This window comes from Chionomys nivalis, chromosome 1, assembly GCF_950005125.1.
Source record: "Chionomys nivalis chromosome 1, mChiNiv1.1, whole genome shotgun sequence".
NCBI lineage: Eukaryota > Metazoa > Chordata > Mammalia > Rodentia > Cricetidae > Chionomys > Chionomys nivalis.
Window position 1 is genome coordinate 62,099,571 of NC_080086.1, and position 144,179 is coordinate 62,243,749.

Below are 144,179 nucleotides of genomic sequence, written 5' to 3' on the forward strand. Positions count from 1 at the left end.
CAACAAATTAAAATTTATGAAAATTTAACTAAAGGAGGGTACCAGGTTTTATACCAAGCAGGAAGAGGAACTTGGCAGCATGGTTCTGGCTTTAGAACCATGAAGAATACCTCTTGAGCATTCTTCGTCCTCTTGAATATTCTTCATGAGCAAAGGGTTGTGGAATCTTCATTTATGATTAAGAAGAGCCACTGAGGCAAGGCATGTGGGAGGGGAGTCCTTGCATGGAGGCGCTAACAGGTCATTGTGTGAAGCTGCTTGGTGGAGCCTGGATTGTGTTGGAGATGCAGAAGATGTTGGAGTTGGCAGATCCACGGGCTGTCTGCAAGAAGAGTTTCAGACATGGAATGGAAGCAGCAGCCCGAGAGAGAAGTGTTTGGTAGCAAGCAAAACTGGAAGGGAAGAGCCACATAGGCCCTTTGACGTCAGATGTGGAGTCACATCTGATTTAAAGTTTGCTTTGGTGCACTGTTTACTCACTATGCCCAGGTTCCTCCCTTTTAGATTAATAATATGTATTCTATGCCTTTTAAGTTTGAAATAAGTAATTTGCTTTTTTATTTTACAAGAGGTTACAATTAAGAGATTGCTTTGAGTCTCAGAAGAGACTTTGAACTTTTAAACTGTTGAGATTGTGAAAGACAATGTGAACTTCTGAAGTTAGACTTAATGCATTTTGGATTATGAAATAGTTACAAACCTATGGGGACCAGGGAGTGGAATAAGAATGGCTCCCATAGGTTCATATATTTAAATGCCTGGTTCCCTGTTGGTGGAACCATTTGGGAAGGATTAGGAGGTGTGGCCTTGTTGGAAGAGTGTGTTCCTGGGAGTGAGCCTTGAGATTTCAAAAGCCCATGCTATCCACTCCATCCTATCATGTTTGTAGATGCGTGAGCTCTTAGCTCCAGCTCCAGTGCTGTGCCTGTCTTCCTGCCCACTGCCATGCTCCCTACCGTGATGATCATGGACTCTAAACTGCTGGAGCTGTAAGCCCCTATAACCAAATGATTTATTAGAGTGGTTTACAGTCTGTGCTCTGAGAAATCCAACAATGGCTGTCTCCTGAAGGAAAGGCCAAGGATCTGGTAGTTGTTCAGTCCATGAGACTGGATATCTCGGCAGTCCCAATCTGGTGCTGGAGTCCCAGGAAGGTCCTAGAGATCTGCCACCTCTTAGTGCACACTGGAATCCAGAAGAAGTAGGTTCTAACTCCAGTGAAGGAAGGGCTCAGGATAGATGAACTTGCCAGTGAGAGAGAGGGCAAACAAAAAGCAAAATCTTCCTTCTTCCATGTTCTTTAATGTGGGCTGCCGCCAGAAGGTATGTGACCCAGATTTAGGGTGCATCTTCTGATTTCCAATGATCCAGTTAGGATGGGTCTCTCACCTCCAACACTCCAAACTAAGAAAAATCTCTCTCGTGTGTGTCCAGCGGCTTGAGTTTCAGGCACTTCCAAGCATAGTCATATCGGCAACCAAGATTAGCCATCACAAACACCAAGTGCTCCTAATCCCTGAGCCAGTTCATGGGTACAATTTTTTTGAGGGCTTAATAAATATCTTAGGTCATCCCAGCAAAGCTACGACATAAAACCATTGTCAATGAAGAAACACAGCATTTCCAAGAAGGAGGAGACACTCCCAGTTGGGAAAGGCCATGGAAAGCAAGCTAGCACTGAGGCAGGGAGGTTGAGAGCCGCAGAAATGACCCCCACAGGTACAGGTCACACATTATAAACTTAGTAGCAAAGAGGAAACATAGGCAAAGGTGCTAAGAGGGGCAGGAAAGGGAACAAAAAGTTTTGGAATTTCCTAAACATCAAAAACTAAACAGCTCTGTATGAACGTAGAAGACAGGGAAAATTCAGATGTTACATATCCATTATCTGCTATCACCAGATTATAATCTCCAAGGACGGTATCTGTTTTGTCCACAGCTGACCAGCATCTAGCTTTACCTGGCACAGAATGGGTGCTAATCAATGTGTAACAGGACTAGAGGAATGGAAAAAGCAAACAGTCCTCCAATGCCAGTGACAAATTACTCAGCATGGATGACCTCAGAATTGAAGAGGGAGTTCAGACAAAAGCTGGGGTCAGCGGGTTGCAGTGGTGGGACAGGCTTTCCTCGTGTGGTATGGCATGCAATTTCCTCTCCCATCTGAGTATTAGCAAGTGGAAAGAAACGGCTGGATCATGATACAAAAAGAAAGTTTGGGAGTGAAGCATGATTAATAAAAACTCAGGGTCAGAAATTGGGGTTCAACCTTAAGATCTGAAAAGCAAAACAGTCAACCACTGGCTCTTACTTCAAACTCAGTCTGAAATGGCAATCCTGCCTCCCAGAATCTCAGAATGAGACTGTGTGTGAGAACTGTCTCACTCAGTTACATATTCCTCTCTAGGGCTGGGATCAAAGGCATGCACCACTTGATATCCATGGCAACTAGGGTGGCTACTGGGATTAAAGGTGTGTGTTATCATAATCTGGTCTGTAAAGCTGATCAGTGGACTGTTTTATTCTCAGATCTTCAGGCAGTCTTTATTTATTAAAACACATTTGAAATGCCACTACATGGAAGAGAAGATGCATGGTCAAGAGGGCAAAATGGGAAAGCCAAACTCTTAGTTTGTTTTCTATAGCAGGATTCATTCTCAAGCACAAATGAGTTCAGTTAAAGGACTCCTTTCTTAACTCTTCTGCTGCTGGAACAAAATCACAGACCCACGAACATGTAAGGAGGAGAAACTTATTTTTCAGAGTTCTGAAAGCTAGGAATTTTAAAATTAAAAGGCCCACATAGTTTGGGTATTATAACATGGCTAAAAAAGCTAATACAAATGAGACAAAGAGAGAAAATTGGGTAGAATCCCGGCAATAACTAGCTTATTTCCTCAATAAAGGCCTTGACCCATCTGAGAAGGTGGCACTTTCACGATCTAATCACCTATTATAGGTCCCATCTCCCAATATCTTCAGTGGCAAATAAATATAAAATGAACTTTAGAGGGGACGTCCAAACCATAGTAGCCTATGAGCCATACATGGACTCATCCCTAGGGATGCAGTAATGAGCTGGGCCACTCTTTCCAGGAGAAGGCTAGAGAGCTGACACACTGTAGTGCCATTGGTTAAGGCTATTTACTAGTGAGGAGAGAGCTGATGTGCTTTGAGGACACGGAAGACAGCATCAGTCTTCTGCTAGAAGTGTGTTCTGGTGAAGACACAAAGAGGCCCTGGAAATAATGAAGGACTCCCTAATTACATACATTCATTTATTCCATAGCTTATCAAGCAGCTACTCTGCACCAGGCAGTGTTAGGCTTGAAAGCACAAATATACACACTCCTTGCCCTCATAGCATTTGGACAGAGAAGACATTAGTTACACAATTAAATGTGCCAGTGCTAAACTAAATTGAAAACAACTAGAAAGGAGAGGCACGAGGCATTGTGAAAAGCAAAATAAATGTTTAAGTTACAGAATGTTAATGGTACACAATGCTACCTACTTAGAAGATATAATATTGTATCTCCCATCTTCTGTATAGAAAAAACATTGCTATCCATGATAAAGTAAATTTCCCAATCCCTGCCCCTCCCCAACAGCTAGGTTTTGTTGTGCAACTAAAAGCACGTGGTAACCATCTTGTGTACACAGAGGTAGCCTCTCAGAAAAAGGTTTGGTATTCCCTCTTCACGACTGCTTGGAGGCAGTGGTGAGCTATCCTGGGGCACGTGGGTGAGGGCAATATCTGAGGGGAGGGAGATTAAGAAGAGAGGAGGAGGCTAGGTGGCTGACACCTAGAGACACTTCAGCAGCCACGAAAAGCTCCTATCCAGGTAAATGTGTATTAAAAACTTGCTTTCTGTATTTGAGGGTGCTCTCATTCTAGTGATCTGTAAGGTCAAACAACATATAGGATCACTGGATCACTGCTTAGTAACACTGCAAACAATAGCAACTCATCGTGTGTGTGTTAAGAACTACGTGGCACCAGCCTGAAGCAGAGTTTGAGTACTCATACATTCACTTGGGATTTGGGGATGTCATGGCTGAGAAAAAATGAGATAGTCCAAAACAAGAGAAATTTGGTTGCCAGAGGTTTTGTGATTAGCTTGTATGTAGCCTCAAATGCCCTCGGGACGGAAAGGCTGTCTGAATAGGCTGTGTTCACAGAAATGTAACAGTGGGGCTTAGTAAACTGGTAATAACTCCATTCTCTGAGCTTCTCTGCGATTGATTCCTAAAACGGGAAAGCCAACAAAAGAAGTATGGTCCATATCTAGCTCACTGTAGGATGGAACAGATTATGAATAGGAGATAGCTTTCTGTTGCATTTTCAAGATCTTTCTGAAGATCAAGGACAATTTTTATTAAAGTTTGAGAGACGAATAGAAGGACAGGCAAGCTGCAAATCTTGGCAACTGCCAGGAGGAGGAGATATGGAAAAATGCATGCCTTTGACGTTAGGCATGGAGGTCAGAAGAACAGTGCGAAAGCCCAAAATGTCAGAGAAGCACACTTAACAGTGCCGGGTCACAGATCTGAGTTCACAGGACGACTGTTTCCAGACTCTTTGTGTCCTGCCAGGGACACGTGGTTAGAAGCAGAAATAGAGAGCTTATTAAGAAAGGGAAAGCATGCTCAAGAATAAGAATGGTGGAAAAGCACAGAAGTCCATTTTCAAGAAAATGACTTGGCGTGACTTTATAGTTTATTAATCACTTTCACATTCCCCGGCAGGACTATTTCACCCTCCTGCCAGTTTGTTATGTAAAATAGACCCATTGCTACCTGCCGGTTCTACTGCAGGAGTCCGAGTGAGGAGCTAGTCAGGTCAGGACACTGGTGTCCCAGCAGAGGTGAGGAGGGTTGTGGCCCTGGCGTATGAGTGCTCTCAGGGTCGGTGTGTGTTATAGTTCAGATCTGGAATGTCCTCAAAGGCCTATGTGCTAAGTGTTTGCTCTACCGCTTGGTGCAATTAGCAGGTGATAGAAACTTTAAGAAGGAGGGCCTACAACAGTAACTTTCCACCTGTGGGCCATGGCCCCTTTGGGATCAAATGACCCTTTCACAAGGGTCGCGGAAGACCATCAGGAAGCACAGGTATTTGCAGTATGATTCAAAAAAGTAGCAAAGCAATGAAAATAACTTTATGGTTGGGGTCTCCACAATGTGAGGAATTGTATTAAGGAGTTGTAGAATTGGGAAGGTTGAGAACCACTGGCCTAGGATGAGGTCTCCACATCATTAGGGTTATGTCCTCAAAGTAATTTGCAGGACCTTAGTCTCTTCCTGTCATTCTTCTACATCCAGGCTATGAAACAAGTCTTTTTGTTGCTTTTTGCACCTGTCTTAGAGTATCTATTGCTGTGAAGAGATGCATGACCATGGCAACTCTTATAAAGGAAAACATTTAAATGGGGTAGCTCACTTACAGTTCAGAGGCTCATCCGTTTTCATCATGATGGAAGATGGTGGTGTGCAGGCAAACATGGTGCTAGAGAAGGAGATGCTACATGTTAATATGCAGGCAACAGGAAGTAGACTGAGTGTCACACTGAGCATGACTTGAGCATATGAGACCTCAAAGCTTGCTTCCACAGTGACACACTTCTTCCAACAAGGTCACACCTACACCAACAAAGTCACATCTCCTAATGGTGCCACTCCTTTTGGGGCTGTTTTCTTTCCAATCACCACAACACCCATTTGCTTCCACCTGGATAAACTACCACAGTCTCTATAGCAATTGTGCTAATTGATCGTGAACTGAAATCTACAAAACTATGAGCCTAACCTTTTTCTCTTTATAAATTGATTTTCTCAGATGTTTGTTAGGGTGACAGAAAACTGACTAGAATTGAGGGGAAATACTGCAATGGGAGTACAGTGGGCCAGGCACTGACAAGAATATCTGTGCCTTTTAGACGAGGACCAAAAAGAGAACAAAGGAAGGAAGGAAGGAAGGAAGGAAGGAAGGAAGGAAGGAAGGAAGGAAGGAAGGAAGAGAAAATATTGCAACTGCTAAAAGCTAGATGTCCCATAGGGATCCACAGATGCTGAACCTGAAGCTGCATGTTTACACATGTTTACACACACAAACACACACACACACACACCCCACATGCAGCAAAGGGAGACCTAAATGCAGGAAGCTGACCAAGAAACAAGTTTAAGCTTCAGAGCTCTTAGTGTTTGTTTGATAGATCAGTATATTTGCTAAATATTAACACTTGATTAATCATTTGGCAAACAGGTATTTTGAGATCAACTAAAGTCACCTAGGGATGAAATGCAGGATCTAAATTGGTCTCTGAACGCCAAGCTCTGATTTTTCACACAACCCCACTTCCTCTTGAAACAAATATAAAAGGTGAAATAAAATAGGCAACAAAGGAAATTAAAGAGGGCTTCAGCTGAAGCGAAGAAAGACCCCTTGGCTTCATCCTGACACCCTGTAAGGAAAGCTAAAAGTAGAAGTGGGAACAATTGTAGAAGGAGCTAAGTGGAGCTGGCCCATCAAGGGGTGTTTGTAGAAAGGAGAGGAGTTTCTTCAAACAACTGAAAATACGGTACTTGAAGATAGAGACACATGCAAGAACAAAGCTGCAGTGCTCTAAGGGACACTGAGGCAAGAGGATGATGAGCCGGAGGGCAGCAGCAGCTGCACAGTAAGTTCTTCCCTCAACAAAGACAAAAGGACAAAAAATCGCCAATATAATATTTATAGATTAAATACACAGAATAATGTCAATTCTTAAAACAATGGAATTTTCATACATGATACAATTAAATAAACCTTGAGGGCTTTATGTCAAGTTTAATAAATAAGTAACAAAAGGACAAATATTATATACTTCTGCATATAAGGTATTATAATAGGTTAATTCATACGGGCGGAAACTAGAATGGCGATGGCTGGTACTTGTGAGGAGAGAAGAACAGGAGTTACTTCCTAATGAGTACTTTGTTTGGCGTGAGTTTTAAAATGTGGACATGGAAATGATGGTGGCAGTTGTGTTGCTCAGCTTCCAGTTACTATAATGATCTATCAGAGATGATTAGTTTATAAAGAAAAAACGGTTATTTTATTTCAAGTGGGAGAGGTTGTTGAGTCCATTGTTTTGCACCTCTGGTAGGTGAACTGGATGGTAACGATGGGGAGCAGCAGAGCAAACAGCTTGATTCACACCGGAGCTCAAAAGACCATCTGAGGTCCTGTTCACTCCATCAGACACACCCTCCAGTGATCTAAGGACTTACCAGGTCATAGTGCCTCGCAACAGCATCACCCTGGGGCTCACATCTTCAACATGCTTCTGGGAGATACTCAGCGTCCAAACTGTAGTAGTTACACAGAATTGCTAACATTATTTAGGGACGCTAGATTGAACACTTAAAACAAATAAATGGTAAATTTTATGATATACATATTTTACCACAAGGATTTTTTTAAGGCAAAAGAAGAGTGTGCACCAGAGTGATACAACCCGAGAAAAACTCATCTCTATGACCCTGGCTTGGGGGGATGCTATAGTGTCTCATATACGACAAGCAAACCTTGAACTATGAAGCCAAAAGCCCCTTGCACTTCTGACCTCCTGTCATCACCTCTGGTGCTGGAACTACAGGAATGACCAACCACCCCCAGCTTGGTCCTGACCTTTAAGAGGAAGGATTCACACACAAGAGTCAAAGTTTCTAGAAACGGTGAAACAGCCAGGAGACAGATTCTCTCCTAGAAACATGTGCCCACTGACACCTTCATTTTAACCCATTGGGAAGACATTTTCCGATTCTGATCCCCAGAGCAGTGAAACGTTACGTGTAAGGTAGTATACCATACTGAAGCCATTTTGTTTTATTTTAAACTAGCTGACTTAATACTATTTCTTTACCCACAAAGTAAAGACTCTGAGAACACTTCTCAGGAGTAAGTTTCCCCTCAACTGAGAACAGAATTAATCTTTCCTTGGGACTCCCCCCCCAAAAAAAAATCAGAGCTGATTGCTCAGGTCCAATTGTCAGCTGTCATGAATAAAAATATAGAAAACCAAATCAAAACAATGAGTTGTTTCTAAATGTGAATTGGTCATGTGATATCTAGTACAAATTATACAAAAAAATAGAGGTTGTATGTCTGAGTTTTATAATTAACTGGTTCCTGTGTTTTATTTGGCAACCCTACCATAGGCCGTTCTCAATGAGATCACACAATGAGCACTTGTGTTTTGCAACGTTTAAAGACTAAGTGAAAGATTTGTCACCTTCAAAGATCCGACTTCCAAATTCTCTTTTAGAAGGTGTCTTTTTAGGCTCCTGACACACCTCGTCCCTAGCACAGGGTGTGCCACGGGGAGGCTCTGGCCTGGCATTGAGCGCCTGGACAGGCTGGGTGAGGAGTCGGCGCGGGAAGACCCCCGCGCAGGCGCAGAGCACTTGCTGGGTTGGGGTCTGCAGTGGAATGTGTATGGAATCGGCGCGGGAAGATCCCCCGCGCAAGCGCAGACTGCGGCGCCTAGCAGAGCTGCTTCCCGCGCAGAGACCGAGCACCTGTTACCTCGGGGTGGCCGCCAGCGACGTCCTTGTCCTCTCTGGGACGCTGCCTGTCCCCCCGCACCCCCTTCGCCCTGTCTATTTATAGTTCTTGTCCGCACTGGCCCATTTCGGGCAGTGTGATCAGTCAGGCTCGCCCGGCCGTGCCCTCGACCCCGCGGCGTGCCCAGTCACGGCGCCATCGCAGCGGAGCGAGCGGGGCCGGGCGGCAGCAAGTAAGTAGGGGCCCAGAGGGGACGCGCCCTCGGGTTGGCCGGCGAGGGTCAGCGGCCGCTGGGTCCCCCTGTGGCGTGATTCATTTGCGTGTTCTCCATGATGATGCCTTCCCCCCCACCCACCCATGACCCGTTCCGTCCCAGCTAGACGCTAAACGCCATCGCCATCGAGGTAAGGGCTCGCCTGCCTTCCTAGAGCTCCTTAATAATGCAGGGTTCGGTTCGTTTAAATTCAATCAGCGCTGAATGTATCCCTGGGCAACTCTTTTAACTTTAAAGCCAGGAATATAATTGCCCTGCATTTTCCCCACATGATTCTTAAGAGGAACTAATGAGCTATAATGCATATTAAAGCACTTGGGAAAGTAGAAAGAACTGCGAATGCAAAAACACTGCGAGCTCACCAAAGGAAAGAGAAAAGAAAGCGTGTTTGTCTTTATCATCTCTGTGACTCATTATTACACGCCTTGTATATGTTTGGGGGAGAATTACTAGTTTTAAACAAATCAGGAAAACCACAGCACTTTGGTGGTAAGCATTTTCAGAGCCAGCTCCGACCACGTTGGTAAATGTAGGATTGGGGAAAGGTGATGATGGCCGAAACAAACCCAGCAAGGGCGTATGACGCTGTAAACCAGGGGTCGCGAACTTAGATGGCTGTAAAATAGTCTACAAGGAGAGAGGAGAGCAAAGCAACGGACGATAAAGAATGGCTGACACCGAGTAAAGGTGAGCAGATAAGCCGTCTGAGGAGCTGCAGTTGGCTTTTCAGGTCACATGGGAATCAAGGGCCCGTTGCTGCCGTATCTTGCTTTTCCCCTAGAGATGTGGGAATGTTTCAGGTTTGTTTCTTGAAGCTGAAGAAAGTTCTGCTGCTTATTCCCCCAAATGAGGCCTCTGTCTTAGCAAATGATGGCTATGGGTTAATCTTGAGGGCGGGGCGAGATGTCGATGCCATAATGCAGCACATTTCATGGGAAGGGAAGAAAGTCTTCCGGGTGAATTTTATAGTTGGGCAAGAGGATAATAGCTTAAAGTTTAAAAGCATAACGTTTAAGCAAAGTAAAAAAAAAAATCTCCCAAACTGACATGCAAGATAGAAATGTACATGCAAGCTAGGAAGGGGGAGGGGCCGGCATGGTGGCACGTGCCTTTAATCCCGGCACTCAGGAGACAGGAAGGCAAGATCTCTGTGAATTAGAGTCCAGTGAAGATTACCTAGAAAGACTCTGTCTCAAAAAAATATCTGTAAGACATGGGGAGGGGGAGTGCAGTTATTAGGAAAGAACAAGTGCTAAAGAAAGCGTCAATCTGATCAAACTGCCAGGTGTCACCAGAGTCACATGAAATAGAGAAGTGAACGAAGCAAAGCCCTTTGCGTCAAGAAAGTGGTGTCTGAGCCGAATTTTGAAGAGCTGGACAAGGGCAGACACGGAGAACTGCACTATGAGTTAGAATTGCTAGCACTTTAACACTATAAAATATCTACAAGGAAGGAAAGTCAGGAAGTGAGGCCGGCAGTGGTGGGAGGAGCCAGATTACAGGGAACCCGCAATACTTGAATGAGTGGTGGTGAAAATTGGCCCTTGATAATTTTTTTTAAATGTGAAGTAATAATTTTCTTCATGGTCGCCACTGACTTTTAAAAGGCCTTCTTAATAAAGGATTTTGTTTTAAACATTGAAACTGGGACGTTATTTCCTGCCATAGTGTTGACATTTCTTGGTTTGTTAACTCAGGTCTATTGAAGGCAGTTTTGGGAAAATTAGATTTGGAGCCTGTCCTAGTCACTTTTCTGCTCTTCAGTCGTTTTGCTGTTGTTGTTGTTTTTAAAGTAAACAAAAAAGCAAAGCTTTGATGATGGTCATTTCTATCATGGCTGTAACCTATTCCCTGTTCCAATAAACACAAAACAATTCTGAATCTAGTAACTTCTCCCATCACACAGGTCAATGCTAAAGAAATTAACAAAGAAGTGAGGGATAGCCACAAGATTTCAAAGCTGTTGTCATTCAGACCAGATAGGAGGTTTTTGTATTTTCCCATCGCTCATAAATTGGGCTGCCTACACTTTGATATGTAAATTTACAATATATGAAAAATCATAATGTATCTATTATTTCTCTGCATATGACATATCAGATAATGTACAGACATCATTTTCAACACGGCTAAGGTTTTCAGAAACCATAAGTGATTAATATTAATACAGTCTTTTAAACACATTTCATGAAGTTTTCAATATATAAAAAGGGGCTTAAAGAACAATGAAGTGTGAATTGAGTCCTCACCATACAGCTAAGGAAATTAAACATTTATACAACTGAAACTCCTTGTCATTCTGTCCTGTTTGTCTCCCTTTTTTCCACACCCCATGAAGGCAACCACTCTCCTGAAGTCAGCACGTATAACTGCCTTCATTTCTTTATGTTCTGGTACTGCTGTACAGGTCCTTCAAAATACATAACATTTAACCTTTTTATTTGGGTGTTTTCAAATTTATGAAAAAATCCAAGAATAATATTAAAAATTCTGTTAATACACTTTACCAAATTTACAAACTATATTTATAATGTCAGAATATGTGATCTACACTTCTATATCAGAATAGCCTACTGTATTGTATATTTTAAACACATTAATAATATGCAGCATGTATTCTAGTCTTCATAACTATGTTTTTGATACATGAAGATCATGTTTATTAATTTTTCTGCTGTACAATATTCTTTTGAGTGAATATATTATAGTCTGCTAATGGATATTAAGTTGGTTTTTGCTATTTCAAACAGTGCTGCTATGAATTTTAATTACTTTACCTTCTACTAAAGATGGGGAATTTTCTTAGAAAGAAAAGCTTGGCCATTATCAATCATTCAGAAAAGGTGGCGACTGTAAAGGTAGAGGAAAAATGATAAAATCAAACATTGTGAAAGGAAACATTTAACTTTTGTAATTCATTCTTTGTGTCTTTACATCATGCCTCCTGATTCCCACCCATCTCCCTCCCCCAAAAAATAAAACAAAATAAAATTTAAGAGAAAAAAAGGGGGAGCTCATTATGGAAGCTAAAGTACAACACAGTGAGTCACAGTAAAACAGTGTCCACACATTTTTACATGCCCGCGTTCATTGCAAAGAATCATTGGTCTGATTCGAGGCCCCGATTCAAGGTCTCTGAAAGCAAAACATTTATGATGTAAAGAAATTGACATTTTCGCCCCCCATTAAATTTATAGCAGTGCATTTCTCTAAACTAAATATAATGGACTAGAGTGTAGCTGCATTTTGGATTTGCAGAGTAATTAGGCTTTATTCTTGTGATTTATATTTATCTTTGCTACTCATCTTTCTCCATTATTATGGGTGCTATTATTACAAATGCATCGGTTCAGTCTGCTGTAAATTGGAGCGGAGAATAACTCCCCATTGCCATCATTGAGAACAGTCACACAGTTTTGTTCTGCTGCTGAAAGGAGATTGCACTCTCTGCCCTCATTGTGAGGAAAAGTTGCTGTCAGCTCTCTCCATTATGGGCTGTGTCTGTATCCACAAGGGATTCGTGTATGCACTCAAATTATTTTTGTTTGAAAAATGTTTGTCCAGGTATGCCCTGCCTTCACTTTACCAGGTAGATTTTACAAAGATAATTACATGTATAACCTTATTTGTTTCTTCCAACTACTCTTACATAATTCTCAAAAGAAATCCCAGGTGAAGAAACTAGAATTTAAAGAGCTATGAAACATGCTCATAGTACTGGGATATGGCAGACGAAGACTCAGACCAAGGCCTCAGTAACCAAGCCCAAGTTCAGTCCCTAACTGTGGAGGTGTACTAAGTTTGCTGAGTCATTGTGATGATAAAAATCTACCTATTGTCCATTTGGGGTCTAAAGACTGGAAAAACGGCTTTGTTTATATGCTTTATCCTCATTGTTCAGATGAAGAAACCAAGATTTAGGAAAAGTTAAATCATTTTAAGACGACAGCAAGCAACTAGCTTAACTTCTGTCTGCCACACCAAAACCTCTGTCTCTTAAATGTAAAGAAACAACACTGAGAATATTTTTGAAGTGTGGTAGCTGATTTAACCGCCAGGCTACTTTTTTTTTTATTTCAACCAGCAAATTAATTTGATCTGTGAAGCCACAGCAATTAGAATACCTTTCAGAAGCCTATAAACAGCAATTAGAAGGAATAGGTACTTAGCAAATGTATATGTCCATTTAAAACATACATAGTAAATGATCCTTTAAAATGTTTGAAACTGTCGTTTCTGTTTTAAAGGAAATTGAAGGGTTTTGTTGTTATTTGTGTAAGCTAATGTTTGAGAAAGAGGAATCACAGCCAAATACACCATTTGTTCAAGAGAGTTTCTACAGGTATAGATAATATAGATATAGTTATGAACAAATAGTTGATATTTTCAAAGCAGACAACCAATTCCCAAAACTCTTGAGCTGAATTTAGGATAAGAAGTGGAGATTAGTCACCCAGACAGGATAGTGTCCTACTCACAGTCTTGAGAGTGGGTTTATTTATAGCTTTGGAGCAGTCGGCAACCTGCCACTTGTTTTTGCAAAGTCTATGAGCTAAGAACAGGTTTCATAATTTTAAATAGCTTTTAAAAGTCAAAAGAAGAATATTATTTCATGACACATGAAAATAGGGCATGTTAAATCTGTGAAATTCAAATTTCAGCATCCAAAATTCATTTTACTGGAACACGGTCGTGTTCCTTTGTTTATGTTTTTTTCCTCTGTGGCTGCTTTTGTGCCATAAGAGCAAAGTTGAGTGGTTGTGACAGAGCCCAGATGGCTTGCCTGGCATATTTATCATCTAGCCCTAGGTTTCCAGCCCTTGCACTAAAAGGAGTAGGGATGCAGACTTAGGGGTCAGATGGAATTGGGTTCACAGTTCAGTCTGTTTCCATGTATAATGCCTTGGCCATTTTACAAGAAGCCAATAGAAAAAAAGTAACTTACATGATTAGTGTTTTCTTTTTTTTCTCTCTTGAGACAAGGCATCACCGTGTAGTCTTGGCTTCTCCGAAACTCACCGTGTAGATAAGGCTGGCCTTGGACTCATAGAAATCCTCCGGCCTCTACCTCTGCCTAAGTGCTTGGATTAAAGGTGTATGCTACCATGCCCAGCCTGTGATTGGTGCTTTTTGTGAAGGAGGAGTAAGAATACAAGATTCTGATGGTTCTCCTCAACAATATGGTATCTGAAAATATAAGACTACAACTCACTGATGTACATAATTACAGCTACCTTGGGCCGCTTTTCTCAACGTTTCTTCAAATGCCGTTTATACAAGTAAAGGTTCTAGATTACAAATGATATCATTCTTAATTCAAATCAGCTTTAACTGCCTCCAAACCGTAAACTGTTGATAATGCATTTTCAAACCCAAATTGCTCTGAATACTCTGCCTCCTTCCCTGGGTTTGCTTTGTCCTGATGCTGGCTCCCAGGAACATGGCTGCAACGGTGTCAAACATATGGGCCTCCCAGCCATGGAGCCAAGACTCGAAGTTCATTGCTATAGCCACCCTTGGGTGTCATGCCTGTCCTTGAACCAGTAATATTAGTAAGGGATGTAGGGGCCTATCTTTTCTAGGAAGGTGGGTCAGATACTAAGGGAAGATCAACATCATCCACCATAAAATCTATAAGATATTACCAGGAGAGCTGGCTCAGCAACTAAGGGGACTGGCTGCTCTTCTGGAGGACCTAGGTTTGATTCCCAGTATGGTGGCTTACAACTGTCTATAACTCCAGTTCCAGGAGATCAGACAACTTTTGCCTGGCCTCTGTAGGTACCAGATTTACATGGTGCACAATTATACATGCAAACAAAACATCTATACACATAAAATAAAAATAATAAAAAAATTTTAAATGCCACCTATATTTATGAACAAACATAGACCAATTACTTACTTAACTTGAACTTCATTTTTTAATCTCAATAGCCAAAATGTAGCACCAAAAAGTCCATCAGGTAGAGTTTGGCTCCTATCCTACATATGTGAAATCATAGGATTATAATCATAATCTTTGGGTCTCAAGCACAGTGTTCTAATATTATCAAGATCAGCATTCTAGGAACTGACCAAACTGCCTATGGTGTGTTAGATCAAGGTCACCTTGTTTGGAAGATGCACTTGGCCTTCTGACATCATGAGCACTGGTATGCTTTGATGGCTTCTTATACATCAATACAAATAAAATACTAGGTTTGTAAAAAAAAAAATTACTTCCTAAGCAAGGTGGTGGTGGCACATGCCTTTGATCCCAGCACTCCAGAGGCAGGCAGATCTCAGCTGAAGGCCAGCCTGCAGATCAAGTTCCAGTACATCCAGGGCTTCTCAGAAAAAATGCTGCCTCAAAAAACAAAAACAGAAGAGAAGGTACTCCCTTAAAATAAGGTTTCTGTTCTGTCCATGGTAAGGAGCTTGCCTATCACTCAGAATTCAGGTTCAATTCTGAGATCTGAACAGCAGTAAAATAGCTTGGGTTCTTTTTAGCTCCAACTATAGTGTTTATGTATAAAGTGATGTGATGATGTGTCAGGACACCTATGTAAGAATGAATTGGGCTAGTCATCGTGTGAAGAGGATTCATATATATATAACAGTCTCTTAATTGCCCATAATTGTATAAAAAAATAAATAAATCAGGGGTTTGCTTTTAACCAGAAAACCATCTCCAAGTAAGCTTTAAGCTTTATGGAAGTAAACCAGAAAAGCAATGCCAGAATGTCCAGCAGGTAGAACTCTTTGGCAGTCTTAGTTCTTAGTTCGGATGGTTGTTATGTCACAGGCTCTCGCAGTGCCTGTTGGGTCTTTATAACTCCTTACTATGTATAAATCACTTGCTTATTGAAGTGAATTTTAAATCAACACTCAGAAAGTAAGAAAAAGGCAATCTTCCATGAAATGTCTAATTCTTTACAAGACTATAGAAATTTGGGGACTCACTACGCTTTCTATTTGAAAACTATTCCTGTTCGTATAACCCCACATTTCTTTCTTAAGCATCAACTCTGCTGCCGTCACTATTCATTGTCACTGCCTGTAGCTTTGTAGTCAAGTGAGACTAGAAAAAGATATAGAGACTAGGACCCTCTCCTCACAAGAGCTCCTGGCTCTGAGAAAGTCTTTCTTTAAATCAAAGCAGCTAATTAACTTCCTTGAAACCTCATGTTTGCATCGCCTGGGGAAGGCGAAGGTGACACCACCAGCTTAGAGACTTTTAATTAGACTAGGGCTTTTAAAGGCAAGAAGCAATTCAGTCTGTGCCACTGTGAAACAGGGAACAAAGAAAAGCTGGGCAATGAAGGAAGACACATTTAGTTTTAAGTTTTAAATACCAGGAATTCAGAGACCAGCAGCCATTGGCTTGTATTTTAAAACTCAGCAGGAATGAAATTTTCATTACCTACCAGTCTGAATAATTTTTCCCATCCGAGTATGGACCTAATTTCAAGTCATTCCACTTTCAGGGTCCTAGTCTTATGGACTAGTCATTACACACTGGTTGTGTGTTGTGGAGGGTTGAGTGTAACACTGCATCTCTTTAGAAATGATATTAACAGATCTGTAGCCTCAGCCCATAGGGTGACCCATTTGATAACCAGAAATGGAATCGCAAAATTTGCTTATCTTTTTACTTTCCTCCTTCACTCTGAGATTCTCCAGTCCTAGAAGAAAATCCCACTGCTGATTAGTAGCTATTGCAGTAGCAGTTAATAATTGATGATTTACACATCAAAGTCTTTTTAGACACGAAGTAGTTGTCTTAAATTGCTCTGCTCAGAATGTATAATATTTATTTATAAATGCTTCTTAGTATTACTGCTATGCATTAAGTATAAAGAAAGTTTTTTTCTTAGACAAAACCTGCTTTTTTTCTTACCCTCAGGACGGTTGCATGGCATCTCTGTTGATTTGTGAGTAATCAGAAATGCAAATAGCCCCTGAGGAATCAAGCTAAACTGAAAGAAACATTACTTACAAACTTCAAGGAGTGTATCATGGAGTACCAGACTGAGGGAAAGGAGAAGCACCAGCATAGCTTGAATTTACTAGATAAAATTAAGAATATGAAAGAATTAGAAGAAATGATTGATGTAGTGCTCATAGCAGAAGAGGAGAAATTTCCCTGCCACAGACTGGTCCTCGCTGCATTTAGTCCTTACTTCAAGGCTATGTTCACCTGTGGACTACTCGAGTGCACTCAGAGGGAGGTCGTACTCTATGACATCACAGCAGAAAGTGTGTCAGTGATACTAACCTACATGTACAGTGCAGTTCTGGACATCAACAATGCCAATGTACAGACCGTAGCAATGGCTGCCTATTTCATGCAGATGGAAGAAGTCTTTAGTGTGTGCCAAAAATATATGATGGACCACATGGATGCCTCCAACTGCATAGGAATCTATTATTTTGCAAAACAAATAGGAGCAGAAGATTTATCTGATCAGTCAAAGAAGTATTTATATCAGCACTTTGCTGAGGTAAGCCTACATGGAGAAATACTAGACATCGAAGCTCACCAGCTTCTGGCACTTATTAAGTCCGATGATTTGAATATATCCAGAGAAGAGAGCATTCTGGACTTGGTTCTGAGATGGGTAAATCATAACCAAGCACTGCGTACAGAGCATCTCGTTGAACTTTTGAAGCAAGTCAGACTGGAACTTATAAATGCTTCTTTTCTAAGACAGGCCCTAAGAAGGAACACGATGCTCCTTTGTGACAGTAGTTGCATCGACATGATCCAGAATGCATTCAAAGCCATCAAGACGCCCCAGCAGCACTCCCCTAATCTTCGCTATGGCATGGAGACCACCAGCCTGCTGCTTTGCATTGGGAACAATTCTTCTGGAATCAGATCACGGCACAGGAACTATGGGGATGCCAGCTTCTGTTATGACCCCGTGTCACGGAAAACCTATTTTATTTCATCCCCTAAGTATGGGGAGGGTTTAGGAACAGTATGCACTGGGGTGGTCATGGAAAACAATGCTATAATTGTGGCTGGAGAAGCAACTGCCTCTAGGCTCTCTAGACAAAAGAGCAAGAATATTGAAATTTATAGGTTTGTATCTCATAGCACCTTTTGTATTTTTGGTTTAGTTTTGTTAAGATAAGGTCTCATTATGCAGCCATGACTGGCCTGGAACTCTCTGTGTAGACCAGGCTGGAACTCACAGAAATCCACCTGCCTCTGGCTCTGCCTCCTCAGCAATCTTTATATGTTTTTTAAATCTTGTTTTGACATTAGCAGTTGAAGAAGTACTGCTGAGGGGTCACATTTTAAATTAGATATAATAAATATTCTAGTATAAGTCTCTCATAAAAAATAATATACAGAACATCATATTATATATCCACAATATCGATATAGCATTATATTTATAATGAAGTCATTCATATTTTGAAATTATTTTTCTTTTGTTTTTTGTTATTGTTTTTGTTTGGCTGCTTTTAGGCAGTGCTAAGAATCAAACTCATAGCTTTGGCCATGCTGGGTAAGTGCTCTCTCACTGAGCTCCACCCACAGCCTGCCTTTTCCATTAATTGTCAAGACATAAATGAATTTTTACTGACTTAAATATGTCTATGTTATGATACAATTGTATTTTTCAGTTTGGACCTAATTATCTGTATGATCAGGCATAATATATAGTATGTAACAATAGCAAGAAAATTTTGTTTATATAAACTCTTTTCAATTGATTTTTTTAGTGTTATTATTTAGAGTAGTAAGTAAATTTTTTAATGTGGGGTCTTATGTATCCTAGGTTGAGCTAAAATTCACTGTGTAGCTAAGGATAATCTTGAACTTATGATCATCCTGCCTACAGTAGTGCTGGGATGTCCAGTTTATGTGTTGGGGATTGGACCTGGGGCTTCCCTCATTCTAGGCAAACACTATACCAACTGAACAAGGGATCTTGCTATGTAACCCAAAATAACTTCCAACTCCTACTTCCTTCACCTTCATGAGTGCTGAGATTATAAGCATGTGACACCTCACCTGCTAGGACCTTTTCCTTAACTAGAAAGTTTTCATTCTTGCCCTCAATTTGTGAATCTTTCCTAAACCTTCAGCATTACTGAACTTTTGAAGAACCTTCAGTGATAGTAAGAGAAACAAGAACACCTGCTTAGATGTAGTTATATAGAAGCTTAGCTACATAGTTACGTAGATACCTGCTTAGACTTAGATACACAAGTCTGTATCTTATTTGTGAAAACATTTAATTTATGATGTTTGTGTTTCTGAATGCTTACTGTTTCACTACATGAGTATGAAATATGCACATAGAGTAGGTACTAAAAGCTGTAACTTTCCGTCAGGATCCTTCCCTTCTTGTCAGGGTTTATTCAGATTTTTCAGTAATTCTTTGTGACAGTAAAGATGGAACAAAGAAGGAACTTAGAAGTCTACCATTTCTCCTCACTTATTAGCACTACACATCTGTCTTGAGCCTTTCCTGTCTCTTTTACACAGTCATGGTTTAAAGATTGTGTCTGATCTCACCTAGTGGTGACAGATTACAGAGTCCTGGATAAACGGTCTGGATCCACACCCATGGTGGCCAAGCATGTCACAGGCTACAGGAGCATCCTTCCTCAGAATTGTCAGCAGACTGCAAAGTGAATATGAAGGCCTTACAGGAGGAATCGGCTCTGACCTTCCGGGCAGGATTCTTGCAGTTCTGTTTCCTGGTATGGCACATGCTTTGTGCTGGTGCTCTTTCTATCTTGGGATCTTAATTAAAGAGCCTTGGGCTCTTCAGATATCTCTTTTCTTCCTCATGAAGACCATCTACTGGTCTCTCAACAGAAATTACTGCTAATAAGCATCAGCCCTGGTTGTGTGTGTGTGTGTTCTGTTCTGAGCCTTAGACATCTTTCATTTTCACTCTAAGAGCCCCCTTCCTTTCTTGCAGTGATCTAACTGCATGCACCATCATTTCCTTTTTAACTGTCTTAGACTCAGCCAGGCACCTAACACCAAACAGCTCCTCCATATTGGTCAGAATTAGAGTAAAAGCACCTTTACCTTTGATGTAAAGTGGTCAGAAAGAAGAGTCGTCAGGTTATCAGAAGCATTGCTTTGTGCTTAGATGAGACAGACTCCCTCATAATTAGTTACCACAGTGGACTCTAGAAAGCACTGACCATCCTGTCTCCCTAAGATCTTTGTCTCACAAGACTCTTAATCTAGCATCACTACAGGCAAATTTGGTGCCAATTTTGTGCTAAAAAGAGGAAATCAAGTGTCCTATGGTGTATCCCTGCAATATTATTTTATAATAACTCTTTCATGGGCTCAGTGGTTAAGAGCATTGCCTGCTCTTCCAGAGGTCCTGAGTTCAATTCCCGGCAACCACATGGTGGCTCACAACCATCTGTAAAGAGGTCTGGTGCCCTCTTCTAGCCTGCAGATATGCACACAGACAGAATATTGTATACATAATAAATAAATAAATATTAAAAAATGATAATTTTAGTATCATTGCTTCTTATCACTTTAATCGTTGCCCAGATGTTCTTCTAGACTGCCTGTGTTGTACAGTTCTTAGATGTCTGTACATCCAGGCAGGTGTATTTCTTCTTGAGTTAAAGTGTGAAATAGACAACACCCTAGTAGGCCAGTTCTTTCCATCTTCTTTCTTTATCTTCCCATTTTGGCATATAAAATAAATGAACATGTATTTATTTATTTTTATTTTTATTTTGAGACAGGGTTTCTCAGTGTAATTCTGGCTGTTCTGGAACTCACTCTGCAGAGCAAGCTGGCCTTGAACTCAGATCCTCCTGCCTCTGCCTCCCGAGTGTTGGGATTAAAGGCATGTGCCATGACCGCGGGGTCCCAGTAAGTGAGCACGTAAGTGGCATCTTTAAACTATCAACCTGTTGGCACTGAATGCTCTTATGACTGTTACTTCCTTTTTCTTATGTCATAGCTACTTCCTAGCCACAAGTTTTATAGTTTTATCTGAGCATTTTATCTCCCCATTTTTAGTTCCAAATGTTAAAACAAAAGTCAGATTAGCAAGTTATTTAGAAAACCATCCTCGACCTTCATGGTACCAATTTCATCCTATCATGCTTTCTTAAACTATGCCTCAAAAAACCCAAACCCATTTTTGGTTCTTTTACATAGTCACTTAGTTTGCTTTTCTTCAGCATATTGATGATATCTTCCTTACCTTTGAAAACTCATAAATTAAAAATTGGTGAAAATATTCCTTGTGATTCCAGGAACTCTGACTTCCTTTTTAGAATTACATAGAAGACAGCCGCTGGAAGGTTTGAGAAATCTCTGCATCCGAATGTGACAAGCCACGCATGCCTCTATGAAAGGAATATGCCTTTCAACTTTCCTGTCAAGCCTGAAGCAGAATGTTCTCTGAGGAATGTGAGAGTTGGCCCAGAACAAGTGGGAGAAACTCGGATTAGATGACTAACTGTACAATGTTCCTTAAAAACTGAGCTCTGTACAAAGCACACATAAGATCCTGGCTTGATCTTGTTTCCAAGCAAAACACCTGTTTTCTTATTCTCTGTGTTCCTGGGCTTTGTGCTTTTGTTCCATGTACAATGGACATTTCTAAATGTGTCTGAGATATTTAATTTCAGATATCTTATCCCACTCTCCCTATGTGTATTTTTATCTTTCTCATACCAAATGTCTCAAATTACAATTGGAAAAATACATTTACAAGCCAAGCTTGGTGGCACACATCTATAACCAACCATTTGAGAGGCAGAGGCAGGAGGATGGCAAGTTCCAGGCCAGCTTGGGCTACCTTAGATTTTATTTTATTTTTAAAAAGACCTACAGTTATCATGAAGCAAGACAAAAGACAGCCATGAACTAGTACACTCGAGTCCTTATAACATACCTACCAATCAGTTACTGTTTGGGGTTTCAGAAGGCATTGACAGACATCTGAGGACCAACATCTCTTAAGATTCTTCTTAAACAGATAGTATATGTGAAGGAAATTACCCAAATAACCATATTTAGTAGATGAAAATAGATGTAAGATGCCAAACAGACATCTGTAGATGGGTTTTTAGCACAATGCTCTTGATCCAGTTTTAAACCAAAACTATAACTTAAATAGTGGCTAGGCAAGGTGATGCTCACCTCAGTACTTGAGAGGCTGACAGCACCTGGTCTATGACTAAGACCAGCCCGGTCCATAGCCAGGGCTACACAGAGAGACCTCGTCTTTAAAAAATTCTACCTATGTACAATTTACAGCTAGAAGTTCTAAACTGAGATACTTTTTAGATTCTCTGCCTAAAACCATTAATTCTTTAATGTTTCACTAAAATGCTATTTATTATCTAAATATTCAGGGTATTTTGTATCTTTGTTTCTTTATTCATTTATGTTAAAGTTAAAAACTGATTTTCTGAAAGATTTTCCTATTCCTGCTTTTCTTTCCCAGAATCAGGAAATGTTAAAAACTAGTCTGGGGTAAGGTATACTCACTCTTTCTACTTGTCTATTTTTCTTGTAATTCTCCAGGGAGATGAAGAATATATTTCAGCATATTATGTCTTATTCGTTGATCATTGGAGAAAAAGAAAGCAAATATGTATTACTGTCTTGTGTTAATGATCTGTTTCTCCTCCAATTAGAAGAGCCAGGTCATATTGTTTTGTGTTGGAAAAAAAAAAAAAAAGCTTAAATGTGTTTCTTGGGTGAGTTGTTGCCATGGTAACTCTAATCCTGGTTCTCTCTCTTCTCTCTCTCTCTCTCTCTCTCTCTCTCTCTCTCTGTGTGTGTGTGTGTGTGTGTGTGTGTGTGTGTGTTAACTTGCAGGTATCATGATAGAGGAAACCAGTTTTGGGAAAAGTTATGCACGGCTGAATTTCGAGAGCTCTACGCCCTGGGTAGCATCCATAATGATGTCTATGTCATAGGAGGACAGATGAAGATTAAAAATCAGTACCTCATCACAAACTGTGTTGATAAGTACTCCATAGATCAAGACAACTGGAAACGAGTGTCTCCCCTTCCACTGCAGTTGGCTTGTCACGCTGCGGTGACAGTGAACAATAAACTGTATGTCATCGGAGGCTGGACCCCTCAGGTTAAGAAATTCCTTGCATATCTACCTAGTGTGACTGGCTTTTCTGAAAAATGTATCAGATGTTGAGTACTAAAAGATTATGGCTTACATTTTGGCAAAATGCTTTTTACACCGTATAATATAAACTTAAGTCTTGAAATTGTCAAAGCAGTTTTAGAAGTTGATTTTTAAATGTGTTATTTATACACATGGGTGCATTTAGTACTCATGCTATGCTATGGACTTCATAATTCTTCCCCTACTGGCTGATTGGAAAAGATCCCTCTGCCAAGGGGTAGCTGTGGTGAGCATCTAAGTAGTGGTACAGCTGGATCCTCATTCCAGTCTTGCTGTCTGATGGCTGTGGGGCCAGGGGCCAGTCACTCGTAGGATTCTTTTTTTTTTTTTTGGATATTAAATCTTTTTTTTATTATTATTATTATTATTTTTGTTGTTGAAAAAATTTCCGCCTCCTCCCCACCTCCCATTTCTGCAGGGGCTAGGGAAATGTTTCGGTTGGGAAGATGTTCGTTGTGCACACATGAGAACCTGATTCCTAGCACCCATGTGAATGCCTGTAATCCCAGCACTGAGGAAATAGAGACAGAAGGATCCCTGGGGCATGCTAGCTAGCCAGTCTAGTCAAATTATCAAACTCCAGATTTGATGAGCTACCTTGTCTCAAAAACACAAGATAAACCTTCCTGGGGAACACCTGGGCTTAACATCTGCATATGTACATGTACGTGAAAACCCCCATTCACCATGGGTAAGTACAAATGTATGTGGGAATACACAGAGACACATACACACAGGGTCTTACTGTAAATGGAAAATCAGAATATTGATTCTGTCATGGCACCATGATTTCCAAGAAAGTATGTGTGACTGTAAATACCAAGTGTCCTTTCTGGGCATCAGCAATATCAGCAGAATGCTGTTGATATTGAAGCCCAGAGAAGTGATGGCAAGCCAGTAGAGATGTCAACAGTGTGACCACAGTGGCCCTGTGTCCTTCAAGGTCTTCCTGGGTCTTTGGCATTTACGGTGGTGTCTTTTCAGCTGTCCTCTGCTCTTGCCTTCTTGTTTTCCAATGCAGATTCCTCTCCTTGGCTGTCCCTGTGACATAAATTTACTTTTCCTGTATTTTTTCTTATTTTACCAAATTTGCCTCATGATGAAACACATGCTTTTGCATTCCCTCCATAAGCCTGAAAAACTTTATTATACTTTATATGTTTCTATTTGTGCTATAGATCAAACAGTACAGATTTCATCACAGTGGTAGCTAGAACCTGACATTATCTATAGTTATATTTTCTAAAACTATTCACCTTCACAGTGAATTTGCATGAACAATCCCTCAAAACAATTTGGAAGCTCTGCTTTACTACTGTGCAGATTAAATGCCTAAAACTGAAGGAAAGTAAGCAATAAAGACAATGTTTGCTAATTTGTAGTCTCTAAATGAGTAATGTATAATGAGACAATCTCACTGAGCTTCAGGTACAGCATGTGAAACTGGGCTTTGAGTGCCCATGGTGTCAGCATTTCCATCATTTTAAAGGCCTAGACTAAAGGGAAGTGCATGTAACATTCCTAAGGGTGGCAATTATTTCTCTGTTGAAAACTTGGACTCAAAAGAGAGATACATAAATTCTTAACTCAGAGTTGTTATAAAGTTCCAGATATTATAAAAATAACATTATTTTACCTGAAGTTTACAGGTGGAAGCTGCTTGTATCTATGTAAGAAGAAAATTTTTCAATTTTTACTATCTAGTCACTAAATAAATATACAAATATATAACATACGTGAATATGTAACCATAACTTCAAGTAATTTATGCTAATCCTATTATCTTGAAAACTGAAATCAGGTTATTTACATATAACTCTTCTAATTACTAACACAGTAAAAATGTTTTGAATTTTTTATAGATTAGAAAAATATAAAGAAAATGTCTTATGAATTATTAAAATTAGTTCTTCATGAGTATCATTAAAATTCACAACTATGAAGTTTGTTAAGGTTAGGGTTTCCTTTACACACTGTTCAAGAAAGCAACTTTGCTTTTTTTTAAATTTTGTAGTTGCTTCATTTTTTGGTGTCTAAGTGTGAAAATCACCGATTGCTGTAAACCAACACGTTAGCCCATTGTACATATAAATCCCTCTGATATTGACAGAGTACTTACAACCTCAAGTCTCAGGACTTGGGAAGTCTGAGTCTGGGTGAGACAATTAACCTCCATTCATCTCCTCCGCTGTCTGTTTTGATTAATTGTGTCTACATGCTCACAAAGGCCTCTAAGTGGTCTGTTGTTACATTTGCTGTCATATTTCATACAGATGGATCTTCCTGATGAAGAGCCGGATCGATTAAGCAACAAACTGTTGCAGTATGACCCCAGCCAAGATCAATGGAGAGAGCGGGCACCCATGCAGTACTCTAAGTACCGATTCAGTGCAGCCGTGGTCAACAGTGAGATCTACGTTCTGGGTGAGTAGGAGATTGCTCAGAGCAGAGCCTCTTTCATTCCTTCAGCAGTGTGCGCCTGTAAAAACAAGTTTCCCTTCTTCTTGTGTCCCAGTTCAAATGTATATGCATAATTGGCCAAAACGTATTTCTTGTTATCTGGAGTACAAGCCAATTAAGATCAAGTCATTGACAAAAGGGCAAAACTATTTTTATGGCCTTGGAGAGCAAAAGCAGCAGTGATCTGTCCTGTGGGACACAGGCTGGTGAAGCAGAAGTCTTTGTCCATTTTTAGTTGGTGAAATGTGGGGTTTTGCAGCCAACTGTGCTTGTGTTGTTAAAGAAAAAGCTACAGCAAGGTAGACTGTGCCACAGATTTTGCCAGTTCTCTTCATTTTTCCTAATGCTCCAAATTCCTAAAGTCACACTACCAAGTAACTTTTCCATGAATGCATTTCCCCCTCCTCTCTTGAATATGTGTGGTCAGTACTAACCAGCAGGGATTGGTGAAAGAAATTCCAACAGTTAAGAATCCCAGACATCTCCTGTGGGTCCCCTTCCCTCCTCATCCCTGCATTTTCCTGCTTCTTTGTGTCTTAGTCTTCAGAGTATGTTTTCTCTGACATCACCCTCTATCACCCGCACTTCCCCTGAGTATGGGAAGCCTGGGCATGAGGCTGACTGGACTGCTCTGAGTCTCAGTCCTCCCGCCTGCATAACTGACTGGAACACAGGGAGGTGATAAGAGGCAAAAAATGACAAAGAAAAGAGGAGCTCTGAGGTAGACGAAAACCAGGCCTCTAATGGAGACAATTTAAAAAAAAAACAAAAACCATGAAATGAAGGCTGTTATCTTGGGCGGTTTTCACAGCATGAAGCAAGGCAATTCATATACTCAAATATTAAAATTGTTTTATTTAAGAATAATTGTGCAACATAATTTATGATTGCCTCAGTTAAGAGACTCACAATTATAATTAAGTTTTTCCTCTGGATAAATATTCCTTTCTTTGTTATAACCAGAATGAGAGCTCCCCCTAACAAGGAACCTCAATTGGGCTAGACGTGTAATAAAAATGATAATGTCTTTTGGATGACTGAGTGAGAAAAGGCACCTTAGAAGCAACCTTAGTAGCCCACTCTTCACAGCACAGACAAATGTCTATTGGGTGAACAAAAAGTAAATTTAAAGGGACCTACAGCATTTATGTTGCTGACAAAAGAGTATATGTACTGTGCTTCAGGAGGGGGAGCAGGAAAGATCAGGAGGACGAGTGGATGAGAATGGGAATAAGAAAGCCCCGATGTGGAAGGAGATCAGACAGTGGTGCAGGCACATGGGTCCCTTGCTTTTCTCATGACAGTACAAAATACCTGATGGAAGCAACTGGAAGGAGGAAAAAGTTGCTGTGACTTGTGATTTCAGTCCACAGTAGAAGGCTCATCAGAGTGGTCTATGGCAGTGGAGTGGGAGGCAGTGGGTAGTTCACATGGCAAGAACCAGAGGTGGGTATGACCAAGTCCCACGGCATGTAATCTACTTCACCCGGGCAAACCACACCCCCTGAAGGCTCCACAGTGTTTAAAATAGCTCCACAATCCAGGAGTCAAGCATTCAAACTGTGAACTTGGGGAGGATACTTCTAATCGAAATCATATCAACTAGGAGCCACATTATGAAGGTCATGGGTAAAGAATTAAGAAAACATAGTAAAGTCAGGCGGTGGTGGCACACACCTTTAATTTCAGTACTGGGGGGGCAGACACAGGTGGATCTCTGTGAGTCTGAGGCCAGTGTGGTCTACAGAGAAAATTCCAGGACAGCTAAAGTTACACAGAAAGACTCTTTCTCAAATAGCAAAGCAAACAAACCGAAATGCAGTTTGCTTTGCCAGGCAGTGGTGGCACACACCCTTTATCTTAGCACTCGGGAGGCAGAGGCAGGGATATATCTGTGAGTTCAAGACCACCCTCATCTACAGAGTGAGTTCTAGGCCAGCCTGGTCTACACAGAGAAACCCTGTCTCCAAAAAAAAAAAAAAGAAAGAAAGAAAGAAAGAAAGAAAGAAAGAAAGAAAGAAAGAAAGAAAGAAAAGAAAAAAGAAAAAAGGAAGAAAGAAAAGAAGATAATGAGCCACAAGAAACTACACAGAAGCAATTTGATTGAAGGATGTTTGGGGAGATCAAGGCCAGGAGAAACTGGAAGAGGGGAGACCAATTAGTAGCTTAGAATCTTGCTTCTAGATTCCCAGAACCAGGAACCAGATTCATAATCATCCCAATAAGTTTTTCCATATGTAAAATTCACTCCAAAGTTACCTTGTCCAACATTTGTGCTTAATCCTAAACTTATTTAGCTTTGAAGTGATGTGGAACTCAGTTGTTTCATTTCTGTAGTCTTAGTTCAGAGTTAGTTGTTCACTGTGTATGTAATTGGAATTGAGGCAAATATATACAACCCTAAATTTGTTGGTTTGAATGAGTCACAGATCACTTTGAAATCGTTTTTTTAACTGACTGCTTTAAGGTAACTATATATACCACATTGTGCTTGGAGATCCCAGTCAATTACTATGAAAATAGGCCCTCTCCTTATTCTCTAGTGGATTTAATACACACCACCTCCTGGATAAACTACAGAGTATTTCCCAGAGAACAGCCAGTGGCACCTCCTTACCACAGAGGCAGCAGTACATTAATGTGAGGAAGGCTCCAGCCTCAGAATTGAGGGGAACTAAATTCTTGGCTTCATCCTGACTCTGGTCTAGTAAATATAATAATATTTTACTATTACAAGATTAGTTACAACAGTTATGTAAGATGTATGTCAGGTACCTGCATTGCAAACGTAGCAGCCTCCCATTGAGTCCCTTGCTGTTACAGACAGTTCTTATGAGGATCTGCACTGCCCCCCCCCAATCTTATATGTTAAAGCCTAGCCACCAGCCTGTAGTGCTAGCATGAAATAATAGATACACTAGAAGACAGGGCCTAGGGGAAGGAAGTTACATCATTAGACTGCAAAGTATATTCCAGCCAAATTCTAACTAAATGGTAACATAACTGTTTTAATGTTAGACTTTTAACCAGCAACAACAACAAAAATCTAGTTTCTACCTAGGTGAGTGGAGCAAGCACAGTCACCCTGTCTTCCCACTGAACAGCGTGGCAGAATGTGGCCAGCATGCATGTACAAGACATCTGCAATGCGTGCATCAGGAAGGAGCTCTGGAGCTGAGCTGTTGTGGCACTCGGGTTTCCCTCCTGTGTCCCCTGACCTGTGTCAGCTGAAGCCCACAAGTACATACTGTGCAGACAGAGTGCTGAGAGAATCTATGCAGTTACGGCCTGAGTCACTGAAAAGGAAGCATAATTCTTAGAACGATTCTCACCCGACTTTCTCCCTGTCTTCTACTCCTCCCTCCCTCCTGTCGTCCCATTTAGGCAATCACAGCTGAGTGTAGTTGAGTGGGATGGCTAGAACCCCAGGTTTCTAGCCAGAGAGCCAGTAAAGGGAGAAACTGGAGATGTCAGTCTCAGGGAGTCTTGTGTCATGAATTTCGAGGTTCACCCCAGGTGATGCCTGCTTTGACATTCTCATAGTACAGACCCTGAGAACTTAAATCACAGGTGAGTACAGCTCAGGCTTCAGCTGATTATCCAAGTTTTGAGCTTCATAGAAAGCATCAAAGAGCATTCATTACACATGCTTGAACTCTAAGTGATACTAGAAAGATATGCACAAAAGGCAGACAGAACCTTGCATCCTGTACCTGACCAGTTTAACGTTGAAGGGGTCATAAAGAGAGAGGGAAAGGAGAAAGAAGACAAGAGATGGAGGGAGAGAGAGGAGAGGAGATCATTTTTATCTCTATGATTTAAATAAGCCCCCAGAATGTTATGAAAAAATGCCCAGGGTACAATCCCTTCTCACTCAGTAGACAAAAAACAAAACAAAACAAAACTGGAAAATCTTGAATTACTTGGAAGAAGCACCAGAATGACAGAATAATGACAGAAAAGGCATGAATACATGAGTCACCTTCCTTTTCTTCTTCAGTATTTCAGGACTGGGTTTCTCTGTATAACAGCCCTAGATGTCCTGGAAGTCACTTTGTAGACCAGGTTGGCCTCAGACTCACAGAGATCTGCCTGCCTCTGCCTCCCAGGTAAGTGCCACCATACTGGACATGAGTCATTTTCAAAGGCCTTAAAGCAGTTACTCTAAAATACTAAAATATGCATATGTATATGCTTATATATAATGAACACTCTTGAAATGAATACTAAGCCAGAAAAACCTCCACAAGAAATAGAAGATACAAAGAAAAACAAAGTAAAAAAAATTTTAAAGAAATTACTGTTTCATTAATCAAGAAGTTCAGCGGATGGATGCAGAAGCTGAGACCAGATGAGAGGGAGAAGAGTCAGTAAATGCAAAGACTCATGGTAGAATCTGGAGCCTGGGTGACAGAGGAAAGTGTTTAAATCTGAAGTGCCGCAGAGCAACTACGAAGGGCTTCATAGTTATGTCTCCGGGATCCCAAAACTCAAATGCCAAAAGTGTGAGCCCCTCAAACTTATTTAATAATGCCTTAAGAGCCTCTAAATTTATTTAAAGTTGTAAACTCACAGACTCAAGAAGATGAACCAACCCCAAATGGAATAAATCCACAAACCCACACCCATATCACATTGCCAACTTGCAGCAGAAAAACAAAAGGAAAGAAAAGCAAATGGGCAAAATCCCTGAACTGTCTACAGGGGAACACAGGCTGGCTGACTCAAGATGTCTGCCCAGAAACCAGGAGAGCTAGGAGTTGGGCAAACATAGCTAAAGCGCCAACAGAGAACTGTCAGCCTGGAATTCTGCATTCCCCCGAAAGCTTCCTTCATGAGTGGGCGTAAATTAACGTATTCTAGATAATGGAAAGCCAAGACACTGAATATGAATGTGTCTGCTAAGGGAGTGGTTCAGACAGAAGGAAAAGGCGCCAAGTGAAAACCAGAACACCAGGATGGAGTGAACTCAGCGGAGAGCAAAGGTCTGGACAAGCGGAATGTTCTGCTCTGGAGTTCTTAAAAATATGTTTGCAGATTGAAAGTAAAAAATATTATATTTTACAGTTTTCAGTGTATGCAGACATGAAAGTGTGACAGGTATATAAAGCATAAAAGAGGGTGCATGAGGGATCCTGTAAAGCGTTGGTTCTCAGTAGACCAGGACATATTAAATACATATTTTTGTGAGTGCTCTGCGTCATACCTGTAATCTGTGAACTTGGAAAGCTGGGCAGGAGGAACTCAGCGAGTTCAGTTGAAGCCAGCATGGGCTACAGCATAAGACTCTGTCTCAAAATGATAAGACAAAAAAGTACATATTTTGTAATCCTCAAAGGAAAACTATTAAAAGGGATAGTGCAGAAAAGTCAGTAAATGCATTACGTGACTAAAAGATGCTGGAGCACTCTGGCGTGAGGCAGCCCTGTGCCCTTTGCCTAGTTTCTCTCCACTTCCCCTCTCCAGCTCTGGTAGTCATTTACTCAGCCTCTTCTGACTCCGTATGTGGAAAGGGCCTGTGGAATTTGTCTGTTTCTTGCTTATTTTGTTTAGTGCAATGTCCTCCAGCCTTACCCATATTGTTACAGATGTTGTTTTTCTCTTTGTAAGTGTGCATATGATTTTGTTTGTGTATATAAAGTGTGTGGGGTGGAGGAAAGAGAGAAAGAAAACTGCCTCATGTGTGGAGGTCCGAGGCCAGCCCTGGGTGGTGCTCCTGGGGGGGGGCAGCCCTGGGTGGTGCTCCTGGGGGGGCAGCCCTGGGTGGTGCTCCTGGGGGGGGCAGCCCTGGGTGGTGCTCCTGGGGGGCAGCCCTGGGTGGTGCTCCTGGGGGGGGCAGCCGTGGGTGGTGCTCCTTGGGGGGGCCAGCCCTGGGTGGTGCTCCTGGGGGGGGGGCAGCCCTGGGTGGTGCTCCTGGGGGGTGGGGGACAGCCCTGGGTGGTGGTCCTGGGGGGCCAGCCCTGGGTGGTGGTCCTCGCCTCTGTGTTCTTTGCCAGGCTAGCTAGCCTGTGAGCTTCGGGGATTCTCCTGTCTCTACCTGTCTCCCAACCTCCTGTAGCTGTGCTGCAATTACAGGCACACCATTTCACTCATTTTCTGTGTGTATTCTAGGGATTTGAATGCAGGTCCTTGTGCTTGCACAGCAAGGGTTCTGCCCTCTGAGCCTTCTCCCTAGCACAGAGGTTCATTCCTAAACCTAAATAATACTTGGTTTCTATCCGGTCATCCATTCACAGACACTTAGGCTGTCTCTGTCTGTATGTTAGCTGTTGTGAGAAGTGCTGCAACACACGAACACACACACCTCTCTGAAGTGCTTTCATTCCCTCGGAAGGAAGTCCCCAGAAGAGGGATTCCGTGCACTGTTATTTTCACTTTTGAGGAATCTCAATACTGTCTTCCATAGGCTGTACCAATTGTCACTTCTGAAAACCACGTCAAGGCCCCTGCTTCTCCATATCCTGCTAACACCTACCTTTAAATTTTTGGACAACAAGCATCCTAACCTCACTGTGGTTTTGACATACTGAATGCTTTTTTTCTTGTGTCTGTTGGATATTGTATGTCTTCTTTGGGGAAGAAGTTTATCTAGGTCCTTTGCTCATTTTAAACAGGTTGTTTAGACTTTTTTACTATCAGGTTATATAAGTTCCGTATATATTTTTAATATTAACTTATTGTTACATATGTACTTTCAAAATACTTTTTTAAAATTTTATTGGTTGTTTCATTTGCCATACAGAAGCTTTTTGATTTGATATAGTATGTTTTATTTTTCTTTTGTGCCTCAGGTTTGCGCATCATATTATTTTCAAGGCCAACGTGAAGCAGCCTTTTCCTGTGTTCTCTTCTATAACTTTTATGGTTCTAGGCTTTATGTTTTGGCCTTTAATCCATTCGAGTTGAATTTTGTGTATGATGCAGGAAAAGGGTCCAGTTTTCTCTATGTAAGCATAGAGCCTTCCAAGCAGCATTTGTTGAAGAAACGCTCCTTTCCCCCATTGTGTATTCCCAGCACCTCGTCAAAAAATATTTAACCATATGTTCAGTTTTACTTCTAGGATCTGTTCTGTTGGACTGTATGTTATTTTTGTGCCAGAGCCATATTGTTTTGGTTATTATAACTTTGTAATGCAATCTGAAATAAAAAAAATTGTGCTCCAGATTCAGTATTTCTCAAGATAATTTGGAAATTTAAGATAATTTATAGTTACATATGAATTTATGAACTTTACATAGGAATTTTATATATTACATATATAAACCTTATATATAAGTTTACTGTTCCATATGAACTTATGTGAACAATGTTGGGATTTTAATGAGAATTGCATTGAATCCTTGTGTCACTCCAAGTAATGTGCATATATTAATTCTCTTAATACATGGATATGGAATCGTTTTCCCTTTATTCGTGTCTTCCTTGCTTTCTTTCATTTGTGTTTTGTAAGTTTCATGGTTAAACTTATTAACTATTTTATCCATCTCAATGCTATGGCATATTCAATTGCCTTTTCAGATAAGGTGTTCTTAGCACAAAACATCACATTGATTTTTCTGCATTGATTTTGCTTCTTAAAACTATATTCAGCTTGTTAATTCTTTGGAGTTTCCACACATAGGACTATGTCATCTGCAAAAGGAGATAATTTTATTTATTTATTACTTTTTATTTATTTATTTTTGGATGAGTTGTTTCATTTCTCATCTGTTTTCTCTCTTTAAAAAAGATTTTTAATTATATGTCTATATGTGTAGGTGTCTATACATTTGTATGCATAGGTGCAATGACCCGCAAAGGCCAAAAGAGAGCATCAGGGTATCAGATTTTCTGGAGACTGTGCTTTTGTTTTCCGGCCCCCAGATCTAAATAATCACACAAAGACTATATTAATTACAACACTGTTTGACTAATGGCTCAGGAGTATTCCTATCTAGCTCTTACATTTTAAATTGATCCACTTCTACTATTTTGTATTTTACCACAAGGCTATTGGTTTGTTGCCTCACATCTTGCTTCTTGTGCAGCTACATGGTGTCTCCTCACTCTGCCTTCTTTCTCCCTGCATTCAGTTTAGTTTCCCACTTGCCTATAGTCTGCTCTGCCATAGGCCATTAATCAATATTACCATTAACCAATGGTAATAAAACATTTACAGCATACAGAGGTTAATCTCACATAATTTTCCCTTTTCTGTCTAAATAAAATAGTAAAATTACATATAACAAAACAGGTATCAAGCAAGAATTACAGTTACACTATTTCTTTTTTAGTCCAAAGTTTCATATCTAAATCATCTTTTATCATAACTAAAGAAAACTATAACTATCTGTCTTCAACTCCATCAAAGACTCCAGAAGGGTATAATATTACCTGAATAACCAGAAAGTGTTTTGTAAGCAACTTCCAAAACTCTAGAACTTATAGAGACATCTCGCTGCCTGGATAGTCACCCAGAGTTCTTCTGTAACATTGGGGAATCCATACAGGCCTATAGTATCTGGCAGACTTTTCCATGAAGCAGGAAATGTGAAAGACTGTTTTGCCTATATTGGCAGTTTGTCAGTCTCTTTCTTCTCTGTCCTGCAGAAAGTCTGGCAGACTCTTTAAAGGAGCAGGAGCCCTGAAGGACTGTCTCACCTTCTTTAGGCAAGTTCAGCAGTCATTTTTCTGTGGGTCCTGCATGTCCAGTTTATACAGCATACTGTCAAGCAGTCCAGGCAAGAGCAGTTTCTGGCTCAAATGGCTAGCCTTGTCACATTGAAGGCAAATTCCATAATAAGTTTCTTCAATGCCCATAACCTCTCTGAAGTAATTGGTGCTGCCAGAAGCAGACATGTCTCACTGTTGAGAAAAGTCTAAGTTATTAAAACCTTTTAAATGTCATATTCTGTAGGTCTTTGAAGGGTTAAAGATTGTCTAAATGAAATATGTCTCTATATCTAGAAAACCTAACTAACGCAATTAAAAGTTTGAATATTATAGATGACTGTCTATTAACCTGTATTTCTTAACTACACATTGCATTATTAAATGATCTGTACAGACACAATACCTTAAACAAAAGCAGAAATACATATACACTGTGTAACAAAATCAACCTTAAATTTGTATTCTCTCTATATTATATCCCCCTTATTTTTTTTTTATAAATTGACTGTGACCATTAACCATTTATAACCAACCCTTTTAAAATGAAAATAAACATTTATAAACAACCACTTTGGAAATTTGGGTATAGTTTCCTCCAAACTGCTTTCTGCTGCTTGTTGAGCTAAGGATTTTTAGGATTTTGTGGACACTTTTTGGGGGGGGCTATTGTTCTATCAAATCACATTAGTCTGTAAGCAATCCACAGGTTCTCTTCTTCTGTGGAAACAAAAACAGAACCCCTTTTCCAAAGTAACATATCCTTAAACTCAAGTTTTGAAGTCAAGATAGCTTTATGTTGGTGTAACTTAACTATTCCCACGATCAAATGTCTCTCTGCAGGAAGATTATTAATAGTCAAAAATTCAAAGAAAACACAAAAGTATACATAATCCAGACTCTCTATGTATTTTCCATCTTTACAAGGCTTTTTATATTACTTTTACTGTCTCTTTAAAGACTTTGTTTCACTTTTTAAAACTCTTTCTATAACTGCCTGTACCCAATTTTTTCTTAAACCTACATACATTTTTTAAACGCACTATGACCAGTCAGTTCAGAAGTTTATTTTGTCTGGATCTGTCTTTATTCCGTGTCTGTAATCCTTTTTTGAGCACTGTTTTAAACTCTTAAGAAGGTGTGGCTAGGACCAGAGCCGCTGTTTTGCCTGTTAGTTACACCTTGCTGGGCTTTCCAACATGGCAGAGGTTCGTTTACTGCCAGCTCTGGGAGCCATGTTTACCACCCCAACTCTGGGAAGCAGTTGGCCACACATTTGTTCACCACCAGCAAACAGCCTATCTGTAAAAAAAAATGCAGCTACCAAGAAGCTGCGCTTAGCTCCCATTTCTGTAGGTCTAAAAGCCCTCTTTTTTTTTTTAAAAAAAAAAAAAAAAAAAAAGCTTTTTTATATCTTATATGGATCCATGCCATACAGTGGGCACCATTATTAACATGAAATTTCTGTCCTGCCTGGTCCCAGAGTCATCCAGTCCCAAAGAAACACACAGAGGCATATATTAATTATAAACTGTTTGGCTTATTGCTCAGACTTATTACTAACTAACTCTTACATCTTAAGTTAACCCATTTCTATTATTTTATATTTTACCACAAGGCCCTTGGTTTGTTGCCTCTCATCTTGCTTCTTGGATGGCTACATAGTGTCTCCCTGACTACACCTTCTTTCTCCCTGCATTCAGTTTAGTTTTCCTGCCAGCTATATTCTGCCCTGCCATAGGCAAAGCATCTTCTTTATTAACCAATGGTAATAAAACATATTCACAGCATACAAAGGGGAATCCCACATCAGAGTTATGCATGATTGTAACCTGCTGGATATGGGTGCTAGGAACCAAAATTGGGTGCCCTGGTTCTTAGCAATACAGGTTCTTAGCCACTGAGCGTCTCTCCAGCCTGCTGTTTGTCTTCTTTTACTAGTGCTTCCGGTGGCTTGTTACGTAGACGTGGGAAGAACAGCAGCCATGCCTCACCCAGTTCTCACGGGAGAAGCTCTTCTTCCTTGCTGATTACAGTACTGGCCTCAGGATATTCCCGTGTTAAAGAAATTTATTTCTGCAGATTATATTGAGAGTTTTATTTTTAAATTATAAGTAGATGTTGAACTTTGTCAAATGCTTTGTATGCATCTATTGAAGTGATCACATCATTTTAATTTTTCAATCTTTTAATATTTATTTTATGCAGGAATAATTAGCTTATCAAAGGTAATTCTCATCATACAAGGCAAAATATTGACATTCTGTGAGCAAGAGCTTATTTTGGGTAAAATATTGGTTACCAAACTGGGACTGGATTGCTGTCAGTTAGAACTGTGGCTTATGTTTATTACTGAAGAGGCAGAGGCTCAGGCCAGGCAGGCAGGCCTACAGAGGCTCAGTGGGGTGAGTCAGCTCACTGCATTTAAGGCAAGGAGATTGACCCCTTCCCGGGAGCCCCTGAGGCATGTTCACTGGAGAAAGCTGTTGCTGCTTGATTAATCTTATAAAAAACTAGTAGTTCTGAGACTGGCTTATTGTGCCTGTAGGACACTTGTCTTTTCCTAGGAGCGTGGGACTTTTGTATATCCCTGTTCTGATTTTTTCATCAGCCAAGCAGCTGGGAGACTTGCAGGAGCTGTCCAGATACCCACTACTGCTGCTCATTCTCCTTAAAGATGGGGTTTTGCTTGTGGGTCTGCATGTTGAACAGCATGGGCACATCCTGCCTTTTTCTGTAAAGCATTTGTTGAAAGATTTCTTGTGTGAGTTTGCTGTGTAGATTTAAGGTTTGATAAACACATCTAGCCTTGTAACCCTCTAGTTAATGAGTTATAAAAAAAAGATTAGAGAGCAGTCTGGTGGAGTGATGTAGGCCTTCCCAGGTCTGTTGGTGAAGTCAAGTCCCAGCAATGCCTTAGGCTTCCTCAGTAGTCAGTTTACCTTTCATCTTGCTTGGATAGAAATTGCCCTGACTTATCTGTGGTGCTAATCCAGGTCAGATGAAGTCCACAAGGGCATGGACCTTTGTAACAATAGAAAATTCTATACTTTTATTCATAAATACCCGAGCAAACGAATTTAACCTGGTTTGTGTGTGTGTGTGTGTGTGTGTGTGTGTGTGTGTGTCCTTAGAGCCATGAGATTAACTGTTTTCTGTGTTAGCCAAAGTTAGGGGTGAATTTTGAGGACCACGAAAGTTGAACATTCCTGTGTCCAGGATTATTATCCTTGGGAATCTGTTCTCAGTGTTCGTCTGTCTCAGGGCGGGCTTACCACTTTAACTTCCTCTCAGAGGACAAAGCCTCTAAAAGGACTATAGTGAATTAGTCCTGGTGCTGGTGGACATCTCAGACCCGAGTCCTACATAGAGAAAGAGAAAAGTGTGATCTCTATGAAGCAGTGGCACCTCTGGTATTTGTCTTTGGGTCTCGTAGTGGCCACCATTCTACTCCAGGAAGATTTTTATCCTCCTTCTCTCAATGCGAGCATACTTTTTCATCTGTTTTTATTTTATTTTTTTAATTATTTTATTTACTTGATTTCATGTTGTGTTTTATCACTATTGCTAACATCTGTGTAAAATGTCTCTGTACCACATTCCAAACTAGTCACACAGACATTGTTTTAGGTACCAGATTACTAGGTTAGAACGGTCATCATTATTTAGTAACTAGTAAAGATATATAATACCATCAGAGGTATCTTTTTAAGTATCTAAAAAGTGGCTGTGGTTTTAGGACGCCCTTGTTCTCTGGCCTTAGAAGTGTTTGCCATAGGCAGCTGTCTTAAGTCCAGTGATTTCCCTATGGACCAAATGCTTCTGGGGGTTTTCTGAAGAGCCACACTTTGAGATCCTGTGTTGGTCAGCTTTCCATCACTGTGGCCCTGCCAGAGGTGGTTGATAGCCTAAAAGAGAAAGGGATTTTCTGTTCAGTTTCAGGGGAGTTATTTGACCCCCTTGCTGCTGGACCTGTGGCTTCACAGTGCTTCATGGCAGGAACTCTCAGCAGAGAAAGTCCACTCACTTTGTGGCAGCAGGAATCAGAAATTGGAGGGCAGAGACCAGAATACCAGTGGCCTAACTTCCTTTTTCAAGGCTTCACTTCTTCTTCTTCTTCTTCTTCTTCTTCTTCTTCTTCTTCTTCTTCTTCTTCTTCTTCTTCTTCTTCTTCTTCTTCTTCTTCTTCTTCTTCTTCTTTCTTCTTTCTTCTTTCTTCTTCTTCGTCGTCTTTTTTTCAGAGCTGTGGAGTGGACTCAGGGCCTTGCAAGCACTCTGCAACTGAGCTCAACCCCAGCCCCCCAAACTTTATTTCTTAAAGGTTCCACAACATCTCAGCAGTCCTTCAATACTGATGACAAACAGGACATGGGCCTTCAGTGGGCACTCCAGATCCAAACTGTACCACTCCTTAATGGGCATGCATCCAATTCTAGAGCCTTTCTGAGGTTTTGAAAATGCTTCTAAATCAGCAATTTTCCATCCCAATGTATTTTTTTCTGAGATTCTTATTTCAGGTTTGAACCATTTACAAATAGAAATAGCAAGCCTTAAACTGGTTTCTTTTTTATCTACCCCCCCGAAAACAAGTTTGCTAGAGTCTGCTTTGTAGACGGACTTTTCTGTCCCACTAGGCAGATCCCAAATAACCACACAGAGACTTATTATTAATTATAAATGCTTGGCCAATAGCTTAGGCTTGTCTCCAGCCAGCTCTTACAACTTAAATTAACCCATTTCTATTAACCTATGTCCTGCCCCGAAGCTTGTTTACCTTATCTATGAACTTCCCATGTTGCTTTTTCTGAGTCTCATGACCCCTCTCCCCAGTATTCTCTCTGCTCCAAAAATCCAGCCTAGTCATTTTTTATTAGCAATATAAGCAATACATCTTCACACTGTACAAAAGGATTATTTCACAGCACTGCTTTTTTTGTTTCTGTTGTTGTTTTTGTTTTTCGAGACAAGGTTTCTCTATGTAGCCCTGGCTGTCCTGGAACTCACTCTGTAGACCAGGCTGACCTTGAACTCACAGAGATCCACCTGCCTCTGCCTCCCAAGTGCTGGGATTACAGGTGTGTGCCACCACTGCCTGGATAACACTACTTTTTTATAATCTATTTTCCCTTTTAATTTTTATTTTATGTATATGTTAGCTTTGTCTACATGTAAGTCTCTGCACCACATGTGTGCATTGCCTGAGAAGGCAAAAAATGGCATTAGATCCCCTAGAGCTGGAGGTACAGTGAGACACCATGGTGCTGGGAACTGAACTCAGGTCCTCTCAAGCACTGACCACCTCTCCATCCCCCATAAAACTACTTTTACAATATCTTTTTGCTTCATCTTTATTGCGTTTGCAATTCTGAGTCATTTTTGTTCCTATTATTTTCCCAGCGCTATTCAAATAATTTTATAGACAAGGCCTATTTCATGGATACATCAGACTCTTAAGTAGATAAACTGGCTTGAGAGCTTGATTGAGGCCCAGAGTCTGGAAAAAGAAAGATTCTGCATTTTCCAAATACTTGGTGCCAGCCTTTTGGGTGCCTAAATCCCATAATATTATTATCAAGAAAAAGATTATTTTAAATTACCATACTCTTGTCTGCTTAGTGAAAATTTTCTTCCATGCTGAGTAATATTTATTGAAAAGCTATTAAATGCTAGTCCCTTTACAATAATGTATTGTTTCTGTTCTCACAATAAATTCTTAGGGCTAGAGAGATAGCTCAGTGGTTAAAAGTACATACTGCTCTTACATAGGACCCAAGTTGGATGCCTAGAACCCCTTCAGGTGACTCCAGTCCCAGATCTGATAGCTCTGGCTTCTGTTGGCACTGTACTCATGTGTACATACTCTTACATACATACACATAATTTTTAAATAAATTCTTTTCTTTGATTTTTTTATTATACAAATAGTGGGATTAAATCTAGAATTGAAGTCTAAATTTGTTCAATTTCAAAGCTAAATAATTTTTTAAAATATGTCGTTGCTAGAGTCTGCCTGGGGCATCTCAGTGGATAAGGGTACTTGCCTACAAGCTTGAGGAATAGAGTTTGATTCCCAGAATTCATATACAAGTCAGGCAAGCATGATGGCTCCCAGTAATCTCAGTACTCTGTAGATTCTCTAGGCAAGCTGGATAACTAGACTAGAAGGAGCTGGTGAGCTCTGTGTTCAGTGAGGGACCCTGCCTCAATAAACAAGTAGAAGGCAGTCAAAGAAGACACCTAATATCAACTTCAGGTCTTTATATGCCAACACACATGTGTGAAAACATACATGCATGTACACTACATATATATGGACACACACAAAGAGAGAGGAAAAGAGAGATCAGCAAAGGTTGTCTTTACATAGGAATAATGTCCGTGGCTGTTGAATCATAAAACTATTCACCCCCCAAACTAAGATGCCAGAGACAACCAGACCTGGATGGTTCTTTTCCCTTGCACTGCTAGGCAAGTGCCTTTGGTCTTCTCTTCAGCACTGGGGATGGAACCTAAGGGCTTGCTTCATGCCAGGCAAATGTCCTGCCATCAAGCCACATCCCACAGCTTCAGTCATTCCCACAGCTGCTAGTCACTGTTTCAGCATCTTTTGTGGCTGTCACATTGCACATGCAAGCTTCTCTGCATTCTATACAATGTGTACAAGATCATACTGCAGACAACTGTGTATTCTACAGACTAACATGAAATCAGGCCATGAGATCATATCTCTTTAGCAGTGTTCCCAAATGTTACAAAACAGTTTCAGGTCTCTGTCACGGCGCTAGTACACAGACACAGTTTACTTTTCCTTTGTCGTGGTTTGCCTCTGTGTGCTGGGCAGTAGCCTGGAAGGACTACTACATCAGTGTCCTGAGAGATGAGTGACGCTGTCGCACCACTGGTTGCTAGGGTGCGTAGGGTTCATGCTTTTCTCCCTTGGCAGCTGGGATAGCACCTTATGATAACCTGAGAACTGGTCCTAAGGGAGGAGGCTTCCAGTTCCATTCTTCCCAGTCCAGCACCCTAAGTGCATGGCATCTTCAGTGATAAGTTCTGAAGCAACCAAGGACAGTGGCAATAGGCAATATTGTTTTGGGAATCTCTTGGACTTCCTGACCAACAATTCAAAGGGAGGTTTCCCGTGCTGGGCACTAGGGATTTTGTTAGTCTATGGCTCTTGGAGGGATTGTTATGTAATACGTATTTTTAGGTAAATATGAAGTAACATATTTACCCATGGCTTTTTCAAACATCCTTAGTGTTGTTTATTCCTTCTCCCTTCCTGACCCTGTGTTTTCTTCCCTTCCCCTTCCTTAGTTAAAGCTCTCCCTGCCATTTTTCATTTCCTCCTTCACAGCACCTGTCCTACACTCCCTCTCTAGAGCTCCCCCACTGCTCATGGTGTTGGTCCCTTTTCGCTTGCCTGGTTTGTGTGCTTACTCCAGGTTATCTACACCTAAAGATTCAGAACTGGAATCCAAAATTAAGAGAGAATATGTTGCATGTGTCTTTCTGGGTCCAGTTCACCTCACTTACCAAGATTGTTTTTCTAATCCTCATTATTAATAAGTCATTTGACTTTGACACTTGAGAGTGCATTCTGGCAAGTGCTGAATAAATGTAGTAAGTGATAGTTAAAATAATTAGTATCACTTGTAGTAAGAGGTCCAGCGTGCACTAGTGTCCTGATGATAATCAGCCCAGATACTTGTTTGGCCACTAGAGAGGGCATCTTTGTTCTGGAACATTCCTTAGAGAACCTCACCATCTCTGCCTGCTTCTTGCACCACCCGCTGACCTATGTGGTGCACACATGTTTTTCCATGGGCAGCACTCAAAATACCATGAAGAATATGTTCTTGCTGTAGGCACTGAAGACAAAAGCATTCAACAGTTGGGGTGCTGACTCTTATCCCAACCCTGAAGGTTTAGTTTCAGTTGTAAAAATTTCTGAATTTGGGCCTCAGTTAAATCTGCACTAATTTTTTTAATTGAGGAAATGTTTGATTTTGAAAAGCGTGTTCTCAGAGACACCTTGAATTTAGATGGAGAACTTTCTGGAATGATGTTGAACTGATCGGGGAAGAAGCATTAGGTTCCCGACCCTCTATAGATTGTCTTCTTCACATCAAAATAGAGATATAGCTGACTTTTTTGAGACTCCACTCCATGTGTTTCATCAGCTCTACTGTGCTATGATTGGTGGTCCTGAAAGATGACGTCCTAGGAAGCATAAAACAATCTAAACCAGTGCTTCTCAACCTTCCTAATGCTGCAACCCTTTAATACAGTCCCTCATGTTCTGTTGACCTCCAACCATAAAATTATTTTCATTGCTACTTCAAAACTGTGATTTTTGCTATTGTTATTAATCATAGTGTAAACATCTGGTATTTTTGATGGTCTTAGGCGACCCCTTGTGAAAGGGTCGTTTGACCCTCAAAGGGGTCACAACCAGAGATTGAGAACTGCTGATCTAAATGGTCTGTATGAGCTTTATTTATGAGTAAAGGTATGCCCACTACACATACAGGTGCCGAAACTGCCGCTTTTTCTTTGATTTTCTTCCTGAGGGTTTCCTCGTGCCTGGATTTTGGGAACTCTTGTGGGGTAATGGTGCTGTGTGCCAGACAGAGCCACTGGGCCCACCTGGAAAAGGCTGAACAAAGGTGCTGCCCTCAGCTGTATATTTAAGATGCCTTATTTTGAAGTTTAAATTTTTTTTTCATTTGCACGGAGAAAGCTCACATTAATAGTTTATTAAGTGCTTAATCTACAATAGACATCTAGAGAACAGGTTAATATGTCCTATTTTTATAGAAAATGTGAGCTCCTTACTTTCAGGTTTTAAGTCTCATTTTGTGAACAACAAAGAAGACAATGAATTAAATTCAGGCTTGTACCAGTAAAGAGTCTAAAAGATAGGACACTCTCAGCTCCTCCTTATGAAAACTTACTGAATACTGTCATATCCATGGATCTTTGCATCAATCGGTGCTCACCAGAAAAACTTCCTGCAGTAGATGGGAACTAACACAGAGACCTACAACTAGACACTACAGAGTGAGAGACGTTGGAGCACTCAGTCTCTAATGGGATGTCTTCATCAAGCCCCACCCTCAGGGCTCAGGGAGCAAGGCAGCAAAGGAAAGAGTGTAAAGAGCCAGAGGAGACCGTTGACTCCAAGGAAAGTCTTCCAGACACAACAGGACAGATGCACATAGGAACTCGAGGACACTGTGGCAGCACACACAAGACCTGCACAGGTTTAAGCCAGGTGGAGTCTAAGCACTGAGAGGGGAAAGTAGACAGTTTTCTCCAAAGGAATCTCACTGTGTCTGTCAACCACACTCCAGGGCGGGCGGGCCCTAATCTCAGGAGTAGTTGGCCATCACAAAACAAACTCTGTGTTTCTTTGTTTGTGGACTTTTTGCTTAGTTTTGTTTTGGCTTTTTTTCTTATTGGTCTTTTGTTTGTTCTGGAATTTGGTTTTGTTTTTTTTTTTTTTTTTGAAAGAGAGAGAGAAAGAACATAAAGTTGGTGGGGAAGCTCTGAGAGGCGCTAGGGGGAGAAAACATGATCAAAATATATTAATAAAAATATTCTCAAAGAAAAAAAGAACAGCTAGTTATGAGCTCCTACTAAGATGCCATGGGGTTCTCTGTGCACAGAAGCACATGGTGGGCCAGGTAAAGAAGCAGGCCCTCTGTGATTGCTCCTGAAATGAAGGTGCATATTCATATATATGTTTTGGCTTTCTATCAAGTATATATTGTGAAAAGTCAAATTGAGTACAGAGTCCACTTTAACTTCAGGGAATGTAGAAAGTGAGTGAAAGCCACCTGCAGAAGCCTTTGGCCTGCACAAGACTGTCCCTCCCACTATGCAGCCCCCACCTTCTCCAGCTGCATCCTGAAACCCCAGGGTCCTCTCCTGGACACATGTCCCTCAGAGCCTGTTCCCCTTCCCTCTCCTCCCAGCGACTTGTGTGACCCCTTGGTCAGATGAACCACTGGTTCTCCACAGCACAAGTGTCCCTGCCACTGCTCATGTCTCTCGCATGGGAAAGACCTTGTCTCGTTTACCTCTTTGTCTCTTACCTAAGGACTGGCTTTATGTGGCAGATATTTGGTAAACATTTGTTTGCAAACTTGAATTTCCCCATGTCTATATCTTGTCCTAGTCTTCCTTCATGTAAAGTTCCACTTTTAAAAAGTCAAATTAGAGGGCTTTGGGCAATTCTTTTAAATAGAGGCTTTTCATTTCCTTGTAGAGCAGGAGATGGCCAATGTCAAGTCTTCCCACACAGCTAATGCCTCAAACCATCAATGTTGTTCCTCAGGAAGCCATTCTGTGCCTCATTGCCTTGCTGAAAATATAATAGCATTGTCTGAGACTGACTCAGCTTGAATGCCATTAAAGAGCAATGAAGGGAAGAGTTACATAAAAGGTCCAAGTCATTACTGTAAATGCATTCCAAAGACCACTTTAGTGGTAAATTATTTTATGAGAGCACCAAGCTTCACTGTAACAAGACTTTGCCTTTTCTTTTGACATTTTTTTCTAAAATACAAATGTATTGTGAGTTACCTAGGCTGTGCTTTAAAATGGTGTGTGCTTGGCAGGTGCCTGCCAGAGTCTGAAAGGAACCCAGAGCCTGATAGTAGGGAAGCTGCTGGGCAGGTCTGGAGCGAACGATCATAGAGCTGAACTCTGAGAACACAGATCCTGTGAGACTGTCTGTGCAGGTGGCATATACTCAGAGTATTTACTAAACCTGTGCTTCCTTAGGCAGCCCTAGGCCGTTTAGAAGAGACCCGGATGAGTGCAACGCTTCTTCTCATAGCTAGCACTGTGCACTCCATTATCTGGTCAAAGTGTCCGGGTGATGTGAGCCTGGCATGCTCTGCTCTGATTGCAGGAGTTTTCCATGTTTAAAATGACATTCCTAAAACTCATGCTGAATGGGGGTGAAATTTTGTTCCTGTTGCCAGAGGGTCAAATTGGTTATTCTGGGTGCTTCTTTGTTCTGAGAAAAAGTCCTATGAGCTTCAGTGGCCAAGAGGCTCTCAGCTGGGGTGAATGGCTCATCATTGCTTGTAAATAGATAATAAACTGTTTCCAGCTAAGCATTAGATCATGTTAACTCTTTTTTTTCAGGCATCCTTAACAGTGCTCAGAAGACCAGACTTGCATGTGTTTCCCAAACTGCAACTTAGCAGGGCCTGTCACTAGTGCCCTGAAGGTTCTGTATTTCATTGTAATTGTCCCTCAGGGTATAACTCCAGTACTGTGTTGTGAGTGTGCTCTTCCAAAAGACTCTTGAGTATCTTAGGAACAAAACACAAAAATCAGACACTGCTTGTTGCCTGATGTCTGATACAAATATGAACTGGGCACAGGAATTCTTAGATTGCTTGAAGTTAACTAGAAATTTAAAATGAGTTTGAGGGCTTGAAAGATGGCTCAAGGGCATCTTTCAAGGGCATTTAGCACCCACACCAGTCAGCTCACAAACTGCTTATAACTCTGGCTCCAGGGGATCTGATGCCCTCTTCTGATCTCTGCAGGCACCAGACACACATGTGGTGCACAGACATACATGTAGGCAAACATTCATACACATAAAGTAAATACATTAAAATAATAAATTCAGAATCCCTTATAGGCAGAGGCTGCATGTTCATTTTCCAGCTGTTCAGACCCAAATAATCACACAGAAACTGTAGTAAGGAGCAGTGGGCTGTGTTCCCGCCCTGCCCTGCTCCCGCACGGCTAGCTTTACTCAAAATAATTACACGGAAACTGTATTCTTTTAAATACTGCCTGGCCCGTTGTCTATAGCCTCTTATTGGCTAATTCTCACATCTTGCTTTAACCCATATTTAGTAATCTGTGTAGCACCACTAGATGGCTTACCAGGAAAGATCTTAATCTGCGTCTGTCTCTGATGGGAGAATCATGGCGACTGCCTGACTCAGCTTCTTTCTCCCAGCATTCTGTTCTGTCTACTCCGCCTACCTAATTTTCTGTCCTATCAGGGCCAAGCCAGTTTCTTTATTAACCAATGAAAGTAACACATAGACCCTTCTCCATCAAGAAGTTATATTAATTATAACACTGCTTGACCAATAGCTTAGGCTTCTTATTAACTAACTCTTACATCTTAAATTAACCCATTCCTATTTTTGTGTGTGTGTGTGTGTGTGTGTGTGTGTATTTTACCACAAGGCCTGTGGTTTACCAGTAAGGTTCTGGGACATCTGTCTTCTTTGGCAGCTACATGAAGTCTCTCTGACTTCATCTTCTTTTCTCCTTGATCTCTGCTTTTAATTCCCGCCTTGTTCTATTCTACCATGCCATAGACCCAAGCATCTTTTTTATTCATTAACCAATAAAAGCAACACATATACAGAAGGACTTCCCACACCAATCCCTAAGGGTAGAATACAGGTATTAGTATTTTTAATAGTGTGTGTGTGTGTGTGTCTGTATGTGTCTGTGATTTGTATACATGTTAGCACTCAGGTATGCCACTACACATATGTGGAAGACCACTCTCAGGAGTTGGTTCTTGTTTCCACTTTGAATTGTGGTCTCCTTGTTTCTTCTGCTGCACTGCACCTGTGAGCTTCTAAACATTTTCCTGTCTCTGCCTCCCACGTCCCTGTAGAAGTACTGAAGTTACAGATGCAAATCCAACTTGTTACATAGATTCTGAGGATCAAACTTGGGTCATCTGGTGTACAAATCCAATACTTTGACCTCTTGAGCCATCCTTCTCTCCCACTGTAATCTCTTTTCTTCAAATTCTTATCTAACAAATTCTATGAAGCCCTATTTAAGAGAAAGACATCATTCTTGGTACCACAGTAATACAAATGTGCACAGCATGCCTTGAAGGACTTCTGCATTGTGCTGCCCATGCTTCTTAGCTGAGATATAATTGATTGATGGATCTTTGTAGAGGCATTAGTAGAGTTTGGACTGTATCCTGTTAGGTTATCCTGGTAGGCAGGCAAGCCTGAGGAGAAGAACCAACAGTCTTGTTTGCACATGGTCTGCTTCTAAAGCTGTCTAGGTACTGAACACTAAGTTCTCTGGACTCAGAACTTGCCTCATCCTACAGTCTTTCATCAGGAAAAAGGTGACCTGGGAATGGGTGAGGAAAGTACCATTCATGTGTTCACCTCAATTTCAGTGAAGAAAGTACTGGGGATTCTGTCCTTGGGAGCTTGCAGGCTAATCTAGTAGAAGAGAGAGAAAAGGGGAGAGGGAGAGAAGGAGAAGAAGATATTGTAGCTTGTGAGACCAGCTCTCAAGGCTACAACCAGGGTGTGAAGACAAGGTCCATAGCGTAGCTAAACTGAACTTAAGGGTTTTCAATCTGAGGGGTAAAGACTCACATACACAATTTGAGGGTCATTTTCTTTTATTATTCTGTAGCTTCAATTCCCTTTCTCTAATTGTCTCCAATTCTCTTTAATTCCAATTCTCTGTTTCAATTCTCCCCTGCTTATTTGTTTACCTAGCTTAAATACATTTTTACAGGAGGCTTGAGGCAATAAGAAAAAATTACAAGAATTACATCTCATTGGTCATAACTCATACCTTGGGTAAATGATAAAGAGCTGAGCCATTTACCATGGCAACACATAGGCGGGGACATGGTGCTTTGCACCATCCCAGACAGTGGCATTGAAAATGTCCCAACCCTCAAAATATATTCTCTTATCCTGTTTCTAACACCAAAACATAAAAAGGGGGGAACCTTGTAACTTTGGCTGCAAGGCAAAACTATCTTTTGCCGTCCTGGATAATTGTGAAACTTTACCCACAGTAGCTGAACTTGATTAACTGACTAATTGTTATTTGGAACGTAAACAATAAACAGTTAGTTAGCTGAACCTTGAGTTTTATATCATAAACTGAGATTAGAAGTTTGTGTAGAGTATTGATTGTGAAAGAATTTAGTAGGGAAATGACTGCTGGCCTATGTTATCAACCAAGTTTAGTTAGAGAAATTGGCATGGTATTTTAGGATGCTTTGTGTTAATAACCTTGGTTGGACATCTGTGACTTTGTCCTTGTGCATATCTGTAAAGTTTTTAATATATGATCTGTTTACAAGAACATTCAGTCCAGTTTGAACTTTCTCTGAGGTAAAAATGAGCTGACTGTGTGTAGCTTGTCTTAGACTGGGGAGAAATTGTTGTTTTCTTGTGTTCATCTGAGTAAAAGGGAAAAAGCAGGTTTTAAGTGTCTTACAGTTCTCGTGGGACAATAGATCTAGTATATGCTCTATATATCACAATTATACAGCTTAGCGAGAAGTCATCTTCCTGACCATCCATGAATATATGTGTGCCCCCCCCCAGATTTAGTTGCAATCATGAGACCACATATACACACCACATGAGATTACACTCTACAATGCAGGTATTTGGAAGACACTATGGCTGACTTTTCACACGTGAAATTACAGACAGGAGCAAAAGTTTTCAGAGTCAGTGATCCTGCAAGCCTTGTCTGAACGAGATTTTCCTCCATCAGAAAATCATTCCTCTGGTGGGTTGACATCTGAATACTAGTTGTCACCTACTGTATATGCTCATGGACTCTGACAGGAAGAGATAGGAAGAAAGTTTTCTATAGGAACCTTGATTTCTGTTTAGAGGACAAAGTCTCATTCTGTGTGGAGACAGGAATGACTTTTTGGGAGGGTATAGGCAAGTTAGGCTTTAAAAGCACAGGAGTATTTCAAGCTGGGGAGGGGGTGTCAGAGAGTGCAGCCTGAGAAAAGATCAGAGAAGAAAGGTCTTGACTCTATGGAGAACTGTCAAGCTGCCTTAGCCTAACATGCAAGGAAGAAAAGAAAGCCAGGGTTATGAGGAAGACAGGACCTGGATTATCCAGATCCTTGTGCCCCTTTAGAGGAAGGAATAGATAAGAAAACAGACACAGTCTACAGAACTTGTGACTAAGAAAGACATGGAGCACAGTGGTACTATTCATCTGGGGCTGTTGCCTCTGACATTTGTGGTCTGGACTTGATGTCTACTAAACTTGCTCAGAGTTGCTGTCCAGCCTCACCCTGAGCTGTTGTCTCCTTAGGACTCATCAACCCTCGGGCATTTGGAGGACTTGCAGTACACACCGGCACAGTATGGGAAAGAGACAAGGAAAGATGAACTCAGGGTCTGAAATGCCCAAGTGTGGCTAGAAACACCACCGCCCAGTGCTGGGCTGAGATGGACAGCCTAGGATTGCTCACAGTCTACTGGGACAGGACTTGCAACTGCAGCTTATATGGCACCAGCAGCTCCACTCCAGGGCTTTCTGCATTCTTACTTTATTTTTCTTGATTGTCTCATTCTAGAACTGTCTCTTTGCCCTTCTCATTTCTATTTGGAAAGCACAAAACAGTTCAAATATGAGAGTTTTTCCTCTCCAAAATCGAGCTCTAATACATGAAACTTGGTCTTTCTGCTGTTCTTTTTATTACCCCTAGAATTTTTGTTTCTTCGGGATGCAGGGGGAGTGGGTTGTGGTAGCAAATAAAATGCAAAGCAGATTGTTAACATTCTTAGTTTGGCGAGAAATGTGTGGGAACCACCAACCCAAGTTCTCTGAACCCAAGGCACACTATTGGTTAGTAATGCTAGCATTATCCAGGATTTGGTAAGAGGAAGTAAGAACTTTTTTTACTGAAAACACCCAAGAGTCCCTGTGTTAGGCTTTAAAAAGTGACAAGATGCTTTTTTTTTTTTTTTTTTAGATTTTAGGCTTGAAATCTAGAATTTTAAAATAACTGTGGAGCGGGGGCTAGAGAACTGACAAGTTGCATGAGGATGGAGCAAATTATCAAAAGCATCCCATTAGTGGGCGGGGGTTGAGGTCCCCTGTGGGCCAGGAAGAAGCCTGGCAGCTCAAGAGATGGGCCACTTTTACTCCAAGAAACTCAAGATTTCTAGAATGTTCTTCCCCACAGTTCTTACAACTCACATGCTTATGGCTGGTAAGTGGCTCTGTGTTGCCAGAGAGACTATCTGATGCCTGATGGGTTTTGGCTTTTTGAGAGAGTCTTACCCTGTAGCCCTGGCTGGATTGGTAGTCACTAAGTAGTCTGGGTTGTCCTCATACTTACTCTGTAGCCCAGGCTAGGCTCAGACTCATGGCAGTCCTCTTGCTCAGTTTCCCAAGTGTAGGGGATTACAAGCATGCAATTACAAACATGCACTACCACAGCCTTTGGTTGTCTTAACCTGATTCCCTCTACCCAGGTTCAAAAGAAATGTCTAAGAACATTTGACCCTACATCAAGAAACCAGCAATTATACACATAAAAATTCAACTGAGGGTAATCAGAAGATCTCAGCAATTTCAGAAAATACTGGTGTACTTAAAACCCCATAGAACATGACAGAAAATAATCGTCATCTGAGCACCAGCTGTATGTGTGCCATGTTGCTTAGATGCAGTATACAAGAGGAAATCCATAAAAGAAAATTTCCTTGGTGATACCCATGAATGCCCTGAGTTCCTCCTGGTTTTCTCCATTTCTTGGTCATTATCTAAACAGTTTGATCCTTGCCACACTTTATGAAATTGGCATTATTATCCTTGGTTTACAGGTGAGAGTGATTGAGGCTTAGAAGAATTAAATCAATCAACTGCCTTTGGCTATCAAGTAGTGTTTGACACAAGAATGTGAACCAGGATCTCTTTCTAAATGTCCACATGCTTTCACCATGGCAAGTGGATGCCCCCCTACCCCACCCCCACAGTCATGCCCCACCCTTAAGCCTGGTTTAGCAATGCAAGCAACTTTGGGCATTTGTCATACATAAATGTTAATGAAATCCTTCCCCTGCTTTGGATGGAACCCAGAGCAGGATAGAATAAGCCTGCCACCTTGAGGCTGCCCTGTAGGGGAAGGGTATGGGCTGTATTCAGGGCAACTGGATGGCAAGTCCCTGTGCCTTCAGCCAGCTGTCTGCCAGGCTTTCTGTGGGAGGACAAGCTGACTCCCACACACCCCCAGAAATGAAAGAACCTATCATAGCCTAACATCAAAAGAAGGAATCTTTATCTTTGTGGGAATAAAATGAAGAAAGAGTGGCAAGTTGTAATTTTCTTCCCCCTCCCACGCCCAAATAATCTAGGTATATATTTTGCATGTGGGGTGCATTTGGGAATGATCTATGAAGGTAATTTCTGTTTATTTGCTCGGTTTTGAGTGAGGGAACATCGTGTTCAGAAATTCTGGCAGCACATAGATTAAAGCCACTGAGCTGACTTATTGACATTCTGCAGCTGCAGATCACACCCTAGGCTTCCTCTCATCAAAGGCTGTGCTTGTAGAGCCAGTGCTGACTTATTAATAAAGATCAGGCCTTTATTTGATTATTTATCTAATCAAGATTCACCTTCAGCCTAAGCTCATTAAGCCTGTTGCTAATGGAGTGTGCTTGAGGTGAAATTATACTCCGTGACACAGAGACTGAGTTCAAGCTTCACAGCCAGGACATATACAGAGCACATAGTAAGTTCGGGTCACCCAGGAGTGGGAGGAGGTCACCCAGGGGTGGGACAGAGCATGTTAGCTATCTGTTCACCAAAGAGAATGAACACATTTCACAAGGCTAGTTTTGAAGGTAGAAATTAAATGTACTTGGTAGCAGAGCAAAGGTGACAAGCACTCTCATTATCTCAGACAATCAAGAGTGATACCCACAATGTGGAGTTAGACTCAAGATGCTGGTGCACTGGGTGCCACAAACCGGCTCCTTGTGACTTCTCTAGACTGTTTGTTTCACTTACTGTTCTAACATGGTTGCAACACAAACCAACGCCAAAGCATGTCTCCTGCCTCTCACAGGAGGGCTCATCATCTTTTTACCTTGCAGAGCTCTGCGGCCACAGATAAATCTGCATGACTTCTTGACCAATAGTAGGAAGTTCCATTCTTCCTACCACTAAGAAGTTTCCCGCTACCGCAGTGCCACACTGAAAGTGGGCCTGTCCGTGAACACAGAGCTGTGGAGGCCAATGTGTCCCCTCCTTCAAAACACGGCTTCATAGTGGACTAAATTAGGTGTCTAGGCAGATAAAAGAGAAGACAGCTAAGGGCTTCCTGAGCTCATATGCTCAGTCTCTGGGTTCATGCTGCAAGAACTGACCAAGTGACATCACCAAAGAGCAAGAGACCCCTCCAGTCTTTTATCACCTTCAGAATCTGGGTTAAGACCCATTTATGGAGAAACACACAGCTCTCATCCCCGAATTCATCAAGACTGTATGGCAGGCCCAGTCATGAGGATGCGACTTTTGCCCTCCATGAGCTTACAGTACCCAGACCTGGGCAGACAAGGAGTACAGTGTGGAAAGAGTGGAAGAGAGAACGTGGGGCGGAACGTGTCTTACTCGTTCATTCGTTCCAGGCACATGACATATCAGGATCTGTTGGAGGTGCTGAAGGTGGGGTCAGAGAACAAGACAAAGAAGCAAGTGATGGCGAAGATGCTGCCTGGCTAATTCAGCGAAGGGCAGAGTCTAAGTAGCAGTGAAGAAGAGAGAAGGCTGTGTGACCAACTTCCCAGAACGTGGAGTCTACCATAAAGGCCATGAGTATTTTCTTAGTTTTGAGTTTGTGATAAACACTATGCTCCAACAGCAGTCACCACCCCACATACCAGTGGCCCTTCCAGGAGCATCCTCCCTGAGAGCTGGTGTAGCCATGGCCAACACTTTGCAGTCCTTTTATAGCTTACAAATATCAGCAGTGGGTCTAAATAGAACAGGGTAGTGATGAGAACAATTGCAAATACAAGACTGTCCCTTCTTCCAGGGAATCTGCCTCGATCTCAGAAGCTGCCCTGTAGGTCAGAAACCATGACCCTCACACTTTAAAACCTTTTGTCTTGGGACTTAGGAGGTGTCTTAGTTAACTTTCTATTGCCACGATAAAATACCATAACCAAGGCATGTTACAGAAGGACAGAAGGAGGGGTTTGTTTTGGCTTACCATTCCAGAGAGATAAGAGTCCATTACCACGGAGGGAAAGCTTGGTAGCAGGCTGGCGTGGCAGCTGGGGCAGTAAGCTAAGAGCTTACATCTCAAACTGTGAACAGGAAGCTGAGAGCAAAGCTGAGGAATGGCACAGGTCTTTGAACTCTCAAAGCCCACCCCTAGTAACATGCCCCCCATGACATTCTTCCTCCAGCAACAACACCACCAACCAGGGACGAAGCATTCTAAACCTCAAGAATCTGGGGGGTATCTCATTCAATTCACCACAGGAGGAGAGAATAAAAACAAGATGTATGCAGGCAGATTGATGTTTCTGGTCACAATGGGTTGGAAAATCTTACACAATTGGACTTAAAATCCTAATTCTGTACATATTATGTCTGCTTCCTGTTTCCATCCCTGAACCTCTGAAGCAGCCCTTGAGATTCCTGCCTTACTTTTGAATCTGTTTACATGTATGGCCCCTTCCACTCTGTTAACTTCTTGTTGTTTGGAGGCTGTCTCACTGTGTAGCCCTGGCTGGCTTGGAACTTGCTATGTCAACTACCTATGCTGGCCTCTGCCTCCCCAGTGCTGGGATTAAAAGCATGCACCACATGCCCTGCCTTCGCTCCATTAATTTCTAAAGAGTTGGTGGGGGCACAGCTTATCCATGTTTTTGAGCTGTCACCTACCATTATCTTGCCAACAGTGAGCATTTAGTGAGCATCTGCTGAACAAACCATGGTGTCCAGTAAGGGAGAGACCTGGCTGGACATTTCATCTCCCAGTTCTTCAGGTCTTCCTTTACTCTCATACCTGAAATTTACTGAAGAGCCCTTCTCTCTTCAAATGGAAAAGCATGAAGACAAGAGGGCAGTCTGCAGTGATGAGGCTTGGAAAAGATACTCCTTGATAGCTACATCCGTGAAATCATTGCTAACAACCAATATTCTTACTGGAAAGGGAGTGCTCACTGTGCGAACGACATTGCAGGGTCTACTCTGAATGATTCTTATGTCTAAGTAACAGGAAATACTGCATTGCAGCAACACATTACAGTGACATTAAGTTTGTCTGTGAAACACATGGAAGACATTACTGTCACAGAAATTACCTTTGAAATAGGTGCCAAAGAAAAGGCCAGCGAGCCAATGCTGCCAACTGCGCTAGGAAGGGGGATGTCCACTGTAAAGCTTCTGTTCCCAAACACCCCCATTTTTGTGCTTCATTCTCTTAGGCGGAATTGGCTGTGTGGGCCGAGACAGGGGACAAGTTCGGAAATGCCTTGATGTGGTGGAGATCTACAACCCTGATGGGGACTTCTGGCGGGAAGGCCCACCTATGCCAAGTCCCCTCCTCTCACTGCGAACCAATTCCACCAACGCGGGTGCAGTGGATGGGAAGCTCTATGTCTGCGGGGGATTTCATGGAGCAGGTACTGGTCTAGCTATAAATGTAGCAGGGACCTCTTGGCATGGATGCTATGCTCCATTGCTTGGTGGTCAGTGCTTGCTTTCCAGAGTAGTGAGACACTAGCCAAAGTCTGGTTTCCAGGGCCCAGGGGCCTGCAGCAGCTCCCTGGATTCTCTGGTCCCTCACCTCTATGAGATGGGGAGTCTTCTGTGGGTTCAAGTTTGCAGTACATCTAATACATGGCAGCCATTCAGCTCATAGCAGCTGAGTATGAAGGGAAAAGAAATAGAAGAGAAGGCAAATCACTGGTAGTAGGACTAAAAGAAAGATTTCGAAACAGGAGGGATGTGGAAGCAGAGGAATGAGCAGAAGTGTTGGGTGTTAGGTTTTTACCTACCAAAGCAGAAAACCCTTATATTGCTCACTACCATCAACTGAAGTAAATTGCTTGAACGCTTTTCTGAAATGATGCCTAATGTATATACATACACACACACACATGCGCACGCACACAAACACACAATTTTCAACAACCAAACAAGAAACTTAGAAGATATATGAGTTAAACGCATTAAGTGTTCGTTCTTTATTTAACCTTTGATGAAAAGGTGTTTTTCAGATAGTGTTGGAAATTTAAAAATAGGACAGGGTATTAGATGATATTAATGAGTTACTTTAGAGACAATAATATTATTGTATTTTATATAAATTCAAATAAAAAGAATATTCTGAACAGTTAGAGATTGCATTTGAGTATTTGCAAGTAAAAATGATGCACTGTCTGAAATCTGCTCTACTACAGCAAATTTTTTATTTTTATTATTTAAGTATGTATGTGAATGCCACCTGGTGACCTCAGAAGCCAGAAAAAGGTGTCACATTCCTGGGAGCTGGATATATAGGCAGTTGTGAGCCACCATCCTGGGTACCAGGAACCTATCTCAGGTCCTCTGAAAGAGAAGCAAGTGCTCTAAATCACTGAGCCATCTCTGCAGCCCAACAGCAGATTTTCTCAGTAGAAGGAAGAGCTGGAATTCATTCTGCCATGCTGATGAATGTGGTCATTATTAAGACTGGATAGGTTTGTGCTGGGCTATGCTGCCTTCACCATTTCACTGCTGTGTGCTGGAAAGTGCCCATGACTTTACTTTTTCTTCATTTGTCCTTTAAAGAGTTTCCCCAAAAGTCTTTAAAGTTTTTATTACATTTTATTTAGTGTGTGTGTGTGATGACTTGAGTGTGGTAGTCCAAGAACAACTTTTGGGAGCTGGTTGTCTCTAAGAGTCCTGGGGATTGAACTCAGGTTGTCAGGCATGGCAGGAAGAGACTTCACCTGCTGTGCCATCCTGCCAGTCCCAAAGAGGTTGGGTTTTTATAAAGTTAGTATCTCTTACTTCTTGAACATTAGCCTTATTTGAGGTTGTCATCTCTCACAGTAGCAAGAAAGCTGATAGTATAGGAAATCTAAGTGCAAGTCCTGCCTGTGTGAGGAGGTCTGGAGCTTTGAAAGATTGCCTGATGAGGGTTCAGGCACTGAGCTCTCCTCAGTTTGGTCTGTGAACTCTATTGGTCACCTGACTGTTGACTTTCTTTTGACCAGAAAAGAAGGGCAGAGATACAAGAGTTGGCCCAGGTCCTCTGAGAATAGGTGGTCACCAGTATCTAAGGTGCTAGGTGGACAGCTTTGCCATATGTCTGGGTCCTACCTTCCCTTGTATCGAGTTGAGAACCTGATGTCCCCTGACTTTTCAAAGGTATGATAAGCTCATCCTACATGTGGAACTCTCCTTGGTTATGTAACAGACTGATGATGCTTCCAGCTGGAGGGAAAGATCAACCTCAAGAGCTCCCAAAGCCCATTTAATTCCTTAGTTCTAAGGTGATAGGTTGCCTGGGGTTTGCTGAATGAATTGTCATTGAGATTTTATGCAAGATAGAACAATCAGATGACCACATGCTCTTGTGACCTGAGGTTGTCACCAGACCTAAAAAGACTGTATTTTCTCTCCTTGAGTGACAATATACAGTTATTTACTTATCTAGGAAACCATAATCAAGGAATTCCCTCCTCCTCTTCCCCTGAGTAGACAGCATTTCACTCTGTGACCCATAGTGGCCTGAATTCACTCTGTTACCCAGGCTAGACCCCAACTTGTGACAATCCTCATGCGTCAGCCTATCAAGTGTTGCAGTAACAGGCATAAGCCACCAGGCCTAACTTCCAGTCTCTTTTAATATTGTCAATTCTGTAGATGTTTATTGAAATGCACTCGTGAGATCTTCCGCATTTGATTTGTAAGACAGATGCATTAACACACAGTGAACAGTGACTTGTTCTTGGTTAAAATAGCAAGTTGAACACCTTTATTTTCCCTCCAAGTCCCCCTAAAGTAATAGCAGAATAAACATAGTCTAAGAAAAGAGAAAGGACAAAAGCAGCACAACATTGGAACTTGGAGCGGACGAGCACATAGTGACCAGACCTGAGACAGTTTAATCCTAAACTGGAGTGACAGGAGAAAGGAAAGTTGGTTGGTATTACAGAGCCCCACATGCCCCACATACCTGGCATCAACAGGTGACTCTGGGTGGAGGAGTAAGAGTGATACTGAAAGCATGAAGGGTACCTGAAAGACAGGAAGCCCCCGTCACCGGAACCTCATAGAGAGACAGAGCCTTCATCCCAGAAGGGATGGAGGTGAGGATGGGCTCTGAGGTCAGGGATCTAATACTAAAGATGGGGATTAAGAGATCACACTGAGTTGAGATTCCCAGCTTTTTTCCTTCCCCGACATCTAGAATTCTGGCAATTTTACCCTACAGAAACCATGACTAGGCAAAGCCAAACCTGTCTACCTATGATGAGACTCACAGAAAATTTTTACATGATATCCCTTGTCCCTACACACATACACACACATATGCATGTGTGTATGTATATGCATGTGTGTATGTGTATTTACACATATCTGTGTATCTATATGTAAATATGTCTATTGACAAGGTCTCAGTATACAGTCCACCCTGGCCTTGAACTTGTGATCCTTTTGCATCAGCATTCTAAGTGCTGGAACTTGGCTACCTCATGTCTAAAGATGAGCAAACAGCTAGATCCTTGAGGGAAACATATAAAGCAGCGTAGCCCAGAAGAGCTAGGACTGCTAGGAGGAGCTGCAGTCTGAGAGATGAAGTAAATACTGTGTTGAAGGAACAGAGGATGGATCATGAAGAGATTTCCAGAAAATTAAGATGTGCAGCAGTTATTGAATCTACACTGGAAATGTTGGCAAAGATAGTTGACAAAACTTCCCAGAAAGAAGAGTAAAGAAACAATTGTAAAATCAGAGGAAGAGAAATGAGGTCCAGGAGGCCCAGCCTGGGAGTAGCAGAACCTCTGGCAAAGAGAACAGAAAGTGAACAGGAATGTGTCATCCATGGAGTAGATAAAGAGAAACTCCAGAACTGAAGTCACTAGACTAGAGGAAGCTACCAAATGCCCTGAGAAGCAGGTAAAACCAGACCAAGCCAAAGCATATCATTGTGACATTAGAGACAAACTTGATCTCAAAACGCTCTAAAGAGAGGAAAAGTTTTATCCAAAGCACCTAGACTTAGACTTCTGAACTATGATGTTGGAAGCTAAAAGAAAATGAAAGCAATGTATTCGGAATTTCTGTGGAAAACCACTTTCCACCTACATACCTAAATGTATACAGAAAAAGGATTAAGCAGTAGAAAGAAAGAGGAAACTCCTGAGAGAATGAGGAGAGACCCCAGGAAAACAACCCTTGTACAGCAGACCTGGGGAGCAGCGGTGCAGAATGGAGCTATCCCCGGGCTGTGGGGAAAAGGGCATTGGATCCAACGTGGGCGCTAGGAACTTAACTCTGGTCCCTCTGCAAGAGCAACAGTGTTCCTACCTGCTGAGCCATCTCCCCAGCCCCTAAATCACAATAATTTTAATGTTTTAGATACTGAGGGTATTGCAGTGAAAGCTAACACAACAGTAAAACAACATCAAAGAAGACACCAGGTTTCATTCCTTTAATATTTGGTGTGGCCCAGCCAAGATGACATAAGAACTAAATGTTGAGCTAACCAATATTGTGCCTTTGTTGTCCTATAAAAATAAGAAAGTAGAAAATAGGCAGGTATGCTAAGGGTGAGAGACAAAGCTAAGTCCTACATGGGAGTCTAAAAGTTCTCAATGTCATTGTCTTTATCTATTTCTGTGGCTACCACAAAATCTCTGAAGTCGGGTACCTATAAGAAAAAGCTTATTTAGCTCACAGTTTTGGAGACTAGAAGTTCATATACTCAAGTGACCCCAACTGTTTGGCCTCTGGTAAGAGAGAGCTCCTTGGCTGAGTCACTGCATGGGTGGATGGTGTCATGGTGGCAGTGTGTGCAGAAGGGAGAGGTCCCATGGCAAAACAGGAAGCCCAAGTAACTCAGGAGCTATTCTCTCTTATTTTTGTTTTATGAGACAAAGTCTGAATTGCAGGAAGTCACGATGTGAGCCAGGCTGGCCTTGAACTTACAGTGGGCCCCCTGCCTCTGCCTCCTGAGTACTGCAGTTATGGGTATGAGCTACTAGGCTACACTCAACCAATCTGGAGCACTAGTCCCAGGCCCCATGAGAGCTGCACCAACCCCTGATGAAGAGCAATCCCAGGATCTGCTCACCATCTATGAAGCCTCACCTATTAAAAGCCCCCCGCCTCCCAGCCCCACCACTCTGGAGACAAAGTCTCCTCCATATGAATCTTCGGAGAACAAACTCAAAGAGTTTCCAGAGCACGCCCGCCTTCATCTGAGAAATCAAGAATGAAGTGTTATAAAATGTTATTTATAGGACTGGAGTCAGTGCTGGGAGAAGCTGACAAGTGGGAAGAGGAGCAGTGGGTAGGGACAGCTTCTTCAAGGAATTACAGGGGTACAGTCATCTGACCTTTCATATCATGTGACTATGAAACTGAGAAAACTAGAACAAAGTTTACAATATGCAAATCAAGCGTGAATAAAGAGGAATGGCAGGGGAACACCAAGGAGTCTGCTGGAGACAAGTCCCTGGGGGCTTGTGGGATTCTCCTGTCTTCTGGGCAGAGACACAGGCTGCCGTTGTTCTGGGCTATTTTTTAAGCATCTTTGTATAGCAGATGGTCTTAGAAGACACATTATCTCCCTCCATAGCAAAGGCCAGACAGGCTTACTGGTCCTTGTGAAAGTCTTAGGTTTCCCAAGCCCAGGATTTCTTTCTAGCACTCACAGGTGGTAGCCGGCATTCTTCCAGTCACTCTGAGATTGTGAACTCAGATAGCTGGCATTTAAAATGTTGACATGCAGCAACAGCAGCGTCAGCAGCAAAGAACATTGTCCTTCCTCTGGGACTCAGGACTCCTCTGTCTTCTTCGGCCCCCTGAGTCTGCATCAAACTAGCTTAGAAAAACCCAGAACCTTCTTGGTTTTGACAGAGTCCTAAGTCTCTCCCAGGAGGTTTTCTTCTCCACTTCCAACACGAACTGAGGAAGCCAGCATTGTTTCAAGGCCAGAGCTTATAAGACCAGTCTCTCACACATTCTTACAAAACATAAATGAGCAGACATTTCTCAACTTATTCTGTTAAGTCAGTGTTACCCAATTTAAAAAAAAAAAAAAAAAAAAAGCAAAACTCAAAACTCAGAAGCTAGGGAGATGGCTCAGTCAGGAAAGTGCTCACCATGTGGCCTGGGGACCTAGGTCTGATCCCTCAGAACCTATGTAAGAGGCCAGGAATACTCCTGTATTTCCAGCACTAGGAAGGATCCCAGGGACTCACTGCCCAGCCAGTCTAGCTGAATCAGTGAGTTCAAAGAACAATGCTGTCTCACAAAATAAGGTAGGTTGGACTATAGAGATGGTTCAAGGGTTGAAAGCATGTACTGTTCTTGTAAAGATGGGAATGTGGCTCCCTGCAACCACATCAAGCTGCTCACAGCTCTATTCTAGCTCCAGAAGATCTGAGGTCCTCTTCTGGCTTCCACAGGCACCCACATTCACATATCCAGACAAACATACATACACATAATAAAAAACAAAATAAGGATCTAGAGAAATGGCTCAATAGTTGAGAGCAGAGGCTGCTCCTCCAGAGGACTGGGATTTGATTCCCAGCACCTAGCTGGCAGTTCATAAACCACCTGCAACTCCACTTCCATGGGATCTGACACCCTTTTCTGGCCTCCTTGGACACCAGGCACACATGTGACGCACAAAAATATATGCAGGGAAAATACCCATACAATTAAATATTTTTAAATACAAAACAAAAATAAATAATGTGCAGAGTCATTGAGGAAGACACTTGATGTCAACTCAGGCCCCCATATGTGCACTCATGTGTACACACACACACACACACGGCACATGTACACATGTAGACACACAAAAGAAATCAAAGATTGCAAATGCAGAACTCCTCAACAAAATCCCAGCAACTGATCCAGCAACACACAAGAAGAGTTATGGATCATGACCAAGCAGGACTCTCCTAGACACTCGAGGCTGACTAACTCTCTGAAAACTGATCTATATAACACACCTATGACTAGAATAAAAGAAAAAATGGGACGGTCATCTTAAGAGATGATAACTAAAAGACAACAAAACGCAGCTCCCACTCACCGCAAACACTCGGCACGGTGACTGAATCCTAACACTTATCTGTGGGAAGTCCACAGCTGACATCATACTTGATGGGAAGACAGAAAGCTTTGCCCTGAGAATAATAATACAACATAATGTTCAGCACTGTGCTGGGAACTGCTCAGGGCAACTAGAAAAAGGAAACAGGAGCAGCCAGATTATAAAGTAATAAAATATGACATTATCTTGTATTTAGAAAATTCCAAGAGGTTTTTTTTTAACTTATTGATTCTAAGAAACAAGTTCAGTAAGGTTGCAAGATGCAGAATTAATGTACAGAAAAATCATATTTGTATGCCTTTGCAACAAGCAATCCAAATGTTAAAATTAAGAAAACATTACATTTATTGTGCCACCAAAATAGAACACTTAGGAATAAATTTAACGGAAGGCACAGAACTTGTACATTAAAAAGTACAAAACAGGCCAGGTGGTGGTGGCACACGCCTTTAATACCAGCACTCAGGAGGCACAGGCAGGTAGGTGAATCTCTGTGAGTTTGAGGCCAGCCTGGTCTACAAAAGTTAGTTCCAGAACAGGCTCCAAGACTGCAGAGAAACCCTGTCTTGAAAAACCAAAAAAAAAAAAAAAAAAAAAAAAAAGTATGAAATAATTAACAATAGTAACAATAATAATAGCCCAGAGCTGGAAGGGTGGCTCAGATATTAAAAGCGCTTGTTGCTCTTGCAGAGGACCCAGATTTGGTTCCCAGCACCCACGTGGCAGCTAACAGCTGTCTGTAACTCCTGTACCATAGGACCCAACGCCCTTTTCAGTCTCTGAGAGCACTGCACACACATGGTACACAGACATATATACAGGCAAAACACCCATACATAAAATAAAAATTGATAAAACATTCAAAAAATGTAAATAATAAACCAAATAAGTAGTCAGGTTAGTAAGATGTTTTAAATTTTAAATGAAGTTAGCCAAAATGAATAACTCCATAGTTTTTTGGGGAATTTTCCTGTGGGCTTTTTATTTTGTTTTGTTTTGGCACTTTTTTGTCTTATTGATTTTTCATTTGTTTTGATTTTAATTTTTGTGATTTTGTGTTTTTTAAAGAAAAGTAGAACATAAAGTTTGATAGGTAAGGAGGTGGATAGAAGATCTGAAAAAAAGTTGGGGGAGGAAAAAACATGCCCAAAATATATTATATGAAAAAAATTTACATGGAGATGCAAGAGACCTTTATAATAAGAGCCAAAATACTCACTTCAAAGCCATGACAGTCCAGACTATGGGGTTCCAGCAAATTACACTGAACAGCTCAGTGGGAAAGCCCTGAGCATTCAGAAGTGACCCCTTCTATTACAGTCACTTGGTTTGCAACAAAGCTTCTAAGATAGTTTAATTGGGAAAGAATCTTTTGCCACCAAATTGTACAATAATGATTGGATATAGACATGCAAAAGAGTGAAATTGGACCCCTACCTCACACCATGTACAAAGATGAACTCAAAAAGGGAAAAAAAGATGTAAATATCATCACTAAAGCTACCAAGTCTTGGAAGGAAATGAAGGCATCTTTGTGGCTTTGAATTGTACACTGAATAGGCAAGTTGTTCTAAGAGCATTTTTTTTAAAGACAACTGACAGAATGAGAAAAATTGTAAATAATATATCTGACAAATAAGAGACATATCTAGACCATATAAAGAAATCTGGTTCAATAGCAAAAGACAGGTCACAACTTTTAAACAATTATTTCTTCTACTGTTTGAGACTATAATGCAATCATATAGTTTCCACCTTCCCTTTCTTCTCAACAAACCCTCCCCATGTCCTTCCTGAATGCACAAATACCCCTGATCAGTCGGTATTACGTTACTTGTATGCATGTTTTCAGGACTGACTATTTGGTATTAGCCAACCAGCTGGTGTGCTCTTCTTTGGGGAAGGCTACCTCTCCCCCTCCCAGCATTCATCAGTTGCCTGTAGTTCTTGGTGTAGGGAGGGAATCATCAATTTGTTAATTGACGACGAACCTGAATAGATATTTCTCCAATGAATGTAAACCACTGACCAAGTGCTGGACATCACCATTCCTACCAGAAAGGCTGTCACAAAAGGAAAGAAAGAAAGAAAGAAAGAAAGAAAGAAAGAAAGAAAGAAAGAAAGAAAGAAAGAAAGAAAGAAAGAAAGAAGTCTTGACACGTACTGGGGAAGTCAGGATCCTCACACACCACTGGTGAGGGTGTAAGTGTGCAGCTGCTGTGAAACATGGCCAGCACTTCCTTAAAGGGTTAAACTCCAGTGACCCATGTGACCAAGCAGTTCACCCCTAGTGCACACAGAAGGGCCTTCAACTCTGTCTCTCACAGAAGCTCATGTGGTAGAGTCCACACTGCAGTGTTGTAACAGCCCAGAGGTGGAAACAATACACATGCTTAACAACTGATGGATAGATAGATAGATAAAGCGTTCTGTAGTCACACAGCAGAATAGCATTGAGCAACAAATGGGTTGCTAATGTGTGCTCTAGCATAAGTGAATCGTGAAAACACTCTAAGGGAGAAGACAGCCTCCAAAGATCATCTTGCCTCTAATTCTCTTGCCATACATATTCCACTAATAGAAAATGCCCAGGGAAGGCAGAAGTGGGTTTGTGGAGGCCAAGCAGCAAAGGAAGGGAGGAGGGGAAGTGACTGTCATACTCTCTCCCCATGGGTACTTCAACTCAATTCTTCTTTAATGTCAGACCCCAAAGCTGACCACTTAGGAGAAAGAAGAGGATGGTAGTTCTTGCTTTTTCTTTTAAAATAAGCATTAGTACATATAATTCATGTAAAATTCACTCCCTAAAAGCGAAAAAACAGTGGGATGTGGTTTTAGCACATTCCAAAGTCAGTGTACCACCTCACCGTCTAATTTCCGAACATCATCAGCTCCCAAATAAACCCTGCGCTTTGCAAAGGAAGAGGCAGAAATAATTCGTCTCAGAGATGAAGACTGTGGTGGCAGACGACACCTAGTGGCAGACACCCATTCCAGCTGTAAGAATACCCAAAAGATGGCAGTTGTGACCCCAGGAGGGAAGGTGATTCCTTTGCCCACACTCAGTACCCATGAATACTACTTTTCAAGGGACCGCATGGGCTCGGACTGTGGGCATTTTGTAAAAATCTTGAGCTCTTTGAAGACATGGAATTCAGTTCATCGGGGTTTTCTGGTGCAGGACCCCTCATCCTTACTACAGCACAGGCACTTAGATGCAACCTGCAGCTACTGCCTCTCTCCAAAATTGCAAGAAAGCTCTGCAGGCGCGCTAAGGAGCAGCACCCGCAACATCTCCATTTTGGCCCATCTCTGTCTCCTAGATTTCATCCAGAAGCCTGAGATGCTCTGCTTTCAGCTCACCAGGGCTCAGCTCAGCCTCAGCTGGCTTTCCGGGAACCCAACATTCCCACCTCAATTTCGTTCCTTCCCCATCCTTCTTCCTTCACTGAGAACTGGAAAGGCTTCCTGATTCCCCTATCTGCCCGGCAGAACTTTCTTTACACCCCTATGTCTCCTCTAGTGACGTCTAGACTAGTCTTAGTGGTGAGACTATGGTGGCTGCAAAGGGCAAACCCAAACCAACAGGCAGAAAACACACTGGGAAGTACTTTGTGGGTTCTTCCCCTATCCGATGCAGCATAAGACCAATGCTGGTGTTGACTGCACTAACATCAGCTTTGAGCACTGTGCATTAATTCATTCATTTATTCTCACGACAGCCTGTGAGGGAGAGATACTGGTATCACCTTTATAGATGCAGAAACTGACATGTAGGAGGTCACACAGATGGTAAATATTGAATTTGGAGTTCAGAGTCACATATGGAGTCTGGCTCCAAAAGTCTGATTCATAAATAGTAGGCTGGCCTGTCAAGTTAAATTATATTAAATTATAGTATTTAGTACAGAGGTATAGGAGTATATGGCATTGAGCATTGATATTATTTAAAGGATCTTTAAAGATTGGTGTGTGTGTGTGTATGTGTGTGTGATGTCTGTGAAGGTCAGAGGATAACTTTTGAGAATCAGTTCTCTCTTTACACCATTTGGGTCCCTGGGATGAAACTCAGATCATCAGGTTTGGTAACAAGTACATTTACCCACTGAGCCATTTCAGCACCCCTAAAAGGACTTTAGATTATTGTAATATGTTGTCGGGATTGAGAATTATTACCCTGGATGATGCCTGTTGGATTTAATTCATTTAACATGTTTTATTGAATGCAATTATATGATAAGTAAACTCTTACTAGCTGCAACCCTGAAGGACTTAACTAAAGGCAAAATAAATACATTGTTAACTGGGGTGCTTAGAATGGAGCATGCTCCTTAGAAGTGCAGGAACAAGGAACTGCAAGGCGAACTCAGGAGAACTTACTGATCCCGAAGCCTGTGAGCTCTCAAGGACTTTCAGGGAGTCATGCCCAACACATTATGTTTTTTGGGGTTTTTTTTGTTTTTGTTTTTCGAGACAGGGTTTCTCTGTGGTTTTGGAGCCTGTCCTGGAACTAGCTCTTGTAGACCAGGCTGGTCTCGAACTCACAGAGATCCGCCTGCCTCTGCCTCCCAAGTGCTGGGATTAAAGGCGTGCGCCACCACCGCCCGGCTCCAACACATTATGATCGAACTTCTGAACACCAACGGCAGAGAAAAGCCTTGAAAGAAGCAAGAGAAAGTCAACATATAAGAGAATAGATATTAAAATGTCCAGATTTCTCAAGCCAAGGATGGGACACGATTTCTAAAGGACTTAAAAACAAACAAGGATCTGAAACCTGACACCAGCAAGGATGTTGTTTAGGAACCAGCAAAGTAAAGACAAGACACTCCCTACATGAAGGAAACAGAACTTGTTGTAGCAGACCTGTTGTTGAAAAGAAAGTTCCCAGAGATGAAGAGCAAATGATACCACAGAGAAACCTGGAGGGCAGGACATTGGTTCAGTAGTAGCTCTTGCCTAGTATGTGGGAGGCCCTGATTCCAGGTCCAGAATCATAGGGGATAGTGGCCAAGAAACCTGGAACCTCAAGAGTCAATGAAGAGAAACACAAAGAGTAAATATCTGGGTACCCGTTGTAGAATATTTTCTCCCCTTTAATAATTTAAAATATGTGACTTTAGAGTGAAGTTTTCACATTGCCTGGTGGTACTTTCAGTGTGCATTTCTGACCCACAGAGGGACCATCTCCCTCTCTGTGGGAAGGGAAGGTACTTGTAGAAAGAGTCCTACACTCTGGAGTAACAGCGTGTTAATTCAGAATGGCCAATGTGTACAGTTGTATACAACTGTATATAGAGTGTATAATGAGCCTTATAGCAACTACTAAAATGTGAACAGAGACATGGGATTATAAACTTCAAAATAAATTAAAAATGGAAATTGAAAATGTTCACACAGTTAAAAAAAATAGAAAAAAGAAAAGAAAAGTTTTTAATTAATTAGACTGAACTCCAGCACATTAATACCACAGCAAATATAATAGCCAAACCCAGGAATTTAGAAACTGTAGCCCATCCCTGGTAAATCTAGTTCACTGTGCTTTATAAATAAAATTTCACTAGAAACTACATCTATTTACTTGCGTATTGTTTCTGGCCATTCTCTTGTTTGTGGTCTAATTAAATTAACTAAAAGACAAAGATTGTTAAGACTAATAGACTGCATCTAACTATATGCTGCCTACAAAAGTCAGATCGACACTGGATGTGGTAGTGCACCCCTGTAACCTCAGCACCCCAAGGCTGAGTCCAGTGGATTGTGATGTTGAAGCTAGCCTGCACTACGTGGTGAGACCTTGCCTCAAAAACAAGAAATTGAGTGTAAATATAACTGCAGCACTGGTCAAAGTCAAAAGATGAGCCAGGCATGGTGGAGCGCTCCTTCAGTCCCAGCACGGTGGAGCGCTCCTTCAGTCCCAGCATGGTGGAGCGCTCCTTCTTCAGTCCCAGCATGGTGGAGCGCTCCTTCAGTCCCAGCATGGTGGAGCGCTCCTTCAGTCCCAGCATGGTGGAGCGCTCCTTCAGTCCCGGCATGGTGGAGCGCTCCTTCAGTCCCAGCACCGGGAGGCAGAGGCAAGCGAATCTCTGGGTTTGAGGCCAGCCTAGTCTACAGAGCGAGTTCTAGGACAGCCATAGATACACAGAGAAACCTTGTCTCAAACAAACAAACAAAACAAAACAAAAAGTCAAAGAATAAACCTGGGAGCGGAGGTGCGCCTCTAATCCCCACACTTGGGCATGGAAGCAGGAGAACCTGGAGTCAGCATCGTCCTCAGCTACACAGAGTTGGAAAGCCTGGGCTTCATGAGACCCTATCTTGAACATACATGCCAAAGGGAAGCGCGCTGAAGAGATGGCTCTGTGGCTATATCTAACAACATACGTTGAGGATGTTTTGGGGAAGTGCTAAACAAATGAGCTAGAAGAGCCGAAGTGATTTTCAAACCAGAAGAACAGAGTGAGTGTGTTCATTGTTCAATTTGAAGACTCGGTGTAAAGATAGCCATTAACACAGTATGGGAGTGCTGACAGGGGCTGTGTTAGTCAGGGTTTCTGTTGCTGCAGCAAAACACCATGACCAAAAAGGCTGGGGAGGAAAGGTTTTGTTTGGCTTACACTTCAGCATTTCTGGTATCACTGAAGGAAGTCAGGCAGGAACCTGGAGGCAGCTGATGCAGAGGCCATGGAGGAGTGCTGCTTACTGGCTTGCTTCCCGTGGCTTGCTCAGCCTGCTTTCTCATAGAAACCTAGACCACCAGCCTAGGGGAGGCACTACCCACAATGGGCTGGGCTTCCCCCATCAACCACTAAGAAAATGCCTTACAGCTGAATCTTAGGGAGGCAGTTTCTTAAGTGAGGTTCCCTTTTTTCAGATGACTCCAGCTTGTGTCAAGTAGACATATAACTAGCCAGGACAGGAAGGACACAAAAATGAGTTTAAAAGAAAAATGAAAATCAAGCATCCATAAATGGACCCAAACAAATGTGGCAGATTATTTTGTTTTCCTTTGTTTTGTTTTGATATAGGATCTCATCATGTGGCCATGCTAGTCTGGAACTCGATATATAGACCAGGATTGCCTTGAATTTACAGAGACCCTCCTGAATCTGCCATTCAGGTTCTGTAATTAAAGGCATGCGCCACAATCCCTGGCCAGAAAATTGAATTTTAACAAGCATGTAATCAAGTGAAGTAAGGAAAGTGCTCGGAATTGATGTGGGGTCACCAATGGCACTTGCTCCCAAGCCTGACAACCCCTGAGTTTGATAGGTGATAGAGAACCAACTCCCACCCAACAAGTAAGAAACAAAACACTGTAATAAGTAAATAGATATAAGGTTCGCACAAATCTTCCCCAAAGTAGACAAGCAAATCTGAAATAAGATGAGCGACACCATTTCCTTAAGAAAATGTGAACTAAAGTCGCCATGAGATACTACAAATTATCTGAAAAACTAAATATTTTAAGACATTAATTGACAATTAGGTCTTGACCTAAGGAGAATGTTAAGCAAAACAGACTCTCATGCATTCCAGGTGAGAGTGCAAAATGAAACATCCACTCTGGAAAACAGCAAAGCTAAAATCCTCTTACCCTGTCACCTGATGCATGCGTCTGTAATTACCCCAGAGAGAAGAATGCTAACACAAAAACTTGTACATGGATATCTTTCAAGTTTGAATTTCTAAAACTGAGCAACTCAAAGGTCCTTAAGGAGATGAACAAAGAAACAAGATGTGGTAAACTATACAGGGGAATCGCACTCAGCAGCTCAAAGAGCACAGCAGCTGGAGCTACCACAGACAGTTGCGAGCTGCCATGTGCGCTAGGATTCAAACCAGGTCCACTGGAAGAGTGACTGCTGAGCCATCCCGCCAGCCCCTGTTTTGCTATCCGATGCTTCTATGTGACTTAATAGAAACATTCCAGGCTAGACATTGTGGTATTGCCACAGCACCTGGGAGGCAGGGGCAGGTGGATCATTGTGAATTCAAAGCCAGCCTGGTCTACATAGCAAGTTCCAGGCCAGCCAGGACTGTGTGTGTATGAAACCTTGTCTCAAAAACTAAGAACAAAACCTCACCATATAAATAAAGTTAGAAAAGCTAGGAATGTGTTTACAGTCTGTTAATGGAATGACAATTGTCCCTTGATCAAAATTTATTTTACAGGTGTATTCTTTCAATTTGATGAAATCCTTAACCAGTTAAATGCATGACCAAAGCATGAATTCTGACACATGTTCCTATCTGTGTGATCCCTATCTTGTGTGCTCTGTGAGATCACAAAGACCCTGGATAGGCCGTCACCTGCTCATCATGCCTGTCCTGATGTGCCTCTTGCCGCCTCCTTCTTCCTGAGCCAGGATTAGTTCATTTGACAGGCAGCTTCCTTGCCACCAGAAGAGCAGGTCACATCCCTGACTGGGAACTGGCCAGAGTAACCTGGACTCCTCATTATTTATTCACACACCCAGGAGGCCAGAGAAACATGCGCAGTGAGATGGCTCATTCCCCTTCTCAGAGTCATTTATACACGGACAGGACGTAGAGCGCACACAGTGAGATGTACATTGAAATAAATTGATATCATGGTTTCGGTGCGAGCTGCTCCTCTCAGGCTCCTTTGTGTAAAGACTTGGTCCCTGGCTGCTAGGGCTGTTTTAGGAGCCTATGAGCTTTTAGGAAGGGGGATCTGGATGGAGGAAGAAGGGGACAGGCCTGCTTTCAGCCTATTTCCTGGTCTGCCTACATATGAGCAGAGCAAGCCACCACTCACCCACCACCATGAAGCCATCTGCCACCATGCCTTCACCACCATGATGGACTGTGCTCCTTAAAACACCGAGTTCAGAAACAAACAAACCAACAAAAACAAAACTTCCTCCTTAAGATACCTCCTGTCAGGTGTTTGGTCACCGTGGTGACAACAGTAACAAGGAACAGAAATTGAACAAAGGGAACATAAGTGTGGATGAGGCGAGGGATGCCCTACATAAACTGGAGGGACATGTCCCTAAGAATATCCCAAAGGTGTGGGATGGCTCAGAACTTACTGTGCACTGCTCTTTCAGAGGACATGAGTTCAGTTCCCAGGACCAAAGCCAGGCAGCTCACAATCACTTATAATTCCAGGGGACTTGACATCCTCTTCTGGTCTCTGTGGGCACTGTTCACACCCACACGCAGACAGATACACATGAACATAATTAAAAATAAAAAATAAATGTACAAAGTTTTTAAATAGTGACACTGTTTCTATAATAACACACCAACAAGTTAGCATTTCTCTGATGGGTCAGTCAGTGGAGAACAGTGTACAGTCCCCAAACACCGTTTTCAGTTTTCTGATTGCATTAAAGAGTGGATCGAGATGAAATGGTCCCTGATGTTTCCACCTCCCAGAGTACAGGGAACACCCTAAAGAAACATGGGGTGCATCCCAGGACAGTCTGCCACATATGTGGACTTTCATTAACTTATTTACCCCAAGTTCATGTGCACATTTCATTTACTCCCTGGTGGAGCTGAGCCCTTTTTTCTATAGACGGTGTTCTTGATCCACTGGCTGCTGGAGCAGTGGTCACAGCTTGCTGGCCCCTCAGGGAATGTGATGCTGCTGTGTATGGTACATCTATTTTGGGGGACTAGCTGCATTGAAAAGAGCTGACATGGGGTTCAGCCTCCTGTTCCTTTTCCTTGTTAGTGTGCTGATATTTCATCCTAAGTAGGTCAACTCAAATACCATCCCCTTTTCCTTGTTCTCCAAGCCCTGAGCTTAGAAGAGTACCAAGAGTGACACCAAGAGGAGAAACCAAGCCTACCTGGTGGAAATGGTGACAACCTGCAGTCACAAAGAATGGTGTGGCAGTGCACCCTCTTTCTGAGGAGACGCCTGTCTGGTTATCATCCTTTTATGATTAATACAGTGATTTTCACTCCATGTCAATGAAATAACAGACTCCTAGAAAAAATGGCAACAACACACATGGTTTTAAGAAACAACTTAAAGTTTCTGTACTGTAGTAGTATTCAGTATGGGGAGATGTAAAACAATACATTTTTTATGCAGCTAACGTGAAAGCATTACTAACTTAAGGGCTTGAATTTGATTTTTAAAATAAAATTAAAAAATTCTTAAAAAAAAAAAAACTTGAAGGCTGGGTGGTGGTGATGCACACGCCTTTAATCCCAGCATTCGGAAGGCAGAGACAGGTGGATCTCCAGTTTGAGGCCAGCCTGGTCTACAGAGCCAGTTCTGGGACAGGAGGCATCTTAGGAAGCATTGTCTCAAAAACAAACAAACAAACAAACAAACAAAAAACAGACAAAAGGAGAGAGAGAGAGAGAGAGAGAGAGAGAGAGAGAGAGAGAGAGAACAAAATAGGCAAAGAAACTGAGGAAATAAGTCCAGAAAAGACAACTGACTGCAGTTTTAAGAAGTCCGCCTACATTCATTTAAAGGAAAACACAAAGACCCTCTTCCCAATAAAACAAAGAACAAAGGACTTGAGTGTGGCCTTGCTAAAAAGCGCATCCAAGAGCACCACCGTGTAGGGAGCAGTTACTTTATCTTGTAGGAGGAACAAACTGACAGTAGCTATGCTAAACTCCTGACCTATTGACCCCTCCTAATCTTGCAAAGACAAGAACTAGAATCAATTTAATTCATAGAAATGTAGAAGCTCTGGCATGGGCACACACCTTTAATCCTAGCACTTGGGAGGCAGAGGCACTGGAATTTCTATGAGTTTTGGGCCAACATGACTTACATAGCAAGTTCGAGACCTGCTGGAACTATACCCTCTCGAAACAAAAACATAAACCCCTACAGTAAACAAATAAGGGATACATTCCTGTTGGATACTTTAAGAATATACATATTAGGGGCTGGAGAGATGACTCAGCAGTTCAGAGCACTGGCTGTCCTTCCAGAGGACCTGTCTTCAATGCCTAGCACCCAATGACAGCTCACAACTGTCCATATCTCCTATTTCAGGGGATCTGACACCTTCACACCAATACACATAAAATAAATTTTTAAAAAATATTTTAAAAAAGAATATAGATGTTAACCAACTGTAAATAGAGCAAAAGAAAATTTCATTGTATTTTCCAGAGTAGAAGTTATAGAAACCGGTTACCTGTCCACAATGCAATTAAGTTAAAAAATATAAAGTTATGTAGATGACTTAGGGGCTAATAAAGCTTGTCCTTAGATCAAAATCACTGGTGACAACTTATGCTGGAGAGGTTGTGGGGTAAAGGGAACACTCCTGCGTTGCTGATGGGAATGCAAGCTGGTACAGTCCCTTTGGATGTCAGTATGGTGATTTCTCAGAAAATTGGGAAACAACCTTCCTCAAGACCCAGCAATACCACTTTTGGGTATATATCCTGTCGGAGCCCATGTGGGTCCAACATAGATTCCCTAACCCGGCTGAAACGGAGTCGCGAGGAATAAAACCGACACAGCTTACAAGGTCATCTTGGAAAAGGCCAGAATCCCTCTTTATTCTTGGAACATCTTATATACCCCTGAATTGAGTGGGGGAAAACACATTAGGCTGTCTCCTAGGCAACCAGGTGCCTGGGCTTAGGTCATGTCCGCATCTAGCAGTCAGGTAGGCCATGAATTAGCATCTCTGTAAGACGTCCTCCAAATTACAAAGGAAGGGAAGCACCTTCCTTAAACCATTAAGTCATCAATTTTGGTCAACATCTCTTTTTAGATACTCTACATTTTAACAAAAGAAACTAGGAGCACCACATCCTGGCTTTTGTTAAGGAAGAGACAGCTTGTCTGCAGAGCTATGTGACTAGCTCAGACCAGGCTAATGGCTTCTGTGCCAAATCGAAATATGGGCCCACAATATCCAAAGGATGCTCAATCGTGCCACAAGGACATGTGCTCAACTATGTTCATAGCAGCATTGTTTGTCATATCCAGAACCTGGAAACAACCTAAATGCCCCTCGACTGAAGGATGGATAAGGAAAATGTGGTACATTTACACAATGGAGTACTACACAGCAGAAAAAATGATGCCATCTTGAATTTTGCAGGCAAATGGATGGATCTAGAAAACATCATTTTGAGTGAGGTAACTCAGACCCAGAAAGACAATTATCACATGTATTCACTCATAGGTGGTTTTTAAACATAAAGCAAAGAAAACCAGCCCACAAATCACAATCCCAGAGAACCTAGACAACAATGAGGACCCTAAGAGAGACTTACATAGATCTAATCTACATGGGAAGTAGAAAAAGACAAGATCTCCTGTGTAAATTGGAAGCATGGGGACCTTGGGAGAGGGTTGAAGGGGAGGGGAGAGGCAGGGAGAGGAGCAGAGAAAAAACTCTAATAATACTGAAAAAAAAAAGGTTTGTCCTTGTCGCCAAGACAGACAACCTGAGTGCAATCCCTGGAACCTACATGGTGGCAGAAGAGAGTCAACTCCTTATACACAATAGATATATTTTGTTTTACGTTTTTTATTATCAAAGGATAGACAAACACTAATACATTCATACTTACAAGTCAGCTTTTTTTGCAACAAGTTCTCAGTGTGTAGCTCTAACTGTCTTGAAACTCAGGATGTAGATAAGGTTGGCCTTGAACTCAGAGAGCTGCCTTCCTCTGCCTCCTGAGTGCTGGGATTAAAAGTGTATACCAGCATGCCTCACTATTAGCTTAATTTTCTTAATTTCTGAGACAGGGTTTCTTTGGGTAGTCTCTGCTGTCCTGAAACTCACTCTGTAGACCAGGTTGGCCTCAAACTCAAGATAAATCTGCCTCCCAAGAGCTGGGATTAAAAGCAATCAACTTAATTCTTTAAAGATTTATTATATGTGTACATGTATGTATGTGCATGCATGTGTGTGTGTGTGTGTGTGTGTGTGTGTGTGTATGTGTATGCAATACCCATAGAGGCAAGAAGAGGGCATCAGATCCCCTGGAGCTGAAGTTAAAAGCAGTTGTGAGCCACCAACTTGGTATTAGGAACTAAACTTGGGTCCTCTGCAAGAGTATACACTCATAACTGCTGAGCCATCTCTCCAGCCCTCCACTGGAAAATCTTAAACATTCTAAACAAACCTTGAGTTAAAACAGTATTCACTTTGAAATGACAGACTGGAGAAATCTGAATGGTCCCAGGGACCTTCTCGATGGTGGTAGAGCCCTCAGGAGGTACACTTGAAGGCATACATGAGAGGACATGAAAGATCCCAGTGAGTGAATCCAACACCCATGTCAGAGGACAGAGAAGGACCTGGCTGCAGAGAGAACAAGAGGAGCTCTCAGAAACAGGTTTCAGCTTGGCGCAAATGATTCTGTCACACTTCTGAAAGTTCTTGATTTGAGGTCAGAAATCCGATGTGATTTCCTGCTTTCCATGTGGCTAGTGTATTCACTGGGGTTTCACAAAGATAATAAGCCTCCCCGATTCCCAAGACTGAGAAGTACATCTAATTGGCTTCTAATTAGGGTCTCTGCTGTAAGCCCTTCCCAATTAGATCTGAAATTGTAGTATATAAATTCAATGAAAATCATACTAATGCTTTCTGGGATTGCTCCAAGGGCTTCATGCATGCCAGGCAGTTGCTCTACCACTGAGCTGTGTCCCTAAACGCCTCCCCCTTTTTTTTTACATTTTACTAGGAGACAGAGTTTCACTAAATTGACCAGGCTGGCCTTAAACAATACAGTTGTCTTGAAGTAGAAAAGACCAATGATTAGATAGTGATTGATTCATTCATTTAGAGATTTACTTAAAGCGCTGCTTATTGTGTGGCTTATTTGCCAAGCACGACGTCACTTGCTGCCTGGAACACAGTGACCTGGAGGAATAGCTGAAGCAATGGTCCTTGCCGCTGACCACCTGCTGACTGCCGAGTACCCTTCTGCGAAATCCCGCGTGCTTGTCCACTCTACCTCATGGTTTTAGAGAATAAAATGAGAATACACTGGACCATCCTCAGAGTCTTTCAGGGGATGTCCTGGCTGCGGTCCACCGGCAGCATCTCCTCTCTTCCATGCCACTGGTGTCAGCATGCCCACTTCAGAAAGATTCCCCTCACAGTCTGCTCCAATAGCCACATCAAAGTTTCTCTCTCTTTTTTTTTCAGTTTGCAATTTTTATTTGCGCTCTAAATATACTTTTATTTTCCTTCTCTTTTGCCTTGTCCAAAGTGCTTCTAAAGAAACGTAAGCATCAGGCCATTCCATTCACTGATGCTTTAGCAGCTGTCCTTTCCTGGGTAGATGTATGAACTCGCCCCATGCTACTGCTTCACCTAACGACCAACAGTGTTGCTGTCTATCAGTGATGCCCGGTCCACACCAGATCTCAGGTGGTATCAGGAACCCTCTTCCGTGTGTTTGTTCACATCCTAATCCTGCTGTTTGCTCTTTGATCATGAAATCTGAATTCGGTTGCGTTCTGGGCAGGTACACACGTTCTATGACGTCTGCTGTATTGAGATTTTTTTTTTTCCCTAACCTTCTCATTCTTAGTTAATGTGAACACTCTAGAAATGTTCCGGTGCATGCATCCTTTTCTTTGTCTCAGGGTTCTGGTTTCTGTGATTAAACTAACTGATCATGCTTTGTAGACCCCCCAGAACAGTGCTGCACGGTGGAGTTTTGTTTGCCAAGAGCTGTAGAACTTTAGGCAAGTTGATTAGCTTGTCTGGACATGTTACCTTCACTATTAATGGAGAAAACGGTGAATGTTTCTTAGATGGTTGTTCAAAGGGCCAGTTGATTTTCTCAACAGTTATTAATGTCAATTAAATAGTCATTTTATTAACACCAGACAACCTTGCACAAATGAAAATGTTTGTCCTCATCTGAATTTAGTCTTGTGATTATTTTTTTTTTTTTAGTTTTTTTTTTTTTAAGACAAGTCTTGTTCTGCCTAGGCTGGTACTGAACATCTAGGCTGTAGTGATCCTCCTGCTTCCTTCTCTATACCACTATGTCCTGGCTAGCTTTAAGTCAATTTGACACAAGCTAGAGTTATCTGAAAGGAGGAGATCTCAATTGAGAATATGCCTCCATAAGATCTGGCTGTGGGACATTGTTTTAATTAGTGATTGGGGGGGGCAGCCCATTGTGGGTGATACCATCCCTGAGTTTGTGGTTCTGGGTTCTATAGGAGAGCAGACTGAACAAGACTTGAGGAACAAGTCAGTAAGCAGCACCCCTTCATGGCCTCTGCATCAGTTCTTGTCTCCAGGTCCCTGCCTTTTTGAGTTCCTGTCCTGACTTCCTTCTATGATGAACAGTGATATAGAAGAGTAAGCCATATAAAGCATTTCCTCCCCAAATTTCTTTTTGTTCATGGTGTTTTGTTCCAGCTAGAGAAACCCTGACTAAGATACATTGCATCCAGCTTCTCATTATTTTCATCAGGACAACTTCTAAGTTAATTATTTGAACCCAAAATCCCTCCAATTTGAAAGTATTATTTAGATGTTCTCAAGATAGTAAACAAAAAGCATCAGAGAGAGAGAGAGAGAGAGAGAGAGAGAGAGAGAGAGAGAGAGAGAAATGGGAAGCCGGTGGTCACTGGAATGCAGAAATTCTCTACCCCCAAGCCTGACAAAACAAACCCCAGATCTCAAGATAGCCACAACCACTGAGCCATCTCAGTAAACATGAAAGTGGGGAGCACTGGGACCTTGTGGAGATCTGACTACACTGACAAACAAGGAAGACATCAACCAGCAAGAGGAGATGACTGTGAAACTTGCATCCCTGCTTTCTCTATGAAGAAATGACAGAAGACAGCCAGACATGGTGGCCTGGGCCTGTAATCTCAGTACCTGGAGGCTGAGGCAGAAGAGGGCCTTGAGTTTAAGACCAACCTGGGCTACACAGTACCAGTTCAGTCAGAGCTGTGTCAAGCACACACACACACACACACACACACACACACAATATGAGAAGATGAAAGAATTCATGAAATAAAGCATTGAAAGATGATGTCAGTATGGTGGAAAGGAGAAAATATACTAAAGTACAAAGGAAGGGTCAGGGCACCTGTATTGAAGGTACCTGTAGACCCAGACCTCTTGCTGTGTTCTTTCCTGTTATTTGAATCTGTAGTGTCCCCCATAAGCTGTATGTCAAAGGCTTGCTCTTTTGTTTGGTGATGCTGGGAGGCGCTTAAGCCTCTAGGATGTATAAGGCCTAGTGGTGGATCTTTTAGTCATTGGGTTGCAGCCTTCCTAGATCTCCAGGTACCTTGGAGGGGACTGTGAGGCCCTGCCTCCCCAGATCCCCAGCCGCCATAAAGTGGACAGCTTCTTCCACCATGCGCTCCTACTGTGATGTGCATCGCCATCAGCACCAGTCCCAGAATAATGGGGCCAATAAACCATGGTCAAATCCTCAAGGACTGAGAGCAAAGTAAACCTTTGTTCTTTATAAAGTATTTGCCTTGGGCCTTTTGTCATGGTGCTAGAGTTGACTAACAACCCTAATGACTGTTCCGCATGGTTTTTGGCATGGTAGCAGTGGGAATGAGAGACACAGACAAAGCTTTTGTAGGGCTCCATCTCGAGGCTGAGGAGTTAGCACCAGCCTGGAGAGGATCAAGCTGCTCCTCAAACAAGGGGAGATGCAGGCCTTTATGGCTTCTGGAGGACATCAGGTACTTATGGGAACAAGGGTGGGGTGAAAACTAAAGGAGTCTGGATACTTAAGCTGCTGGGTCCATAAGCTCAACTATAATAGGTGGTTAGTAACCTCCAGATCTCTGAAAGTACCTCGGTTAATGTGTTCTACAGCCACCCACATCGTAAGTGTTCTGTACAGCCACTTACCGTCATAGGTGTTCTATACAGCCACCCATGTCATAGGTTGTAGTGATGAGGTGCAGGCAGGCCTGCTTTTCGTCCCACCCGGCTCCCGCATGGTTAGCTTTACACCCGAAATAACAACACACAAACTGTATTCATTTAAACACTGCCTGGCCCATTAGTTTCAGCCTCTTATTGGCTAATTCTCACATCTTGATTAACCGATTTCTAATAATCTGTGTAGCACCACAAGGTGGTGGCTTACCAGGGAAGATTCAGCATGTCTGACCTGGTGGCTGGCTCAATGGCGTCTGCCTCACTGCCTTCTTCCTCCCAGCATTCTGTTCTGTCTTCCCTGCCTACCTATGTTCTGACCTATCAGGCCAAGCAGTGTTCTTTATTAATTAACCAATGAAACAACAGATAGGTAGAAGACACTACTACAACAGTAGGTTTGCGTAGTTTACACACTTCTGGAAACCTTACACCAGGACTTCTTTAACTTTTCCACTTGCACCCATTTTCACCCGAGAATTTACATGACCCTAGGTACAGATACATAAAAAAGGTACACAAGTCAAAAATTGCCAACAGTGTAACACAAAACAACCCCAAAATACTCATGGATTTGAGTATTATATGCTTAGGAACAGCAGTAGAGAAATAGTAAAAGTCTTTGTGATCCAAATTAAACGATTATGTTTCTATAAGAGCAGAAATTTGAGGCTGGAACGTCGGTTCAGGGGTTGAGTACTTGTGCTCTTGCTGAAGGCTGGGTTTGAGTTCCAGAACACACAGAAGCCCTCAGAATCATCTGTATCTTCAGTTCCAGGGGATCTGATCCCCTCTTCTAATCCCCACAGGCACCTGGCACATGTGTAGTGCACATTGTACATAAAATAAATCTTTAAAAATTAGAAAAAGAGCAGAAATTTTGTGTGTTTAATACTATCAGTGAAGTTTCTGCGAATGGTGACACACGCCTTTAATTTCAGTACTCAAGAGGCAGAGGCAGGAGGATCTCTGTGAGTTTGAGACCAGCTAGTCTACATAGTGAGTTCCAGGACAGCCAAGGCTTGGGACAACATAGAGAGATCATCATCATCATCATCATCATCATCATCATCATAATAATAATAATAATAATAATAAATAAGGAAAAGGAAAGAAAACTAGAAAAAGTAAAAAAAAACAAGATTAGCAAAACAAACTGGGTGGTGGTGGCACATGCCTTTAATCCCAACACTCAGAAGACAGAGACAGGTGGATCTCTGTGAGTTTAAGGCCAGCCTGGTCTACAGAGTGAGTTCCAGGACTGGCTCTAAAACTACATAGAAACCCTGTCTCAAAAGACATCAAAAGAAAAAAAAAGATTAGCAAAACAAAAGACCTGCAGTTCCTAACATATAGTGCACAGGTTTGAATCCAAGCTGAGGGGTTTTAGGCACTATGGTGTGATGAGTGCAGAGCGATTGTCGGTGCTGTGTTTAGAACCAGGACGGCCATGAGGTCACAGTACCACACAGGTGAGCACTGTCAGAAATGCCTCAGGTGCAATGCGCATTTGATTTTGAACTAATTTTTAGTCCCTGGGCATTTATAAAATGTTTGCTGTTGGCAAAGGTTTCACAGCTGGCACGTATGGAGTCACGACCCACAGTCTAAGAACTGCTTCTACATTTTGTGTATGAGCTAGCACATTATCACAGCTATGCAAATGGTTCTCTCTCTGTGTTTCGAGACAAGGTTTCTCTGTGCAACCCTGGCTATCCTGGAACTCACTCTGTAGACCAGGCTGGCCTTGAACTCAAGACATCTGCCTGCCTCTGCCTCCTGAGTGCTGTGATTAAAGGTGTGTGCCACACTGCCTGGCTGCAAATGTTTCTTACAAGAGGACAAACTGCATGCTCACACAGATGTAGTTGCCTATTTTACATCCAGGGCTGGTCAAGTTCACAGATGCGGAATCAGTGGACATGGAGAGCCAGTGTGTTCATAGTCACCTGTCTTTGGCGTTTGCCGGGCACTTGAGGATCACCTATGATGTGACGCTGGAGTCCATCCTCTGAGGACATTACAAAGAATGAAAAGAGGCACAAAGCAATGGGGTTCAAATAGAAAAACCTAGAGACAAATATAGTGATGTTTTATTTATTAATTAGTAAATTTTATTAAATTAATAAAATAATTTATAAATAAAATATCACTCTAAAGCAATGATACATTGTCCCAAGATGCCCACTTTCCAAATGAAGGATTCACCAAATCTGTCTGCCCTCACTTCTGCATTAGTTAAGCTCTTTCAATGTAAGCCACACATATGCCCTCAAGTGTCTGTGCATTGGGTTGGAAAGGTGCCTGAGCACAAGGATCCACAGATGAAAACCAGAACCCCTCTGACCTCAGAACAGACTAGCACGATTCCTCTGTGTTCCAAGGTCAGAGAGACGTAGGCCAGTGTCTTTCCGGATTTCAGCCCTGTGCCCCTCACTCAGACATATTGCCTCTCCCTGTGTTGACCTCTGCTTGGTGTGCTTCAGCCTTCTGATCAGTTCAGTCTTCAGTCCAGTACTGCACCTGGAAGCATCTCCAGCCTGCCCCATCCACAAACAGGCCTGAGTGAGAAGCGGGGGTATACCTGCTTGCCTGGACTCTCCACCCCAGGAAAATTGAGGCTCCACAGAGCTTGTCCTAAGTGCATTCCTTCTGAAGGTTTCTGCGTTTCATTTTTTCTGGCTTTGACATAATCTATTTTGAACCTCTGGCCTTGATCTACACCAGGGGTCAGCGACTTTTCTTAAAGGCCAAGCAGCAGAATCTAGGTGATAACCCTCTGGATTCTCAGTCACACGAGTCGGCCTTTCCCTCCAGGCTAAAATCTCAGGAAGAATGAATACAGTTGACCCAGCCCACTTCCTGCATCAGTCCTTGGTGCCCAGGCTGCAAATTGTTTCTCTGTACCCTTGAATCCATACACATCAGGAGCTATCAGTCATGGCTGCACGGATGAAGACATGGCCACCAGGCTGCGCCCCAGAAGCCAGCTGTAGCTTGACAGGCATGCACTGAGGCCCACTGTCCAACAAAGTGTGGGCTTATTAACAGTTATATAGACTACAGAATGGAAGAACGAGGGACTGAACAAATGCTTGGAGATTAAATAGCTTGCATTTTAGAAAAGTAATTGGGGTGGGAGTGTAGCTCAATGGAGCCTTGCCCAACCTGTGTGAGGCCCTGGGTTCTAGGAATCCCCAGCACCAGTGAGTGAATGATCAATGAATGAATAAATGACCAAGTAAAGCAGGGAAACCTTCACTTCAGTGCCACCTGCTGGCCAGAACGGGTATCAGGCTAAAGTTCTGTTAGAGAGGCTTCCTTTCCTAAGAAAAGCTGTAGTTTCTTTCCTTAAAAGAATTTACTATTCTAAAAATGACATTTTATTTATAAGACAGTTGTGTAAAATTGTTTGTATTTTACATGAAAACATTTAGAAGAAACAAAGTTGGTATTTTTACCCAAAAAAGGAATAAGAGACGGATATTTTAAATATCTTTACATAATTAAGGAATATAGAAAAATAAATATGAAAATATCAGGGGAATGAAGAGATGTATCGGCAATTAAGAACACTTGCTGCTCTTGCAGAGGACCTGAGTTCAGTTTCCAGGACCCCACAGAACAGCTCATAACTACCTGGGGTTCTGATGGTTTCGTCTAGGCTCTATAGGTACGTGCACACACATATACATAAATAAAGACAAATTATTAAAAACTGACTAAATAAAGAATCTAGACGGTAGTAGGCACCTGATCTTTGAAGGGCAGCCTAGCCTGAGCTCTCATGCCTTCCTTCTGCTGCCTGACCACCTAGTATCTTCTCAATGAACGGTGTGCCGCGTCCCCTGCCCCTGGACACTTACACTAGGCTCTTTCCCTCCCATAGTACCTCCTGGCATGGCACACCTAGCTGACCATCTCATACTGACGTACCAAGCAGGACATCCATCCCTGCACTGCAGCCCTTGTCCACTTGCCAAGTCTGGTTACCTCTCTCTTCTTCCTGCATAAGCTCCTGCCAGGCGGACCCCTCCAGAAAACCCTCTGGAAATCACTGTGACCTTCCATTGCAGGACTGTGAACCCCTGCTCTTTCTCAGTCCAGGAACACTGGGACATCTATGACAGGTCTTCTAAAACCCAGCCCACATCTTTCTCAAGCCCCCTTTACTAAGTTCTCAAGCTGCCCAGGGTTCTCACGCTGTCTGCTTCCTGTGCACATCCTGGCTGAGTGTCAGTATCTGTCCAACTACACGCACAGAGGTGATGGCTGGGTCAAGGTCACACTACTCAGGTTGTGCTTCCCCTTGTGTGTTGTTGGTTGTTCATTCTTTTCTCTTCTGACTCTTTAGCTCTTACTCTTTGGGGGCCTGCCACCCAGATCCCAAATAAAACATTCACACAGAGTCTTATTACTTATGAATGCCCAGCCTTAGCTTGGCTCGTTTCTAGCCAGTTTTTCTTATCCTAAATTATCCCATCTACCTTTTGCCTTGAGATTTTATCTTTCTCTATTTCTGTATCTTTACTTATTTCTCCGTGGCTTGCTTTGTAGCTAGGTAACTGACCCCTGATGTCTTCCCCTCCTTGTTCTGTCTTGTTCCTTCTTTCCTCTTGCTCCTATATCTTCTTTCTATTTATTCTCTCTGCCTGCCAACCCTGCCTATCCTTTCTCCTCCTTTGCTATCGGCCATTCAGCTTGTTATTAGACCAATCAGGTGTTTTAGGCAGGCACAGCAACACAGCTTCACAGAGTTAAACAAATGCAACAAAAAATGCAACACATCTTTGCACCGTTAAACAAATGTTCCACAGCATAAAAAAAATATAATATTCCATAACACTTGTGCATACAGAAATCAAGACAGCTCCACAGCATTGGAACATCCTTCCAACATGAGACAGTGGTGTAGTCTGGCAATGCTTGAGTACTTTTTAAAGATATTTTTATTTTTAATATCTTTAATTTTGTATGTGTGAGTGTCTGCCTCTGTATACCTGTACTATGTGTGTATGGTGTCCCAGGAGGCCAAAAAAGGATGCCAGATCCTCTGGAACTAGAGTTACAGATGGTTGCCAGCTGCCCCGTGTGGGTACTGGGAATTGAACTTGGGTCCTCTGCAAGAGCAACAGGTACTTTTAACTGCTGAGCCATCTCTCCAGCCGTGCTGAGACAATGTTTTAATGTGAGCTGCATGATAGTCTTCTTTAAATTCTTAAATATCAGGACACATACTTCCACTGTCCTAAAGTACCTTATTCAGTGGTTTATTGATTAACTCTTGGCCCTCAAAGAGGATGCAGCCAGACAGTGGTGACAGCCTCTGAGATTAACATAACCATGTGTTTTTTTGTTTGTTTGTTTGTTTGTTTGTTTGTTTATCTTCCTCTATTGCTGTCTTTCAGATCGCCATGAGGTTATTTCCAAAGAAATTTTGGAACTGGACCCTTGGGAGAACCAGTGGAATGTTGTCGCCATCAATGTCCTCATGCATGACAGCTATGACGTCTGCCTGGTAGCTAGGATGAACCCCCGAGACCTCATCCCACCACCCTCAGATCTGATTGATGAGGGTGGTGACCACAGAGGGCAAAGATGAGGTTCTCGCAGTTGGAGGGGCCGTAGCCTGGCAGGTCTCCAAATGCACGACCCAGCATACTATGTGGTGCTGACGTTCTCAATGCATGCATAGCGGCTGCTGTGTAAAGCTATACTGAGCCATGCAGGGCTGGCAGTACAGGGTCTTCCCTTAGGGACATCCCAGCCTGATAGAGTAGATAGGGCGGTGATGAGGTTCATGGGAGTGGGGCAAGGAGTGCAAGGAAGGCAGCGCCCTCTGCTGGGGGCTCAGGAACACGGCCAAGCAGTCCCATGGGTGCTTTTGATGATGACGTCCTGGGAGAGGCCAGTCAAAGGCCCTAAAGTAGGAAAGTTGGTGCCCGTCTGTGGCATCTAGTCTAGCCTGGACACACGACTTGCACACAAGATTTGTCCCTGAGAGCAGAAAGGTTATAACTAGGTGACCAGTGCCTGAAAGAGGGAGAGCATAGGTCTAGGCCTGGATAGAGGAGCCATCTTTCTTGGGGCTTCGCCCCAGCTTAGTCTGTTAGAACTGTCCTGACCTACAGCAACACTGCCAACTGTGGGCCAAACATTTGTACCTGGAACCCAGCTCTGTCCAGACCATGGGCCACAGTGAGCAGAGCATTCCTGGACACAGGAATTGGGGTTAGTCCTGCATGTCTAGACTGAACCTGCCCAGCGCCTCTGCCCAGAGCCTCGGCCCAGCTCTCAGCTGTACAGGACCTTCCTCGGGCTGACTGAACAGAGCAGGTCTAAACATGGGGGCCCAGGCTCTAGTGAGGAGAGAAGAGGCGCCTATTGCCTCCTTCAGATCCCTCTCCTGGCTGGGAGGGTGAGGTAAAGCCTACTTCAGGGCAAGCAGGGTACAGTGAGCTCTCCCTAGATATGTTAGGGGTGATGTGCAAACTACACGTGGAAACCCATCTATTCTGCTTCCATTCATATTTCTGGATGCACAGCAGATCCATTTGGTGGCTGTTCTCCAACAACTTCACAAGAGCTCCCGTGTAAGCAGGGCAGATGCCCTGGGATCTTCGTGCATGGAGACAGTGTGTGCTCTCCAGGTTCAACCCCTCCCTGACAGGAGAGGCAGGCTCAGTCAAACGGAGCCACTTGACCTTGTTTCTGACACCACGCTGGGAATTCTGGGGGCCCAGAACAGGTGTGCCCCAGAATGCTACACTCTGGGAGGCAGGGACCGTGCCTGTCTCTCTGGGGTCACCGCTAAGTCCCTGTTGCATGGGTGGAGTTTGGAGTGATCTGAGCCTGTAAGGGACATCAAGTTCCAGTGTCCTCATTCTGCCCCCTAGTGGAGGATGGTAATCTGAGGTTTCCTTTTCTGAGGCAAACCAGAGCTGCTCCTCGCATTGGCAGCCAGGATGGGGAGAGGCCCCCCTGACTCCCCTTCCAGAATCCCTGTCCCTGCTCACCACCTCGGCATGTTAGAAGCTGCCTGTCACCTGGATCGTGGACTGTAGTGGTTTATCTTCTGAATGCACTGGCCTCTTGGCAGCCAGGACCATGGCAGAACTTTTCCAAATCTTGCCTTCCTCCTATACAGAATGGGAAGGGAGAGCCCACATCCTTTACAGGGCTGGTGTGTGAACTGAGTGAGAAAATGCTGAGTGATATACCGTGTTAAACACAAACACTATGAACAGGCTTTCGCTGCTGGCCTTCTTACTGCCACCATGCATTTCCCAGGACTAGGGGCAGAACAAGTCAGAGCCCAGCCTTAGGGAGTATTAGACTTCAGCGAGAGAAGGGAATGTGTTTCAATTGTTTCTGATTTCCCCATGCTTGGCTCCTTAGCAGTGATGAGGACTCCCTTGGGTCTGCAGCCCCTTGAGAACATAAGTAGACGCCTCCAGGGCATCATGGGTAGTGAGAGTCATCCTGGGCTAGGACACCATCGCTGTCAATGCTACCGGGTATGAGAAGGCAGCTTTGCAGGGAAGCTGCTGGGGAGGACTCAGGAGAGTGGCTGGGCTGCCTGGAGCAGTCGTGCCCCAAGCTGAAGGAGAGGCAGGAGCTGGGACTAGTCTCAGCCTGATTCCCCACAGGTGCGTCCAAGGTCTGGGATGTCTGCTGTGAATTCCCTTTGTTCTGCATCCAGAACCAGAGAACAGGCTTGTGGGCTTTAGTGCTCACTTTCAGCTCAGGGCTTCTTGTCTGACTTTCCTATTTGTGATTCAAAACAACCCGCGCTGCCCTCCCGGAGAACTATTGTTAGAGATTCCATTTGGACAGACCTCCTGTTCCTCCTTCACTGTCACTGAAGGGCTTCTGACACTGCGTGAAGGCCCTTAGAAAATGCCTGCTACTGGGGCTTCTTATCTTTGTGAGGCAGGATTGCTGGGCGCTGAGTGAGGAAACACAATGGGGAAGTAATTTGGATGCCGGGCTGATAAAGGACTGCAGCTGTCAGCCTTACTGACTCAGTTGGTGCCCAGCGCGAGGCAGCATTGTTCTCAGGCTGACTTTATAATGAAGAAATGCTCTGACTGCGGACTTATAAAATACATTTTTGCTAATGAACAATTGCCCGCATTTGGTTTTCATATCGTGGGTGAGTGTGAGTTTCGGTTGAACAAGAATACCAGTGCCTGGTAAATGTGGTGTTCTCGGAGCGGGGAACATCATGTCAGAGAGTGGACATGCAGGACAGAAGCAGGTGGGGAGATGGGCAAGGGGCAGCAGGTGGCCTGCTTCCAGGGCAGTGCAGACTCCGGCCCTTCTCTACACAAAGCAGATGTGCAAACACCGCCCCCCTCTTATCCCCTTGATATAGCCCAAGCTGGCTTCAATTTTGCGATCCTCCTGCTTCTGCCTCCTGAGTGCTGTGATTACAGGTGTGCACCACCACTGCCAGCTATAAAGTTTCATCTCAGTAGGCAAAAATGCCAAGACCTCACATTTCCCGTGTTACTCTACAACCTCAGCAGAACAAATTACTATGGATTCAGAGGCTTAAACCAGCACAGACTTAACCTCCTCCGGTTCTGGAACTCAAGGGCTAAAGTCTTTGGTTGGGGCTGTGACTCTTCTGGAGGCTCTTGCTTGTTGTTGCCTCCAGAACTGCTGAGCTATCTTGTTCTGAGGCCCCTTCCTCCATCTCCAGAACCAGCAACCACATGTCCAGGTCTACATCTTCTCTCTTCCTCTCCCACTTTCCAGGATGCTATGATGATATTGGTCCACCTGGATGATTCAGGGGAATTCTTGCAACCTTCAGGCTAGTGGTGACCTTAGTCTCTGCCATGTAACAAAACATAAGCAGGATCTGGCACAGATGTGGTGTGGTAAGGGGATAGATTTCCTGCCTATCATATCCAAGTCCTTTCTGTTGCCCATACAACAAACATACAGATACACAAGTATTTTATTCCCCCACCTTCTCTTTCTCTGGTCAGGAACCACAGGGAAAATGACAGAGGTATCCATACAGATGCCTTGGCAGCTGCCAGCATGTGTCCTAGGACCTTGCTTGCTGTGAAGACACAAGAGGTCACCTCTACTCCCCAGCAGGCCTCTGGGGGCAGGGATGCACATCCGTGAGGAGCCACCATAGATAAAACCCATATAGCAGAAGGGGAAAGTGAGAAGAGGGAGCCAGGTCATGACAGCACTGCAGAATACTGTAGAGAGCCGTGTGGAGTCACACCTGATGGCTATGTGTAGAGAGCTGCGTGGAGTTGCACCTGATGGTGCTGGCTCCCGCCCTCCGCGATCCCAAAAGCGAGTGCTCTCTGTGATAATCAACTCCTAATATCAACTAGGCCTGACCTATGCTATTATCACGCAATGATTATCAGCTGCTTGCATATGCGTGGACCTATGAGCAGTGCCCACCTGGCAATCCAGGATTGGTAGCCCATGCCTACTTAAGGGCTGGGAGAGGTTTGCCCTGGGAGAGAGGAAGAGAGAGAGGAAAAGAGATAGAGGGAGAGAGTGAGAGTGAGTGAGTGAGTGAGAGAGAGAGAGGAAGAGAGAGAGAGAAATTTTACAATTGTTAACAAGGTCCTGAATAAACTGCTTAGCAAGAAGAGCTCCGGTGTTGCACGTCTTCCTTGCTGGATGAGGGGGACCGCGACAGAATACCCCAACTAAATCATCCCAAAAGCCAGCCTTGCCCCTGGACCTTGCCAGATTAGTCAACATCTCATGTCTCTTTGTGAACCATCTCGAGGCTTCTTAACAATGGCACAGGGAGGAGGGCATCATAAGCAGGAAGTAGGGGGTGCGAAGGGCAGGAGAGTCATAGGTTGTCATCCAGACTCTGGCCCTTGATTGGGCACGCAAGGGTTAAGGCGTAACTAATCCACCTGAACATAGGGCTGAGCAAAGGCAGCTGTGCAGTTCAGACACCTGCTGGGAAAGACTCCACACATTGGAGCCAGTTGCTCCCTCATCAGTTCTACAGTAAGGCCTGAAGGCAGAAACATTCCTATTGAAAATGGCCAATCAGAAAACAATGAGAACTCCAGCCAGGGAATCCGGTAGGTAACTGCAGATCCTACCTCTCACTTCTCTAAATCCAGCCCCCAGTCTCCCCCTCAGCTCTCCAGCCGACCATCTGCAGCCTCCTTCCCCTTTCTCCCTTCCCCTCCCACCATCTTGGGTGGATCACACATCTTCCCCTTCAATCTTCCTTCCCCCAACTCATCACTTTATTCCAGCCCCAACTGCACAGGCATCCCCTGGGAACCCACCAGCCAACCCTGCCAGAAACCAAGTAGGCCAGCAGAGCAGGGAAGGTGAGCTTCATGTCTTCCCGCTCCCTCCTCATCTCCAAATCCAATCCCCAGTCTCATCCCCAGCTCTGTAGCAAACTATTTGTTGTGACCTCCCCTCCCTCTCTGCCCCAGCCCCAGGGAACTGAGCAGAGCCTGGTGGAATACCCTGCTTTCTTCCCTTCTGTGGACACCCCCAGTCTCCCCTACCCCAGCCCATCCTCATTCATAGGTGCCACCCCCTCCAATACCTAGAAAAACATTTTACCCTGAACTCCCAGAGGCACACCTATCAAAATCCTGTAAGAATTCCCTACCAGGCAATTTACAGCTTCCACACCCTCCTAAGAATGAAAGAGGGCATCAGAAATCAAGGAACAAAACACCCACCCAACAAAGACAAGATCAGATAACAGCACCAGAAACCCGACCGGACTAGGCCCTGAGAATTACAAATAGCTGAAGCACAAAACAAAGACATGAAAATATCCTTTATGGATATGATAGAGGAAATGAATAAATCCCCTGGAGAAATCTGAGAAAACACAAACAATGGAAGGAAAACAGCTCAAGACTGGAAAGTGAAATTAGAATCAATAAAGAAAAAACGGAACTAAGGGAACCTGGAAATGAAAAACTCAGGAACTCAAACAGGAACCTCAGAGACAAGCCTCACCCACAGACTACAAGAGGTGGAAGAGAGGGGCTGGAGAGGTGGCTCAGCAGTTAAGAGCACTGGCTGTTCTTCCAGAGAACCTTACTTCAATTCCCAGCAACCACATGGTGGCTCACAACCATCTATAAAGAGAGTTGGTGCCCTCTTCTGGCCTGCAGGCAGACATACAGCAGAATACTGTATAATAAATACATACATACATACATACATACATACATACATACATACATACATCTTTAGAAAAAGAGGTGGAAGAGAGAATCTCAGGCATTGAAGACACGAGAGAAGAAATGTACACCTCAATCAAAGAAAATGTTAAATCCAAAATACTAAAGATACAGAACAAAGAAAGAATAATAAAAGCTGCAAGGGGAAATGACTAAGTAAAGGGAGACCTATTAGAATTACACCTAACTTCTTAGTGGAGACTCTGAAAGGCAGAAGGGCCTGGCCAGATGTTCTACAGACTCTTAAGAGACCAAAGATGTCATCCCAGACAACTATACCCACCAAAACTTTCAATCACAATAGACGGAGAAAATAAGACATTATGTGATAAAACCAAATTTAAGGAATATTTATCTACAAATACAGCCCTTCCAAAGGTTCTAGAAGGAAAATTCCACTTAAAGAGATAAACCACATCTAAAAAAAACCACAGGGAATAAATAATCCAAGATCAGCGATTCAAGAGGGGAAACACACTAACACCACCACTACAACAAAATAACAGGAATCAACAGACACTGTTCATTGATATCTCTGAAGACCAATGGTCTCAATTCCCCAATAAAAAGACACAGGCTAACAATGGATGTGAAAACAGGAGCCATCCTTCTGCTGCATCCAAGAAACACACTTAACATCAGGATGGACATTACCTCAGGGTAAAAGGATGGAAAAAAGATGATCCAAGCAAATGGACCTAAGAACCAAGCTGGTTAAGCCATTTTAATATCTGACAAAATAACATTTGAACCAAAACTAATCAGAAAAGATAGGGAGGGACACTACATACTCATCAAAGGGAAAACTCCACCAAAGGACATTGTAATTCTTAACATCTATGCACCAAACATAAGGGCACCCATGTTCATATAGGAAACACTACTCAGCTTAAATCACATATTGACCTTCAGAAACTGACAGTAGGAGACTCTAATACCCCACTCTTGCCAATAGGCAAGTCATCCAGACAAAACCTGAACAGAAATGCTGGCGCTAACATATGTTATAAACCAAATGGACCCAACAGATATTTACAGAACATTTCATTGAACACAAAAGAATACCTTCTTCTCGGTACCTCAGAAACTTTCTTTAAAACTGACCACAAACTCGGACACAAAGCAAGTATCAACAGATACTTGAAGAAAATTGAAATAACACCCTTCATTCTGTCTGACCACCATCAACTAAAGTTGGATATCAACAACAACAGAAACAAAAGAAAGCTTACAAACTCATGGAAACTTAATAACTCACTACTGAATGAAAATAATGAGTCAAGACATAAGAAAGAAGTTAAAGACTTCCTAGAATTGAATGAAAATGAATACACAACATATGCTATACAGTGAAGGTGGTTCTAAGAGGCAAGTGGATGGCACTAAGTGCCTACATAAAAAATTTGGAGAGGTCTCATACTAGTAATTTAACAGCACACCTGAAAGCTCTAGAACAACAAGAAGAAATCACACCCAAAAGGAGTAGATGTCAAGAAATAATCAAACTCAGGGCTGAAATCAATAAAATAGAACAACAACAAAAAATACAAAGAATCAATGAAACAAAGAGCTGGTTGTTTGAGAAAATCAGGATGACTGACCAACCTTTATCCACATTAACTAGCAGGCAGAGAGAGAATATCCAATTAACAAAATTAGGGATTAAGTGGGGGACATCAACAGACACCAAAGACATCCAAAGAATCATAGGAACAAACTTTAAAAACATGTACTCTAAAAAATTGGAAAACCTAAAAGAAATGGATAATTTCTTGATATATACCACTTACCAAAGTTAAGGTCAGATAAGTAATCTAAAGAGACCTATTCCCCTAGTGAAATAGAAGTAGGCACTAAAAGTCTCTCCAATCAGAAAAGGCCAACGCCAGATGGTTTTAGCACAAAATTATACCAGATTTTCAAAGAAGACAATGCCAATACTCCTCTAATTATTCCACAAAATAGAAACAGAAGGAACAGTGCCCAATCTGTTTTACAAGACAACAGTTACCTTGATACCTAAACCACATAAGGACCCAACAAAAGAGAATTACAGACTAATTTCTCTTATGAACATAGATGTAAAAATTCCCAATAAAATACTTACAAACCAAATCCAAGAACACATCGAAAAGATAATCTACCATGATCAAGTAGGCTTCATCCTAGAGATGGAGGTGGGTCAACATATGTAAGTTGATAAATGCAATTCACCATATAAAGAAACTGAAAGGCAAAAAATCACATGATCATCTCATTAGATGCAGAAAAAGCCCTTGAAAAAAATCCAGCCCTCTTCTTGATAAAAGTCCTCAAGAAATTAACATATACCAGGATATACCTAAACATAATAAAGGTGGTTTACAGCAAGCCGATAGCCAGCATCAAATTAAATGAAGAGGAACTCAAAGCAACTCTACTAAAATCAGGAACAAGACAATGCTTTCCACTCTCCGTATGTATGTAATATAGTATTTGAAGCCAGCTAGAGCAATAAGACAACTGCAGGAGACCAAGGGGATACAAATTGGAAAGAAAGAAGTCAAAGTATTGCTATTTGTAGATAATGTGTTGTATACATAAATGACCTGGAAAGTTCCACAGGGAACCCCTACAGCTGATAAATTCTGCAAAGTAGCTGCATATAAAATTAATTCACAAAAATCAGTAGCTCAATGACAAATGAACTGCGAAAGAAATCAGGGAAACAACAGCTTTTACAATAGCCTCAAATAATATAAAGTATCATGGGGTAAGTCTAACCAAGCAAGTGAAAGTCTTGTATGATAAAAAAATTTAAGACATTGAAGAAAAAACTAAAGAAGATAACAGAAGATGGAAAGATCTCCCAGGCTCATGGATTGGTAGGATGAACATAGTAAAAATGACCATCCTACCAAAAGCAATCTACAGATTCAATGCAACCCCCATCAAAAGTCCAACACAATTCTTTACAGAACTTGAAGGACAATTTCCAACTTCATATAAACACACACACACACACACACACACACACACATACACACACCAAAAAAAAAACAGGCTAGCTAAAACAATACTGAATAATTAAAGAACTGCTAGAAGTATCATCACCCCTGACCTCAAACTCTACTACAGAGCTGTAGTAATAAAAACAGTATAATATTGTCACAAAAAAAGGCATATGAATCAACGGAATGAAATGTAAGACCCAGGCATAAATCCACACACCTATGGAAAGCTAATGTTTTATAAAGGGGTCAGAAATACACTGGAAACAAGACAGCAACTTCAACAAATGGTTCTGGTCAAACTGGATGGCTAAGTGTAGAAGAATGCAGACAGATCCATACTTATCACCCTGCACAAAACTCAACTGCAAATGGATCAAAGACCTTAGCATAAAACCTGATACACTGAACTTGATAGAAGAGAAAGTGGGAATCACCTTGAACTCACTGGCACAGAAAAAGACTCTCTCAACAGAACACCATTAGCACAGGCACTAAGATCAACAATTAATTAATGGGACGTCGTGAAACAGAAAAACTTCTGCATAGCAAAGGACACCGTCATTCAGATGGTGGCAACCTACAAAATAAAAAAAGATTTTACCAACTCTACGTCTGAAAGAGAGCTAAGGTCCAAAAGACTAAATATCAAGAAAATAACCCAATTTAAAAACGGGGTACAGGGCTGGAGGGATGGCTCAGTTGTTAAAGGTTAGGCTCACAACACCAACAAAATAAATAAAATGGGGTTCAGATCTAAACAGATTATCAAAAGAAAAAATTCAAGTGGCTGAAAAAAAAATGTCCAACAGTTTAGCCATCAAGGAAACTCAAATCAAAACTGCTTTGAGATTTCATCTTACAACTGTCAGAATGGCTAAGATCAATAACACAAGTGACAGCTATTGCTCGCAAGGGTGTGGGACAGAGGAACACTACTCTACAGCTGGTGTACAGCCACTATGGAAACCAGTGTGGCAGTTCCTCAGAAAGATGGGAATCAATCTACCTCAAGACCCAGCAATACCATTCTTGGGCATGTACCCATAGGATACTTTATCCTACCCTAGACACACTCGCTCTGTGTTCATTGCTGCTTTATTTATAATTGCCAGAAATTAGAAACAACCTAGATGGCCTTCAACAGATGAATGGAGAAAGAAAATGCGGTACATTTACACAATGGATTATTACTCAGCCATTAAAAAATGAAATCATGAAATTCACCAGTAAATGGATGGAACTAGAAAAAAATCGTCCTGAGTGAGGTAACCCTGACTTACAAAAAATAAATAAAATATTTATTCTCTTATATGTGGATATTAGCTGCTAAGTCAATGATAATCAAGCTACAATTCCATAGAACCACAGAGATTAGTTATAGAGTAAAGGAGGGGAGGGGAGCAGAGATGCCAGATGAGGAGGAACTGGGAGTAGAGAGAGGGAAAAACCATACTCAGGATATATTATGTGAGAAAATAAAAGAAAAAAAATCAATAAAAGAAAAAAATTAAATATAAATGTAAAGGGGATGAAACAGGACTAAATGCAAGTAATGAAGATGACTTACAAATGAAGAAATAAGGCTAATCATTTTTCTAGTTCTAATTCTGCCATGGAATTTTTGGTTCAGGTGAGGTATAAATCATAAAACATATTCAATACTGAAAGGGTCAAATCATTTGAAGGAGGATGGGAAGTTGGTGGGGGTGCATGTAGATATAGGAAGAGTTAGGATAAGAATGGATTATAAAATCAAAATACATTGTATGTATTACAAAATTCTCAAAGATCAATAAAAATATGTGTAGTTTTAAACAAATTTTCTATTTATTCTTTGGGAATTTCACATCATGCACTCCAATCCCACTCATTTCCCAGTCTCTCCATATCCACCCTTCATCCTTGCAGTGTTCCCCTCAAAATAAAATAAGAATATTAATTAAAAAAAAGAAACAAAACACTCTGCTCCTCCGTCTTTCCCACCTCTCCATCGCTCTTTGTTCATCTTAGTGGCACTGGTTTGTCACACAGTGTACAGGGCAACACCAAAGGGCATCCCAATATTAGTGTACTGTACCTGAGTGGAGCCGTGCAACCCACAATGGCATGGTGGAGGGACTGGACACAGAAAGCAGCTAAGGCTGCAGTCCTGCAGATTCAATTCTGCTCTTCCCTTTCTTTATAAATAAAGATTTATTGCAATACAGTCACGGCCACTCATTTGTTACTATCTGTGGCTGCTTTTGTGCTAAGAGAGCAAGAGCAGAGCTGGGCAGTCATCACAGAAGTCAATTCCTGGGAAACCTAAAACATACACTATCTTGTCCTTGTAAAAAGCTCTTTGAGGCCACTGGTGGCTAGCCTTGGAGAGATAGGTCGGCTTCTAGGGCTGCCATGTTCTCACGTGATCTGTGTGGGTACATAACCATGCCAACTTTGAACATAGTTGTTGATTCATAATTTGCATATATTAATGTCAAATCCCTTGCTCCTCTCAGGAAATCCCCCTGAACTAAGACCTCCAAAATTAAAAAGATAAAAATCCACAAGGCCAGAGAAAAAAAGACAGTGCCAGGTGAATGATGCTTTGGACAGCAGATAAACATGAAGTCGTAGCGGCATTTCATCTGTATTTTAATAAATAAAGCTTGCCTGAAGATCAGAGAGAAAAACAGCCCCACTGGTCAGCCTTACAGACCAGGCAGTGGTAACACACACACACTTTTAATTCCATAGCCACATTAGTTTGCCATAGAAACCAAGCAGCGCATGTCTTTAATCCCAGCCCTAGAGAGGATTATAAAACAGGAAGAGACAGCTCTCAGACTCAGTCTCATTCTGAGATTCCTTGAGACAGGATCACCATTTCGGACTGAGGCCGAGGTAAGAGCCAGTGGCTGGCTGCTTTGCTTTTTGGTTTTCAGGTTGAACCCCAATTTCTCTCTCTGAGTTTTTATTATTTGTGCTTCATGAAATGATTCTTCCTATTTGTCAACTGCTTGCAAAGGTGGGGTGTACTATCAGCGCCTCTGGAGCAGAGGTGTGGGTGAGACCAAAAGCAGAATGCTTGGTCTATAAGGTTTTGCATGATGGCAACACCTCATGATGCCTCTGGGCTTGTATGAGGCTTCGGTAGACATGTACCAAACCTGGGCTGGAAGTCAAACTCACTATAGTGGTTAAACATAGATGCCTCCCACGCCTCGCTCAATAGAGTGACTGATCCTCCTTAGCAGGAAAAAGGAGGGATCCATCTGGGTGAGGGCACCAAATTTAAAATAATTTAAAACAAAACTAGGATACCCAACTCAATTAAATTTTTAAATAAGTAACAAATAGTGTGTTTGGTATGAGGCTATCCCAAATGTTACACAGGATATACTAATCTCAGAGATAACACTATTCTCTGCTTTTCCAAAGGCAAATGCAACTGGGTATCCTATGTATCATCTGCAAGTAGCCCAGTGTCTAGGGAAACAAACCAGGGCAGTCCAAAGGGACACACAGGCCCCTATCGGGAGGCCACTGTCAAGCCTATGGGTACCAGTTCCCAGACGGCTAGCAACCAGGCTGGTGCTCTAATTACCCAGGTTCTACTGAAGATCACATGAAGAGCCAATGATTGGAATGGTTCCAGATTTCTCAGCTGCAGAATGTCTCTGTGCTGGACAGCCACTTCAAATGTTAAGGAAGAGCATTTCCTCTATGGCCACCAGACCCACACCTCAGGGAGAAAGTTCCCTCCCACAGACCATCCTTAGACACTGCTGGGAAGGTGACTCACAAAAGCAAGGGGGCTGCCCAAGAAAGAGGAGGGTGCAATGCTCCAGAAACAGGAAGATGAAGAAACACCCTCAGTGCAGAGAAAACCCGGTGAGAGGTGGGTGGCAGGCCTAGAGGGCCAGTTCAGACAGTAACCGGAGAAGCAAGAGGGAATATGGAAAACAAGGGAAACAAGCTCTCTCAGACCAGTGGTTCTCGGTTTGTGGGTCACAGGGTCACACATCCAATATCCTACATATGAGATACCTACATTATAATTCATAACAGCAGCAAAATTACAGTTATGAAATAGCAATGAAATACTTTTACAGTTGGGGTGACCACATGAGAAACAGCATAAAGGACGGCAGCATTGGGAAGGTTGAGATCCACCGCCATGGACTTTTCACTATGCTAGGAGGCGTGGTTACTGCCCAAGAACAGAGAGGCAACCTAGTCAATAGTACTTACAAAGCCTAGCAAGTGAAAACACGAGTTAGTAACTCCAAGAGGAAAGATCCTGAGTCACTAGTGGCCTTGTCACTGTAAGAAAACACCCAAGGGGTTTATTTCAGCCAATAGTCTTAGAGGTTAGTCATGACACAGGTGCTCGTGGCTAGTCAGCAGAACAAAATCCACTATCTCATGTCCAGGAGACAAGAATCAAAGGCACAAGGATCCCACAAAGGCATCTCCCAAAAGACCTACTAGGCTCTACCTCTTGAAGGTGTCACTGCCTCCCAGTACTGTCAACCCCGTGAGCAAGGCTTTGGCGCATGGCCTTTTGAGAACTGCTATCCAAGCCATAGTAGCTCTGTCAGATGGCACAACAGACAAGCACAGGTGGCTATGCTGTGCAGTGTCACAAGCACTGGAAGCTGGATGGATGTCAATGGATCTACCTGCCCACTGTCAGCTTGAAGGGCCAGTGATAAGAAAGCAGATTGCTCGATTTATCCATAGATGAAATCTGCCCAGGCACATGCTCTGCAGGTAGAGAAGCAAGGACATTAGTTCTAATTATCTGATCAGGGCATGAGGGCCTGGAGATCTCACTACCATCTCCAGAGTGGGCAGACAAGTTCACATGGGAGGCCTAGAACTCAGGATGTAGATCAGGCTGACCTTAAACTAAGGGATTTCCCTGCCTCTGTCTCCTGAGTGCTGGGATTAAAGGTGTGTGCCACCACATCTGACTTCGCACTTTTGTTTTCAATTATTTGCCTGTGCACACACCCACAGAGGCTAGAAGTGAGCATCAGATCCCATGGAGCTGGAATTACAGGCAGTTGTGAGCTGCCTGATATGGGTGCTGAGAACCTAATTGGGTCCTTTATAAAAGCAGTAAGTGATCTTAACCACTGAACCATCTCTCTAGCCCACCATGAGGTCATTTTAACAAAGTAAATGTGCTCTATGTGTTTTCTCAGGTTACATCACAGAAGCAGATGGCATAAGGATACTGGTCCCAACTTAGGGGTGTGAGGGAGGCTAGCTGTAGGTGGTTAACAACTGTGCTGAGCTCAGGAGCTCAGTGGGGCACGCATGCTCCAATGCAAGGCTGGGAAGCAAAGAGCAAAGCAGAGAGAAGGCCCAGTGGCAGAACAATGGAGCAGCTCAGAGGACAGAGCTAGAAGCAAGGCTGGGGCAGCAATCTGTGAAGAGCTACATGTCTAAGCGCTGAAGGGAGGCTTCCAGGGCCTTGATGACTCTCCTCACGTTCTCCCTACCTCCTCCAACAGATACCGCAGATTTAGCTGAATGCATGAAATAACGACTACACATCCAGACTCTGAAATTCTGTTCCCAAACAAAACTCAAGAGAAATAAAGGCATGGCTGCCCATATACATGAAAATATTCACAGTAGAATTTAAAAAATTGAAAAAAAAGTATGTGTGTAGCACTATAATCTGTTTGGTATCATGGTTTGGCTTGGGGTGTTATTTGTCTGTGAGCACCCACAGTTTGCCGTGAGAGTTCCAGCCTCATTCTGCTTTCACTTTCCAGCAAACCTTTGCACCCACTGTGCGGTCACCAACACACGAAGCTCAAATTCTTGGCTTAAGGGTGGGGATCAAGCTACATTTTTATTCCAGAACTTTGTTTTGCAAAATACGATTTTACTTTGTGCTGACTTCTTACAGTATTAGACCAAGTTGTGGTCTGGATTCTATTACCATTTCCGAAGATTAACAAGATTCAAGATTCATGTTTACCATATTTTAAAATACAGTATCAAGGGGCTGGAGAGATGGCTCATCAGTTAAGATCCTTAGCTGCTCTTCTAGGGGACCTGAGCATACATACCTTCATCAGACGGTACCCTCTTTTAGCCTCCAAGGGCACCTGCGCTCACACTTAGAAAATACACACACAATTAAAACTAAATCTCAAAGAACTACTTGACCAAAACTTCATTCAATTTTTTTTTCTCTTTTAGGCATGTTTCTAGTATTTAAAAATCTTTAAAATGTGTAAATACAAAAACACTGCACACCTGTTTCAAAAAAACTCACATTGTGGTTGGTCGCGTTGGCACACATCTAATCCCAACACTCAGAAGGCAGAGGCAAGTGGATCTTTGTGAGTCTGAAGCCAGCCTAGTCTACATAGTGAACTTCAGAACAGTCCAGGGCTATAGAGAGAGACCTATTTTTTAAAAAATCAGAACAAAAACCCAAAACAAAACAAAAACTTCACATGGGGCTAACACGGTGTATTGAGTTAGTGAGCTCCCTAAACACACCAGTATTTGTGTAACTGCATGCAACTTAACGTCAAATTAAATACAAATGTCCCTTCAATGACGTGGGCCCAGCTGTCAAGAGTGTTTCTCAAGACATGGCCACCGCAAACGTTTCAGTCAGGACTTGGCTGTATGCAGCCTAATTCCCAGCGCTCCAGGTGCACAGCAAAAAATCTCTCTCTGACTTAGCAAACGGCACTGAAATCAGAGACCCCTCCAAAACGCAAATTCCAGTGTTCCACCTCACCCCGTCCCCTCCACACAGCCTTTGCTCCAGCCTAACAGGATCCTTATCCTGAAGATCTGGAGCAGCCAGGCTTGGCTCGGTTTCTCCATCTCTCCTGTTTCTCCAGTTCCACAGAACCCGGGCAAGAGGCCTTCCCGGAACGCAGTGCCGAAGCCCACACCGAGCGGCCAGACACGGCCTCCTCCGACCGTCCTCAAACGCAGGAGCTTAAGCATCCTCAAAGGCAGTCCAGGACACCCAGCACAAGCGGCATGCTGTGCGGATTCCACACATAGCTGTTGTGTATCACGGATCGCACAGTAGCCGAGGTCTACAGGCTACCGGCATGCCACCATTGGCAATGAAGGCCACAGACGTGGAAAGCCTAATCGGCAGCTCCGTCCGGCCACAAGGTGAACCATCCATAAGCTACAGGTTCCGAACGAGTCTGCGCAGCTGCTCATGCCCAGTTCCGGTGTGCCCGACAGCCATCTTCCCGACAACCCCTCCGCTCCCATTGCATGCCGGGAGTTGTGGTCTTGGAGCTGGCTGCGCGGCGGGCGCGCGTGGCAGGAAGCGGAAGCGGCCGGTGGCCCATCCCCGGCCCCGCCTCGCCGCGCCGCTCGCCGCCGGGCTATCACTGACGTGTCTCTCGGCTGGGGAAACGCGCTCCGGAGCTAGCAGAGTCGACTCACTCGAAGTGGAGCGCAGCCGAAGCTGGGCGTGGAGTCGGATCAGCCGCCGCCATGGCGAGTGAGTCCCTTGGAGCCATCCTGCGCAGCCGGGATGCGTCTCCTTTCCCTGCTCGGGCGCCCGCCGGCCGTGCTGCCCGATCCCGGCGGAACGCGGCCTTCCCCGATACCCCTAGTCCCCGCGGCCCCAGACCGAACCCTCTAAGTCTCCGCGCCCCCACTCCCGGCTCCCACTCGTGCCGGGCTCCCCCAGGTGCCCACAGATTACTCTCTAACTATTTCTCTTTCTGTTTCTTCCGTCATAGTCAAATTTTTGGAAGTTATCAAGCCATTCTGTGTCATCCTGCCGGAAATTCAGAAACCAGAGAGAAAGGTAAGTTCCCCAGGTGGTGGTCAAAGAAGCCTTGAGAAACTGGGCGCTGGAAGTTTACAGTTGAATTAAAGATGGCCTCAGCACACGGAATGGAAACTGCCCCTCTGGAGTGTAGCTGTATGTACTGGTGTACTCAGGGGAGCTGTCGAAAGGTGACCTGGTTGTGTGGGAATTCCCACGAAACCATCTTGTTTCATTTGGAGCATCTTGAGTAGATGGTAACAAAGCCTCGGATTTGCCTGGTCCAAAACTGGGTCTGAGCAGTGATTGAATAAGACCTCAGATAGGATCCCAGATTGAGTTACCCTCCCTTTGCCTCCAGCAGAGCAACTCATGGGGTGTTTCTTCCGTCTATGAGGTGATTTTAGTATCCAGTTTCCAAAGGAAAATCCCAGTCATGGAATCGATTTGAACGTGTTTTTATTTTTTTATGTATGCTGCCTCAGCATTGAGGGTAAACGCAGTAGATGAAGTCCGCGGCCATTGACAGCAGGTGCATCAGAGCAAAGAAAGAGAAAATCTCCATGGCTGTCAGCTTCAGCCCAGGAATAAATGGTCCTAATGTGAGATTGCCCAAATGAAGGAAAGTCCAGGTCTCTTGGTTACAGAAAAGGGTAAAGCCACTTTGAGTCCCTGGGTTCGGACTGTGGCATACTTTCACATAGGGCATCTGTAGTTGGCATTCACTTGGATACTTAATTTTTTACTGAAGGTGGTTTCATACAAATGCCTTGTAGTACCCTAGCTGTCTTTGACAGGTTGATGTGCAAAGCTTCTCCTGCTCTACCTCAGAGCAAAGAATCTGGCTCGAGGGCCAAGAAGTCCAAGTCCCACCCTTTACCTTCTTTCTTCCTTAATCCTGTGACCTTGGCCTGGCAGAACAAGGGAAATGGGAATTGTGGATGGGTAGAACTGTGGCCCAGGTCGGGAGTAAGTCTGATAGAGGCCTGGAAGTTGCCTTGAGGGTGTGGAAAGGATTCCTGGCAAAAGGAATGTATGATTACTTTCCAGTGAAGACAACGTTTCTGTGCTTAGATGGTAGGTTGTTAGATGTAGTTCATATTGATTTTAAATGGAAAGGCTAAAAGAAGTGCAGGGAAGAGGAATAAGATGGCCAGGCAGATTAGAAATGACCTTGGCAGTAAGGGCTGGAGTGTGGCTTGGGGCCTTTGCAATAGAGGGCAAATCGTGGCACGTGAGATGGGTTTGGGGCTATTTCAGAGGCAGAAGAGTCGAGACTTGGGTGAAAAGCTATTGACGTTTTACTCTTAAATAACCAGGAGAGGAGGCTTACTCATTTAAAATAGTCTTGAAAATACGTCTCCTTTTTTCTAACAGATTCATTGCATGGGCTTGGGAAGTGGCTAGTGATGGACATGAGGCCTGTGTCTGGTGTCTTGTCACCACGATAGCTACTGGATGTGCACATTCATTACAAGCTTGTCTTTCTGGTTCCTGGGAAGTGCTGTTGTTTCCCTTGTTAGGCACCAAATTCTTGGTGTGGTAGGATAGCATGGCAGATAGAAAAGGCAGATGTTCTTGGGAGACAGAGGAGGAATGTGAGCCCCCCAGCTACCTCTGCAGGATTTGAGCTTTGAATTCACCCCACCCATGTTTGGGTGCATTGCTGTGTCTTTCTGGGAATGACTGCATGCAGAGGACCAGACAGCCAGCACACCGAGTCAGTGTTTGTTGGGGCTACTCTTGGCATTTCACTCACTTAATATCATTAGTCTTTAGCTGTCTGATTTTTAGTGTTGCTTGTATGTTTTTGTTTTGGGGGTTTGTTTGTTCTTTCTGTGCAGGGTTTTTCTGTAGATTTGGTGCCTGCCCTGGAACTAGCTCTTGTAGACCAGGCCGGCTTTGGACTCACAGAGATCCACCTGCCTCTGCCTCCCAAGTGCTAGAATTAAAGGCGTGCACCACCTCTTCCCAGCTAGTCTTTAGGTGTCTGTTAAACCTGTCTGTAGCCAGTCTTGATGTGGGATGTCCTTCTGTATATGTGTTGTTTTTATTGAATAGTTAATAAAGCTGTTTCGGCCAATGGCTTAGCAGAGTAAAAACAGGTGGGAAATCCGAACAGAGATACATATAGAGGGAGGTGATCTGGGCAGCCGGGAAACGAACAGGCGATCTCTGTTTACAGAGTCTGGGTAGTGGGGTCAGGCATTCCTAGTTAAGACCCTGAAGAGATCTATCTAGTGTCAGTGGTTTCTTGAACAGGAGGAACCTAGAGGTTTCTAACCAGGCTAGATAGTAAAATGATTTGTGTTGACTGTTTAACTTAGTTGATTTTTTTAACTTTCTGATTGTTGTGACATTCCTGACCACAGCAGTGTAATGAAGGATTGTGTTTGGGCTTCCTATCCAAGGGTACAGCTCATCATGACAAGGAAGGCATGACAGCAGAAACTTAAGGCACACTGGGCACATTATGTCCCTTGTCAGGAAGCAGAGGAAGGTGAAGGCCGGTGCTCATCTCACTTTCTCCTTTTTATTCAGTCCTGGACTCCAGCCCATGGATTGGTGCCATCCACATTTAAGGTGGATCTTCCTATTTGATTTAACTCAGTCCAGAAACTCTCCCATACTCGTATTCAGATGTTTGTTTCCATAATGGGTCTGAATCCCATGAAGTTGACAATTAAGGTTAACCATCACACTTACATACCCAGGAAGGGGTGAGCAAAAACTGATGCTGCTGTGTTTTAGTGCACAGGTTGGTTACATAGCAGCTTTTCCTGTCATGTGTCCCCTGCCCCCCGTGTTAATTACAGGCTTTACTCTTGATTCACAGTCTCAAGTTTTCTTTTTGTTAGTTAATTTGTTTGTTTTTAAGACAGGGTTTCCCAGCAGCTGTGGAGCCTGTCCTGGAACTCCTTCTGTAGACCATTCTGGCCTTGAACTCACAGAGATTCGCCTACCTCTGCCTCCAGAGTGCTGGGATTAAAGGCTTCCGCCTCTAGCGCCTGGCAGTCCCAAGTGTTTTAAAGGAGTTGAGTTCTGAGTCAGGAGACTGTTAAGTGTACTGTAGGAAAGTGGCTGCTATGCCGGGAAGCCTGTCTGTTTCGCAAGTCACTTTGGCTACAGTGTTTATCATCTTGAGTCTCAGCTGTGAATGGTGATGAGCATAGTGTTGGGCTCAGACTCACATAAGCTGCGGGATTTGGGGCAGATTACACTTCCCTGGTCACTTTGCTCATTGTCACATAAAGATAATCTGTGCAGTGGAAGGATTATCGGGGGCTAAGATCCACAGGGGTCTTTGCATCACATCTTGGACAGAGAAAACACATGATCTACACTACTTAGTGCTATGGTATGTTTGGTACACATTTGACCCGCCTCTGATAAATGGGGCATGAGATCTTGTTTGGATCCATCTGCACTCATTTATCTATGGAATAACTTGCTTTCATTCCTTCCTTTCCAGATTCAGTTTAAGGAGAAAGTGTTGTGGACAGCTATTACCCTCTTCATCTTCTTAGTATGCTGCCAGGTAAGCTCTGCGCTGGTGTTGGTAAGGGGTGACTGGGCTGGGAACACCTGTGTGATACCTGCTCTTGCCCGTTTGCAGATTCCCCTGTTTGGCATCATGTCTTCAGACTCTGCTGACCCTTTCTACTGGATGCGAGTGATTCTAGCCTCCAACAGAGGTAGGACCCTGCTCACTCTGCCTTCCCCTGCACACTGGATATGAAGAGCCTGCTTTACTTACAGGCTTGGCATTATATGGAGCTCAGAAAGTTCATGAAGGTGCATAGCTTGGAAAATAGAGGATGTTGGTGTGGAAAAGTCATGCAGCATTTGCTGATGAATGCATCCTGTTGGGTCTGAATGCAATGCAGAACCTGTAATGACAAGATAAGACTGCATTGTAAAACATTGTTTAAAACATGGAAAAACTAGAATACTTTTAAAATGCCTAAAGTGATAACATTCTCTAGAAGGCATAATTTGTTCCTCAGCTGAATCTTTTTCATATCTATATATTACAATGTGTCTAAAAAAAATAGTTTGTAAGCCCTGACAAAATACCTCTGTGCACAGTGAGGATTTTGAATACGTGTTGATACTGCATTTGATTAACTCATTTAAAAAATATATTCCACATTAAATTGGAAATCAGAAGTCCAACTGGTTTTAGTTGGACTGGGGGAAGTTCATTCACAGCCAGATACAGTTGTAGCAGCCCCTTTCCAGACTCTGGGAATGATTTGAATCTTATCCTTCCTTACTAACTGATGAGGAGACCAGCCTCTCTTATCTCCGTGAAGCCAGGGTCAGTCTGGTGCTGAATTGAAGGGCAGCAGTCTGTTTGGATAGTATGACTTCGTGCACAGAGGAAGATGCTCTCCGGCAGGGTAGACTGCATTAAGCTGTGCTCTAATTGGTATTTGGAGGTGGTTCCGTTAGTTGAGCGCTTTTGACCTTGTATTGGAGTACCCCCAGTGTTGCTCACTGTATTTAGCTATGTTTGTTTTCCTGAGCTAATGTTGGCTGTGTCTTGCCTTCTTCCCTCAAGGTACCTTGATGGAGCTGGGCATCTCTCCTATTGTCACCTCCGGCCTTATCATGCAGCTCTTAGCTGGTGCCAAGATAATTGAAGTTGGGGATACCCCAAAAGACCGAGCTCTCTTCAATGGAGCCCAGAAGTGTAAGAAAGATCATACATAATGTTCTAATTTCCATGGTTGAGGATGAGAATTTGCTGTGAAGCTTCTGGGAATACAGCCATTGTGCTCTGTGCCCTGCTCTCCTTACTGTCCCTCTGCATGCACCCCATGATCTGCACTAGGGAGAGGCCGAGCAGGAGCTCACCCCGTTACTGTGCAGTTTGCACTCATACATCAGAGCTCATTGAACATATGACGGGCTGCTGTACCTGCTGCTTCATTATTTGTCGGGTGTTTTTCTTGTGTGTGCGAAGGGGGCTTAAGTGGGGAGAGGGCACGCCTCTGTCCTATGTTCCTTACTAACTTGTGAAGTGAAGAAAGTGAGGCGGTCGTCCTACAGGCTTCGTTTTCCATCTGGAAAGGGGTAGTAGTGTTTGCCATACAAGTGATGGGTGTTACTGGTAACTATGGCTAGCCACCTGCATCAGTGTCCTACTTCTGAACTTGAGTAGGTTATTCAGGAAAAGTTTTTAAACTTTTTTCTGCCTTAAGAATTTAGGAGTTTTGGGCTGAGTTTGTAGCTCAGTGGTAGAGCACTTGTACCATGCCCAAATCCCTGGGTTTGATTACTGATACTGAGGGGGGAAAATCTTTTAAATAATGCAGGGTTACTGAGCAGGTTTTTTTGTTTTAAGTTTTTACAATTTTTTTTCATGTACACGTGCCACAGTGTGTGTGTGTGTGTGTGTGTGTATGTAGGTCAGAGAACAACTTGGCAAGCATGATTCTCCTTTGAATGTGTCGGTTCCGGGCATCATACTCAAATCATCCAACTTGGCAGCAAGTGTCTTAGCTACTGAGCTGTTTTGCTGACTCTGTTTGTTTAGTTTGGTTGGTTTGATTTTATTTATTTATTTTTTAGTGTGTTTGTGTGCACGTGTGACATGTGTCTGTGTAGAAAGGAGTCAGGATAGCTTTGTGGGGTTGGTTCTCTCTTTTCTCCTTTATGTGGATTCTGAGGGTGGAACTCAGGTCATCAGGCTTGCATGGCAAGTAAATATCAGCATAGACATCTTGGCTACCAGTCCCTGAACAGTTTTTTTAAAATTTCAAGTAGGGACTATACAAGGCAGACTCTTGAAAATTTAAACTGAAATTTAAATGCTTACTCTTGGAAAAATAATTACACCATGCCTAGAAACAAAATAATAATAATATTCAAGAAACAGTCTGCAAAGGAAGTGGGGCCGGAATATAAACTTAGTGCAGCAGGATTGGTTTTATCCCAAGGTCTTCTGTGCTCTGGATGTGGATCTGAGTGGTAAGCTTAGACCCCGCCTCCTTGTGGCTCAGCATAGAGGTCTCCGGATCCCAGCTACCTGCAGTGCACCTGGTGCTTCAGGCGTGCCGGCACTGCATTTCGTCTCTGATTGTGCCTGCGTTTCAGCTGCCTTTCCTAAGACCACTTTTGCCGTGCTTCCGCCCTTCCTCCATCACTAACAGGAGGTGAGGCTGGGAAGCTGCTGTGCTCTTGTTGAGAGCACCTGTGTTAGTTGTCTCACAATGGACAGTGTGACTGTTGATTCCTCCTCCAGCTCCTTGGCAGCAGTGTCGGCACCGTGCTTTTTCTTCCCAGAGGTGGGCATTCAGGTGTTCTTTAGCCATTTCTTATGTTGTGTACCGTCCTCTTTGAGAACACAGTTCTCTTGATTTCTAGTGTTTGGCATGATCATTACTATCGGTCAGTCCATTGTGTACGTGATGACGGGCATGTACGGGGACCCTTCGGAGATGGGTGCTGGAATCTGCCTGCTGATCACCATTCAGGTAATTGTTTCGCTTCCCCCTCCCCAGTATCTGAAATACCAAATATCGCTGTGTCTCAAAGACGCTGGAGGTTGTAGGTTTGCCCTTCTTAATCCACCAGAGGAAGACTGAGGACTCTGACTAACTCAGCTTTCCGTTCTTACACTCAAGAACCCAATTACTGAGGAAGAGAGTCACGTCCATCGGGAGCAGTAACATCTATTTGGGTTCTTTAATCTTTTTCTTGCTTTCACAGCTCTTTGTTGCTGGCTTAATTGTCCTACTTTTGGATGAACTCCTACAGAAAGGATACGGCTTGGGTTCTGGCATCTCCCTCTTCATTGCTACCAATATCTGTGAGACCATTGTGTGGAAGGCTTTCAGCCCCACCACTGTCAACACTGGCCGAGGTAAGGACCCCAGGAGCTCATGCTGTAGTTTAGCAGAGGTTCTGTCTGGTAGGCACAAGCTCCTGGCTTTTCTGTGCATCCACTATGTTTTAAAATATAGGTGAGGTTATGCTCACGGAATACCCAGCATAGATTTTCATTTGCTTCTCGTGGTTGGCATACTAGATATGAGGGAGGTCTGGCCTCACTTCTCAGCTCAGTAAGGACTGCATTATATAGTAAGTGCTTTGTTTTTTAACCTCTGTCTTGGGTAGACATCAAGTCATGTCCACTTTGTTGACAATGAAATTGTACACATTCTCACCTTTATGTATTTTGGACGATTCCTGTGGATCATTTTGGAAACAAACAAACAAAAAACCCAACTAGAACTATTAAACAAAAGCATTTGGTCACACTTGCCCTTGGGCTCAGATCCTGACTGTAGGTGATGTGAGCACATTCCCCTATAGCTGATATGGGCCATCATGTAGTGAAGGGATCATGACACATAAGTAATTCCAACACTCCAGATGCTGAGGCAGGAGAATCTGAGGATTTGAGGTGAGCCTGCACTATGTAGCGAGGCCATGCTCTCACAAAATGAAAAGCTGAGAATGTAGCTCAGTGGTAGAGGTTCGTGCATGGTTTGATACCTGGCACCACAGAGAAAGGAAACAAGAGACCACATGATGCCTGGCTCATAGTAGGTACAGATCAAATATTAATATGCTGTGGCATATCCATTAAGAAAGAGTGCCCTGGAAACGGGAATGTTTCTAATCAGAATATGTGAAAACAAGGGAAGCCTTAGAATAAGACATAATAGGAAAAGAGACTTTTGTCCCTAAATGTGTTATTTATTTAGAAGTCTTATGAAAAATATTTGTGCATGTTTTCATAAAATTGAATGCAGAGGCAGTTTCTGCCTCCAGAGACCATATAACCCTGTACATCTAATGAACAAAAGCTGTTCTCTAACGAAGTCAAAGGCACATTGGGAGAGACTGGGACAAGGAAAGGCAGGACTTGTCAGACTAGGATATGGAGAGGCGGCAGGTGAAGGTGCAGTTGGAGTCCACTACTTAGACCACATGGTCAGGGATTCCTGCAGTGGAAATGATAGCAGAGAAGGGAGCAGGGTGGGGTGGTCAGTCCAGGCTCAGAAACCAGTGGAGGCGGGTATTGCATTCTGGAGCTGGACAGAGTCTAGCAAAACACTGCTGAAGAAGTGGCATCCTTGAGCAGACAAGATGTGACAGCATGGATTGTTAGGGAAGATGTGGGAGACGGGGCCGAGGTGGAAAACCAAGAAGTCACTGGAGGTGTCTCCATTGCCAGGCCTGGTGGAAATGTAATCAGGAAGGGTCGTTTGATTTCCTGGCTGCCAGTGTGGGATGAGCTATACCAGGGAACCAAGGGTGATAGCATCAGTAAGGTACAAGAAGTATACAGAGGGCACAGGAGTAGCCAGAAGGACTACTACAGCTTGGCTAGCTCATCACTGCTGCTTCCTTGAGCAGGGCAAAAGTCTAGAACCGGGGATTAGTGTGGATAGCTGCATGGTGTGCCACAGAGGTGGTGCTAAGTGTGTGGAGATGCACTAGTTCCCAGGAATTTGCCAGATCCCTCAGTAATTCTAAAAATTACTGGAACCTAATCCTGGCATTGTTGGCTCTGCTGTGGGTCACCATGACGAAAATAAGGAAGAGCCACAGACGTGTAAGAAGCAACCAACAGTGTTGAGGTTGTTTGCAAGCTGGAACAGGACAAAAGCAGAGCGCTTGGTGGGGAGCTTAGAAAGGCTGCTGGGGATGATAAGTACAAGCACTCCCTTCTTCCCCTGGCCTGCCTGGACCACCTTCTCTATTAGATAAGAGGCTTGTCCTGGCTGCAGCTCCCATATCCCTGAATACTGAATAGGAGATAGACCACAGCTGAAAGGTAGGAGGGTGTAGGTAGACTTTCCTGTCCTACCAGCCAATTCCAGCCAACTTAAATTAACCCATTTCTATTAATTTATGTGCTGCCCCGAAGCTCATTTACCTACCTCATCTATGAACTTCCCATGTTGCATCTTCCGCATCTGGCTCACAGCTCTTTGTGACTCCTCCTGCCTTCTTTCCATCATTCTTAGTCTGGTTCTCTCACCTAACCTTTTCTTGCCTGTCCATTGGCCAGCCAGCTCTTTATTAATCCTTGAGAGTAACACGTATTTACAGTATACAAAGACTGTTCAACAACATTGGGCTTCCTCTAGTCTCCCCTTTCCCTACAGATATTTGAGACCCTTTTTCTGCTCCTTTCACCTTTCAGGAACCCGTCTGTTGGCAGGCCTGCTATTGGGCATAACTTGTGGAAGGGTGAAGACTGATCATCCATGGTGTTCCTCCTAGTAGTATTATTGGTGTTTGGAACTGTGAGCCCAAGCTTTCCCAACTCTCGTCCACTGTGGCAGCCCTCATAAATGCTCTTACTGCCCAGATTATAGATCAGGACTTGGCCTTTTCTAGGCAACATGTGTAATGAATGTGTTTAAACTGGTGGCTGCCCTTCCACATGTCTGGTAACCTAAGAACTGAGAGCAACCAGCTCATCTTGAAGAAAACAGCCCAGTGCTGTAGTTTCTTCTCTGAACTCCTTCACTTTCCACTCAGTCTTGGTCATTCAGAAACTGAGAGGCAAGGTGAGCTGCTCTTCATCCTCCACCACCTTTTGTTCCATTCTGCCCGCAGGGATGGAATTCGAAGGCGCCATCATTGCTCTGTTCCACCTGTTGGCCACCCGCACAGACAAGGTCCGAGCCCTTCGAGAAGCGTTCTATCGCCAAAATCTCCCTAACCTCATGAACCTGATTGCCACCATCTTTGTCTTTGCTGTTGTCATCTATTTCCAGGTATGTTCAGAGTCAGCTCAGTAGGTCTGCCTTGTACAGAATCCGGCTCAGATCCACATTGTCCTTCCACCTCGTGTTCTCAGGTTGATGATGTTTCTGGTAGGACACCTGAACTGCTAGCTGTCTTCTTTTAATTGTACTTACCCTCATACTTAATGGGATTTTTGTATTTGGGGGTTTGTTTTTGAGACGGGATCTGTCTAGCCCTGGCTGGCCTCAAACTCACTATGTAGATCAGCTATTCTTAAGCTCACATAGATCATCTTTCCCTGTTTCCCAGGTGTTGGGATCAAAGGCTTATGCCACCATGCCCAGCATTCTTTGCAGTATTTCGATATTCACTAAAGAAGTTGCAGCAGTTAGCTAGGTGTGTTGGCTCATTTAGGCGGGTAGTACAGAAGACCAGGAGTTCTAGGACAGTGTGGTGTATGTAGTGCAATCCTATTTCAAACAAACAAGGCTGGTGAGATGGCTCAGGATACACAGGTGATTGTTGCTGAGCTTAGTGACCTAAGTTCAGTTCCCAGGACCCACATGGCAAGAACCAGCTTCTGTATGCTGTCCTTTGATCTCCACTTACACACTGGCGTGCATGCATCCCCACGGGCACACACATATTTAAATACAATCAAAAGAAGGGAACAACACTTGAAAGACACTTGTTTATGATAAGGAATACTTTTCTAAGGCCAGGCAGCTCAATAGTGACTCTTGCTGATCCCAGCTAGCTGCCCACTTAGTAACAAGTCAGTCTTCCAGGGCAGGGTGAGTAAGAGTTTGCGTCTTCTGTCTGTTGTCCTAGCCTAGTGTCCTGGGCACTGGGTTTGTGACAGAAGAAGATTGATGCTCAGGCACCAGGGTTTCCGAGGGGGTATTGCTAGGAGAGCTTAGCTTTTGTTGATGATCACATCATGGATGATCACTGCCTGAGAACCATTAACAGGATTTGGAGCTAGTGGTTTTTATGTCAGCCTTTTTGTATAGGAAGAAAAGGGCATGTGTCCTCGGACACCATCACAACTGATAGCTCAGTGGCAGAACTGACACCCAGGGCCACCTGACTTTCTTAGCCACACTGGGGACTCTAGGCAGAATAGAACAGTAAAAGGGTGTGTTGTGTTTTCCCTGTAGGGCTTCCGAGTGGACCTTCCCATCAAGTCGGCGCGTTACCGAGGCCAGTACAACACCTATCCCATCAAGCTCTTCTACACCTCCAACATCCCCATCATTCTGCAGTCTGCTCTGGTGTCCAACTTGTATGTCATCTCCCAGATGCTGTCAGCCCGCTTCAGTGGCAACCTGCTGGTTAGCCTGTTGGGCACTTGGTCGGTGAGTGTCACTGGGGGAGTTAAGGGTTGTTTGTACTAGCGCAGCCAGCTGTGGCCCTTTGTGGCAGGATGTCTTAACTGAGGACTATTTCACTCAAAGGTGAAATTTCTTTATCTCCTCATACAGATGCAGTTCAATGAGATTGCCTGTAGGCATGCTTAGGACCCCGCAAGGCATCTGCTCAGAGCTTCTTGGCTCTGTGCTGTGCCATGTTTGAAGCAGCATCCAGAGAACTTCTGTAGTTAGACTTTCCTTTGGGCCACCAGCTCACAAATAACGACATGGAATCTTATTAATTATGAAAGCTTGGTCTTAGCTTAGACTTGTTTTTAATTAGCTCTTATAACTTCTCCATTTTTATTAAACTACATTCTGTACTGCCCCTCCTGCTTCCTCCATGTCTCCCCACGTCTGTTAAGTACCTAAATTCCTCCTCCTTTCTCTCTCTGCCTGGAAGTCCTGTACTGCCTAGCTCCTGGCCGTTCAGCCTTTTATTACACCACTCACAGCAGTGCACCTTCACACGGTGTGCAAATAGCCCACAATAGACTTCTGTCTTACTCCTAGGACACGTCATCTGGGGGCCCAGCTCGTGCTTATCCAGTTGGTGGCCTGTGCTACTACCTGTCTCCTCCGGAATCATTTGGCTCGGTGCTGGAGGACCCTGTCCATGCTGTCGTGTATATTGTATTCATGCTGGGATCCTGTGCGTTCTTTTCTAAAACATGGATTGAAGTTTCGGGTTCTTCTGCCAAAGACGTAAGTCTAAGTTGACATTCCTAATAGAGACAGGTGACCTATTGAGACAGCTGTTGACATCCAGGGAGTTCCACTTGTTACCACTTTATAAGTAGTGGTTACTTATAACCACTCTAAGTTAAGGATCTAAGGATCGCTCTAAGTGCTCCATCCTGCAGAGGGACCATCCTCTTTGGTGGTTCTGTATGGAAGCCCTGAGGGCAACAGACGGAGACTGACAGTTGGCTCTGAGTGTTGAACCTGAGGCTAAACTAGAAAGGTAGACCTCTGTGTGAGTGAATGCATTGCTACAGGTTAAAAGTCTCCCTTGAAGACTGAAGGGAGGGGGGGAGGCAGGAGGACATCTGTAATAGGTTAGTTCCACTGTAAAGCACCCCTCTCCCCCGGCATCTGGCTCATGTGCTTGTATTTGGGTCATGTAGGTTGCAAAGCAACTGAAGGAGCAGCAGATGGTGATGAGGGGCCACAGAGAGACTTCCATGGTTCATGAGCTCAACCGGTAAGTATGGTCACTAGCACTGAACACTAGAGGTACCAGAATAGCCCTATACAACCCTGTCCAGCAAAGACAGCGCAAGAGCGGAAAAGGAAGCACACAGCCAGGGTGTTGAGATGGTATGGGGGGGGGCAGGGGGTGACTGAGCTGACTTAGGCTGGATAGGCCTGAGTGTGCCTAGAGCAAGCTGAAAGCATCCTCAGAGTGGGTGGGGCCTGGCACAGATTAAACAAGGTACCAGCAAGAGCTGGCCTGACAGGAGTGGTTCAGAGGCCAGAGACTGCCAGACTCAGCCACAGTGATAGAGGAATGTAGCGGTGACCTTCGGGAGAGAGGGAGAGACTGGAGCTCCAGGAGCAGCAGGGGACCCTGTGAAAACCTCTCGGAAGGCAGAAAGTGCCTGGTGCTTTCCAGCCAGGCTGTCACAGTCTGTCGCCGTGGTTGGCTCTTCTGCACTCACACAAATCACCCAGTTGCTTCACAGAAAGGGCAAGTGCTCCTACGAAGCTGGCTGACCTCACTGTAGGAGGCTGCCACAGGAACGCCAGAATTATAAGGTTCCTGCCAGTTTCTGAGCCAGAGGCAGCACAGCTTTTCACTGCAGTCCATAACTCCTAAGGCCCCTGACTCAGACTGCCTGGGAGAAGCACAGCAGCCCCAGCAGAGATTCCTGATACTTGTGCCTCACCCACCTGGGCGCATCTGTGGAGTTTTCAGCTTCCGAGTAGCAGAAGAACGGAGATGAAGTGTCTTATGTTCTTTCACTATGTAAAATCTAGTGTGGCATCAGCCATGTTTGCATTTGTGCTGGTCACATTCCCAGAATCCATGTGGCCAGCTTAATGGGCCTATTGGGCTTTCTGGCTCAGTAGGCAACACAGAACTGTTTGTCTGTCTGCAGGTACATCCCCACAGCCGCAGCCTTTGGTGGGCTATGCATTGGGGCCCTCTCGGTCCTGGCTGACTTCCTGGGTGCTATTGGGTCTGGAACCGGAATCCTGCTGGCAGTCACCATCATCTACCAGTACTTTGAGATCTTCGTCAAGGAGCAGAGCGAGGTGGGCAGCATGGGAGCCCTTCTCTTCTGAGCCTTGTGTGCCCATGGACCAGGGTGAGGGCTCCAGAACTGCCTGGAAAGGGTGCTCTTACCACTGGAGCATGCTACCGTGGCATAGGGACTTTTAAATTTTTTTATTAATTTTTTTTTATTTCATATCTTTTCATTCCACTGTGTAAAGTGCTAGGAAATTTCCAGTTTGAAATTTTGCTTTTTATTCTGGCATTGGCAAAAAGAAAAACAGTAGAAGTGAATTGTTAGCTAATGACCAGAGGATGTGGTAACCGATTGTTCCCAAGTATCCGATGTAATTTTTATTTAAACCTTTGCACTTCTCAGTGCCTGGCAGCTGCAAGGGTCCCAACTGCCCCCAGGCAGTCTGTGGCCCTGGTTGAAGGAAGCACAAACTAGGAGATGTCTCCATCTCATGTGGGCCGCAGAAAACGGCAGCAAACAGATGTGTTTTCTGAGGACCTGCTTGTGGGTGACTTCACGAGATTAACTCTCGGGGCGAGGACATCTGGCTTAGGACTCTGTACGATGCCATCAATCTGTAAAGCAGGTTTCATAGGACAGAGCTGCTACTGGAGGAATAAGTGCCCCGGAAGCTGGCCCGCCTACTACCCTGCATGTGCTCTGGGTGGTGCAGCTGAGCATGCAGACGGGTGAACAACAGCAAGATCTGTCTGCTTACCATTGCCCGCAAGGCGGGGACTCCAGGCTCTTCCTGGAGCCTAGCCATACTAGATAGCTGGGTACATATAAAGGGCTTCATGCTTGCCCTTCCTTGGTTCCCTCTAGAAAGGGAGCTCCTATGGTGTCTTCCTCCTGAAAATTTCCTGTTCCAGTTTTTAGAATCTTTTTTAGAATTTGTTAGGACCAAATGTAGACTGGCTCAGGACCTATAGGAAAATACACCAGGGTTTGGATCTCTTAGGGAAGTTGCTCAGAATCCTGTCTGGAGTTAAGGTATCTGGGGTGACAGGTGACATGGACGTGGGGGTTAGGAGCTCAGGCCTGTAAGAGAGGCCCCCAGACAGATAGTGCCTAGCAGCAAGGGTGCAAGGCTGCAGTTTGAGATCAGAGCAAGTAGAGATTGTCAGCTTACCTTAAGACACAGGAAGGTCCAAGTTGTTCCCACAAGGGGGCAGGAGCCCTGGGGGATGTGCAGTCGTGTGGTCACAGCCTGCCAGCTACACCTGGGTCCTTCTCACCTCTGGAAGTAGCAAATGCCTCCCTGACCCAGGGTTCCTAGGGACCCCTGCTGCTGTGCTTGCCAGAAAATGGCAGTCAAGGGACAGTTAATTACTTGCCCCTACACAGGTCAGCAGCAGGGCCAGATCCTTTCCTCACAGCCCAGGACTCACCATATCACACGTGGCCTTGTCTAGACCCAGTCCTGAGCAGAGGAGCCCGGTGCCCTCCCAGTCCACAGGGTCTTCCCACTGCCCCTCCTCTGCCACTGCCACAGAGCAGGAGGGCCTTCCACCTACACTAGGGACTCCACAGCTTCTGGCAGGCAGGTGCAGAGTCCCCAACTCTGGGCTGTGCTGGGGAACCCACAGCCTCATCTGCTGTAGCTATCAGCTGGGCCTAGTAGCCTGTGGTTGATGGTCACCATTTGTGGGTGAGTGGGGATGACCTGGCTTCCAAGGACTGTCACTGTGGACAGCAAAATGGCTTAACTGAGATACAGTGAAAAAGTGACAAATAAAACCGACTTTTTACAAGCTGCCTCGTCATCCTTGCTAACTGCCACTGAGAGCAGAGGACTTGTTCGGGGTGTTGGCAATGAGCCAGGGTTACCAGTGGACTTGTGATATCTTCCGGGAGCGGCTCTGTCAAGTACTGCCTGCCACTCCTGGAAAGCATGGAGCTGGGCAGTGGAATCCTGTGCACCAGTAGGGGTGAGGCTGTGGCTTCCAGGACAACAGTGTACACCTGGGTCCCAAAGGGTACTGGAGTGAGCTGCCCAAGCCAGGTAGGTGGCACAAGTTGGTGGACACCTATAGCTCTAATTGTCCAGGCCCAGAGCACAGTTGCTTATAGGGAGGCTTGGGCTGGCTGAAGTTGCCCTGGCACTAGACCTGCAGCCAAAGTAGAGTATGTTCTTGGTGCTGGCCAGACCCTGACGGGGACAGGTGACCTGGGTGGTAAACCTGGGAACTGATCTGCCAGAAGCTTCCAGTCTACATATCCATGCAGGTGACAGGGCAGTTCTCGGGCAGGACTTGGGGGGTGGGGGGGCTATACTCAGCGGGCTCCCTGCACATGCTGCTCCACAGCTTTGGAACAGTTCTCTGCTCCCCTAGGATTGCTTGGTGGGCAGGTATGAGCCTGACTGCAGAAGCCTGGCCTCAGCATCACTGCTTAAGACTGCTCAGACACAGGTGAGCAGCCAGCTGTGCCCTGCACTCACCTGCCTGCCAAGCACAGCTGAAGCCTAAGCCAGAAACATGGCTGGAGGTGGTGGGGTTCAGGCAGCAGGTAAATGTTGGCATCTAGAAAACCTCCCACTCTAGAGAGACTGATCCTCTTTTTTTTTTTGTTGTTGTTTTTTTTTGTTTTTTTCGAGACAGGGTTTCTCTGTGGTTTTGGAGCCTGTCCTGGAACTAGCTCTTGTAGACCAGGCTGGTCTCGAACTCACAGAGATCCGCCTGCCTCTGCCTCCCAAGTGCTGGGATTAAAGGCGTGCGCCACCACCGCTGGGCTGGAGAGATGGCTCAGCCGTTAAAGGCTAGGCTCACAACCAAAAATATAAGAGACTGATCCTCTTGCTGCCTGGGGACTTGAGACTACATCTGCCAGAACCAGCCTGTCTGCAGGAATCAGCAGAGCCCTGGTTACAGCAGCACTTTGGCCTAACATGTCAGACTTGGCTTCTGCCCGAGGCTCCCTTCCTACTGCTTGGCTGCTGGCATCCTCCAGGCACCTCTGCAGATACCTAGTTGGGATGACAGAGGGTTTAGGTCTTATGATTTGACAGTCCCTAGCATCACCTGGGAAAGGAACTCTTGCGCAAAAGATTTAGATGAGGTTCACTTAGGCGTACCTGTGAGGGGTTTTCTTCATTAGGTTGAGGTAGGAAGGCCCACCCTAAATGAGGGCATCACCATCTCACTGGCTAGAGGTGGACTGACGAGAAAGCTGGCTGAGCAGGGTAGGGGATGTGGATGACTGGATGCAGTGTGACCAACTGCCCCAATGTCCCTACCACAGTGGACCGAGCAAGAGTAAACCCTTTTGCTGCAACGAGAAATAATGAACCAGAGTGCTCCCTGTAGCCCTGTTAACTATACTCTGTTCTTCCTACTGCCTCCCTGCAGCCTAGCCTATCCTGGCTGGACTGGATGACAGCCTCAGGAGAGCCTAGGGAAGACCGAGGAGCCTCAAGCCAGGCCCTGGGGAAGAGAATGCTTCCTAGTGATAAGAAAAACCCAGCCTGCACTTCACATTCACCAAGCTCTGGTCTCACCTGCTGCAGGAGCGCCATTGCTGGCAACACCTGCATCATTGTAGCTGAAACCTGATCAGCTCATCTGGTATTGCATTATACCAGCTAATAGCCCTGTGGAGTAAATGGAAGGGAAGCTGATTGCACCCTGTGAGCTCATATCCCAACACGAACATTTCTGCAGTGTCTACTGAACCTGGCACCTATTTCCCAGCCTGTCTGACAGCCTCCCTTCTGTCATCCCTCAAAGCCCACCTCAGTAAGACTTAAAAACACCCATACACAAGCTATCAGAGGGGCTGGAAGCCAGGCCTGATGGCACAGCTGTAATCCCAGTGTTCACACGGCTGAGGGGATCATGAGTTTGAGGCCACCCTTGGCTACCGTCTCCACAGTGGTGAGGGGAGGGGTGAGGGGAGTGACAACAGCTTTGTCTTCCATAAAGGAACCAGGAGGACAGTCTGTACACTAGATCAGAAAAATGCCTAAGATACACTGTGGAGGAAAAACAAAAAGCAAGAATAGTGTCTATTATTGCTCATGGTTAGAGTAGGTAAGGGGGAGCCCAGTGTGGTAACACATGCCTTTAATCCTGTTGCTTCAGAAGTAGAGGCAGATGGGTTCCAGGTCAGTCTGGGCTGCACTACACAGTGAGAACCTGTATCCACTCTTCACACACACACACACCACACTGGGGAGGGGCTGGCAATCCCTTCAGAACTAAATGTACATGTACATGACTCTCCCAATTCTTATATGCATGGGTGTGGTGATTTGAAAGAAAATGGATCTCAAAGGGAGTGGCACTATTAGGACATATGACCTTGTTGGAGGACATGTGTCACTGTGGGGGTAGGCTGGAGGTCTCTTTGCTCAAGCTTCTCCCACTGTAACTCAGTGGACTTCCTGCTGTCTTCTGGTCAAGAGTTCTCAGCTCCCGCACTATGTCTGCCTACACACCTCCATGTTCCCCATCATGATGATAATGGGCACACTCTGAAACTGTAAGCCACTACCACAATTAAATGTTTTCTTTATAAGGGTTGCTGTGGTCATAGTGTCTCTTCACAGCAAGAAAAACCTTAACTAAGACAATGGGAAATGGGAGAGCCCAAACAACCATGAGAAGTCACGTGATAAGTAGATGGTGTGATAGCCACATACTGCTCTGAATGAAAGGAGTCAACTCAAAAAGGACGAATGCAACCACAGCACTCATATGGGCGAGAAACAGCTTGTCTTAGGGTTTCTATTTGCTGCAAAGAGACACCATGACCATGGCAACTCTTATAAAGAATAACATTTAATTGAGGCGGTTGCTTACAGTTTCAGAGGTTTAGTCCATTATTATGGTAGGGAGTGTGGCAGTGTGTAGACAGACATGGTGCTAAAAGACTCTACATCTTGACAGACAGGCAACAGGAAGTGGTCTGGCTCACTGGGTGTGGCTTGAGCATATATGAGACCTCAAAGCCTGCCCCTACAGTGACACACTTCCCCAACATGACTGCACCCACTCCAACAAGGCCACACCTCCCATTAGTGCCACTCCCTTTGGGGGCATTTTCTTTCAAACCACCACACAGGTGTCCAAGACTCCTCCAAGGAAAGCTGCCCCCATCTTCAGGAGTTTGGCTGGACCTGCTGGATAAAGATCATCACAGATGGGCTTGCTGACTGTGACCTTCCCTTTTCCAAGGGCCCAGGGAAGCCCAGGGGACCCTCACCTGAGGACTCAACCACCCCCCAACAAGTTGCATATGATCTTGCCCTAATTATAGCAATGTGGCCTTGGGAGCTCTGAGAGGCACCAGAGAACATAGGTGGGAAAGAAGAAAGGGGACTCTATCTATCCAGTCATGGGAGGAGTTACCATCCCTGCCAGGCACATCTTCAGTGTGGCTGCTTTAAGGTCACCTACACCCCTGCCTATGGCCCTCTACCCTTTTCTCTATAAGACCAATAAATCCATGATCTTTGGTGGAATTTAGTTTGTCAGTGGGCCCTTAGGAGAAAGTGGGTAGACATCCTTTATTCTCCTCAAGAGAAGGGATTTTAGCAACAGCCCAATGCTGATTTGCCTTCATGTGGGTGAGGGAAGGTGGGAGGGTGCTCATGGACTTTTCTAGTGAATAACCTCCTTCATAGGGGTTAGATAGATTTTCTTTGTCAGAGCTCACAATGGCCCACTCATGGCTTTGGGATTTACTGTATGAACACAAGCAAATCTGGACCTCTAGGTGAGGACTTGGGATGAAGAAACGAGGTCTGTCACGGTGAAATGCAAAGGAGACTGGACCTGGATGGAGAGTACCTTCCTTCCCTAACCTCTCCCATCTCTAGCTCACTAGAAAATAGGCTATGAGTATTGAAATGGCTTGCACAGAGGGAACAGGAGGTAGAACACAGCATCATCGCACACTCCTTTGATACATTCTAAACTCTGCACCAATTCAAAATTATCCGTTCAAAACCGTATCAGCATGCGGCACACTTTTATCCCAGTTCGAGGCCACCTGGTCTCCATGGAGAGTTCCAGGTCAGCCAAGCCTTCATAGTGAGACCTTGCTTTAGACAGATAGATGGATGAATGATAGACAAATAGATGATAGACAGATAGACGGAATGTGTGTTTCCTTTCAGACACTGAAAAATCCAAATTCCATGCTCTTCTGGCAACTGGTTCTCCCACAGGCTTCCTCTGTCCAGAGGCTGCATGCGCGGCCGCATGAGGGCGCTTTGGGCCGCGCCACTGAAGGTCCACAAGTCTCTGCAAGGCTCTGGGCCGCACCTCCCGCCCATGTCCCCATTAATCACGCGTGCTGACGGCGCCGACCCGCACGCGGGCGGCGTGACGGCGCCGGTGACGGCAGGTGACGGAGCGGGCAATCGGCGGGAGCGCATCGGCCCATCTTATCGCACCGGCCCAGCCTTCGCCCGCCGCGCGCCGCCCATTGATCGCGGGGGCCGGGGCCGAGGGTCAGCGCGGACGCTCGGCCTGACAGCCACATCCATCGCGCTGACGGCCGCACGCGCGCCTCGCCGGGCCATTAATCACTGTGCAGCGCCGACTGACGGGGAGGGCGACAGGGCCAGCGGACGACTGCCAGCCGGCATTTCCCACTGCCGGGTCCTGCCGCAGGTCACCGGCATCATCCCCAGGTCACTTGCAACCTGGGATGGGAGGACAGTGTGTATCTCTCCCAAGGGAGAGCAGGCTTGTCTGGCTAAGTCTGGATCATACCATAGCTCCTTTCTAGGGGTTGTGGGGTGGGGGGCGCTTCTGGAAACTGGAGCGCAATCAAGACTGCATTCAAACACAGAGGGCTGGACCTAAGCTTGCGCCTGTTTCACAAACTCTGACCTCCTCTAGCAACAAGAGCCAAGGCATTATTCTTTGAGCCCTGGTCACAGTGCCTACGGCCTCAGAGCCTCACACTTCAGCTTGGCTGCGGCTCCTCCCTCAAAGGCAGGGCCTTTTCAGACAGCAGCCCAACCAGGGCTGGCTCAGGGTCAGGAAGACAGAGGTCTACAGGGTGTTAACTCCCACCCTCTGCCTGCAACTCCATTTTCTTAGCCTAGGCTTGTTGACCCACCACTTTTTGGTGTGAAAAACAAGTTCCGTTTCTTCTTAAAACCCAAATATTCTCTGAATCAACCTAGGGTTGGAGGCACCCTAAAGAGGTGACATGCCTGCAAAGCTAAGCACAATGACTGGCCACTTGGGAGCCTGCACTGCACCTGGAATAAGGGGCAGAGGCTTCTACTCAGCCATCAAGTAGCTCAAGGGGAGGCTTCCAAGAGCCTGGCCCAGAACTGGGATAGTGGCCACCTCCTGTGACCAGCCCCCACCCTGCCTGACTTTAATATTACAACAATTTTTCAAGCTGGAGCTGAACTAGTGGGAAAAATGGGTCTGCTGTAATTGTTGTTAGATTGTGTGTCAGCCTGATAAGATGTAACAAATACTTCTCCCCACCAGGGTCTGCTGCCCGCCTGGGAATGGATGGAGAAACTTCTCTCAGTCTGCAAGGGATGGGCCATAAAAACTTCGCCTCTAAGATTAATGTAATAATCACAGGCCTTGCTGGGGGAAAGGGAGGAAAATTAAAATAACCAAACCTTGCCACCTAGCTAGACCATCTCCCTCCTATCAGAGCACAGTCCCCCTTCCTCAGGCACTGCCACAGCCCAGATGAGGGAGAAGTAGCAGGATCCATGGGCTGTGGCTAGGAAAAACAAGCTCACACCCCTTGTCCTCAATGAAAGCACTGGAGAACAGGTGCTGAGGGCTGTACAAGAATATCCCCAACCCACCGCTACTGCATGCTTCTGTCTGATCAGTTGCTGTGAAGAGTTAGACTGAGTAGAGTCACCTGCCTCAGTCTACCCTGCAGCCTTGCCTGCTCAAGGTCAGATCCTCAACTATTGCTAGGTATGGAAGTCCAGGCATACAGTTCCCAGCTCAGACTGCAGCTAGGCTGAACGCAAACTCGGTTTCTGTCTCCAGCTATCTGGGCAGTCAATTAGCCTCAACACTGTGTCCTCATGAGGTCAAATGACGTCACACTGAGAATGCTGACACTTAGAATGCCAGCACTCAGGAAACAGAGGCAGGAGAATTGCCTCAAACTCAAAACCAGCCTGCTTTACATAGCAAGACTATCTCAAGACAAGGTACTCAATGTACAAACTACCCACAAGTCCACACTGATGGTTTTACTCAATAGGCAAGCAGTGACAGTCCTCATGCAGACTCCAGGGTAGCCCACAGCCCTCAAGTGTGGTCAGCACATAGTGACTTCACTCAAGAGTCCAGCATAGAACAGGGAGCATGCATGCACAAACCTAGACATGGCAGCCTTGTCCACATGCTGAGGGATCACAGTAAAGTGTTTATAGAAAGTAACTGCCAAGATGGGCTGCAGACTTGTGGCTCTGAATGCCCAACAGTCACCCTTGTCCGGGTCATCAGAACAGAGAGGCCAGGGAATCTCACAGCCAAGAGCCTGAGAGGAGGATGAGGTGGAACATCCCTCTGCTCCCAACACTGACTAACACATGTGCTGCCCTACTGCAGAGTGCTGTGTCCAGCAAGTCCCCGCACTGACGCCACAATAGCTACAAATCTAAACCGGTTCTCTAATTTCTGTGTATGTTATGCACAAATAACCTTGTTTAGTGCTGGAGATAGAACTTAGAGCCTCCCCTATTAACTCCAGCTCCAGGGACTATGATGCTGTCTTTTGGCCTCCACAGGCACCTGCAAGTATGTGTGTGTGTGTGCGCGCGCGCACGCACACACACATACACGAGCACACACATACACACATCCAAACATAAACACCTAAAAAGAGAGGTATAATCAAAATAACCTACTTAGTTTTATTAGAAAACAAGCCAGGTAGGAAGGGTTCCTTCCAAGCAGTCATGGAGGTTTGATAACTTAGAAAGATTGTTTCCACACAGAGCCAACAACACTGCAAAGCATGCCTGACTCAAGGCCCTGTCCACGGTGTGGGGTCTGTCCTCTGGGTGCACCTCCCAACCCAATGTTACTTCATGTACTTGTCCTGCTGGTCAGCCAGAATCTTGGCAGAAGACTTGGCATCATAGAAGAGTTCACTGATCTCTTCCACATGCTCCTTCTCAATGCTGTCCTTCCCGTTGATCTTGGCCAGCAGGTTGGCTGGGGTCAGCAGCTGCACCGAATACCTACAGCAGACAGCACAGGAGTGAACAGGGGCCACTGAAGGGAGCCCGGAGTGAGCAGGCGGCGTGGACACTGCTGGCACGGCTGCAACAGTCTAGCCGGAGTGAACCCGAGGAGAGGAAGCAAAGGAGGACTTCCACTGCCCATTACAACTGAGCTGGAGGACACCGGGGGACAAGTGCTCTTCTCACCCTTGCAAAGGAGGGGACTCCAGGTCTGCTGACAGTCTAACACTTTGATGCCCACACACCCTGGCAGGGCAGACAGTGCCAACTTAGATGGGGACTGTTATTTAACAAGCAGGGAAATCAACACAGGCAACCAAAAGCTCATGCTGGTCCAAGACATGGAAAGCCAATCTGCGAAAGTTCACTCAAACATTTGCCAGTTTCTTCCTTCAGGAACAAGAGAACATACTCAAGGGACACAGGGAGGGCTCAGGGTCTGAAGAACTAGCTGCTCCAGTTCCTGTCTTTGAGCCCTGGCAGAACAGCCTGGAGAACACTGTGCATGCACTGATTCCCTGGGCAGCCCACTGAGTTCCACAGTGGGCTTGCTGGAGACTGGGATCTAAAACTCATTTCTAGATCCTTGGCACTCAGCTCAGTGCCTGGGGAAGGCCCTTGGCACAGTAGAAGGGCCCCAGCATGCTGCTACCTGGCACAGCATACCTCAGTGTGGTCTTGGTGCCAATCTCCCCCAGGTGGTTAAGCGCCTCCTCGCTGATGTTGATGCCTTCTGTCTGGGCTCGGATCTTAATGATCTTTGGAGAAAACAACATGATTAAGTGTTTCAACTGTGTTCACTGTCTGACCTGCTGATGGCCACCAGCACTGCTGGCCTGTATCTCTGGGAATAACATGCCCCAGTCACAGTCCACCTGAACGTTGTTACAAGGGTACCCTCATGCCAGTGTAGCTCACAGCTTCCTCTAGCCCTCTCCACTGTTACAGAGAACTAGGACCAATCCTAGGTTTGCCCTCAAGGCTCCAACCTCTCCTGGCAGCTTGGGTACTATCACCTATGAGCACTCAAGCAAGAGAAGACATTTTTTATTTGTTTGATAAATACTATGGTTAAATAAATCAAAAAAAAGTTACTTTAAGAGATTTACCAGCCTCCTAACATCGCTGAAATATCTAATCTATCAAGAGCCTAATGCTTGTTGCACTGAGTATCCTGGTGAGTCTGGAGGGGCGACCAGCAGGCTGTGAGATGCGGCAGCAGTGGCACGGGGTCCCACAGGCGCAGCAGCACTGAGTGATAAGGGCCAGTAGGATAATGATGTTGTGTGTTGCGGGGCTGAGATAACTCGAGGACTTCGAGCCTCATATAATACAGGAATTTTTCACTCTGGCAGCTTCGTAAACAAGATATCAAGAAGCCGCTGTTTAAATTAAAGCCATAAAAACAGCCAGAGTAGAGGCCCAGGAATGGGAAGACACTGAGTCCTAACACCAGACGCTGGAGAGAGAAAACAGGAGTGGAGGCTCGAGACAGCTGAGGCTGACAGTTGAGACTCTGCTGGGGTCAGCAGCCATCAGCTGCCTGTCACTGTGAGCTGCCTGGAGCTGAGGTCAGCAGGCTAGCATGCATTCTTAAGAGGTGGCCACTTCACAGGCCACCATTGCTGGTGCTACCTTCATCCAGACAAGGCTGTAAGAGCAGAATTGGGGGGGGGGACCACTTGACTGGTTCAAACACGGCCCCAACATTAAAGAGGCCACAAACACATCTGCTGTGCTCCTCAGGGGTCAGGATGTGATCATCTACATAGGCTCAGCTATCAGGTCCAACAGCAGAGCAGCCTAAGACAGACACCAGATGGGTTCAAGAGCTGTGGAAAGAAAGCTAGAAAGGATGCCCTGCTCTGCTCCATCAGTCAGCTACACGACTCAAGGACTTGAGACCAAAAGCTGGATAAGGAAGACCTAGGACCAACAGCAAACATGGCTGCTCAGGCGTGTTCTGGAGCTACATGAGGGACTGGGCACATCACTGGACATCAGTGGCAGGGCATGTTCTCAGCATGTTCTGGACCTACAAGAGGACTGAACACATCAGTGGACATCAGCGCAGGGCATGCTCTCAGCACACATAGAGTCCTAGGTCCCATCCCCAGTGCTGCCAACTCCAGACAGATACACACACTGAAGGCCAGAGGCTGGCTGAGGGGAGGGCCAGCCAGACCTCTCTGTTGTACTGGATCTGTGCCTTGGCTTCCTTCCATAATGCAAGGATATGTGCTCTCACTGTCTCTAGAACAGGCCAGAACAATCATGGGAGCACCTACCTCAGCTGCTTGGGGACAGGCAGCTCATGGATGAGCTCTTATTTAATAAGCTGCAGGGATGTTTATGAGGTGTTGGCGCTAGTGGCACCCTTCACATGTAAGGTTTGTCTGTGTAAAACCGGCCTTAACTCCAGCAAAAGGCTGAGGAGATCCCTGAAGCCATCAAGGCCAAAGCAAGACTCAGGCAGCCACTAACAGAAGCCTGGACACTGGCCCAAGCAGTCACTCACAGCACCAGTATGAGGGGAGGCAGAACACTCACTCCAGAGGAGCTTCGTCTGTAGCTCCAAGGTGAGCGACTCTGGATGGGACCAGCTCTACCACTTAGTTATCAGAAAGCTGTTGTCAAAGACCCTAGGAGCATCAAAGACCATGATGCAGCTGAGGATGATGGTGCCCTGGTTCTGTCACTATCACACAGAATGCATGTGATAATTTTGCAAAGAGAGAGTTCTCTTTGTGACATCTAAGTGACAATGTCTCAAAACCAAAGGTAGGGCTCTCATTTACCAGAGAAAGCGCTGTTCTAGTTTGTGATAAAACACTGACCAAAGTGATTGGGGAGGAAAAGTCTATCACATCTCATAGATTACAGGACACTGTCCAGGGAAGCCAGGGCAGAACTCCAGCAGGATCCTGGAGGCAGGAACTGAATCAGAGACATGGAGGAGTACTGCTTACCGTGCGGATCCTGGGCTCATGTTCGGCTAGTTTCTTATACAGCCCAGGTCCACCTAGGAATACCTAAGAATGGCACTGCCTGCAGTGGGCTGGCCCAGCCTACATTAATTGGTAATCAAGAAAATGCCCCAGTCGGGCGGTGGTGGCGCACGCCTTTAATCCCAGCACTTGGGAGGCAGAGGCAGGCGGATCTCTGTGAGTTCGAGACCAGCCTGGTCTACAAGAGCTAGTTCCAGGACAGGCTCCAAAACCATAGAGAAACCCTGTCTCGAAAAACCAAAAAAAAAAAAAAAAAAAGAAAATGCCCCACAGACATGCCCACAGGCCAATTGGATGGAGACAATTTCCCAGCCGAGGCTTCCTCTTTCCCAGGTGTGTCAAGCTGACAATCAAGACCAGCCACCACAAGTGCCAGGTGCTCAAGCCACTCAGCCAGGCAGGGAGCCACAGAGGAGCGAATGTCACTTCCTGGCACAACTCAAGCTTTGACTCAACAGCAAGCGCTTCCTGGTCTGCAGTTTGGTTTTGCTTCTGCTTCTGATGAGTGGCCATCCTGGCATCGGCCTGGGAGGTAATGACCATTTCAAGACAGAGATGAGTAGGAGGAAGTCAGGCCATGAGGGATGTGCCTTCTCAGAAGGAACTGGGATCCTAGGCCTCTCCTGCTCTCTGTTTATAGGCCATTATGAGGTAAGCGGCCACCTCTGCTATATGTCCTTTTCATGATACATTATATAGTTATAGGCTCAAAGTAACAGGGTCAAGTGACAAACTAAAGCCACCGAAACCATGTTTCCAAAATAAACTTTTCAGTACTTAGGTTGATTATTTCCAAGACTGTCACAGTAACTGAAAGATACTGTCACAGGGGCCATGAGGTGATCTCCTAAATCAGGTACACAAGTGGCACTAAGGACAGCCACAGCTGGTTATGGAGACACCAGACTTGCTGGTGTGTCATCAAGACCCCTTGGAGAGCCACCAGGGAGAAGCACTGACAGGGCCACACTGCACAGGCCACAGGAGAACACACAGTTTCCAAGTGTGCCCAGAAGAGAGGAGCCACACACCCCTGAATGCACCAGGCATCTTGTCCTGCCCTAGCTACTAGGCAGCTTTACAACCGTAGGACAGCTGTCTAAGCTAACCTCAGTAGTCTCATGTGTCTAAGTTTTTGTTTTCCTTAAAGTCTATCTAGCCTAGCCTCCAACTCACTATTAGCTAAGGAGACTTCTCCCATCTCCATTTCTCTAGTGTTGGGATTACAGGCAAGTTTCACCAAGCCCAGGTTATATGGTTCTGGGGACCCAAACTAGGGCTTTATGCATCCTAGAAAATCTATCTGCCAACAAGCTACAGCCCCAGAGTGGTTGTTTGCTTGTTTCCCTTTTTGTTGTTTTGGTTTTTGTTTTTTTTGTTCTGAAACAGAGTTTTTCTGTGTAACTGCCCCAGCTGTCCTGGAACGCTAGACTAGGTGGTCTTGAACTCAGAGAAATCCACCTGCCTGCTTGCCTCGGCATCCCTAGTGCTGGGATTAAAAGTATGCCATTACCCCCAGCTGCTATGTCCTTTTGAGACAGGATCTTACTCCTGCCTCATCCTCCCGAATGCTGGGATTGCAGGTATGCATTACCACATCAGGAAACTACGTTATACTTGTCCCTTCTTCAGGCTGATGTCATCCAGTGGCCATCAAGTCCATGATTTCTTTCCCCCCTTTCCACAAGAGTAGAGGGACCAGACCACAGGGAACAGAGGTTCTAACTCATCTGAGAATGTCCACTCAAAATGACCCATCTTCAGAGCCTCAAGGACACTGGGACCTGCTCAGACTGGTAAACGAAAGCCAGGCCGAGGCTAAGAGGTCAGAGGTGGGTAGAAAGAGGAGTGAGAATGGGAGGCTCAGGAGCTTACCTGCTTCATCTCCTGTGGTGTGTACAGCATGGTCCTGATGATCATCACCCGGTCCAGCAGATCCAGTGGGATGCCATGGGGAGATGTGATGTCCTCAGTGCCCCTACAAGGGCCAAAATCACTCCCATTACCCAAGGAACTCTGAGATCCTGGACAACAGACACATGAGTAGAGGCACTCACAGCACAGGGTAAGGTCTCTAGCATCCCTGAGCATCAGGGTCAGGTGGCCCAGGGAAATAGCTTCATTATTCCAGAAACAGAAAGTTTGAGAAGGGAGAACACACCAAAAACAAAAACAAAACAAAAAAACTATCTGCCATACTTTCATTGAATGTTTCATAGTTACACTGCCAATGTGTGCATTTTTCTGTTTTTGTTTGTTGTTTCAGTCTTAATAAGCATGCTTAAGTTTTACTTGACAGCACACATTAGTGAATTACCTCTGAAATTATCACCATGCTGACCAGCTCAAGGGTCTGAGGAATGGATGACTGTGCCAGGCATCAAAGCCACATGAGTAACCCAGCTGCCCAATATCATAGTTAGAACCAAGCATTTGAATTCCTAAATATTTTTTGCTTTAGTGATTTAGAAAAAGAAAAAGGGGAACACCTTGATTGAGTTGCATTTCCTTGGTCACTAATGAGGCACAAATGTTTTCCCTAACATTCACTCTTTTCTTCCCAAGAATTGTCCAATTACATACATCCTTTGTTTTTTAATTCAACCCTTAGCCAAGCCCTTGTCAACAGCCAGGCAAGGAGGCCTGCCAACCTGCCAGGCCTGTGCCAGCTGCCTGATGCGACACACGCTGGGCAAACACTGGTGCTCTTCAGGCCAGCCTGGCTGCAGCCATGGGAGCTCAATAGCTGTGGGCCTCTGGAGCAGGCCATCCTAACATGGATGGCCATCAGCCTCCCTAGCATCTTGAGCCCAGTCATAACTGCAAAGGATAACAAAGAACAAGGCATGTCACTTCAATTTAATTGTTAATATCAAAATATGTGGTTTCAGGACTGGCGACACGGCTCAGCAGGCAGTGGGGTTTACCAAGCCTAATAGTCCGAGTTCAAGTCCCAGAGCCCATGTGGAGCAAAGTGAGAACCTCCACAAGCGTGCGGTGCTATGTGGTGCGAGAACGTGCACACAGACACACAAAAAAGGAAGGAAGAAGAAAAAGAGGTGCAAGCAAGAAAAAATATTCAAACATCTATTTTGAAATTCTTTTTAACCAGTTAAGTATCAGTGTGCACTTATTATAAAGATAAATGGAAGTGAGGTGTGTGGCAGCACAGGATAAACTGGAAACCCACTAAGTAAAATAAGCCAGACACAGGGCAATGGTGCCCGAAAACAAACAGCCACATCCACAGAAGGAAGTCAGAAGCCACTGAGGTCTGCTGATGGGACTGGATGCGTAAGGGCTACAGGAGTCCTGTTTTTGAGGAAAGGAAACAGGCTGGTGGACAGCTCAGTGGCTAAGGCCATTGGCTGCTTTTGCAGAGGACCTGTTGTTTGGTTCCCAGAAGCCACACGGTGGCTCACAACCACCTCTAACTCCAATTCCAGGGGATTCAATGTCCTCTTCTGGACTCCACAGGCTCCTGCATACATGTGGTACATAGACACAGGGAGGCAAGACATTTATACACATAAGATAATGTCATGGAAGAGCATGTGTGAACAATGAAGTGCCCTCCAGTAGCCCTCAGAAGACAGAGCCTACACAAATGTGGTTAATGAACTTTCGTATGGCTGAGTCCATGAAAGCTAAATCTTAAACCAAAAGACCACTCAGAAGTTACTAAGTGTTGGCCGGGCGGTGGTGGCGCATGCCTTTAATCCCAGCACTCGGGAGGCAGAGGCAGGCGGATCTCTGTGAGTTCGAGACCAGCCTGGTCTACAAGAGCTAGTTCCAGGACAGGCTCCAAAACCACAGAGAAACCCTGTCTCGAAAAACCAAAAAAAAAAAAAAAAAAAAAAAAAGTTACTAAGTGTTGTGGAATATTAGTTTAAGATGTGTTGCATTCATTTAATTCATTTATGCTGTGGAATATCTGTTTAATGATGCAAAGATGTGTTGTATTCTTTTATGTTGCATTTGTTTAACTATGAAAAACCATGTTACTTTGCCTGCCTAAAACACCTGATTGGTCTAATAAAGAGCTGAACAACAAACAGCAAGGCAGGAGAAAGGATAGGCGGGGCTGGCAGGCAGAGAGAATGAACAGGGGGAGAAATTGGGGGAGGAGCAAGAAAAGGAGGAAAACATCAGGGGCCAGTCACCCAGCTACACAGAAAAGCACAGGAAAAAAAAAGGAAAAAAAAAGATATACAGAAATAGAGAAAGGTAAGAGCCCAGAGGCAAAAGGTAGATGGGATAATTTAAGAAAAGCTAGCAAGCCAAGTTAAGGCCAGGCATTCATAAGAAAGAATAAAACTCCATGTGATTTATTTGGTAGCTGGGGAGTGGTTCCTGAAGAGCCAAAGAGTATAAAAAAAAAAAAATTAAGAACTGCCAATTACTATTTAATCATTCAAGTGATGAATCTGAAGCACAAAGATTCTTCTAGAGAATACGGTCATAGGAAATTGTTTGTGGACTCCCATATGAGACACAGGGACACTGTTCAGTGGCATCTGCAGAGCCAGTACTGAACCAGGAACAGAGCAGACCCATATCTTACTACAAACTTCTTAATAAATGTATTCTAATTAATACCACACTTCTAGGTAGACAGCCTGGGTGGTGAGCCTACATGCCCAACGCTCCTTGAGCTTGGGTACCAAGCCTCTGCAGGATGCGCTGGACCTCTACAAACAGCTTTCACTTGAGCAAATAGTCCACGCACTTTTTAACACTCCTCTGCCTAAACTCTGGCTCAGTACCATGCCATTACTGACTTCTGGACCCCATACTTTCTGTCAGAGGCTGTATTATGCACTGTGACACCCAAAGCACTGAGTCATGAAAAATAAAAATGTTCCCAGGTATTGCCAGATGTTCATAGGTAGAACAGCACCTGAGGATCAGTGCCCACTGTTGCTCTCTGTAATCCACAATGCCAGAGACACAGGTGACACAAGGCTTTTCTGATGGCTGAAACACAGTAAACACCCAAGCAATTCAATAGGCAACTTCCTGACAGGCTCCTGACCTCAGCCCAGTGGACACAATGACACTACTTTTAAAAGGACAGCCATATGACTTGGTTGTCAATGCCACTCGATAAGAATGGTCATTTGGGTCTGGGGAATATCTCTACAATTAAGAGAGCTTACTGTTCTTCTCAAGGGCCCAGGTTCAGTTCCCAATACCACACCAGGTGGTTCAGAACCACCTGTACCTGTTCCAGGGTATGCAACATCCTCTGACCTCTGTAGCACCTGCACACACATATATGACGCACATAAATGCATGCACACACATACACAATAAATATTTTTTCAAGGATGATCATTTCAATGAATGGTTCTGTGACGGCTGGACATTTCTATGTCTGTGATGTAGAACTGACCCTTCTTTGACTATGCACAAAAATTAAACCCAAATGATTTATATGAACCAAGAGCTGAACTGTAGACTCTTGGAAAAAAACAAAGGCAGGCAGGCTGGACTTCAAGATGGACTGGAATTTGTTACTGGGGGCAGGAGGATGAAAACCATAGTACTGGACATACAAGGCAAGTACTCTACTGAGCTGAACTCCTAAATTAGAGTCCCAAAATTAGAGTTAGTATCTCTGGCTGTCCAGGAACTCACTCTGTTCCTCAAACTCACAGAGATCCACATGTCTCTGCCTCGTGAGTGCTGGAATTAAAGGTGCCAGGCCAAAGAATGTTTACTGTTTAAGAATAAAGACAAACAACCTAAATGAAAACTGGGCACATATGTAATCCCAAGTCATCAACTTGGGCTACACAGCATAAGTTTGAAGCCAGCTTGGGATATATGAGACTCTGTTACAAGGAAATAAATAGGCATAGGACATGAGCAAGCATTTCTCCAAAGACTTCTAAGTGACTAGAAAAATAAAATGTTCAACTTCCCACCATCCATTAGGAAACATAAGTCAAACTAGTGTGCCGCATACCCCACTGGTTGGTGGCTCTAACTGGAAAGACAGGTATTGGGGAGTGCTGGAAGAATGGGCTTATGGGACTCTGCCCAATGCTGGTGGGGTGTAAAGAGGGCAGTGACTTGGGAAGAGTCATCATTGCTAAAAGGCTGAGCAGTTACTACTTAACCCAGCACCCATTCTCCTAGGGACACACCCCACAGAAGTAACAACTATGTCCACATAGGTGTGCACAGATGTCCACAGCAGCATCACTCATCACAGCCGAAAAAACTACTGCCCGTCAGCTGAGGAATGCACAGATGACATGTGCCATTAAATATTCCACACTATGGAATATGGTTCTACAACAAAATGTAAAAAGCAACACAGATGAGCCTTGAGAACAAGTGAAAGAAACCAACCACAAGTTTAGTGCCATTTATATGAAAAAAGGCAAATCTGTAGAGACAGCAGATATACTACAAACCACTGAATGCTTCATTATGCATCAGATATGTCTATAATACAGTGCCTTTTAAAAGCATCATTCTGGACATCTGTCACGGGTCAACACTGAAGGGAGACCACACTGGGCTAAGTCTTGACACTTTGGCACAACAAGGTAACCAACCTTCAGAAATTCCTACCGACCTTCCTAAATCCCAGGAAGACATGACTCCATGGGAAATGGAACCTCTCACAGGCAGAGCTGACGTCAGTGCTGGCCACTCCATCTAACAGCTGACACTCCTGGATCCAAAGGGATAGGATTCCTCGGGACACCTTGGGCCAGCAAAAGTGTGAGCTCCTCCTTCTCCAGCATCCACAGTTGGACATTACCCAGAAGACCTGAGGGTAGTCTGCCAGGGCCAAGAGGGCCTATGACAGGGCCACAAGGTCTGCCATGCTCCCACAGGTTACTGAGGCTGAGTCATGAACAGGACAGATAAGCAGGGACAAGCCTATGGTACAGAACTCCAGGCCCACATGGCCTAGAGCAGTGGTTCTCAACCTGTAGGTCACTGCCTAAAACATATATTACAATTCATAACAGTGGCAAAATTACAGTTATGAAGTAGTAACAAAAATAATTTTATGGTTGGGACTATATAATTTGTATAATTTCCAAGAAAAACACTGACCATCCCCTTCTGATGACGATGGGACCAGGAGGATGTTTAGGTCAAGGAACTTGCTTAAGGTTATGAACTTCCATATGACTGACATTTCCATTGTGAGAACCAGGTTAGTGCTAGAACTCATGTCCCAGACAACACAAGGCTTGCAGGCAATGGGCTCATGTCTGAGGCTCAACCCGTGAAGCCACTGACACACAGCTGGTAAGATGGCCAGAAGCCAAAAGGTAGATGTAAGTCAACTTCTGGAAAGGGCACTGTCACGGCTATATTTTCACAGCATTGGCTGTCAGAGCCTAGTGTTCCCTGATGTCAGCTGCGGAGCATTCCCTGACACTGTTGCTGTGATTGGTTTAGTAAAGAAGCTGGCTGGCCAATAGCTGGACAGGATAAGGTTGGCAGAGGAACCAGACGAAGGACACCGGGAAGAAGAACAGAGTCAGAAGAGTCACTGATCAGTAGAGGAAACAGGAAGTACAAGATGATAGAGAAGTAATGCCACATGGCAGAATGTAGATTAATATAAATGGTTAATTTAAGCTGTAAGAGTTAGATAGTAACAAGCCTGAGCTCCTGACCAAGCATCTATAATTAATATTAAGTTTCTGTGTGGCTATTTGGGAGCAACTGTCAAGACTCAAGAGAAACTCCACCTACAGCCAGCCAAGTGGTGCCACACTCAACAATTTTTGCCTACTCACTGCCCAGCAGCCACTGGGTTGAAGATCACGTGGACTTTCCAGCTTGTAGTCTACCATTGGGAGATAACCTCATCTGCCCTCAGGTGTCAGGGTGTCCTAACATCATTTTATCTGTGGCTCATACAGAGAGCTCCAGAAAGCTGATAAGGAGAAAGTCCTCAGCACTACAACTTCCCTTCAGAGTCTGGGTGGCAGGTATGATGCTTGTGGCTCAAGAGCTCAGCAGTGAGCTCCTCGGGGGAGAAGGCTGTGCACAACTCATCACAGCCTGCTCATATCGTGCAGATATTCCTGAACCTTGCCTTTTAGCATCCTAGTCAAAACTTGCTGAGTGTGTACTCTGGAGTCCAGTGTTCACCCAAACCCTAGCCACATGCACACCTGGTAAGAGCTCTGGCCCTGCCTGCTCAGGTTGGCAAGAGCAGCAGTGCACTATGATGCTCCACATGTGGGCTTTCTTGGGGATACTGTCAGCATGATGGAGCAGCCCCACTAGCACTCAGTACCAAGTCCACTTGGTGGTTAGTTCACATGGCTGGTTAGAGCTTGGTTCTCACAAGCAGGCTGGGATCAAGAACTTCTTCTTCTTGGATATAGCCCTGGCAACTGAGACCAAGAGCTGCCAGCCTCTGTTGGTACCCACTGGGCTAGGTTAGCTTTGTTTGCAGAGCTCCCAGCAGGGGGCATCATGTGTTCATGCTGAGCACAGATGAAGCTGTGCAAAAAAAAAGTCTCCAGCAGAGCCACAGGTGCCAAGCTTTCTGGGTCAGGGCCCCCATTTAGCTTCCAGACGGCACCCAGGTGCCCCTGATCCTCTCCAGAAGTTGGCCTGGACTTGGCACAGCAGCTTCCTCTAACACTGCAGGACACACCTGTGGCACTCCTCTTAACTAGATTGCATCACAGGGTGCCAGGGCAGCCACACAATGAACCACACCTATAACCCAGCTAGCTATAAGTGGGTAGGGGGACACAACCGAGGTGGGCTGCTGTTGTAATGTACTAGTGCTCACAGCAAGCACCAGACTGCTCCCCACTAGCCTGCTCCAGAGCCAGTAGCACCCAGTGTGGACAGTCTTAGTGCAGGATACGTTTCTCCAGCAAGTGGCCCATTCTCATGGAGCGGCAAGCCTGCAGTCTGGACTTCTAGTTCCCTGTAGCTCTAGCTAGTATGAACACTCATGGGCCATAGGGCCCTTTTCCAGTTCCCAGTGCCCACTGCCAGGATCACAAGCCCCAGGGCACTGTCTTATGAAGCTGATGCGGGCTTGAAAAGAAGTCCCATCCATTCCAGCACTGCAGAAGCTAAGCCTGAACGTCCCAAAGGACCACAGGAAATCTCTAGGACACTGCAACTGCATATTAGGGACCTGACAAGGGCCTCAGACAAAAGCGTCTACATTCTCTGCAGCTCAGGCCCAGAATATTAAAGACAACATGGAGACTGGAAAAGTCCTCTGCCCCAGGTTTAGGTCTGCAATAACAGAAGAGACACTCTCAACGGGGCATAAAGGAGGATGGTCAGCAAGGTACCACTGTGTCACAGAAAGGTCTGTGGGGTGAGAAGAACTGGGCCAAGTTACATCATTCAGTTCCCTCACCTGAAGTGAAGTTGGCCATGCCTACCTCTCAGCAGGTGATGTAAGAAGTCAGCTAGCCCATGACATTCCACCAAAAACCAGCCCTACGTGACCATCCCTTTGTACACGCAATGGCCCTAAAGACCATTAGGAAGATCCTTCATCACAACATCTCTAAGACACAGCCTTGCTTCTTCCCTATCTGTCTCTGGTGCTGCAGATGTACTCAGTCCAAGTGGAAAACTTGCTAGAAGGAAGGTGGAAAGTCTGGGGGGCAGGCAGGAGGGGCCTTACCTGATGACACAATTGCCTCGGTTAGAAGCAAAGATGACAATGGGGGCGATGGAAGATTCCAGAGCTCGGTGCAGGTAGGTAAAGCACTCGATATCCAGCATGTGGACCTCGTCGACAAAGAGCACCCCAGGAACCAGTTCTGCAACGCCCTGGTCAATGTACTTGTTCACCACTTTGTTGATCTCCCCTCGCAGTTTATCTAGATGAGGGATGGCAGGGTTAGCGCCAGCAAATAGTTCCCACTATGAGCTGACTTTCACCCAAACCCACCCTTGTTGCCTGGTTCCCTGGTTGTGAGGCCCCAGGAGGCCTGGGCCACACTCCAGTTTCAGTTATATCTTATGAGACACGAACAAACACACCTAAAGGTCACAAAACAGGAGGCTTTCCCTAAAGTTATTTGGCTAACTCCAAGAGGGCTGTGCAAAGGAAGACCAACACCTCCTCACACTCCCCACCCCACCTCACTATCTCATTCTCCCAACCTGATGATGATCAACCTGTTGATGTTCCACTTCAAACCTGATCTCAGAGACTAACAGACTTGGAGCCCAGGATACCAGTTTTCATATGCAAATCTTCCTGTTCTGTGTTCTGTAAATGACCCTTCTTGTGACCATATATGACAGTGCTAAGGTTAATCAGCCTTCAATCAAGTGTAGTCTCAGCCCTCACTGGAGAGAAACATGGCTTCTAGCTCCTAGAAGATGAGGTTATCTAGAGTCATAAAGAAGCCACCCAAGGTCACAGCCCAGCAGGGTCTGGTCACAAACAGAACCAAAAGTCCTGCAGGAGTTGATGCCTCTTCCACTAAATCTACCAGGTAAGAACTGCCTGAAAATAAAGAATTCAGGGCAAAAGACAGTGGCTGTTGCTGGGCGCAGCACACATACCTGTGCCCCCAACACTGGGGAGGCTGAGGCAGGAGATAGAGTGCAAGATTCCAGACTACACAATAACACCCTGTCTCAGCAGCCACACAAAGCCAAGGGGACAACCAGACACAATTTCTCTAGAAGAACTGTCTCTAGCTGCTCCTCTAGCTGAGACCTCCACGGTCACAGAGACTTCAGTGTGTCACTCACACTTCAGAGTGAGACTGTAAGTCATTAGGGAAAAAGAGAACACAGGTGGGAAGAGAAGGGCGGTGTAACGGCCACACAGGAGAGTGGGGAGGAAGGTGGCATTACCATGGCAGCAGAGTGTACCCACTTCTCAACCTCCCTACAGGACAAGAAACTCTAGGTGTGTGGGGCCAAAACGCATACTACTGACCGTCTAGATAGAGCACAGATGACAGGGCTAGGCTGTGATCTAAGAGGAGGGAGGACACCAGTCCCACACACACTTTGCTTAGAGCTGCACACAGAGCCAGAGCCCAGCACCCAGGGTTCTGATCCTGCTGCAGGTTCCAGAATGACAGAACACTGACTCTTACCTGTGATCTCTGTCTTTTTTGGCTTCATCAACTGGCCCATCATGGATAGGATATCTTGGCCCCCCTGGAGAAAAGAAGACTCAGTCAGCCTTGCTGTCTAAGGAGGATACCAAAACTTAATTTTCCTGCTTCATATACGTTTCCAATGCCAATGTACTTGAGACCCCAACACGAGTCCCCTGGAAAGCTTAATAAGCTTTTATTTTCATATCTGTTATGTATATATGTATTTTTTTTAGACAGGGTTTCTCTATGTAGCCCTGGCTGTTCTGGAACTTGCTCTATAAACCAGGCTGGCTGTGAACTCAGAGATCCCCCTGCCTCTGACTTCTGAGTGCTAGGGTTAAGGCCTGTGTCACCATGCGAACTCCCTTGAGAAGCTTCTGAACACAGAGGAACTTTCCACAGACTTCAGACCTGTAGGAATCAAACAAATTCTTTCCACTGAGAGTATAGTGGGGAGGGTGGCCTCCTCTCCTCACTGTATCTGTTTAAATTCGTTATTCCTGAATTAGCCACAAAGAATCACAAGCTCTTCTAGGACTCGAAGCTTTGGTACAGTCTGTATCATTTTCCCTTCTTCCTAAAGAGCTGCTCTGTTGGTGCTCAGGCCCCTACACAACTGCTGACTTGTTCCTGAGCCCACACTCAGCCTAAAGCAGAGGCTTCCAGGGTCAGTTTGGAGACAGACATCTACCTCCTAAAGGCACTTGCTGGTCTAAGACTAGTGTCAACAATCTCTTGAGCAAAGCCTTCTGGGACTCCTCTCCTGATGAAGAGGTGGCCTAGGGAGGATAAAAGGGAATGCAACCTAAAAGGCCGCCAACAAGGGACATGTGTACTTTGGTTCTTCGAACCATGTTTCTCAGAGATGTGGTAAGGGGACGCCATCCTTCCCTACAGTCATCAGTCAATGTAAGTAGCCATTGTCCCTCCAGAGTTGCAGACTTGATTCCAACTCAAAGCTACAGGTGCTGAGGCCCTGCTCAGTGGAGGGAAGGCCGGAGCTGTGCTAGGCTTTCAGAAACCTGTGAGGCTCACAGAGCACTTGAGCCCTCCTGCCAGTAACATTCTGAGCATTCAGGCACGAGCCAAGGCTGGACAGAAGCCAGGGAGGAAGCTGGCTAGCTCAGGGCGGGAGGCTTGGCTGAGAGAAGAAATAGCCCAGGAAATCATCTGTGACTGCTGAACTAGAATGGGAACAAAGGAGTCCTGCGTAGCTCATGCCCATACTAATTGCTGAACATCACAGACAAAAAAGGAGTGCTTGCCTCCAAAGTGACAGCAAGATCTTGACAATTCATCCCCAGAGCTTCCAGAAAGAGACAAAAGGCAAGTGTGCTGCCCACAGTGGCACAGCAGTACCTGAGGCCGTGCATTGGCCACATCCAGGTCATGCAAGGTCACGTCCTGTATGATTTCCTTCTTCTTGTGCACATCTCCCTTTGGCAAAGGGACATACTCTTCAGCTTCAAGGTCAAACTCTGTGGCATAGGTATCACACCTGCCTTGCCTCTGTAGACAGAGAAACATAAATGCTATGTGGGTTTTCACTGCTCAGTCCTCAAATGACAGAATGTTCAATGACACAAAAGGTTGGTTCCCAACTGTAGCCTAACAAGGATAGTCTCCCTGACAATTTCCCAATGTGCCCACTGCCCTCTGCCAAGAAAAGGAGGCTATCGGCGGGTTGGAGATACCCAATACTTTCTCCAGAGTCCCCCCAACACCCGTAACTATATGCAATTCCCGATAAAGGGCAAATCCAGTAGATTAACTGGAGACAGAGGGAGCTGCTCAGCCTCTTTTGTAGGTGGGTGATTTACTGCATGATATCAAGTATTATGCTCATCCATTAAACAGTGAGCAACCCTGTACAGGACACTGGGAATCAGATACGAAAAGAATGCCAGCTAATGCCGCATTCCTTCCCACATGCATATATCTTGGAAAGAAAATACCAGAGAGATAAAGGAAGATTAAATACACTGCACATTTCAATTTGAAAATGACTAAAGTTGTTTTGGTCTCTCACCCTGTACTCCCCCTCTAAACAGGTTTTAGTATTTCTAACAGACTGTCTGTTTTCATCATGAGAAGGTTAAAGAATGAAGATAAAGGAAAAGAAAGAAACTTTATAATACGCAGAGGGACAACTCTGCCCTTCCCATGGCATGGCACCAGGCAGTGCCCACCCTCCTCCAGCACCCAGGTCTTCCCATGACACACAAATCAGACACAGTGCTTTGTCCCATGAAGAAAGGACATTACCTTCACAGCTCCACTATTTGCTTCAATGTAAATCACATCTCCAGCCTCTACTCGCTCTTTCTGTAAACTTTCAAAAATACTGGGGTCCAGCTGAAAAAAACAAGGGTGACACATAGAACTGCAATGCATATCTGACTTCTTTCTAGCACGCTGTGAGGTGCCTCTCCATAGGATACCGAGAGGCCAGCAACTGCATGGAGCATCCATCAGTGGGGAGCATGAATGCCAGAGCACATCAGAGTGGGATGCGGGTGAGCAGTCCAGGGAGAGGAGGAGAGAAAGTGGGCCCACAAGTCAGCCACAGGGTACCAGGACACCGTGGTTCACCTTCCTTAGTTTTAGAGGCCAGAAAGGAGTGAGGTAGAAGTTCATAGATGTCTCTAACATAGCTTTTAAGTATGAACAATGCTGACCATGGAACCACAGCCCTATTACCCCTCTCCATTTGACTGCACTATGCTCCTCCCCTCCCTCAGGTAGCCCTGCACCTTCCTAACACAGAACTTGCCAGTACCCGCGTACCAGGTTAGTATCCTGCCAGGCTCATGATTTCCTTGATTCCTCATCTACCTAAACTGCATCAAGACACTATCACAGATGCATAAACTTCAAAATGAGACATAAGCTAGAACTCTCCCAGGTTCTGAATCAATGCCAGTGCTCAGGGCCTGCCTATGGGCATAGGCAGACTGCCAAGAAGCACAAACAGGCCTGTAGCTTCCCTGGGCAGTCCAGACCCATGCCCTTGGCTACTGATGTTCTAGGACAGCATCTTTTAGACACATCTCTTTAGGCTAAACTTCAAAGAGAGATATTACATACGTGGTTGCAGTGGGGGAAAACCAGAGGTCTATTTTGAACACAACTGAAGAGTGAAAACTCAGCACTGGGTAGAAGCCAAACAGGAAAAGACGTACTGTGTGGCTCCATCTCTATGAAATGTCCCTGGCACATAGACCTACAGAGACAGAGAGTAGCTGCTCAGGACTAAGAATGGGACACAGGGAGGGACTATCAGTGGATTGAGGTTTTTCTCTTTTACTTTCCTCTTATTTTCCTAAAAGAAACTGTCAGGGTAGCCTCATAGACAGGTCAAATCTAAGTTGCAGGCCTTTTAGAATAAGATACACTCAAGAATATACCATACGCTGTGTGTGTGTGTCCCTCAAGTGTGTTTATAGTAGTTTATTTCCCAAATGAATTAGCTTAAGTTGTGATTACTGAAAAAGTGCTGCCTCCTACTAAGAAACCTCATGAGTATAGAATAAAGCCTGAGCATTGCGCTCAACAGAGAGAGCTACCGAGGCAAACTCCTGGGATGAAGAACCCTATTAGGAAAAAAGAGAAAACAGCTCTTTGAAGAAGTGACATTTTTATGCTCTCCGTAAAACAGTAACCAAGAAACAACCTCAGAATCACAGAACCAGAAAAATCAGAGTGGAGTAAAAACAGAAATTACCCAGTTGATCTAGCACCTTAGATGAAGTGCTGGGTCCATAGAGCCCAGTTAACTTTCTGGGGTTGCAGAGCAAGCTGCCAGGCAGATCTATATTGCCGGGTGAGAGCCAGCCCTGCCACGCACTGTGGATTGGTTAATGCAGGTTGCTGGAGTCTGTGACCAGTGCTAACTTCCCTCGAAGGGAGGTATGGTATGTGTACACACACGAACTGACAGTATCTATTGAAGCTGTCAGCTCTAGGCCAACACACACACTCACAGAGGGCCCGATGACGTTTTCTAGTCATTGTGGCAATAGCTAAAGCAGAGCTAGGACAGACAAGAATATCCACCTCTCATTGTGAATCTAAAACTACAAGTTTCATCCCCAGGACTGTGTGAGATAAGTAATTAGCACTCCCAGTTAGCAGACAAACAGCTGCTCAGAGACCACATTGCTTGTCTGTAACAGAAGAGACAAAGCTAAAAGATAAAACAAAAGTTAGCAAAGCTAGAGATTCCTTTTGACTTTAAAGTCTATGCTCTGAACTCCAGCATCCCAGCTTGTGTCCTAAAGGACAACAGGAACAGGATAATGCTCAAGGGTCAATGGCCCACTCAGTACACTGCAGGCCTCGAGCTTCAACCCATTGGAGTCTATCAAGAGCTGCTGTAAGAGTCCTGCAGCCTACCGAGCTATCTGCCCTGCAGCTCGGACAGACTCCTCAAGGTGTTGCTTTCTGTGTGCATCAGAGGGCTAGGGCCTTGGATATGAAGTATCATATAGAATATGGCATGGTAGAGACAGGCTCGTCACTTACCTACCAGCTCATTCTAATGCACACGTGTGGTTTTCTAGGAGGAAGAGAGTAGCAGCTACAGCCTCTGAGTCTTCAAGTGCCAGGTCCTGTACCATCATTTAACACCTTCACGATGACCTGTGCAGCCCCACGGTAACAATGCACAGAACACAGGCAGAGGTCACACTGTCCCCCAGAGCCACACAGCACTGGGAGTTAAGGTAAGAGCCCCATAGACTCACCTTCAGCTGTTTGGTTCCTTTGGCAGTCTTGAGTCCTATGATCACATGGCTGATAGTTTTGCCATAACCACCCATGGGGTTCTCTGTCTCACATGGAGTGAGCTCTGTCACCTCCCCTTCATAAACCTCCTTCGTCTCTTTTATCCGAAGCCCTGGAAGAGATAGCAAAGTGGCTATGAGAAGAAGAACCATCTCTCAGAGGCCACTTTTTTCTCACACACCTACACGCCAAAACTCTCAGCCCCAAACATCCATGACAAATCAACTTTAATAACGTAAGTGGAAGGATGCCACTGTAGACAGAAAAGCAGTAGAGACAAGCGCAAACTGGAGGTGCTGCAGAGTGTACGAGATCTGATTGCTTAACTCCTAAGGATTTATTTTTGTTTTCTTTTAATTATGTGTACACATGTGAGGATGTGCGCATGTGAGTGAGAGAAGGTGCCTGCACAGGCCAAAAGAAAGCACTGGATCCCCCTGCATAAGTCAGGTAACTAAACTCAGGCCTTCTGCAAGAGCATGTGATTGAGCCATCTCCCTGGAAACTTATTTCAACTTAAAAAAAAAAATCTTTTAAGCATGTATTCGTTTTGTTTGTACATGCATGTATGTAAGTACAGGAATGCATATGTGGAGGTCAGAGGGCAAGCTGTCAGAGTCATTTTTCCCTTTCCACCATGGGGATTCTGGGAGTTGAATGAAGGTAAACAGGCACATATATTTAACCACTGCGCTATCCTACCCCATCCTTGATCTTAATCTTTAAAGCGTCTTCCTAGATTCAAGTCCAGAAGTAGATATCATTCCCAGCACTGCCTCTCAGATCCGCACTTTCAAGGAGTGACCTCTGTTTTGAGCTGATAACCATCTGAACCCACAGGATTCTACTTGCCAATCAGTGACTACAAAACCTGTCTCTCATTCCCCTAAAAACCACAGAATAACCCACTATCCATCTATGACACCCATAGCTAAGCAAGGTGTTGTAATAAGAGCGGTGGGGCTGCGTCTCCGGCACCCAGCCGCCCACATGGTTTAGCTTATGCCCCGAAATAATTACACGGAAACTGTATTCTTTTAATCACTGCCTGGCCCATTAGTTCCAGCCTCTTATTGGCTAGCTCTTACATATTGATCTAACCCATTTCTAATATTCTGTGAAGTACCACGAGCTGGCTTACCAGAGAGAATCTTAACCTGCGTCTGTCTGGAGTGGGAGAATCATGGCGACTCCCTCACTAGGCTTCTTTCTCCCAGCATTCTCTTCTGTCTACTCCACCCACCTAAGGGTTGGCCAATCAAATGGGCCTAGGCAGTTTCTTTATTATTTAACCAATGACCTTCCTCCATCAGCAAGGGATCCTGTAGCAACTGTAGATGACCCTTGACCCTACCATGCGCTCTCAGGGTTTGACCTCTCCACCTACTCAGCAGAGAAGCTCAGCACCGCTCTGAGCCACACTCTACTTGACTTTAGGACACTTCTAGGGCTAGTGCTCAGTTCCACTGCACACACAGGAAGCCAGCCCAGCATTCTCCTTCCTCTTGACTAAGCCTGTGTCTCTCCACACCAGGTGCTACAGCCATCCCATAAGCATGCGCTCACCAAAGTCAGCCCCTCGACCAGCTCTTAGCTAGAGCCTAGTCGCCATCTAACTTGATTTGCCCAAAGGAAACTCTAGAGAAATTTAAGATGTGTTTCAATCGATCTCTTACAGAAAGCTCATCTGTATCCTGGTGCAGGCAATGTGTGTCAATACATGGCACTTCCCAGACAGAGGTATGTGAGAGTTGGGTATATGACAATGCTGAGGGATTATTGATCATTTTTATGAGTGTGACAATAGTATTATGATTTAACATGTGTGTATGGCACATGTATGTGATTCCCCAGGAATGCCAGAAGAGGGCATCTGATCCCTTGAAGATGGGGTTTTAGGTGACTGTGAGTCACCTACATGAATGCTGGGATTTGAACTCTGGTCTCTGTGATTGGCAAGCATTCTTCTCCTTTTTTTGGTTTTGTGAAACAACAGTCCTAGCCATCCTGGAACTCACTTTGTAGACCAGGCTGGCCTCCAACACACACAGAAATCCACCTGCCTCTGCCTCTCAAGTGCTGGGATTAAAGGTGTGTACCACCACTGCCTGGCTGAGAAGTAAGCATTCTTTTTTTAAAGATTTAATTATTTACTATATATAGTGTTCTGTCTGCATGTATGCTTGCAGGCCAGAAGAGGGCACCAGATCGAATTACAGATAGTTGTGAGCCACCATATGGTTGCTGTGAATTGAATTCAGGACCTGGAGAAGAGCAGGCAGTGCTCTTAACCACTGAGCCGTCTCTCCAGCCCAAGTAGGCATTCTTAGCAAAGACATCTTCTTCCAGTACTTGTGATTATTTTTTAAGTTCTTCTTTTTAAAAGACACATATTGAAATATATAAGGGTTAAACTTTTATTAAAAAAAAAAAAAAAGACAGGCAAGATGGGCCCAGCAGGGAAAGAAACTTGCTACCAAGACTGATAACCTGAGTTGGATCCCTGGAACTCAAATGGCAAAAAGAAGAGGATCAATTTCTACTTCTGATAACCACACATGTGCTATGGTGTGTGCATATGCAAACATACTCTCAAGATACTCTCAAGTACTCAGAAGTACACACACACACACACACGTAAAATAAATTAACAGATCTGCAATTTGCTTCAAAACAATCTTGAAGCCTTATG

General features: G+C 44.3%; 3 protein-coding genes across 5 annotated transcripts in view; 2 read left to right on the top strand and 1 right to left on the bottom strand.

Moving 5' to 3' along the window:
* Positions 1–8,673: 8,673 nt before the first annotated feature.
* On the top strand, positions 8,674–86,157 carry Kbtbd12 (kelch repeat and BTB domain containing 12). 3 transcript variants are annotated; one of them, XM_057759548.1, is made up of 6 exons: positions 8,674–8,780; positions 16,711–17,892; positions 22,648–22,918; positions 25,249–25,399; positions 54,338–54,535; positions 83,474–86,157. In XM_057759548.1, the coding sequence occupies exons 2-6, from the start codon at positions 16,823–16,825 to the stop codon at positions 83,665–83,667; spliced, it is 1,884 nt and encodes a 627-aa protein (XP_057615531.1). In that variant the 5' UTR covers positions 8,674–8,780; positions 16,711–16,822; the 3' UTR covers positions 83,668–86,157. The 3 variants fall into 3 exon arrangements, with proteins under 3 accessions (XP_057615531.1, XP_057614778.1, XP_057616250.1); XM_057758795.1 differs by having other exon boundaries at positions 8,693–8,952; XM_057760267.1 differs by lacking the exons at positions 54,338–54,535; positions 83,474–86,157 and adding an exon at positions 29,436–29,555 and having other exon boundaries at positions 8,693–8,952.
* Positions 86,158–99,626: 13,469 nt separating this feature from the next.
* On the top strand, positions 99,627–115,151 carry Sec61a1 (SEC61 translocon subunit alpha 1). Its single transcript, XM_057780770.1, has 12 exons — positions 99,627–99,769; positions 100,014–100,081; positions 103,515–103,580; positions 103,659–103,737; positions 104,607–104,738; positions 106,415–106,524; positions 106,760–106,913; positions 109,628–109,788; positions 110,920–111,117; positions 111,685–111,876; positions 112,299–112,375; positions 113,274–115,151. Exons 1-12 carry the CDS (start codon positions 99,763–99,765, stop codon positions 113,458–113,460), a joined length of 1,431 nt encoding a protein of 476 aa, XP_057636753.1. The 5' UTR covers positions 99,627–99,762; the 3' UTR covers positions 113,461–115,151.
* A 7,098-nt stretch (positions 115,152–122,249) lies between these two features.
* The window catches only part of Ruvbl1 (RuvB like AAA ATPase 1), a 38,096-nt gene continuing 16,166 nt past the window's right edge, over positions 122,250–144,179 (bottom strand). Inside the window, exons 4-11 of the mRNA XM_057775088.1 lie at positions 141,448–141,599; positions 138,968–139,057; positions 138,062–138,211; positions 136,697–136,760; positions 135,259–135,457; positions 127,485–127,587; positions 123,268–123,359; positions 122,250–122,598 (exon numbers count right to left, since the gene is read on the bottom strand). Of these exons, the coding sequence (XP_057631071.1) occupies positions 122,439–122,598; positions 123,268–123,359; positions 127,485–127,587; positions 135,259–135,457; positions 136,697–136,760; positions 138,062–138,211; positions 138,968–139,057; positions 141,448–141,599 (1,010 nt within the window). The 3' untranslated portion in view covers positions 122,250–122,438. The remainder of the gene's footprint in view (positions 122,599–123,267; positions 123,360–127,484; positions 127,588–135,258; positions 135,458–136,696; positions 136,761–138,061; positions 138,212–138,967; positions 139,058–141,447; positions 141,600–144,179) is intronic.

What these genes read in the sequence shown, in the direction of transcription:
- Sec61a1 (XM_057780770.1), top strand. An exon ending in TCTTCTTAGTATGCTGCCAG is followed by an intron (nt 103,581 to 103,658) that starts GTAAGCTCTGCG and finishes GCCCGTTTGCAG; the next exon opens with ATTCCCCTGTTTGGCATCAT. An exon ending in GCCTGCTGATCACCATTCAG is followed by an intron (nt 106,525 to 106,759) that starts GTAATTGTTTCG and finishes TTGCTTTCACAG; the next exon opens with CTCTTTGTTGCTGGCTTAAT.
- Kbtbd12 (XM_057759548.1), top strand. Translation starts at nt 16,823, where the DNA reads ATGGAGTACCAGACTGAGGGAAAGGAGAAGCACCAGCATAGCTTGAAT. An exon ending in TCGGAGGCTGGACCCCTCAG is followed by an intron (nt 22,919 to 25,248) that starts GTTAAGAAATTC and finishes TATTTCATACAG; the next exon opens with ATGGATCTTCCTGATGAAGA. An exon ending in CAGTGAGATCTACGTTCTGG is followed by an intron (nt 25,400 to 54,337) that starts GTGAGTAGGAGA and finishes TCATTCTCTTAG; the next exon opens with GCGGAATTGGCTGTGTGGGC.